Consider the following 144,179-nt stretch of genomic DNA (forward strand, 5'->3'; position numbering starts at 1 on the left):
TAAAATCAATTAATTAACTTCTCCTTAACTGACTTAATTAAATATTTTTCACCATACAAACTTTAAACTTTTTGATTAAATTCATTAATTGTTAACTATTAAATTATAGTTTAAAATTATTAACGTTTAATTAACTTCATATTTTAACTGCCATTATCTTCTTAAATAAATAAACAAATACCTAAATATATAAACAAATAACTCAAGTTAATTTAACTTGGCACTTTTGTATATTACTTTAATAATTTTAAAATTAAATGAATAATATTCTAAGAAAATTTAACAACCAATGGGCAACCAATGGTAAACAAACATATTATATAATATGAATACAAATGAAAAAAAAAATATTCATAAATTTTCAAATTTTTAAGGAAAAATCAATACAGTATTCAACGGTAAAACACTGTCACAACTACTGAATAATAACATTAATTATACGAGTACCTATTTTCCAGTCTAAAATAGTTTATATATATCATTATTATGTTATGCGTGTAACAACTGTAACATAAACAAATAATAAAAATTCCATAATATCTAATGTAAATGTATTAGTAAAAAGCAGTACAACTAAATAAACAAATGAAAAAAAAAAAGCAGATTCAATATTTAATTACCAACAACGAAGAAATATGTTCTTTTTAGCTTTTGTATAATTATATATTTTCAAATTATTCAAAATATATACTGTAACATTTAAACATTAGCGTAAGTAAAAAAAAATGTATTTTCAAATATCATAATTATGTGTATGCTTAATATTTTAAATATTACTTAAACTATTGTGGTAATATATATTTTATTATATCTGCATGTATGTATTTATCTTTTTGTCTTCACAGATATACGATATAATACTCCGGAATTAAATCCATATTTGATATTAATACAATTTATAATGTGTAACGTTAATATAAGGTATAATATATACGTTTTATAAATATCTACATATTAAAAAAAAATTTATTTTATATTTTATTAAAATGTTTAATAGACTTACAAGTATAAGTCTTAACTGATATTAAACATTTATTTTGTACTCCCACAAAAATACAAACAAAACATTAAGAATATTGCCAATATTTCACTCTTTTAAGTCATAATTCATAACTCTAAGTTCAATTGGTATTAAAATAGTATGATAGTGAATACGACGACAATCCTCTAGATTTTTTTCTACGATTTTATGGGGTATAAAAATGCTGAACAACATGATTTAAGTATTTTATATGATATTGTATATTACAATTACTTTCGGATAGGTATACTATAGCGAGCATAATAATATTTTAATGGATTTTCGTATTTTTTTATGACATTCTACGTAGATGGTATCTATGTATTATATTATATGAAAGGAGACTATGGTGTCCTTTTGGCTTTTTGTGTATTATGAAAGTAAAAACAATATTATGACGTTAAAAGGGTAATTTGTCCGCAAACGCATATAAGGTACTTTATATATATGTATATCAGTGTGTTTGTGTGAGTGCCGTGCATACTTCGATCTCACTTACGTCATTTAAAAGGTTTTAACTGTTTTAAGTATCCGACCGGGCTTAAGTCGACGGTCATCGCTAATACCAGTGCGGCACAGTTACGAGCTGTATGGTAAATTGGTTAATACAAAGGCGATTTCAGTACTGCACGTTTTCGATAAGCCCTGTATTAAAAATTTCAAACATTGGACAGCCAATGAGATAATGCTTTACAAATTTTGTTTAGAAATTATGCTCACAAATTAAGTGATTATAAATTGCCGTCGACTGAAAAAGGTTCAAGGTTACTTCAGTTTCATAAAAAAAAATGCTTAAAGCCTTAAAATATGTCTATTATAATATCTATTTTTAATATTTATTGATTTTAATTTATGATTAAATATCTATATACCTATATATCTATATAGGTACTTGTTGGGATAACTTCTATTATAAATATAAAATGTAAAAACTTTTTTTTACCTTCTAAAAATTAATTCTTTTTTTTCTTTTCTTATTATTTTTTTCATCGAGATGGCATAAAAATGTTTTTCCTTGGTGAAACCCTTCTGTAAAAATTCTCCCTTAATGCCTGCCAGCTACAAGCATAATAAATCATCGGCTACGATGGCCTTTACAGTATAATCAAACTATTAATTTATAAACAAACATTACTGCAGACTATCAAATCTGACACCATTTCGGCCGTCTGTTATAATGATATTGTATATATTCTATGATTATTATTCTTAATGGACTCGCTGTCATTAGTAATTTATATTGAAATATTATACATTAATCCTAAAAATAAAATAATTTATAAAAAATAATTCCGAATGGGCTGTATCACACATAAGGTATATGAACTTTTCGCATAGAGTCAATATTTATGGGTGGCGGCAACTGCAACTGCCCAATAGTGAAATTTTATAATGTATACTTATGTATGTTCATTATATGTAATAAGTTATCATTTATATTTAAAAGGCAAGAAAAACGTCTGCCCGGTGGAGCAAAATATCTAAATTTAAACTTATACCTATATTAAAAAAAGTTATTAATTAATAATTATATTATTATTTAGAACTTTTGCTGCAGGATAGTAGATATATTTTAATTTGCGTAACTTGAGTGTAATTTAACATTTAATGAATCCTCGATTCACATTCAATATTCAATAGTTGCGTGTCAACAATTAATTTCATGGAATAATTAAATTAGACAAGTTATAAAAGTATCTCAACACATAACAAAAACTCTTTTTTGCTAAAAATATATCTATTATTAATTGTTCAGGGTTTCTTTGTATAAATGACACTAACTGTGAATAAAATGGGGGAGAATGGATTGATATAATTTGATCACGTTACGAGGAGAGTAACTCTGAGGCATTAAGAATGATTATATATAGAAATAAATATAAAAAGGAAGAAAGGAAGAGGAAACCCGAAAAAGATATAGCTAGACAAATTAGAGAACGAACGAAAATAGTTGGTGTGAATAAAGGGAACAATATGACTGGGTTGTGAGAAGTGAGAGGTTAAGCCCTATGGCTGTAGTGGTGTAGCACAAGAATGGGCAACCCCATAAAGTTGGAAGAGAAAGGCGAAAAATAAAAAGAGAAATATATTGTATATTAACTATAACAATATTAGTTCATGGGTCTTATACATTAATACACTTTTGATGTATCGTCAATGGGTCTCATTATCTTCTTGAAGAATAAACACAATATATAATGTCCAAATAGAAAGGTTTAAAAAAATATACGATTAATTATAAAATTTTAAAATGAAATTCGTAAATTTAAAAATATACTGTTAGGTACAAAGAAATCATATATGTGTTACCCATAATACATGCGTATTTGATGATATAGTATAGTCTCAAAAAAATTAATGGGAACACCACTGATTATATGATGATTATGATTATTACAACTTAAAGCAACTATACAAATACGAGTAGTATTATATTATGAATATTGTTCAGATATTAGAATTATTTGAACGTAAATCGTGATTAATACTCAAAAAAATATAAATGTTATTTTGACGCATTTTGAATTTCAAAATCTAGTACCTGCGTCATACGCTTTATTCATAATAATTATTTACCGAACACAGTACAAATGTTAATACCATTCGCTCCATTTATTCGCCTCAATATCGACAGGGTTGTCTGAGTTTCAATTGAAATGTAATCTCCGCATCGTTTTTGTTTGATAAATACGGTTAGGTATATAACATTATATATAATGTCAAAAGGTAGATGTTTCAGTGCAATTTTGAGAATAATCTATTATAATGTTTTGAGTCGAAAACCTATTTTGCGTTTGGTGAATATATTAGGGTGTTTAAGAGTGCTTACAATACGTAGTTAAGTTAAATGAGTTGTGAGCATATCGTAATACCAAATACTTACACCGTAAGGATCGTCATTCTCCTAAATCCCCATTTTGTTATATCATATGATTTTTGAAATACATAAATACTCGTAACTCGTGACGATCGTCAGAAAATTTTGTAAGTTTATTGAATAAAAGACTCTGAGAGATTGAAAGTCTCGTAACCAATCAATCGATCAAAAAATATAATAACTAATAACATATTAATAATTATAAAGTAATTAGAATGTTTTACGTTTTGATGTATGAGTATAATTAGAACTCAGCTCATACAAATTTAAATATAACTACGGTACAACATAACGGTATACCAATTTTGAAATTTATCTTTATATTTAGACTTACATTTTTCATGCCTATTAACTATAATAATTATTAAAAAAAACTTATTAAAAAATCGAATTAACATGTATATACATATTACCTATACACAACAAGACATATTTCATTATGTTTTTTTAATAAAAATACACAAGATTTTAGTTATCTGCAATGTTTTTTTCATAGTTTTGACGAATCCAGGTGCCAAGGGTTTGACTTTTAGTTATCAACTAATAATTATATTATAGGTAAATTTATAACTCACATTCGAAAAATGCAAAATAGGTTTTTAATTCCACTCATTAATATAAGATCATTAAATGCGTCTAGTGCACATACAACTTAAACACACTGTACATTACATAATTTATAGTAGACGACGCAGTACAGTGACCGAAAGAAATTGTATAATATATGTACATAGTATATATATTTACAAGTAATAGCATGTACACCTACGTGTCACGTCCACTTGACTGAAATCGATATTTTCATCGGAGGACATCCGCCTTATGAAATGTCGTCGTCACGGTATATCGTGAAAATGTCGTTAAACTGTAATATTATACACACGAAATACGAACTATGGTATTTTTATCTTTTCGCGAATAGACGAAAGCTTTTATCCACATGGGCTTTTGAAAACCTTTAGATTTTTAATACTTTAATGTTTTCCTGGATAAGTGTATTTTACTAAATATAATATTGTCTACAGTATTATATTCTAATAGTTATTGTTTGTTTGTTTACTATTACTTTTATATTTAACAGTTGATTCGTTGCTGAGTTATTATAAAATTAATAGCGTAAAAACAATAAAAAATTGTATTATAATAAAAGAGTTGCATTAAGTTTTTATTTTATTACAGTTTTTTAATAATATATGATGTTATTTGTTATTTAATCAGAGCTACGAAATATGACGACGACTATCATATGACAGTTTTATTTTTTGACCTTTAAGTTTTTTTTTTATTTGCCAAAACAAGAAGATAAGCACTGGTCCCCAAATATGATTTATATTCTTGTGACAAATGATAAATACTTTTTCTATGAATGTTTGACACATTTTCATACTATTCATATCGCTTGAAAAATGTTTGTATGGGCCTTAACTTTAATAAATTATGTATTTTTTTCTAATTAATAATTAATATTTAATATATGATAATATAAAATTACAAGTGGATGAAAAGGCCAATTGTCGACTTTTCACACTGCATAATAGCAGTAAATTTATAAACACCTCAGTTTGATTAATTTTTATGTAAATTAATAATTATGTAAATAACAAGAAAAAATCTAAATATTATATGAAAAGGCTCTGAAGTAATTAAAAAATGTAAAGTATATAATATTATTCTGAAAGTTGAAATATTTATTTTGGTATTTTTTTTTTTTATTTACATAAAAATGTGTACCTGAATATAATGTTATTGTTAAGTCCAAAGATTAGATAGTGGATAAAATTAGTTTCATATATTTCATCAAAAATTGGTCTTATCGTTTTAATACACCGTAAATAAACGTCATTTTCACGATATGGATACACTTCATGAAATAAACATATTTTGCACATCACTTCACTAAGTGGATGTGACATAATATACAACACGGTAGGGTCGGCATGTCGGTGCGCATTCACGGTAAACTATTATAAGTCGTACCTACACTTACCGTGTTCTATAATATAATATAATATAATGATACTGTGGTTCGCGGGTTATTTGCATAGCATTATAATACACGTAGGTAAAATGGAATTGACATTAATTATCAAGTATATAATATTTAGATATAAATACCAGCTACAACATATATTTTGAATACATCATATATCATTACAACAGCTAAGAGTGCTAAGACTACAATTAAATCAAACATATATGAATAATAAATATATTTATTATATTCACCGTGTGTTGAAAAATATATTCACGTATAATATTCTGACCCCACTCGTAGAATGTTGATGATTTTTGTAAATAAGGTGCGGGTACTCTTCCCCAGCCACTACTATGGATGAAACTAAAAAATAAATAACATTTCGAAAATATTTCGAAATTATAATCAGAAATTCAACTAAAGTACCTATTTAGAATGTATTGTAATGTTTTTATTATGTAAAAGGTTCAATAAGTCATATCTTTGATATACAACTCGAAAAATATTATTTATTGAATAGTGAAGACGACGAAAATATTTTATACATTCACAGAAACCCAAAGCTTCAAAACTCGTGATCAGTAAAGATGAAGCTATGGAAACTTTCGTGAATTCACATATTTTTTTCTCTTAGATTTTTTATTGTATTCTAATAAGTACAGGGTAGTTTGTAGTATAAAATACATAACAATTTTTGCTATGCATATTTTGATGTTTTTAAAGCAGGGGCTTAGTGCATATATTTCATCTATGCGATAAATAAATAAACACTGCATATTTTAATACTTTGAGGAAATAGCATATAATTATAAATATTTGTCATGGGTCAAAGTTATATTCATTTCTATTGTGATTTTTGTCTTAAAATTAATCGAGAACAAAATATAAAAATATGCAATTATATTATATTGTTATAATAATGATATGTCCTGATCACTGTAGCTGTTGTAGCATGTTACACAACTTATATGCCTATAATTATTTGCCTTGCAATTTATTTTATATACTACTCCTAAGAATCGAAATAAATAACCGATAAAAAGTTACTATTTATTAGATAAATGCAATGTGTAGAATTATATAACACGTCCTATACAATAATAAGTATAATTTTATGTAAATTTGAATGCGATTCGATAGCGACGGGGCTATGCAGTTACGTCGACGTCAATATCGAAAAGGAAAAAAACCAAGTATATCGACCAACGAAAAGATGATCACTCTGTAGGTACACTGCAGCGGTTCGTGCATCGGTGTACATGAGGCAGATAAAATGAAATACCACGACGGGAGTGGTGATGCGAACGAGCGTCGGCGCCTCGCCATTTTATTTTGCCAACGAACTGTGTAATGATATTATGTGACCATATACACACATACCATATACCAAATTGCCATGTATCCTACATCAGGTTAGGAACCTACCCATAGTTGGCTATAATAATCAGTGCGCTCACGAAATACACGTGTTCGTGATTATAGCCGATTTATGATTACCGCTATAGCTAATATTATTAATTAGGTGCTCTAAAATGCTGAGGATGGTGATTATGACGACAATGATAAAGGCGATAATAACTATATTACGCGTGGGCGTGGCAATACAAATCGCGAAAGATTAAAAATCACGGACGAAAGAATACCGCTTATGTGCAGAAATTAGTATATCTATATTATAATATATTATGTATAATAATATTACAACAATATTATTATGGACGTAGGTGCAGAGTAGGTTATATTATTATTATTTATTATCGATAAACGAAGATTTCCGTCGCTGTGTCGAAATTTTTTGCCGAATAACACACAACACAGTAGGTATAATTATTTATAAATGTATGCCTACGATATACACGCTAACGCAAATATCGTTTCGAATTAAGGACAAAAAAGCTCCTTGAATTACAGATTACATATTAAAACAATATACAACTGTTAGATTTAAATATTTAGGCGCCAATGGATAAACTTAAGCAATTATAATAATTGCAGTATTCTTCTTTAAGTTTCTGAAAATGTTTATTATTACTTCAGTATCTATACCTACCTACATATTTTCAATATGTATCAAGTTTAATAAAAATTAATATAACACGAATCGTCCAAATGATACCAGTGTCTATATTATTATGAGTTATGAAAAACATAATATTATTGAAAAGTTACTAATATTTGAATAATAATGAATTTTTAATTATTTTATTACTGATATCGCAATATCATTGACAATATGTGTAATGTGCATTGTATAAAACAAAACAAAAATACAATCAAATGCGCATTTAGTTTATTTACCTACAACTAACTACTCTATAATAGTTTTTTGAAACTTATTTAGAATGTAAGCAAAAATGTTTTTATTACTTTCTGTAAAATTGTTAAGGAAAATTCTTAAACATTTTATAGCGGGAAAGGGTTTTAAACTTTATACTCGCATTCCAACTCTTTACGCCTATCATAATAAACGTTATAGTACAGTGTAAATTTACAAAAACCGTTTTATGTACCTATAGCGCTGTATGATAAATGAATTCACTACCGTCTCTGAAGTTCAAAAAGTTGCTAACCCAGTAACCCATACCATTGAAATAACCTAGTTACATAATATACAAAGTTACAATATATCGTATATTTAAATATTCAAATATTTTTGAATGCATTTTGAATGGTGTACCATATGAGAAATTTAAAAAAAATACTTAAACTCATAAAATACTATTCAAGTAATTACACACATAATTTACACATAATATATATAGTATGCAGTAGCCGATGATGGTGGAATGTTAAAGAGCTGTTATAGTAGAAGTAAAACGTCCATGTCTAGTTTTTAGTGCAAAACGAATTCGCATATGCAATCGTATAATACTAAAATATTTAACAATACCGTAACGGTTGATACACGCTACAGCGGTGGTACGTACACGAACACGGCATTTTTAGTTACAACTTTTGGCAACATTTTCAACCGTTTGTTAGAACGTGTAAGAAGAAAGTAACATTTTATTCATAAGTTTATCGTTTATGTAGTCAACTTTACAAAATATAAATAGTTAGTACCTTTAGGTATGTATTATAATATTATGTAGGTTATCGGTTATCGCGGTTATAGCCGGTTTGCTGTACAGCCGTCAGTCAGTTCCACGTACGCGGCAATCGCTATTTTATATTTGTATATTATAATATCACTATTTATTTCATCTTATCTCATGGTCAACAGCGATAGTATATATAACAAAATACTCACAGCGAGCTGCAGCTTTATTAGCTGCTTATACATATTGTACAACGTGCAACGTAATTTCGTCAAGTATAAACGCGAAATCGATAAACTATTATAGCGCTGTTACTATAAGCCATTACGATTCGTTTTACAAATTTCAGGAGCACTTCCCGCAGCGTCAAAACCGAAGTATAAATAGAACGAAAACATAAGCGTATTATGTTGGCTTATATTTTTAATTATCGATATTATTAATATTATACTTTATTTCCAAAATCAATTTAAAAGAAACGGGAGTTTTTCAATAACCGTTTGGGTTTTATATTTGCTTTACACCTTATATAGTATTATCAGAGTGAGTGGCGTGTTTTCATAAATTGTCTGATGGATGCCTGGTTTTCATAAAAACAAAAATTATTTAACCATGCATAAACAGTAAATCTATTGATCGAAAAGGTTATTAATTATTATTTATTATACACCTAATATTATACACAAATTTTACAAATTAATTAATTATGTAGCTTTAAATGAAATTTAGATTAGAAAACCGTTTACAATATTTATTTCTATCAGAAAATATAGAAAATATTTCTGTTTTGTATCGTTAATAGTTTGTAATCGATAATTGTATCGTATGAAAAACAAAATAAATAATCAGGTAAATTTAAATTGTAGGTATTTAGTTTTTGATACAGTGTTTAACAATAAGTTGCCTCACTAATATAAATTTAAACAGCCACTACTTAGATATTTTGATCACTAAGTAAACATAAAAATTTTTCCTACCCCTAAAATTTGATTCCTGGGGATTTTCCCTAGTCACTCCCTTAATTAATCTATTTGAAAAGGGTAAAATATTAACTAATTTTTTGGGCATTATGAATACCGCAAATATTACAACTGTGCAGTTAACCAGTGTATAATGATTAATTAATTAATGTAGTTATTTAAAAATGTTAAGTATTTAGTATTTACTTACATTTATTGTATTACTAAAAATACTAAATTCTTAATAAGTCGAGTATAAATAGTATTTAAATATTTTTAATAAAAGATTTAATTGTATTTAAAATACTATTCATCTTTGGTTATAACTAGCTTTTAGACTTTATATTATATACAAGCTTGCCAAAACATCTAGCCTTCAAAATAAGCATTTAGTTCAATAAGCATTTGGATGATTTTATAATCGAAATAAAAAAAATAATAAATGTGTTCCTATAACATATATACGATTGGCAACTTTTATTTATGTATATAATGTACTGTAAATATACATTTTGTAATTCCGTTGGGACCCACTGTAGGTGCATGAACTTTGTCTGTAGCGCAGACGTACAATATATTATAACGTCACAGAATGTAGGTGTATCATATTATTATTTTCAACTTTTCTATATTTATTTATTTGCAAATATATGTTTATTTTCATCTCTTATTTCTCGATATTTGTATCCTCGAAAAAAAATACTGCGTAATATACGGTCTAATACAATAATATAAATGAGCGTGTATGTTTATATAGGTTTATGTGGATATATATATATATATATATATGTATATATGTATAATACCAAAATGTGTATAAAATATGTAATATATTATATTGTATACCAACTTATTACCTAGATACATATTATGTAATTGTAATATGTACATGCGAATAGCGCGATGCAGGTAATAGAGCGTATAACTCGACGGTATCGAGTATAATATGCACCGAGTCGGTGTGTAACGAGGGCGGCGGCACACGGCGGTGACGGGGTTGAAAAGTTGCCCGGATCGACGAGCTCTTATATAATATACATCGTACTATATATATTCGTATTATAACAGCAGCTAGTAACGACGCAGAGTCGATTCATGCATATTTATGGGAACGCGTTTCCCGGGCATTTAATAATATATATATATATTTATAGGTACCTACGTCGTGAGCGTTGGAGAATTTTCCATCAGATTATAAATATAAAATTTCGTTTATCAAAGGAGAAACGTTTAACACATACACGCGCACATCAATTGGTATATATATATATATATATATACACATGCACAGGTATATAACGTATAAGATATCGTAGTTATAACTTACAACGTTATATAATATATATATATATGTTGGACGTGCTGATATATTATAAAGGTAGTGTAGGTACACACATTTATATTTTATGTTTATTACATTCTTAATTTTTTTAGTTCGAGATAATGAACGAAGCGAAGAATGTCGAGATTTTTATTTTTCTCGTAACCTACGTAAATAGTTATATAGTTGGCCCTGTCTGTTATCATTCTTTCTATAATAAAACGAATCTTATCTTTTCATTGGGCGCATAATCTAGTTGTCGGTTAAGGTCAAATCGCACTTATTTTTGTCGAATTTCATTCGAGATCAAATTTTTTTCACTCGTTGTGTTCATTATATACATAAAGGTAAAAACTTATTTAGTAAAGTATCAACAGTCTGAAAAATTATTTGTATTTAATAGCTTAAGTTAATTGTTTTTATTATAATAATTACACAGGTATCAAGCATAACATTTAAAAAAAATAAAATATAAAAATATTTATGTTTATTCCTAAATTAATTGTGGTAACGTCATTATTACTACTAAATCGATATACACACGTGTAATTTTTAAATATAACTATTATTTATAATATATATATAGAATCTAATCATCGCAGTTCCAGCGAAATTCGATAATTTTTGTTTGGGTAATAGGAGTGAAGTTCGATAATCCCCACGAATATACAAATTTAAAACTATATCGACAAATTATGGATGGTAAAATTTGCAGTGTATCCCGGTTTTTGTACAAAGAAATCGTTTTTGCAACTTTCGTAATGTTATTGGAACACAAAAAATAATTACTCTAGATATAAACATTTTTACCAAATATTTATTTAAACATTTCTGAAATTCTAAGATTTGACAGTTGAGACATTCTTCAAGGAAATTTAATCATTTTTAAGCCTCTAAGTCTAGAATGTTATATGAGTTTTATAATTATAGAATTTTTGATTTTAATTACTTAGACTATTAAACCTGAAAATGTCATATTTAGTTAACCATACGTTATTTGCACTTATGTTATCCATAGTAATTAAAATCAATGTCAACACATTTCTTATAGTAGTTTAAAGCCTGGTGAAATGGTGAATTTGTCTAGGTACCCGATATTTTGATATCTGCTACCAATATAAAATCGATGACCGAAATATTTGAAAACAAAACCTTTGGTCAAAACTATGAACGGATAAGTATACCTGATAAAATCCATTTTATTTAATTAAAATAAAAATAAAAAAATATTATTTCTTTTTAAGCAATATACAAATTGTCAAGTACTTAATAAACATAATATAGAAATATTAAAACCTAAAATCTTTTAGAATTAAAATAAAAATACAAAATAAAATGTAAATATTTAAAATCCTAAAATAAATATTAAATAATAACAACAAAAAATTGATAGCTATAATATGTTTATATTGAAAAATTAAACATACGACAATACTACATATATACAAAATAAATATAAACATTAAAAAACTATTAATACAAGTAGAGTCCTATATCAAAACAACTGGGAAGTCATTCTGCTGTACCTTATTATTAAATAGGTCACTGAAATGAATGCATAGCATTTGAATTTAATATTACTTTATTGCATACGAAAAACGATTCTGAGCGAAGACAATCTGTCGACTATCAGTTTATATTACTATTTGTTGAAGATATCTCACTATTGCTATAAGCAGTGACCAAGAAGTTACCAAGAAGTGTAATTTCACTGGTAATTATATGGGTGGGTGGATGGGTCATAATTTAAAATTTTGAACACACTTTTCTGATAGAATATCTGAATTTATACCTTTTAAAGAATATACCTACTGAAAATAATGTATGTTTATTCCAAATATTTAGATTAGTAACTAATTTAATGTACGTGTAGATTAATTTAATTATTGATATAAAAATATATGTAGTTATTATAATTTATTAATATACAGAATAATTTTAAATCCTTTTAACAAATATTTATAAGTTCTATAAAATAGGTCTTACAGGCACCACGGAAAGTGTGTCAACTAAAAGATGCAATTTTGAGATTAAAAAAAAAACGATTTCCAATTAATCAAGAAATCGTCTTATGTCAACAGCGACAAAATATACCCGGTTGGAAAATTTCATGATGATAGTATAATGTGAAAATCATACTGAAATTAATATTATAATAATGCAATTTAACATTCATTAAAAAAAAGTAAAATAATTCATCACTTATTTAAAGTTTTAAACTTTGAAATCTGTATACCTAAATATTAATATCTGTATTTTATACATTACATAATAAAAAATTCTATTGAGTGTTAAAACGAAGGGAATAATACATTTCATTTGTACCAGTGGAAAGGTAGGGTCTCATTTTGTTCTTTACAACTTTATAACTATTTATTAACTTGTAGTGGACAACGGTGTGTTTACAGGGAGATCCCGCGGCGCTCCCCATAATCTAAAGGAACAACTCACACTGCGTATATAATAAGTGTCAAGTGTACCTCTTCATTCAACATAGGTCTCTACTCACTGCAGTAATGAATATGTTGAATTTAATTTTAACGATAAATCATTAGGTAAGTCAATAAGAAAAACCATTCTTAGCGAACAGTAAATAGTTAGCCTTTATTACTAAGGAATAAGAATATTTTATTATATATTTATATAGGTATATTGTTATTAGTAATTTATTTTTCTATTAGTAATGTGGTAGATAAAACTTATTATTCATCATCTTATATTATACTGATGGTGATTATTATAATAGTATTAACTACATAGTATTGACTTATAAAGTTATAAGTAAAATTAACGTTCACCGTAGAACAGTGTTTATTTGTTCGTGGTATCTACAAATATTTTGAAAATTGAATTGTGTAGTTAAAATCACATAATGATGAAAAGTTTCAAGTTCGAGTGAATAATTTTTTTTATTATAACAAAACAATAATAATTTTTTATTTAAATATTCAATTTCCCACAAAATTTAAATTTAAATAATCTCAAGTAATTTACATTTTTTAAGCTTATATATATACTTTTTAGAACAATTTAAAACTAAATTAGGAAGAACCTTCATTTAATTTTTAAAATCATAGCTATTAAAAATAAAAATTAAACGAGTTTGCAAATTTTAGTCATTATATTGAATTTTCTCAAAATATGAACTTCAACCACTTATAAAAAAAAAAAACAAATGTATTTTAATATTTTTATTTTTGAACTACTATGGGAAGTATTTACGTGGGATTTTGTGTAACATTTTCAAGCTTTCGACTGAGTATATTTTTTTTATTAACACTTATTTGAAAAAGAATTCGAAAATTTCAAATACCTATTAATAGTTTAAAATTAATATAAGTATATACTATATATAATATATGTATACTACTAAATATATTTAAAAACGTCATTGTGTAAAGAAATTGATAATTTAAGTAATAGTAAACTGATTCAAGTTTTTACGACGATACCTTTATAATTCTACGAATATGCACGATGCGGAAGGCTTCAAGATTTTATGATAAATATTTTTGAATAAATAACGAAAATTGCAAATGGATAAATCGTTTTATTAAATATTTGAATATCATCCAATGTCGTTAAATTTGTACTTCAATCGCTCATTTATTGCTTTACACTAAACTTTCTTTTATTAAATTCTAATAAAAAAACTTATAAGGAATCTTGTACTGAATTTTCAAGCCTTGGATATTAAAATATGTATTCGAGTATATTTTACTATACCATTATTTAAATATTTTAGTGATTTTTATGGATTCCTTAAAAATTTTAACTTTAAACGTTTGTATCGATATCGAGTATCGGTTTTAGTTTCGGTCCATCCCCACAAATAATACTCGAAAATGTTATTTATTGTGATTTCTTTTTGATTTAATTTATTGTATCATTTCGAATGCGATGATTTATTATTACATTCAAATTGTTTTTAATAACACACCGCTGTGCAGCGCTGCGGTGAGCTCATTGAAACGATTGACCCCTCTTTTCATACAATATCCCGGGTTCTGCAGCGGTTCGTGAAATGTGTATATATTATATATTCATATATTATTTATTATACAACAGTAAATCAACAATACCCATTACCCGCACATATACTATGTATGCAGATAAAAGCGCAGCGAATCCTTGCAAGTTACATCAATTAATTTAAAGCATGTGTGTTGAAATCGCAAAATGTCAGTAGAGAACAACAGAGAACTGTCACGAAAGAAATCGATGTTAACGCGGTGATAACACAATGCGGTACTTTGGACTATTTAAAACGTACACTGAAAGTCACACTTCCTGCAGCATATTACATATTATGCATTATAAAGGGCAAACAGTTGGCATTTAAACGAGGCACTTGGAACCGGACGCTCTCCAAAATCTCTGGATAGTCTACCTTTACCATAATACCATACTATCATTGTTAATTTATAGATAAAATAAGACTGCACCTCTAACTATATAAATGTATTTTTATTATAAATAAACTAGGTATGCCTATTTAAATAGCCTAGATTGAACGTATATTATATGGTTTTAATAAGGTTGACCTGAAATATTCATTTATGGTTATGTAAAAGAAATCTTCATCATCACAATATACCTATTGTATTATATAAATGTAAATAATTATATTTAAATTATTATATAATATTTATATATTATGTATAAAATTAAACATTCATACTTATGATAAACTTTATTCAACAATAAGCATCATTCTTAATTCTTATCTATGTATTATTACTTTTTTTAAGTATATACCTAGATAAAAAAAAATAAAACATTTTTTTAGATTATATATTACAATTTTTATATGAAATATAAAATAATAAAAAACCAGTATTATTTCTTATTGACAATAAAATATTTACTTAGAAAAAAAAATCACCAAAACAAAAAAAAATAATAAATAATAATAATCAATACAGTTTTTATTTAAATTGAGAAGTAAATAATTTTAATCTTGACATTTTCACGAAATTACTCATATAAGCATTTTTTTATATATTTTTAAAATTATTTTCCGTATTATCAAACGTTATATTATACAAAAATAATATAGTTTATGTTGTTATTTAAATTTTGATTAAGATATATTAAAATTCGTAATTTAACATTTTTTAAAAATGTATCCACTGAATAATTTAAAATAAAAAGTGTGGTACTCATTTGAAATATTTTTGTAATGTTTATTGTTTAGATTACCACAGAACACTTCTTAAAGGATTGTATAAAAATATCAAATAATTTAAAATTTGATGTTTAAGTATAATATGTATAAAAGAATTCTAAAAATCTGATTTTTAAAACTACGCATGGTTAAAAAAAAAGGATGTTCGGATGATGGTCAATCACTCTGTATACAAATTTGAGCTGCAGGATCGGTAGACAAGTATTATATACCTTTTTATGTTAATTATGTTTAAGTCATCGATCAAAAACTTTTTTTTCACCGTCTCCGGAAACGCAAATATACTGCCATCAGTAAATATAAACATTTACATAATATATATTTCTGTGCCATCAACCCTTTATAAAATACATTTTTTACATCATTTCAAGGTATCATAATGATACCGGAAAATGGGTATGTATTATTGAGCACTGGCTAATGACTAACGCATAATATGTAAACACATGTGAATAAAGTATAAATATAATTTGTTCACGACTCATATAATATGCGCATGTACCTCATAATATATTTTATGCAAAAGGTTAATGAAGAAAATCAAAATATTGTAAAAGATGTTTGAACACTAATTTTATAGAATGTCCAATGTAGACGGGTAATGTGTAAAAAATGAAATTATGTTATGTATATATTGAGTACCTATATTAATATTGTTTATTGAGTAGTCGTTAACTATTAATTAAATGGGTATTATTTGACCTTTTTTTAATTAATATATCATTAAATTAACTAAATGAAAACAGAGAACTATTTGGTAACCATAGTAACCGTTATACTACCTACGTAATTATAAAACACTCGTTATACTAACTGTACGTTTCGGTATCAACGTAGAAGAATATATTCTATCGTATAGAATACAAACGAAGGTTATAAACTATACATTTTGGAATCAAAAAAATCAATAATAATCACAAACTATAGGCACTCACAATCGCCTCGACATTTGGTTATTAATTAATTATTATTTGACATGTGACAATTTCCAGTAATATATTTTTTATACTATAGATCGTATTACCCATGAATGATTAAAGCTATTAGTAGTGGCCTAACAAGAATGCATAATTGGTAGGGGGGTGGAGGCGAAACATAAAAAAAAAAAAATTAAAGGTTTAGTAACAATTTTCACTATAACAGTTATTATATATGTAATAACTAATTGTATACTTAATAGTTAATATGACATATTATATAATATAAATGGTAGTTACTATTTTATGTTACATATAGGTGTGTAATACGTTAAATTATGTCATCACATTTTATTTTTTTTTATATAAAACTATAATGACATTTCATTTGGTTCAATCATCTAATTGCATTCTTCTGGGTAACTTTTTGGAGATTAATATAATATTAATGAAAATATATAGTAATACATTTTTTTTACGTAGGACACTTATTATTTCGAAAATATAAAATTAATATTATAGTACATAATATATATATATATATATATATTATATTATAGTTTTTATCTATTTGTTATCGTTTATTTTTATTTTTAATGACAATATACAATATACATTTTTAATTTCAGATCCAAAGCTGAATATTCCCTAGGGCCTGGAGTATTTTGATGTATAGGAATTAAATTTCTTAATAGTAGTTAATTTAGTTACAGTGCTTAATATGTTTAGCGTTTAGGTAAGCTAAGTAAACTAATATATATATAGTGCAAGATAAACATATTATTAAGTTTTAAGTTGATATAATTAAATTTCAACTAACGATAAACTATTATCACATTTAAAATGTGATAATAATAATATGTTTATTTTATCTTTGGTAATACACTTAAAACCTTATTTGACTAGTTTTCAATAACTGAAACGTTTAAAAATTGTATATTGTTTATATTATAACGTGGCCAATTAAAAAATAATAATCAAAAGTGGTGAAGCCTCTTCTGCCTCCATGGACACGAAACTTGCTATATTAGCCAATAATTAAAAGTCTAAAAAGTAATATTAATTAAAAAATATAGGATATTAAACAAAGATTGTGTTTAACACTTTGTTTTCGGGAGATAGATTTTAATACGAATTTAAATTGTCGCTCAACTGAACAGTATAATTAAGTACTATAAAATGAACATTTAATTTTATTGTTAAAAAGTTCACATTGCACTCGATTTTCCGGACAGCATTCTATCGTATCACCAGGACATTTTAAAATATATTATGTAAAAAATGTTTAAATGTATATTGCTCGGAAATTCGGACTTACAAAATGCCGGATTCCCTAAATTGTTCGTAACATATCTGAAGTCCGCGTTAACAACAATTGCGTATCTCCGAAGACTGATCTCCGAGCTAAACGCCCTGCGGCTTTGCAGTGTTTTAATGTTTAGTGCCGCATTATAAAAAAAAAAAACAAAAGTATAGAATCAACTTCAAATAATATTATCGATCAACTCTGCAATATACGTAATCTGCGATAAAGTTGAAAAAAAGAATTAGGTCAACGATGTTTTTAAGACCGATTTAGTGCAGGGCCAGGGATGCTTAACATCGAAAAAAAAATATTGACGCGTCATTATAATTTATTATCTTAAACGAATTTGTAACGTCTAACGAAAACAATTTATTTAATACTAAAAATATTTAATATTAATAAAAAAGTTATATTTTAAAATCGCATTACTATATATTTCGGATCGATTGTGGGCGATGTGGTGGCTGGGCAAAGCTCCCCCCGCGTCAGCGAATTTTTGGTCTCCAGCCATCGTCGATTTAATTCCTTTTTCGCGTCCACGACTGTGATTACTGATTATATTAAACACATTACTGAGATTATTATGTACAGGGTGTTTCCCGTCTGTGAAACGACTCACAAAGAAGAAGAAAAAATGTATTTACAAAAATTTTATTATTTTTTTTCTTTATCGCAATTAACGGAAACTACATATTTTGCACGTCGTTTATAGAGTCCACATAGAGGTTAAGAATCGCTGCACGAAATCATTACGGAAAATATATTTTTGTACACACTTCGCTTTGAGAACTATTATTCAAAATGTTCCCGTTCTCCTCGAACGCCGCCACCACCCTGTACAAAGCAGTTATTCGGTTTTTAAGTGATTAAATTCGATTTGTGCACAGGCGGAGACCACGGGCGCGCCAACTTTTATATACTATTATTATTATAACGCCCTTCGTCCCGTTGTCTGTCATTAGAGCACCTAAGCCGCGCCGGCGGGGCAAGAGCAAACGCCGGATTGGCCTGTTTCGGCGCCAGGGCGGATTTGTGCTTTTCTGCATGATGGTGCGTCTGCATGTGGCGGCGAGCGGACGAGCGACGACGTTTTTCGGGCGTCCGCGTCGACAGCGATACGGAGCCGCCGCCGAGATACGCGCGCGGCTATATAGAGCGATTCGTCGCGGATAATACGCGCACGTTGTATCAATATCACACACATATATATATATATATCACGAAACATCTCTCACGTTTTTCTACCGTTTTTCGCTTGCACGTCAACCCATAATAATTGTGCACCCACCCACACGCACCCATCACGTCGTCGTATGCCGCGATGTTACAATCGCTGATAACGGCTACGTTATAATACGAGTAACCCCCACATATCGATCTCGTGAATATATTATTGGTGCAGGCCCGCGACGACGATCGGTCCGTCGCGCGCCGTTAGCGTACCGTTTAATTAATACATTTTTCGTGCCACTCATCGGCGTATAATACCATATTATAAGAACAATAATTATAACACGTAGGCATTTCGTGTCTGTGTTTGTGTCCGCGTTACGCAATGGTTTTTAGAAAAGCTTATCGGAATGTAAATATGTGATAGTATTTAAACTCGCGGCTCTCCCACTCCACGCGGCGCTGGCCCGTGCGACTGTCTCTCATCGGTCTCCGCGAGAACAGCGTGAAGCCGGCGTACGCTTGTCGTTTATTTATTTATATTTATTTTACCTAACGTGACGTAAGACGGACCGGGACTGAGAAAATACGCTTGTGCTCTTTACGCGGCGTGTCATATCTACTGTTATTATTGTTATCATTTTTACATATATTTTTGCAGATCGCGGGTGCATAGTTTCTCACGACGTTTTCTGGAATTCTTTTCTCTCTCTCTCTTCTCGCCAACCGATCAAATTCAAAAACCCTCGACGCACATAGTGCGTATAGGCGTAAGTGTGTGCGTGCGTGTGCGTATATTACACGGTGATCGGTGCGCGCGCGTCTGCGACCGTGTTTGTGTGTGGGTGTGTGAGTACGTGTGCCGTGTGTGCTTGTGTGTGTGTGTGTGTGTGTGTGTGTGGTGCGTGTGGTAAACGCGAACGCTGCCGGGCCGCAACCGTAACCAGTAAGACCAGCCGCCGCCCGAGGTCTTCCGTCACCGACACCGCCGCCGCCACCCACTATCGATCGGCCACCACGCCGCCCGGTGACCTAGCGGCAGACTCTTCTCCGTGCGTGTGTACATGCACGAACCCACACGCGCGCGCGGGTGTACCTGCCCCGAATAATATCGTACCCGTAGCGCCGCCGCACGCCTATAGAGTCACCGCCGGGGTGGATATATAACACCGTCTTTAGACTTCAGCCTTCGCCGGCCATCCGACTCCGCCGAGAGACGACAGAGGTGAGTTTTATTCGATATTTATTCGATTTATTATTATTATTATTATTATTTTTATTCTAATCGATCGTCACGGATGCACGCCGTGCACCGCGACCGTTTCAATATTTTAAATTTAAATTTTCATTTCCTTTTTCTATATCATCGCCGTCATACTATACTATTTAAAGTATACATTTATATTATCGCGACGGACGGGTCATCGCCTCGGCGTGATATACTACGCATAGGTGGCGTATCGTTGATCGATAAGTAGAATATCATAGTAGCTATACAATAGTATTGTGTAATAAATATAAGCCATTTAAGGCTATCGCTGTAGGTCTATCCTTATGACGTCAGGCGAATGCGACTGGCAATTTTAGTATAATATTATGCAAGTTAGGTTACTTAAATGTATATATACATATATATTACTAATACGTGTACGAAACCACGTCATATACTGCGCGCACACTATCCGTTGCAGCATTTGTGAAATCAAAAATCGAAACAATAACCGTATAGTCGTAGATATCTCGTGTTGCAGGAGTGCGTGTACGTTTTCCGGACACCGCGCGAGACTTTTCTTTTTTTTTCCGTCGGAACCGCCAAAATATTCTACATTAAATATTATTATTATTATTATTATATTGCCCCACAGTGTTCGCGCGCATTATTTTTAGCCATACTCCTTTCGATCCATGCCGAATCGGATCCGAGCGTGACCTCGCCCGGGTTTGACGGATTTTCGAATAAAAAACGTAACAACCGCAAAACGTCCGCCCGCGATTCACATTATTTTGATATTATTATGTGTTCACGGTTTTGGCGGGCCGCGGCCGTGCGCGCATGCTGCTACACTGCAGATGTGCCGCACGGCGGCGGCGGCGACGTACATAATATACATCGTACAAGACGTGCAAGCAAATAAGTAAACGTGTGCGTGCGTGTCACCGACGACGGGGCGGTGGTGTGTGTGTGTGTGTGTGTGTGTGTGCGTGCAAGTGGTGGCCGCGGCGGCGGTGGTGTGTTTTTGGCGTCCGCGCCAACCCGGGAGGTCGTTATAATATGCAATTTTCGCAATAATACCGTACGGCGGCGTGTGTGCGACCGACCGGCCATTGTCAGAAAGAAAACCCATATTATAATATATCGTCGTTACAACGCGCTCTTGTTTTGCCCATTACACCGCCACCGCCGCCGTCGCCGCCGTCGCTGGTTGTATAGTCGTATAACGCGGCGTACCGGAGACTGCAGTACGACTATTTTTAACCGTTTCCGAGGGTCTGGCCGCCGCCGCAGCAATAATATAATGGTCCAGCACCGGCGGCTGCGGCGGCAGCGCCGTCGTCTCTAAATTTAGAGACAGACACACGCACACACACGTTTCGTATGTTGGCCGCCACCACTGCCACCGCCGCCCGATCGCCTCTTTTTCTCATTCTTTCTTTTAATTCACCGTGTCCCGTCTCTCTTGCTCTCTAATTCGCGCGCGCGTTTGACCGTTTTAGTGTTGTCGGTCGCCGCCACCGCTAGGCTAGTGTGTGTGTATATACGATCGCAAAAACCAACCCTATTCGCGACGCCGACCCAATCCCGCACCACCACCACCACCACCACCACCACCACCAACCACCTCGTCGACCAAAAGTCCGCTGTAAATTTACTATGACTCCGATCGTCCAATTATAATATTTTATTTTATTAAATCACCACGTCTATGTGTGCCCTGTACGTCGATCGAGCAGTATGGCATGGGTATATTATACTTAATAATATGCGGTGCATAATAATATCGTACCGCCGGTGGTACGTTGTCGCCGCCGTATCGTGACCGCTACACGCGTGTAACGACCTCGGGACACGCGTCGAAATCGTGGAAACTCGCGGGTAAAGGGAGGTTTTTCGTTTCTTTCGCAAAATATGCTCGTCGGCCGCCGACACCGCTTCCAATGGGTATGTTTCAAAACGGACGATCGGCAGCGGCGGTGCACGGCAGAGGGATCGTCGCGGTTACGAAAATAACTCTGTGGCAATTGTTATTTTTATCATTCGGTGGCGGCGACTTGCGTGCACTATCGTACGCCGGCGGAGTCGTCACCGCCGATTTTCAGATTCGTATACGGTTTTTTTATCATTATTATTTTTACGAATTTCAAACACGCTATATATCTACACAAACGACGACTACCGCCGCCGCCGACACTTGATTTTCCCGAGCAGACGCGCTTACGATTTACAATATTATATAATAATACATATATATATATAAACGTGAGCACCGTCACGGCGCCACGCCAGCTAGGGCTGGGCGACTGGGCGAGACGTTTGAAAACGTTTTATTTTTTTTTTTTTTTTTTATTATTGTTATATATCCAATCACTTGTCGCGACTTTGATACACGTCAATTATTTCAAAATTGAAACGCATTGAATACTAAAATGTAAACGTTAATGTTGTTAGCGATCTGTTCAGCTTTTACCAAATTTAATTTTAAAATTAAAAATCAAAATCGTCAGTGGTGCTAACGAAACCGTCGAAACCGATAATAATCGAAGGAAACTGTTAGTATATCTAATATAATACCTAACTTATACATACCAATTGTTCTATGTTGTATACAAAAACTTTATAAAGTGAAGCCACACAAAAGAAAAATGTGAGGGTACATATTAATTCAAATATTTTTAATGGTATTTTTTTTCAATTTAAATTATTATATTCGATTATAATACTCGTTGCTGAATTGAATTAATCGAAACTGTCGGTTTCCCAAAAGCGTTATCGTAGAATATAAACTATTGCGTACGAGTATACGAGAAAAAAAAATGGAAAATCAACAACTCTAACCATCGCTACCATAGTATTTACAAAGGATATAATTCATAACTTTATAGCTATAGTAACGTGGCTTTATTTCTCAATAATTATGCATAATATTATTATCACACGACTTGTTCGTTTCAATCGACCGGAAACGTGATGTATGAAAATGAAATAATATGTAATATATATACTAGAATGTATCGCCGGCACATTTACTTATGACTTTAAAAGTTTGGGAAAAAAATGGCACAGTCATGTACAAGATATGCGAGTTACCACTACAAACGGCTAAGCGCGTACCTCGATATTAGTTCCCAGCCCAAGCACACCACCATTACACTCAATTATTATTGGGTGACGGCGTTGCTGGTTGTATCGTGATTTACTGTCGTCTATATTATTATTATTGTTATTATTATCGAACCATATAGCCCATATTATAATATATATAATGCATACGATGATGACGGTGAGGTGTATACATTTCGACGGGAGGTACATGTTTGTGTGTGTGTGTGTGTGTGTGTTGTTGTTGGATCGGTAAAAATACGACATATATCACCGTGAAGCGTATATTATACGCGTTTGGCTGGCACCGAAATACACAACGAAATGCCCGTGGACGAAAGGAGTGGACTATTTTTGAACTTTTGATTTTCATGCGTTACGTTTATTATGCGTATTTATTATTGTTAGTTTACCACTGTTATCGATTAAACACTAATGTGCTTCAGAGTATTCTGCTTCTATACCATTAGTGCATTCAGTTTTGTTTTCGTCTAGTTATCTATTTCACTCAACCCATAACCATTACGACTGCTACGTTTTATTTTTCGATATCGCAGACAGTCGTTTGTACGTCCCACGAACCGCAACCCTGGTAGTAACTGTTTGAGCAACAACTTGGACGTGCCTTTAACGCCTTTAACATTAAACACATATAATTATAGTCTATATAGTGTCTATATAAAGACCCACCTATCCTTAGGGCTATACAAACAAAATATATAAACATAAAGCTAAGCAGATAGTTATTACTATTATTAGATAAGCAATTTTAGTATTTTACACACCCATTTGCTGTGTTCGATACCTTGTCGTCACGAAATCTTATACTCAGCACGCTAACCCTTCAAGACTTCAACTAGATGACCCGAAACGTTGTTTTGAAAATAGTTTAGAGTATTGTTGTCATCAGTCCTCTACGTGTATGTCAAATTTCAGAAAATAAACACATATGGTCTCAAATTCATACAAAAATGTTATAAAAAAACCACTTTCAGTTTTTCTCAAAATTTTCAATTTTCTAGATAACTTTTTTTATTTTTATTTTCGTAAAAACTTTATTCAGACTACTCGTATTATGTATATTTTATAAATCGATTGAGCTCAATCGTTTCGTCAGTTTTTAAGCGCTTACCAATGAACAGTATTTAATTTTTATATTATAAATTATATAGATACACCATGTATAGTATGCCACCACGTTTATTTTCCGTGATCTTTCTTGTAGATCATCAGCTACATCTACCGCCAACTACTAGTTATTTATACTTATTATTCGTATTGTAACTCTATAGGAGAGATAGATATTTTGGGAGGGAAACAGACACTAGGGTATTCCAATTTTACATAAAAAAATTAAATGTCCAGATATAATATAAGTATCTATGTGAATACATATAGAGGGATTCACTATAAGCACTATCACGCTCACCTCTTTTTATCCTTAAATAATACAATTACTTAAACTAAAACAGTTTATAAGCTTTTTTAATTTATTAATTACTTAAAGAGTTAGACTATTTAAAAAGGGTCTTATTATGTCAACTTCAGATTCAGAACGGAGCAATAAATTTATTGGTTTTATAATAATGTGTTTTAATTTTTATTTCTGACGTCACCTTTAGGAACAGTAAAACTACTTTAACCTTCCACTTTAAGGACGGTTTCTGGTAGCAATTGGATTTAATAGATACTTAAGGGGCGCCGGGGAGGGTAGTCAAAAAAAAAAAATTATCATTACATATTCTTCACGATAATCGGTTAATTGTTGTAATTTAAAAAATAATAACCGTGACTTGAATTTTTTCAAATAATTATAGAAGACATTTTTTAAACGTAATAATTATATTTTCTATTTTGTAATCAACATTTTTAAGTTTCTAACTTCTTTTAGTTTTTTTCAATTTAAAATAAAATTGTTGTTTTTAAGTCAAAAGTATGACTATCAATAAAATGCCCATACAGCAATAAAAAGAAAATTGAAAACAAAAATTATAATTTTTTTGTAAGCGTTTAAAGTTCAAATTTATACTAAATTCATTGAAACCATTAAAATTTGCAAAATATTCTGTAATTAAAAATGCATATAATTTGAATACACGTGGTCCTTCATAAGTTAGTTTAATCCAACTTATTAGAATTAAGCCAATGATTTTTTATGATAATTTGAAATTATATAATTTCAAAATTAATTAACTTTATATTTGCTTGTAAATCTAAGAATAATTGATCTTATTTTATCTTATTTTATACTCGTATTTAATAAAATATATATAATATATATTATCTAGTATAAGTACTTTTTATACTCAGATAGTGTTTACTTATTATGTAAAATAAAAATGCTAGTTCCTATAATTACTATAATTATTTTAAAATCATCATAGGTCGATATCTTTAAGGCAATATTTACTATGTATTACTATAAGGCATAAGTACATAGTTATATAATTCAGAAACTAAACTGATTGAATTTTTTTAAATACATTGACATTTAACAATTTATGTAGTAAATAATGTTAGTTCTCGTTTGAAAAAAAAAAGGATATCGATTAAATTTGTTTTAAAAGTAGGTATACCAAGTTTATACTTAACGTAAGTCAATTTTTGTTTTCCTAAGTGTGATGAGAGCAATTTAAAAAAATGTTAAATCAGATAACAATAAGTCTATGATATAGAAAGTCTTAAAGTTTCATTTTAAACGTTCGTCTTTAATACTTTAGTATTTAGTATAATAATATATAATGTTAAAATTGCTGTGGACAAAGAAAGTGAAAAAAGCCTGTTTATACATAAAATGATAAAATTTGCTTAACTGTGTTTGTACGCTTGGTGTGCGCAGCAGTATAACACAGAACAGATACAATGCATAATACAGCCGTGAATACTATATATATACAGTTGTCAAATACAATCGCTGAACAGACGATGTAATATAAATAATATTATAATACACATTATACTATGATACATTATGTGTCCCATATCACACTAAACACACAAACACATCCCTCTATAGAAGGTTATTAATATGTAAACAGTTAGGCTTCTGGTTTTTTTTTTAATCTCGACTCTATAATCTTTAATATTATGTATGTTGTGTGTGTCGCTTGACATAACCTGGAACGACGTCTATCGAGTATCGACAGTTCTAAAATGGCAATAATAATAATGGAAAGTTCTGTTTTGTGGCTTTTAACACATTACGTCTGTACAAAAACTTAATTTACTCTAGTATATACCTTTAATATTCGAAAATAACGCGTCGGGTGCGTGCAAATTCACATTAAACTAGTTTCTACCGACAATATAATAGTAATAACGAAGTAGCACGATTTCCACCGATTTAAAATGTACTTTTCGGTATAGTCTGCCATGTAAAATTAACTTGATTTTTCTACTTGTCTCTTTTGATTTATCAACGACGCCAATTTTTAAAACAATAGTCGACGGGCATTTTTTTTTTAAGCAGTCAAAGCAGACTATCAAGTGGCTGTATCTGTATTATAACATTTATGAATTCTACGAAAAATCGTTTGTGTTTTTAACAAGTGGAGAACTACCAGGTGAAAATGGTTTTATTATGATGGTAAACTTATAAAAACTTTATTGTATAGCCGTATAATATTTTTACGTATAAATATGTTTCAATGTCATCCAAATTTTTACGATTGATGACTATTATCTCTGACAATTTTTGTGTTTAGTGTTTCTAACAATACATTTTTTCACGCAACTTAATATTTTATCAAAACATTTTTTAAATTTTAACTTATAATTTATAATACAAAGTTAAATGTATTGGGATAAAGAAGTAGGAATTGTTTAACTATAAAACGTTATATAACAATAGCCAATAACCAATAATTATATTTTTACTGGATTGTGGGTAAGTACACAATTATAACAATATACCGCATTATACATATTATTCTATAATATACACAAACACAATTCAATTAATAGTATTATATATTTATATTATAATATTATACAGGCTGCAATCAAAAAAAATATTCACGTATCAAAGTATTCAAATATTATGTGTCTTTTAATAGCAAATCGTCGTGTAACGGGATTATGGATTAAATATAAAGTACAATAATATAATACGCATAGCCAAATCACGTGTGTGTGTGTTTATATTTTTTAACACTGCGTATATACTTGATATTTTTAAGGTTTTAAATTAATTTCCTAATACCTAATGTTTATTAAAAACAATATTTTCAAAAGTTTTTATACTGTGGTATATTTTACATTGTTACAATGATGATTAAACAAGATATATTAAATTACACATATATTATATACGGTATTTATAGTTATAATATATTAATATCTTTATAGGTATATAGGTGTAACTGTGTGCGAGTAATAAACTGCAAACAATACATGAAACCACTCCATATGACGTGTGAGTTGTACATATTTATTTTATATATAAGTATTAAAGTATATAATATTATAATACGTCGTACAACTAACCCCCTCATATTGATGCACGACCACCCTATTGCGAATCGTTGTTGTGCCACTGCCGCGAGTCGTTCCTCCCGCGTAGCAGTGCTCTGTACAGTTCCTGTTGTGGTCCCCACGGATGGCGCGGAGATACGGCAGCAGCTGTATGCGACGGATTGAGCGGTTTCAGACTTCTAGAAAAATTGGCCGGGATAGCGAATCCTGCAACTAGCTCCTCCACCCCACCACATACCGCCAGCGACGCCATTCCCGCCCAACACCCACTTTTTATACCCGGGGATAGTATATATAATAAGTATAATATTATAGTATTCTACGCGTATATAGAACATCAGACGAAAAGTCATAAACAATTTAATGCAAAAAAATACGACATTATTTATATCTTTTAGCTATAATATATAATATATCGTTATATTATGTACTGTTGCAGCAGTCGTGTAACAATGCGTATTACATGTTTGTGGCCAGCGGACATTACGTACTATGTAAATAGTCGCTTAACAACCTTAACAAACAAAATATATTATGTATAAATTTATACGCGTATATGTATATGGTGATTATTAACTGGGCAACGATTGATCGTCATATCATCATACATAATAAATAATATTACTATATATTAATTTGTGATTGATTCATTTTGGACGTTTAGTCATCGTATAAGTGGGTTTTATACTATAGAATTGTATAAATATATTTTACTGGTTGCTTAAAAACATTGCTGTTGCCATCGACAAACGAAATATACATTTAATTTATATTCGCTTTGTATAATTAATTCTATTATTATACTGCTGTACTGAGTATCACGAATTCAACTCGAAACCACAGCGTTAGGTATTGATTATTTAAATTTTGTCCAAATCCGACAGCCAAATATACATTTTAATATAATATATATACGTATAATACATTTTTATAATAACAATTCGTACGAAATTATCCATTGGCTGTGATCGCCCACTCAGCCTGAACAATCCAATGATGGACTTATATTTTTACATCACTTAGAACTCTGATACGAATATAAAAAAGTTCGAATTACCGAAAACAGTTGACAATGATAATATTCCAAATCTGTATTTTCAGCACACGATTTGCATACCTACTTCATGTTTTATTTAAATTAAAAAATAACGTTCAGTCGCAGTTCGTCGTATAAGTATGTGTATGAATACGATATTCGCGTGAATCCACCGACTGTATAATGTATATTAATTGTCCAAGTAAATAAATTGTTCGTTTGTGTAGGTTATGTACGTTGTATTTCACGATATATTGAATATTTTGTGTTATATACACGAGCATCTGTCACTACCCTACTCGTATCCGTAAAAATTGATTTCAAAAACGAAATACAACCTTTCTGTCCTTTCTACTATACAATATATAGTGATATGTTATGCGAAATTTGTTGATCGAAAGACGAACCACGCCCGCATCCACTCTTCGTCGTCACCTCCAGGCAGGGGTGGCAGCAACGTGATCGTAGTCTACTAGCCGTGCGCTTTTCGCTCGCCTCGCCATCATATTAATACGATACTTAAACATTATAATTAATAATATACATGACGACGGTGCGACCGCGATGTCAGCCGCGGTTGACTACCGTAGCGAATGAGCGATGACGTACGCGGCCCTGCATGTATTTTAATATGCATATTATTACTCGATCTATAACAATTTAAATTGCATAATCATAATCTACGCCAAAACAATTATCAATTGCATTATGATCGCAGCTGCGGTAGCAGATTTAAGGGAGAGGAGTAGGTTAGGTTAATATTGTTAATAAACTAGACCATTTTTTAATAGTTGTTATAATAACTTATAAGTACCAACATTTAAGATTTTACTACCCACATGTATTGCAATAATAGAAATTGTATTGATTGCTCTTAAAAATCAAAGAGAATAACAAAATTTACCAATATTTTTAATCGAGAGGTTTATAGAGCATATTATGATATGTTATATATTTATATAAGAGTACCACAAATATTGAAATTTGAAATGACGAGCTTCACTAATCAAATTAAACCTTTTTAACCTCAAAAGTGTGTTTTTAAAATTACAATGCATTTCATAGTTTAGGATGAATATAATGTATGTTCAAACTATTTTTTTGGACAATCAAAATTCTACGCACTATTCAAAATAAACCTATTTACTCCAAACTACTAAAATATCGTAAGAGGATATTTTATAATAATGAAATATAACTATTACTTGTATAGTTTCATTACCAAAATGTTTTTTTTTTTTTTATAAATTAGTATTTGATATGTGGTTTTGAAAAAAGTATATTGTTTTGGGTCCCCCTCAATCAAAAAAGAAGTCTTAGATCCATCGCTGGTTGGTGCCGCTGTTACATCATGTTATGAGAACGACAATCTGACGATATTTGTTGGCGGATGAAAAGGGGAAGGGGGGAAACATTGGAGAACGGAAACGATTGCGACGGCTTCGCAGTAGTGAGGGGGGGTCGTGTGGGAGCCGTTGAAGATGACTCATTTTTCCATTGTGTGTGTGCACTAATAGCTTCTCATATACTATATACATAAACTTTACGATGTACACTGTACACAAGCACAAGTAAACCCACACGAGCGCAATACAATCATTATTATTTGATTCACCACCGTCGCTAATGTTGCGAGCAAGCGGTAGACCAATATTATTATAATAATAATGTAATGACGTGAGCGTTGGGGGACAGAAAAAAAAATCATAGTCGTCGTCTTGTTCGTGTCCGGTCCGCCTCCCCCCACCCATATGATTGTATATACGCACGTAGAATAATATTATTATCGTCACGGACGTCACTGTTAACTTACTGCGACGGCGTGATGTGAGCCACCGAACGGGGGCGCGAGTAAACGGCCGTCTTGCACTGCACGTCGCATAATACATTATAATGGTTTCACTTGTGTTATAATTTATCTATAATAATCGTGTAAATATTGTATTATGCACTACAATAACATAATAATAATAATAATATATAAAAAAACGGGCGGTCTCCGGTCGGTATAAAAAAAGAGTGTGAGGCCGAGCTGACCGGCCGAATTAGTGGTAGTGGTGATAGTCGTCGTCGTTGTCGTCGTCCGTCTTATTTTGTGACCCCCATCAATTAATATCCCGAATGACCCGAAAACAAATTACCGACGTCGTGCAGTCTATTTGACGGTGGCTCGTGTAAGCGTATAATATTATTATCATCATCATAATATCATACGATAAATTCTAATCGAGTCATCGGCAGTGGCGGCCGTCGAGGCGGTTCGCGGTGTCTGCGGCGGTGGTTCAAATCCAATCATACTGTTAATATCAATTAGTTAGCGAGCTGTGTAGCAAGAGCTACCGCGTATATACATATATATATTATAATTATTATTGCTGCTATACGTGCTCGGGCGCGCGGAGAGGGATAAATAATTAAATCAGTGAAGGGCCAAACGGGTCAATGGGGCGCGTCGGCCGTTCGTCATTGAGCAAGTGCCGGACCGGCCAAACTGGCGTGGATAATCGCCCGCTCACCCCGCCGCATCATACCTCCCCTGAATATATTTTCTACGACCCCCCCCCCCACCGGTTTCGCCACCGCCTTCGCCGTCGTAGTCGTCGTCGCCGCCGCCGTATTGTATTATGCATAGCGCCACTTTGACTAACGAGAGGGTTGCGCGCGATCGCAGGCCTGTGCGTATATGTATACGTGTATATATGTATATATATATATACAGTCGCGCACTGCATAATATTGTTGTTCCCGCGGAGAAGCGGCTTTTCCGCTATAGCGCGAACCCGCTCGCCCGCCGCCAAAACTTCGGTGGGTCTGCGAGTGAGCTGACGGACGGGCGGACGGGTGTGGCGGCGGTGGTTGACCGACGATGACGGGGCGCGACAATGTACGCGGCGTATGGCAGCAGCGCTGCAAGCGGTGCGCGGTGGAGGCGTACGCGTTGCGAGCGTACTACGGCGGCGACGACGACGACGAATATAACGATCGTCGCTGCGGCCGCAACCGCCGTTGTCGTAGTCGTCCGATCGGTGCCTTTTCGTTCGCGCCACCGCCGCCGTCGTGCTCCTCCAGGCCGCCACGAGACCGCCGCCTGCAGTCGCGTAAGTATAACAGCTCGCAGACGCGATTTTTTTTTTCTCGTATTATTTTGCATAATATTAAATACTAGAAACTACGTCATTGTAGTCGTAATAATAAAACGAAATGATATTTTTAAATATATTTTTTTCCTAAGCCATGATATAATATCATTATGTAAACGCGCCGGAGACCGCGAGGTCGAGTACAAAACGTTAGGAATGTAATTATTACGATATATTTGCGATTTATTCGGTCCGTTTTTTTTTTTTTTTTTATTTATAAAAAACGATATAGGAATAATAATTATTGTCCAAAATAAATTATATATATTTGTCGTAGAGCAATAATTATTGCTCTATTAAATTTATATTATAATATGTATAATTATACACCATATAATATGGCTGTAATATATAATTCCAAAAACTATAATAATTATAATTATAAATAATTTTCGAACACTAATATTATTTTACGTTCGTACGATAGTGTTATTATTATTGTTATTGTTATGCGTGACGGGAGTCGTGACGATCGTCCGGCCCGCGATAAGCCGTCCGCAGCGGTGGTCGTCTGCCGTCGCATACTATCATATCGTATATAGAGGTGCATATCATTATGTTATATATTATATGTGAAGCGAATATATCAGCAGCGGGGAGAGCGAGCGTGGGAGTGGGGGGTATAGCGCGAGACCGGCCACTGAAGCCGCGGGTACGCGATTATTGGAAATTGAAAGTTTCCCAGTGCCCTAGTGCTTCAACGCGGACGTCGCACGTGCGCCCGTCGTAGTCGTCGCAGTCGCATCGCTGTCGTGGTATTCGCTACGTATTTCTCGATTTTCCGCGTACCGTCGTCGCGCGCTTTCTGAAAACACTGTCCAGTGCACCGTAATAATTTTTAATTAGTGTACCACCGTACCTGTATCGCCACCGCGGAGCACACGAAATTATTATGTAAAAACGCCGCGACCCCGTGCCGCCCGCTCCACCACCCGCGCCATCGACCACACCTCCGCCGACTCGCCATTTGCGGCGCGCGTATTTCGCTGCCGAGTGCACGTCGTATCGAACCGATACCGTTGCACTTATAGAGCAATAGACCGTTCGGCATTGCAGTATAACGTAACGCTGGTCGGCGTTTGCTGCCGGGAAGTGGAAAACACGAACAACGGTACATGATAGATTGTAGACAAATTTATTATTATAATATTATATTATATAGGGCACATATTATTATTATTATTAACACCATAACGTCATAACACAATAATACAACGACACGTCGTAGATATGCCAGCTCCTCTTGACGACATTTCTATACGGGCACACTTAAATATTCGACGATTTTTTATATAATATAATATATTATATTATAAAAAATAATATAATATATTATATTATAATATAGTTAACACTCACAAACACACACACCCACATATATTTAGTCAACGTAGTTTTATTGGTATCGTTTTTAACGTTTTTTTTTTTTTTTTTTGTACCATGTATAATAAAATATTAATACGATAACATTGTATAAAATCAAATAACGTCTGCTCTTTGTTCGAATACATATTATTTTGTTTTCAAAAAGCGCTTTGGCCGAGCAAAGGGTTTGGTTTTTTTTTAACATTATTTTTACTTTTTTACTACCTATTTATATATAATAATATCATGATTATTTTTAATTAAATGTAACAATTTTTTATTTACGTTCTCTTTGATGTTTTATTAAGATTGTTTTTCCCTCGACACACCGTATACAAAGCCAGTACCTATCTAATTAATAATCTTCGTATTATACATATACATAAAAAATAATAATAATTTTATTATTATAGATTTATTGGCGTCATAATATACTCGTATAACAAGTACCGAAATGTACGCTTAAGAACATGTTTTCAAAAACAATTATATTATTTTTAAAAAACTTTAACACAACAAAAGAAAACAGTCTACACGATGATAATTAGGAGGTGTACGCATTATTGTGTAAACTGTAAAGACATTTTACACGTTAATCGAGCACTATGCACTCGTAGATATAGGTATGAGACAGGTAGACATCTCTAGAGACCATTCGCGTAAATTATCTCTATATTGTAATACATATTGTCCACATTGGCATAATAATAACAATAATAATTATTGTAATACACGTCGTGTTTGCCCATTGCGCTTAATGCAATATATTGTGCGTGTGTATTGTTAAGGTAGTACGTGCGAGCATTTTCGCCTCCGACAGGAGCAACACAATACAATATTATTGTTGTATTATTGTCGTTGGGCATGTACAGTCTACAGGGCTTTTAAGACCGTTTTGTGTACCGCCTACGGACGGGCAAATAGCAAATACTCGTATATTATATACAGTCAAGCGTGACGGAATCATCCGGGATGAGTCAACGATAGACCTAACCGATTTAGTGCGTTTCGAGATTGTCAACTGCATCATATAAAACTAGCGGTGTTAAGTGGATTTATAAAATAATAATATAGAAATAATGTCATTATTATCTATAACTATTCGAGTATTTATGTAATAATAGTATTATCATCGCATGGATTACTCCACAGATCCGGGATTGAGCAAAAACTACCAATAGACAATAGAGACAAATTAATAATGTTGACTGTTTATTAATTTATATTTATAAAACTATCATTATTATTTATTATCACTGTAATACACTTTCACCATAAAAGCACATACGCGTAAAATTACAATACTGTCTACGGACGTCGCGTGAAACCAAAACTATCGATAACGATCGATAACCATCGACAATCATCAATTATTTAAAAATTGAATTCCACTTTATCGTTGGTCATTTATACATCTATAAACGTCACGGGCAGCCGGCGTGACCGTTTTTTCGCACTTCTGGGAGATTGTAAAGACTCGAGAGGCGGCGATATTATTATTTTTATGATTAATTAGTTATTGCGAAAATCAGAACCATCCAGTAAAACGCATGTATCGTGAACACATAAATGTCGCGGCGGTGCGACTCGGCAGTGTGCTATAACATAATATCGTTTACCCGTCACGTCCAAACGAATTACTATCTGCCAAAGCGAAAGCCGCGCCGGACGGTTTTAAGTTTTAATAGTAGCGGTGTGATGGTCGTATAACGTATTCACAAGAAATATACCAGCTGTGATACACATAATATTATGTTTTTGTTATTATTGTGTTGTACATATTTTGTATTCGTTTCTCGTATTGTGACGGAGGGTTTCAAATGTTTCAATGACCCATTATTGATCCATATGCTATATTAATATTATTATTATTATTATTATTAATGAAGAAAATGAAATCGTTATAAATTATTCGTTTAGACATAATAATCACACACGTGCGCCGAGAGCTGATGTTATTATTATTAAAACTAATATATTTTTGCTTCTCTACCAAGAGGGCAGAGGGACTCGTGTACTACTACTTCTTCTACTACTACTACTACTACTACTACTACTACCTACTACTATTACTATTTACTACGAGCACTACTACTACTGCTGCTCCTCTTGCAGCTGCTGCTGCCGCTGCAAACACGATTAAAATTACAACACTCGTCTACGGTTGCCGCGTGCATCTAGGTTGGCAGTACTGGTTCTACGGTGCCAGCGCGGCCCGGCTGCAATGATTTGCCGCGGTGGCAGATATGAATTGACTAGCGGGCGGGTGGGATGTGGGAACGTCGTTGTTGTCGCTGCTGCCGCCGCCGCCGGTGGAACGCGCTCGCGCGCTCACACACGCACAAGTCACGGGCGGTGGAGAGGTGTGCCAGGCCGGTCGGCGAGTGGGTGAACAAAACGATGTGCGGTAGGGCGCGGCCGCCGAGGTGGCCGGGCGGGCGGTCGTACGAGCTGTACAGCGAGCCGTCCGGCGGACCGGCCAGCGGCCAATAGTTATTATACTCGTCGGATAAGTGATAATAATAATGACAGAGAAGAAAACGGTGAAATAATAATATTATAATTGCCACCCGTTCACAGACCCACAAAATTATAATTAAAAAAATATTAAAACGAGGTACGAAAGTAAAAATAAAAACTTAAACGTTTATACTACGTTCGATGAGGATAGTAATTTTTTTCATATATAATAATATTATCGTAGTTATTGTTGGAACGTTTGGTTTTCCGATGGTCGTCGTACGCGCTCGTAAGCGGTCGTTACGTACGCAACGCACGCATTCCGCGCGCACCGGGAACGGACGGACGTCGGCAAACGCGGCAGTAGGAGTTGGACGTGGAGAGGAGGACGACACCCGCCACCGTCGCCGCCGTCGCCGCGATCCCGCATTTGTTGTTTTATTTTTTTTTTCGCATTTTCGCTCATTAACCGCTCACCGCACGGTCGTCGTTGTGCGTGTGTACGATTTTTTCTCGTCAGCTCGCGCGCGCGTGCGTGTATGTGAGTGTGTGTTTAGCTCAGTGTGCGCGCACGACAACGTTACGGTTTTCGCAAACGAGATATTCGCGCGACGGCGTTCAGACGTGTTGCAATCGCAACGACGGCGAACCGGCGTTTGCGTGTTGACGACGATTTTCCGTACACAGACAGTTGTAGACCACTCGTATTCGCCTAGTGCAACCGTCGAATCAGAAATAGTTTTTGAACGCATTCGTTTTGTAAGACGTTCACGACCACACGCAGCACACCGGTATCTACCTACCCGGCAAAACCGCGACGGCTGTGACACGACCCAAAGGTGAGACCAAACAAATCAGACGCGCCGTAGGCGGTTGTTAATAATAAACTATGTTTTTGTACTTTATACTCGCGCGACTACGTTTTATTCCGACGACTCGTCTCAGTTCTCAAATATGCTCTACAAAGATTGGCCCGGTGTGATAGATATGACGCGATTAACGTAGGCAACACTCCTGACGGCGAGACGTGTACACAAAAAATGTGATACGGCATTATCGGCGGGTATTGTACGGTAGAGCAACGGCAACAATAGTTACGACTACTCGATAACGACCAAGAATAGCTAGACACGCGACATGCGACGACGACCCGTTCGCGGTTTATTTCGACGTTTATTACTATTATTATTGATACACTTTTTTCGTTTTCGTTCCGTTCCGGTGGCGAAAGAGAGCGGCGGAAAAAATCGTTACACGCCAAGCGTTTAAAATAAAACACGATACCGCGTACCGATATGCGCGAGCGCCGTGGTTTGTGATATTATTTTTATCGCATGCACAATTCCCGTCCGTTATACTATTAGGAATGTGGTGTTCGTGGATAGCGTGTTATCGCTCGCTCGGATCACCGTCGTCGTTGTTTTTCTTTCCCTTCGTTCGCTACCCACAGCCTTTCTGGACATCCGGTTTAATTATTTTCGTAAAAGATCGATACATCGCCGATTACGGCGAGATTTCGCGAAAGACCAAATGTCGCCGACGACGAAACGGTTACAAATTTGTTCGTCCGTTCAAATCCAACTCGCCGCGAACGGGCCGATTCGTCGTTAAATCACGAGTCTAACGATCCCCAGTAGTTGTTAGTTACCCGCTATGATAAACTACCGTACGCCATCATTTGTCATTCGGGTATTGTTACGTCGTCACTCTATGATGTTATATCGTTATCACATTTTCGGCATCGTCTTTACTGGCCGGCCTACCGCCACCTTTGGTCGCACACGACTTTAAATATTTTTATCTGATCGAACTGCTGTCACGTCGCGTACAACGTGTAATGTCTAAAAGTATGAAGCAGTACAACGATTTAACATAATAACATTACAAACTATTACACCTGCAACGGAGCCGATGATAACATTTTACGTTGGCCCGCTACAATAATAATTGGTATACTGGTCGTGGCGGGGTCAGCCGCACACGTACGCGGCGACCAATGATGTTTTTGTAACCGAACACATTGGACCGTGTACACTACACCGAGTACATCAGCGTTAACGATTGTTGGAATTATATTGTAATAATATAACTCCAAAGTAAATAAATAAGTACGCTCTACATGTGCACCGGTGCGCATACGTCAAATTATTTTTTGTACGATATCATAATACAATATTCGTTTCATGCACCGCAACGACGGGGTCCGGTCCTCGGCCGGGTCCGCCGGTGCTCGCGCCCGTATACCGACGAATACGCGCGTTTATTACTAATGATTATTGGCTGCCAGTCGTGCCATAATGAACAAATTTTCTCGGAATCAAAACAAATACGGCGTGAAACAAAACAAATCGTCACGATGCGTTTTGCTTTTACGTCGTCGGCACGTACCTAATCGACGATTCGAACCCAAAAGGTTTTCATAGATAATAAATAATAATATATACGCGGATAGGACGTGCATTGTATTCAATTGTGATTGAAGAGCATACTATAGTTACCAAAGTAGTTCCATGCAATTATTATTAAAGTATCCTCACTATTGATAATATAAAATTATATTGATATAGAATAATATCTTAATATATGAAAAATAATTCTATGGCTACCTATTACAATAATAACAAAAATAAATAATTTAGAAGTTTATTAGTTTTTAACTTTGGCACATGGCGAATTGATAGTTTTTTTTCCTAACATAAATTATGATCACTACCACATATAACCATCATGGTATACAGTAGACATTTCGATCACACTAAAGTATAATGTGTAGGTACACTAATTATAGGGTTATTCTATCTATGAATGTATTCTCTATAGAGGTTCTTTATTATCGTTTTTCTCAAAAAGTCATGCTTGCCATCTTCTCAAAATTGTTTTAAACGTACTTGTAGAAATCCATATTATTTTTCTTTCATCTGTATTATGTTATTATCGTTTCTTATAATCGCTGACGTGTGCTCAACCGCCACGGTTTGTTTTTGATTTGTGTCCGATCCTATTTGGCTGTAAAACATTAGAAACTCAATTTGTTTTGTACTTTTAAGTATTTATAAGTTCTATTTAATGTAAATAACTCGAATAATACGCAATTCGAATTTATTTTTATTTCCCTCGAGATTCGAGTTATCGAGTATCGACTGTAATATGATTAAAAATGTTGTACCGCATCATAAGATTTATAACGTGCGTATAAGGAAGTTAAAAGTTGGTGATCAGTGATCACCGTCTTAGTTAAAGTCATAATATCATGATTTAGATATTATTTATTTAGCATTATTTCCAAAATTCGTTCACTATAGGTAGATAACATAACGTTTACCCAATTTAAAAAAATAATAAATATTACTATTACAATACTATTTATATCTTCTTTTTACTAGAATAAATAAATATTAATAATAATTATTATTAAATTGTTATATTCGTGGGTTTCTTAATAATCGGAAATAGTCCATTCACAGAATTTAATTGCAAGCATGCACATGTTTTAAAAGTAAAATTATTAAAATTTGCATTAAGTATTTAAATAGTCAAACAGTAATATGTTTTACTTTTCAAGATTTTGCGATAAGCGAGTAAAGGTCAAAGTAGTATATCTATGGCTTAGTGGGGACCGGGTGTCTATGAGGACCATCGCCTAAAAACACTCTGTATATAGTTAACGTGTCGTCACACCTTTGGAATGTCTTCAACCGGGCACGATTACATTATATTATATAATTACATAAACTGACTAAACCGCTATGTACAACAGCCGGTCATATCCAATAACGCGATTTGAGTATCGTCGATTTATCGCGTAAAATGGCTATGGTCGTTAATCAACAATCCGTTTTCGGAACGGTTTATTAATCATGCACCGTAATAATACGATTATCACCGTTATTGATTAATGACATGCTTGTTCGGAGCTTTAGGTAGAATGATATAGTGTGGGGGCATTTTTATGCATTTGTTAAAATCATTTGAATTCTTTGGGCGTAAATCCTAGGGTAAGGAATATCCGTTTTTATCTAATGTTGTTGTAGATAAGAAAAAGGAGTACACAATTCGGTGGTATTATTATTTAGAAATTTAGAATAGGTATCGATGGTATATTTTTTGTTCGACATCACGTATATTATGTACGTAGGTCCTGTATATTACGGTCATAGCTGACAACATCAATGATACGCGATTTTAAATAATTTAATAACTTAGTGTGTTGATATGGTGCATAAACTCTCTTTTCTCGACGCGATCTGTATGTAATATTATTGTATACCCTGTCAACTTGATAAATAAGTAGGACCTTATATATGATGTACGAGGCGTCGTGTCAACAAAATATATAACAACTGTCTACGTGACCATGATATAATATTATAGCCGGTGTTTCGTGAACGGTGTAAGTACGTAAGTATATACACGCTGAAGCCCTCAACTGCAGCAGTTGTATAATAGATCTTTTAGTTTTATCTTTTAGTTAAGGTCAGAGTCGGATTATGTCCTCGCCCGCACCCCCACCGAACCCAGTGTGTGTATTATTATGTTCTATTTCGTGCAATCACAAAAATAAAGTTATATTATCGCGAGCATGGGTTAGGGCCGCGCCTGTCGTCGTCATCGTTCATCATAATGGTCGGCTTACACACCTAATGTATATTAATATAGTATAATATATATTATAATCTCATCATAGGCGACTTCGGGTAAATTATAAATATATATGTATATACATCGATACGTTTGGGTCTTAACAATATGATTTATAAATATGTGCCGCGATTGGCAACGACTTGCGACCGTGACCTGCCTTGACGTATGCATTTCACTCGTTTGACACTGTGTATTGCTGTGAATCGGTTATAATATGTAAAAGTTAGGTATAATATATAGGTACTGACTACTAACTTATATTATTAATATTGTGCCCGCACAGCCATAAATCACGACTGTTTGTTAAAACCCAACAATTTTCCTTATGAACCTTGTAGTGTTAGCACTAGTGATGTTTTCGGTGCTATCCGATACATTCATATTAAATATTTTGGTTCGTCCGTTTCGAAATTACTAGAAAGATTGGCTAAAAGATAATACTATAATGTATTATACAGTGGCTGAATTAATGTAGAAGACATTACAGGGTGTAACTCGTCTATTTGACAAATTCAATAATAGTGCAAATACAATAATGTATAATGGACCTGTTACACTCTGTATATAGTAATAGTAATGGCATATTACATTTATATGACTTTAAGGTCATTAAATCATACGAAACGCTCATTTTTAGAATTTTTCTGCATATTTTTCTAAATCGTTGACTGTTTAGATATCATAGATTGGTATCCTCAGGGTTAGTTGGTTTAATATACCTACCTATTATCTGAGATTTGTAGGTTTATGACGTACAACTTGATTCTTATTCGTATTTATTTACATTTATTGTTTTATATAAGTTAAGTACATTAAAATCTAAAATAATAAAATCATATTTATCTTCTATGACCTTCTCTGGTATGTCGACGTAACTATATAAACGATTTAAATGCTGTGTTAATTTTTATAGTACGTACCATAGTAAAATTTACTATATTAACACAGATAAAATATTTCACTCCTCTGATAACATTTTTACTTTAACCAAAAATTTTGAGTCTTTTTAATTTAGTAAAAAAAAAAAAATGAATAATAGTATTTTAGCTAGCCTTATACTATATTTCGTCTCCATTAAAATAAAGTGTGATCATTAGGTCACCGAGAAAAAATAGAATCTATTAAATGTACGTATGCTCACTACCTACTAGTAAGTAGAAACTACAGAAGAATACAATTCCAAATCTTCTCATTTTAGTATTGGATTCAACTTTCAAAGATTTTTTACCTAAATGTTTTTTAGCTCGACGATAAGCCCTAACCTAACCTAAAATTAATACCATGGCAGAACTAGTTTTAAATTGTCAAAACAGTTATTTAAAGTCATAAAAATTATACATTTATTACATAATTTAAATGTGCCTTTGCTTTTCTATTTCCGTTAAACGACTATTTTCATAAAAAGATAACCAAGTAGGATCAACTTTTTAGACAATGTATTTTAAGAACTATTTCTTGGAAAGGTAATCAAAAATTCCTTTAAAACAAAGTATAAAAATTATGATAAAATCAATTAGAAAACTCAAACTTAAATTTAGTAAAATTATTATTCTTGCATAGTATTTTTTTTATGCTAACAGTTCAGTAAGGCCTTTTGCACGCTTCCACCAAATTTCTTCATCCTGTCTGGCTCACTGCGTCACCTAATATCGCTTTGCTTCGTCGGTATCTGAAATCAGGCACGTATATAGGGGACTTTGGGGTTCATCCCCCCCTCGAAATAATTTCGAGTAACGAAGAAAAAATTGTTTTATTATGTTGCGGTATAATTTGTATTACTATATTTTGTAACCCCTTCCCCTTCCCTCCCCTGAATTTTTTTTTTATACGTGCCTATCTGAAATATCCTTTTATATTATATCAATAATCAATGCTGGCGCGGTCTTCCCCTTGGTCGCTTTTTTATAGGATTTCTGATAAAGGCATTTCATATTAGATTTTTACTAGGTTGAACAATTTGACCGGTCAATTCTAATCATTTTGCTTTCAAAATCTGATATTTGGCTGGTTTTATGGTACTATTAATAATTTAATAAAAAAATATATACTGCCAAAGATTTAAAAGTATCTTTAACCTTTAAGTCCATAATAAATGTTCGTGGTATATCAATGTATTTTATTTTCAGTATTTATTTTCCATCAATTTTGAGTGCCATATATATTACACCTATGTCGGTAAATACCATTATAATTTTTAATAGGTACCTATAATATCTATACCAACTGCAAAATTACACGAACAATGAAATCACGTTTAGCTGTCAATTTATTTACACGTTTTCTTCTACTTGTGTGTGTGATTAAGGTAAATTGTGTTTAAGCATGAATATATTTTTGTATAGTGATCGGAATAATGAAGCGAGATTAAAATATAAAATTGAAAAACATTTCGTTTTGGGCGAACAAATTGTGTGTAAATAATGTCGCCGATTGCTATATTCTGTATGGTGAATAAGTTGAATGGACATAATAACACAGCGGGGTTAAACGTAAGCTTGGGTGTATTCCCCCCCTTAGCTTGTTAACCATGCGATTCAAAGTGACGGCAGTGCGATATTGATTTTCATTTTCCAAGTGCTATAATAAATCGTATTTAATAGCATTATACACCTGCATTGATATTCTAAATTATCTATATACAGACGGAAGTTAAACATTAAATTATATGTACAGTTAAGCCCGTTCAGTACCGTATGTGCTCGTTTCTTGTAATATAATAAAAAAAGGAAAACACTATTCAAAAAAGTCATTTTGTACTTTTTTATTCAAATTAGGTCTTATTTACATCGTAAATACGGGGCGTGAAATTATTCATTTTTATTGAATTGTATAGGATTGTATTCCGCTACTAAGAGGGTGATTATGTCAAACTTTATTTTCATTATTTGTATGTTATATGGATAATTTATTTTCAATCACAGTATTTATATTTAAAAGTTTTCGACGTTTACAATGATCGGACATCGGTTAGAATACAAAATAAATCCAAAATCGAAATATTGCCAAGGTTGTTTATTTAGTTGAATTTATTAAAACACTTAGTAAGTATTTCTGTATGCTTGGTATCGTATACTGTTATTTAACATTGTCATTGTGAATAACTATACAGTTCATACAGATATTAAGCACCTACTATTTATATTTTCGTATGGTTGTCTCAAACGTGTTCACGCTGAAATCTAACCAATACATAATAATACAATATGAAGTATACATAAACATTAATAAATTCGTTTGCAACAAAACATTTAAATTAAAAAAACAATAAATTAAAATTATGTTTTTTAAAGAAATATATTATAATTAATAATATATACTCGAAGGAGACTCATAAATACTTAATTACGAACAAATATATATTTTACTACCTATACTCCACTAATTTTTATGCATATATATTTATGTGGGTATTTTTTTTATTATTTATACAAGGCTTCACCTTCACAGTGTTTGTCATCAATAATTGTATAAATATTTTTGAAACAAGATTGTGAGAAAAACTTCTTTTATTAGAGATCTACAATTATTAAATTGTATTTTCGCGTTTCTTAATTATTATAGTGATAATCAATGTATAGGTACATGGAGCAAATTTGTGTAAATATAATAAGTACAACTACCTACTAGTTTCCACAACTAAATATTCAAATAGTCGCTGTGCAAGTTTTAAAGTTTTTAACGGCAGGCGTGTAATGGGCGGGGGAGACAATTTGCATGTGCGCGCGTTATATTTAAAAACACAATAAAATATTATATAATTGTTGTGGAGTCTATGTATACGTGTGGCCTCTCCACTATACGACTGCAGTAAAATACGTATGTAGTCGTATTGAGTTCGAGATTTTATTTTATGTGTAGACCAAGTTTTGTGCGACGGAGTAGCTTTCCCTAGATCTTAAATTATATACGTGATTTGAACGTACAATAATAATAATAAACTAGTCGGTCGCGCGACTAGATTACCGTAATGTATATACACATATAAGTTTATGTATTTCTCAATAAGTCGTCAGTTAGTGTGATTTCTCTATTTAATATTCTTGAGGCGATCTATGGAAGAAGAACGACATTTAATCGTCGCCGATGTTTAAAATTTAAAACAAATGTCAGTTCGAAGTGTTCAGTCAATTTTAACGAAATAATATTTATTAATAAATAATAATTCATACCTAATAAGTATCAATATTGTATTATAATTTATGACATAAAGAGGAATATTGCTTACTGCACAAACGAATGTTTGGTTTTAAAATTTCAAAGTGAGGATCCGGGAACATGGATGAGCTGCACTGTAGCACCGAATCCAGTGGCTGGGGAAATTGTATTCTATCGAATTTGATCGACTGCCAGTAAGCGCGTTTGGCGGCAGGCAGTGTAGACGCTATAGATACTATATATAGTATTGATTAAATGGTATAGTTACTTTATAATTATTTTACTTTTACAATCGAAATTAGAATTACTATAATATTCAGTCTCATAAAAGATTGCTTTTTTTGTTTTGTATGCAGAATAACTTCGAATAAAGAATACTTAAAAAATGATTCGAATATTAATTTTTCTTACATTTTATGTTTAATAAGTAACAATTATTTTAATTTTTCTATCCATTCCTGTGGCTTCGGGAAACTTAGGTACCTAATTTGTACAATATTTTTTGCTAACTAAATATATTCTTTGTACTTGTTATGAATATACTACAACCATATAAGTTAATTTTTAAAAAACTTTTCTAGACAAATTGCTATTTTGTAGCTTAAATTATACTTATCTTGAAAAGTCGTAAAAAAAAACTTGTTTGGTTGTTGCACTCAGCTTATTAAATATTTTGTATCTACTATTCTATATAAATCCAATTTATATTTACAAATTGATGGTTCTATAGACACTTATCTTTTGAAAATTTTTCGGGTTTTTTTTTTTGTATTAAAGTATTATTTTTATTTAGGCGTTAAATATTAAATACTAGAAGATGGATTTTTATAATTCGTATTTAGTTATAAAATATTTTTCATATGAATTAAAAATAACAAAAAAGTGTGTAAAATATTTATGTAAATTTGAAAAGTTTATCTCAAATATGGATTGATAGTTGTATTCGAATACAAAAGTATTAAAATAATAAAATATTTATGTTTGAATAGTTTATATTACACTGGTTTTAATATTTTATTTTATTATATTGTTGTATTGGTTCGGTTGTATACGCATTTCAACCATCGCTGGCGCGATTATTATTTGTGTACTACACTACTACCTACCTATTTTTAAGTGTATATAATAGGTTATGCCTTATGCCTTATGCGGTGTTTGATCAATGTTGATTCCACGTGTTCACATAGTAACGACCATAGACGGTACCCGTTTCATTAACGGGTTCGTATAAGTTTGGGTACGCTAATGAACTTTCGTCGCCCAGCCAATTCACAATCGTTCTCTTACGCATACGCAGACGATTTTAAAATCAAATTTCCATGGTCATTTTATTTAATATGTTGCGTTTTATAGGTAGGTGCACTTGATTAAAAATAAAATTTATCGTGAATCATAGAGTAATAATATAAATAACAATTAAAACAATTGGTTTCAAATTAAACACTCAACATCTTAAATAAAATATATTATTATCAGCTATTTATTTTGATGTTTTTCTAAATTAAACTTATGTTATGCCATGTATAGTTATAGCAATACAGTGTTATAATCAGGACTGGATCAAGGGAGGGGGATAGCCCCGGGCCAAAAATTGAAAGAGGCTACAATGTGTTCAATTTAACCAAATTGTTTTGGATAAAGGGCCTCGCTAAAATTAATAGCTCCCTTATAATATTATGACCACAATCCCTGGTTATAATATATTATGAGTGTTATATACATGAATATATTACACATTTACACACGATTCGTGTTGTTTTATTTTTTTATATTGCTTATGTTATCTGCTTTTTTTATTTACAGTTACCCTTAATAAATTAATTGATTATTTTATCAGTTTACTAAGCACCTAATGTATTTTTTAAGTTTTCTTTTTTAAACATTCCTTGTGCCTTGGGATAACAGCTATTGGTAGTAAGGTGTAAGTAGTTTGTACAATTTGTTCACGTTTAGATTCATTTAACTTTTTAGATTTAATTTTTTAAAAAAATTCATCTAATTGTATACTTTGTAAAATGTATATACCTATTCATTAATTGAATTTTATTAGATTGTATTTGGTTGTTTAATGTAGGTTTTTTAAACTTCTATTTAAATGTTGAATTAAATATAGGTATGCTTTAATATTTTGGTAATTGAATCATTTATTTTGAAATAAATACATCGATAAACAATATAGTACTTCTAAGAATAACATTATAAAAATTTGATTTATGTATTTATTATAATGTATGCGTGTATAATTTTTTTGAATGTTCCTGAAATTATAAACTTTTAAATACAAATTTATTTGCATTTAAATTCTATCCATAACATTGTGTATAACATTTTATTTTTAGTTTATATTATTACCTATTATGTTATTTATTACTTCTACTTTTTTTTTAATATAAAAAACATTCCGTGTAAAATTGATATTATTTCATGTTTCCTTTTTTGACAACTAAATATGATTAAAAATAAAAATATCTAATTTCGTTAAAATTATTATTGCTTTTTATGTTTATTTTATAATGCTATATAAATATTTATGTCTGTACATTTGTGTATATTAAATTTGTGAGATTTTTTTATGGGAATAGACAAAAATAGAATGAAATTTATATTAAAATAATTAAATAACAGTAAATGACATGTCTACTAACAAAAGTAATGCAATTAAAATATTTTTAAAAAAAGTACCAACGACCGTTATACATTTATGATATTGTAAATTAAATATATTTTTCAAATAGTGTCAAAGATTATAATAATTTTCGTAAATACCTACCTACCTATATCCTTTGTACCCTAAATTATTTTAGAAAATTAAACATTATTAACATATTATCGTTAGAGACAGATTTAGGACAGAGTAAAGGTTACTGATTGGATAATATTTGTATCCAATGCTTTTTTCTAACAGTAAACTAGCTTAGTTAATTATATATTATACAAATGTAATTATTTATAAATGTGCTTATTAGTGTTTTTAACTTATTATTCATTCAGTGATCATTGTGTGAAAAGTCATATTATAAATTTTACTTTGTATAAGTAATATAAACATTAAAATAATTGTATTGTAATGAACCAAGTACAAATAGGGTAAGCATTAACTACAAGACGTGTTTATCACACAAAGGCATTTAAATAAAATATAGTTTTTAATTTGTGGTAAATCAGTCTAAAAAAAAACATCGAATATTAGCATCAGAAATCTATTTAAGGTAATTATGTCTTAAAAGATAAATTAATTATTATGATAAAATATTTCATTTTAAATGATTAAAAGAAATTACTCAATAAGAAATGTGGTTTCCTCGTATACCTATCTATTATAAGTTACAACTATAAATTTAGTTGATGACTACACGAAGATAAACATTCTTATTACTCACACAGTTCGTTATATAATACATTTAAAATATGCATAATATGCTGATATGAAATTATGCAAATTGAAATATTATCTTTGTTTTACTTAAATGTAAATTAATAGATATACTTGTATCTACAAATTAAGCATTGACAATATTATTAGTACTACAAGTACGTTTATAGTTTCAAGTATTGATCGATGTTTAAAATACTTATTTTCTTCATATTTAGTGTCATCTATTTATACGAATGTTCAGATAAATAATGAATGAGTAATTTAAATTTAGTATCATGTTATATAATTTAAGTATATTTGTAACAGATTAAAATTTTTCAAAATATCGATGATAGATATCAGATGGATTTCATTTGCGTTATTATGCAGAAATATATAGCACTTATAAACCGAAAATAATCTTAATTTTTTTTTTATAGATATTTTAATATTTTAATATAATATATTAAGCTAATTATATATATATATATATTAAGGATAAACGCTTTTTTTAGATTTAATTGAATAAAAAAAAAATAACCATGACTGGATGACTGATTACACATTTTATCTTGTACATCTATGTTAATATAATATATATCAAATTGAATCTTGACCTTGTTTATTACAAATTCGTATTTTGGATTTTTTAGATTTTCTTTTCCCGAATGAAAATAATGTAATGAAGTTACTATTAATCAGTTCGATTGTTCATCAATTAAAAATAAACTTACCTATACAAAATATGAAAAATAAATAATCATATTAATAGGTAATAGTAATTTGTTAAGACCATAGTTTAAATGACATTAGGAAGTATTTATGTATAAATTGAATAATTGACTATAGATGCAAATGTGGTGTATAAATATATTCATAGGCTCAATTAAATAATTACTTTTAAGTTCACTGTTTGGTGTATGTCTAAAAATTAATAATAAGTTTTTGGATAATTGATAAATGGTGTTAACTGTTAAATGTTAATAGACTGTCCAGACAGAATTTATGCTAATCGTTTAAGAAAATTAATCAAGTGTAAATGTTCTTACTAGAGGTGACTCTAAAGTTAATTATTGCTTATTTAGTATGATAATAAATTAAAACAAAATACACATATTTACATGCTTAAAATAAATAAAATAATAAGTTGTAATAAACGATTATAATTTTGTAAAAAATTAACTCTTGTCTTTTTGGATTTATGTGTATATGAGTCTATGTTTTTGTTTAAGGTATTTATAATATAAATAATTAAAAATATATATGGTATATCTTAAACTAATTAATAAAGTTTATATGCATTCTAAAATCATCATTTTATGTATTATACATCGATAGTATCTTACGTTTAAATTACAGAAATTATAATTGTAGTATTTAATTAGGTAGGTTACTTCTTTAAAAATAACCCATTTTAAATATACTATTATACCTAGCTAATTTTTGGTACTGAATTGTAGAACTTAATGAAAATTTCTACGTGAATTATATATTTTATTGATTTAATATAGTAAATATTTTGTCCATTGTGTTTTCAATAATAATTGTGTAATATGTACCTATTAATTTATGTTAACAGAAACATTTTGCTATCGGTTCAAAAGATATCACTAGCACCACTGCAGCGGAAGCAGTAGGAGCTACTGCCGCCACTGGCGGTAAGTTTGCCGACGTCGTTTGTCTGTCGTGTCGTTAACGACAAAAGCAACCACGACGGCCGCCATTACAATTATCAAAACGACGGTCGCCGCTAAGACGACCGCCGCATCCACCACCACCATTCTATCAAAACGTCGACGACCACGAAGTTCATTATTATACTTCAAATGATTTTGTGGTAAGTAAATCGATTGCGTGTGGAATGTGAATGTTGGCACTAGTAATAGTTACACTATAATAGTACGCCTCAAGTTTAATTTAGCTAGACAAAATCAATACTGTATTGTGTATTTATTCTCGTTGAGTATTTGAAAATATTTTATCAATTAGTACATAAGTAAAATATAATTTATTAACCGATAACCATTATTTACATTTTTTTGTGTGTGCATAATAGCGGAATAAATAAAAAGTTATAAAAGTTAAAACACAAAATAGTACTAAATGATTAAGTCAGTTGACATGTTTGAAGATTTTAAATATTGAGATTTTGAGGTTGTAACGATAAAAATTCTGCTGTTATACTATTTTTTATCGCATGGCTTACTTTTTGATTTATTAGAACAACATATTAAAACCAGTTTTTCAATAGCACGTCTATTACTGCTTGTACTTTCTTATTTTTTTTTAGCTGATTTTGTTTTGTTTTATTTTCTTGAACTTTTATCTTAAAATTATAACTTTATTTTTGTAATTAAATCAAATTTGATCCATATTTTTATTGATCGGTCATAACTCAAAAGCATAAGTTCGTCAACAGAATTATCTATCTTTTTACTTTTTATTTTTCTCATAAGTCCATATATTTGTTCTTTTATCATGAATTATATAGTAACACTAATTATATTTTTTATTTGCTTACTTATTATTTAATAGATAAAAAAGTATATATTTTATTCTTAGAAGTGTTTTTTTTTTGTTCATGTTATTTTTAATCGTAAAAAAATATTTTGGTTTTATTTTATGGTTGGTGGGTGTAAACATTTTTGTCGTCAAACCAGTAACCACTACAAAAATCTTGCAACAACTATATTATGTGCTTTCTTTCTGTGTATGGAAAATTCTGTTTTATTTGAAAATGGATTGAATGTGAATAACCTTTTATTAAATGTATAAATTAATTTTTCGTTCTACAAATGAAAAAATTATGGACTTTTGTAACTTTGATTTTCTTATAAATACAATTTATGTCTATGGTTATACGACAATATTATCAGTTAAAAGTTAATTATTATATGGTAACATATTACATAGTAGATATTAACTTATTTTAATATAAATTCAACTTGATCCAATGTATTATTTTACATTAATTTTTTTATTTATCAGATAAATGTTGTAAGATAAAATTTTTCAACGGGGGTTAATGTTTTTCATTAATTTTTAAAACTTTTTTTTTTAATGAAAGAAGTTAATTAAATATTAATTATATGAAAGCAAATGTGTTATTTTTTGAAGTTGACAAAAGTCAAATAACTTTTATGATATATTTTAGTTTTTAAAGCAACTTTGAACCCAATAAACCATAATGTAATATTCAACTCATTTGTACCTAAAAAACCTTTAGAGAAGTTTGAAACTTTTGAAACACGGAATAGATTAAAGTTGGCCATGGAATATTAAATTACCTTGTAAAAATATAATTTATGGTTTGAAAGTTTTATGAAGTGTATAATTTTAATATTGGTATTCCAAGAAGTGACTAAAATAAAGCTATATTTTTTGCTATATAAAGATCTTTTATACGCCCATTAAACCATTTTGTCTAAAAAGTATAAGAAGTTGTCAAGTTAGGGATTATGTAAAAAGTTATTTCAATTTACTGTTCTACATTTGTACATAAAGTGGTATTTTTGTTTTAGTGTACTTTTAGTTATTAAAATATGAAATTAAATTAATTACTAACGACTCTGTGCCAACGATTTTGTTACATTTTCTAATATTTTTAGCCTAGGCCTTACTAATCGTATCATGATACATTATAATTAAGGACAACTGTAAGAGAATCCTTTGGTGAATGTTCATTTTTAAAATTGTATAAAGTATCGCGCATAATCATAATGCTTATTTTAGTTTTTGAATTTATTAAAGGAGTAATTAGATGTTTTAAAATATTATAAACTAACTTACTAACTTATGAATCATTTTATTGATCAAGATAAAATCATTGATTAGTTGATCAATCTGTATTGATCTTCTATTTGTGTAAGATTAAGTAATGTCAATGTAATTACAATTTGAAACAATGTTTAATAACAACTCAATATAGTGATTAATAAATAATGTAATTTTTATATTATTAAGAGTTTCAAAACTGTTGTGCATACTACGCTTTTTTATTAGTGTATTTATCACTCGCATTGTAACATAAATTAAAATTATTTTTATACGTATTAATTTTACAAATTAATCGTAATGTATTACTCACACTAAATTACATTTACTAAATTGTATGATATGTATACAACATTTTGATCAACTTATTGTAAATACAAAACTAATGCACCCTAATTATGAACGACTATGTTTAATTTAAAAATAACGCATTAATTAAAACACATTTTTCGTTGAAAAACATTGAGTATAAGAATAATAAGTATCTTGATACTCATGAAATTATATCTTTTAGATGTATACAAATTAAATAATACTATACTATTGCAATGTATGGGTGTATTTGTTGCTGTCTTTAAGAATAGGATAAATGCTGTATTTCTAAAGGAATTGCTATTAATATTAATAGAACATATTATCATATTATAAAGTTATGTAGATGACATTGTTAGATAACAATATTTACAGAGTACGTGATCATTGTATAATTCACACAGACAAATTACCATAGTAAAAAAATCAAAGAAAAATACACGTTGGCAAATATGTTTTATGAATAGATGGAATTGCGTAATTTATGCGTTCATTTATATATGTAAAAGAATACCGTAAGATATATTGTCGTATAAAAATAATTAATATTGATTGGTCCTAATTATTTTTAGATTATCAAAATATATACTTACTGTATGTACAATGTATAAATATATAATAACGTCGAATTCAACTGGTTCTTTAAGCCAATAATTCTTGTATCACCTGAACTATTATTTAAAGAGACATGGGAATATGGACATGGACTTAGACTGTAATAGGGAATAGATCTGTGATGTAATTTTCCGAGCACCCCCACAGTTTTCTTTTTATTTTATTTGAGTTTGTAAACATTTACAATAATAGAAAGTAATTTGAATAAAACAAAGGAAAATAGTTTGCTAACGATAACTATCCCTACTTCAATTGTAACACCATAGTGATTAACTCTGTATACACGGAAATTGGCACACAGTTGCTAATACAATTTTTTTTAAATATCATTTTTAAAATTTTTTTTTTTGAACAGCAGAGCAAAAAACTCAAATAATTTTCTAACTCGTTAAAATCAAAATAGACAAAAAATCCTTATTTACGTATCAGTTATTTAAATGAACAATTAAAAAAAAAAAATGACGCGTATCTTTGACAAAATACTTCGGTAGTTTTTTTATTTAGTTCTTTGAAATATAATATTTTTATAATAAGTACTATATTTTTTTCTATCTCTGTATTTTCTTTAATACGAACAATAATAACTTCTTTTATAATAAGCCATGTCTTATTAATAATAGTTTATTTCATTTCGGAATATTGTATAATAATTTACTTTTTCACATTAATAACTGAAAAATATAAATACCTGTATTAAATCTTTTATCGTTTATATTTTCCATGGTTTTACTTTGTATATGTTTAACTTCTTCTACAATAACGAAATGTATTTATTGTATTGTTTTAAGTTATACATTTTTATTTTGTTATCTTTTATGAACATATACTTTCTTCAGTTATTAATAAAGTACCTAGTAAAGCTTTTTTATTTAATGTGACTCAATATATTATATTCTTAATTTAAATACGGTTGAAACCTTTAATAATAGTGAATGATTAATACATTTGTAAGTGACTACAATGATTAAATATTTAAATTATATCTTTTTTAATAAATAAGAAACGAATCATTGAATTTTAGATTATGATAATAACATTATTATTTTTTTAATAATTTAAAATTAATATTTATAGAACCAAATTTAAACTGTTTAATAATAAATAACAAATTAAAAATATTGACAAAATTAACAAAATTTAAATTTAAAAACATTTTAATATTGTATTTCGCAATTAATGTTTTTATTAACGTGTTTATCCTAGTTGCTTATTATGATAATTTGTACTAGTAGAAAATAATTCAAAGTATAATATTTTATCTTTATATACTTGGTGATTCTATTAAATAAATTACAATAACTGATAATGAACACACCTCAATTTTAGTGCCTTCATAAAAATAAAAGTAATATTATTTGAATGTACAATTGTAATGGAAATTATTATTTTTATATTAACTATTTATCTTTTGTAAATTAAAAAAAAAAAAAATAAGTGTGATCCTATTTGTAAGCTAATTTGGTTATAGATTTATTGTAAGAATAAAGGGTGTCTAATAATATTTGAAAATAAACAAAAATCTTCTAAATCACCTAATAAATGCTTTATTTTCACACCAAAAGTTAACTTTTAATAACCTAATATTACCATTTAAATATATCATACTCAGCCGCGATTGGCTTAGCACAATCAGCAGCGTTAAAAATTTAAATCCAAGTGATATAATTTATGCTTTTCTATAACAAATTAAATCTAGAGGAAATCACCACAAAAAATAAACCAATACCCTCATATGGATATCTGATTAAACGGGTAAAGAAGGCTATAAAACAAGCCAAAATAGCGATATCCAACCTAAACCACCTAAACTGGATAAAAAAGTATATGGTAAATCTATGGAAATAACATACACTAAAACATCAAATTAAAAACAAAATATTTAAACGAAAATCAAAAGGAAGAAAAAATTTAATATTAATTTCCTTTAAATACGATATTTGCATCTTACCTACAAATTTTTATGGCCAATGAATAATCTCTCCAATATGAATTCTGTGGAGTTATTTTTTTTAACTAAATACATATTAACTAAGTTTGGAAATACCAAACAGAAAGACTAAACACATTAAAAACCTTGACACTTCTATTATTCCTAACCCAATGAACAATGAGACAATTATACTTTTTTTAGAAACACCATCTTATTCAACAAAAACGAAAATAATATACAAAAACAAAATATACCAATTTATATTTTTTTTTTCAAAATTTACATTTTCATAAATCAAATTGTAGCTAATGCTTTTTGTGGCCGTTGTTCAAGATTAATAATTACCATAAGAAAAAAGATTGGCTGTAATGAAATTGAAAGAATTCATATTCTTGCTGTGGGAAAAAAAGGAGAAAAGGTTATACATTAAAAATTAATTGAATAGCGGAGTTTTGTATATTATTAAAATAACGAATCAATTATGTCATGACTGAATACATTAAAAGTTGAACTTTGATAAACTCACACATTTTCTTTTTAATAGTTACTGTCGATTTTTTTTATTTAGTATTTTAATTATGTATCTGTAAATCACAATATTTGTTTACATTTTAAAGAAAGAAAGAAAGAACAACTATTTGAAAAGGTACCACATACGAAAACTATTTGTTATAATATATAGAATAAAAATGGACTAAAAATATAATATAAACCGTAACAATATAATTACACGATTGGTATTTTTAATTTCAAATAATCTAAGTAATTTATCATTTCCACAATGTACTAAGAGGTATTCTTTTTAAGTACATTAACAGTCTGAAATATGTTTATATGTCCAGTCATTTTTATTTCCCGTGATACCATTTTATCTTGTCCTACATATTCTTCTGGATCAAAAAGGACAGTTTTCTTATTAACAACTTAGATACGTGAGATTGCGACGTATTAACAAATAACGTGTACGTGTATTGTGTTATTTGGTTTGTCATTGCTCATTTAAGACAACTGCCATATTTGGGTTCAGTACTGTTATTATAATATAGTGGCTAACAAATTCTAAATTAATATAATACGCCTGTATACAGTTCGTGCGTCATCGCTATCTGGGATCATCTGACGGCGGAAAGCGTAAGCGTTCTCGTATTATATTAGTATAATATACATTCGCTGACGCCAACGGACGGACAGTAGGTGTAAATTAGTAACGTCCGGTGATGATGAGTACAACGGTGGTCGTATATGTATATGTTTATGTTAATAAATGTATTTAGTTTGTGTTGGTGTGCGAGTACGGTGGTAAATGTGGCCAACAACGATGTGTATTCGGTGGTGTTGATTATATAGACGTGCATGTGCTTGCTACTCGAACCAGTATGTGATCATAAATTTGTCTCGTTTTATAAAATGTTAAATGAACTGTTACTGTTATTGTGGTAATTAAAAAAAAAAAAACTAAAATTCGAATAAAAACTTAATGGTTACGTTAATTTTATGATGGAAAAATATAAAAAAAATTAACAATAATAGCTTACATGAGATAATGATGCGTTTGAATGAAATACGTCCTTAAATGTGTACACTATGGCGATGACTGCATTTATTAAATTGGATAATATTTATTTATTTATTTTTTTGTTATTTTTATTTTATTTTTTAATTGCAGACTACTTTCGAAACGGAGGAAAAAAAGCGAACGTGATAAAATTTAGTCGGACAATAAACAGTCTTCAATTGCAACAAAACACTTTTTAATCCAAAGTTAATTGTCTAATCACACAACTAACCCAAAACAGATAAAATGGCCACAATAGACGGGCGACCTGCCCAATATGGGGTTACGTTGAAGCAGTTACGTGAACTCATGGAACATAGAGGCCGTGAAGGTATCGCTAAACTGAACGAACTGGGTGGCGTTCAGGATGTTTGTAAAAAGCTGTATACATCACCCAGTGAAGGTAATTATTTGGTTTTAAATATTATTTTATAATGTATTTTTAATAGATATTATATTATAATTATTATTTTTTACCGTTATGCAATTATTTTTTTTCAGGATTAAGTGGATCTACTGCCGATCTGGAGCACAGAAAAGAGACGTTCTCCTCAAATACTATACCTCCTAAACCTCCAAAGACATTCATGCAACTTGTCTGGGAAGCTTTGCAGGATGTCACTTTAATAATTTTAGAAATTGCTGCTCTCGTGTCATTGGGATTATCACTTTACAAACCTGCGGACGAAGAATGTAAATTTTGTTCTAGAATTTCTGTGTATATAGTTTTATAGTTTTAATTTTATTTTTACTGAAACTACATTTTTTATTATTATAGCAATGAGTGCAGAAGACGATGAAGCAAAACATGGATGGATTGAAGGATTAGCTATATTAATATCTGTTATAGTGGTCGTTATTGTAACAGCATTTAATGATTATACGAAAGAAAGACAGTTTCGTGGTCTTCAAAATCGCATTGAAGGTGAACATAGATTCAATGTCATCAGGCAGGGCGAACTGCGACAAATTTCCGTAGGAGAAATAGTAGTTGGTGACATTTGTCAGGTAATTATATTTTAATGATTAAATCAATGGCGAATAATTATAAATAGTAACCAAACCTCGATATTATTTTGCAGATTAAATATGGAGATTTACTGCCAGCCGATGGTGTGCTAATTCAAAGTAATGATTTGAAAGTTGATGAATCTTCTTTAACTGGTGAGTCAGACCATGTAAAAAAAGGAGAAGCATTCGATCCAATGGTCTTATCAGGTATGAATAATTTGGTATTTAGTTTTGTAAAAGACACGAAATAATGTATTTTTTTTTATTTAAGGAACTCATGTAATGGAAGGCAGTGGAAAAATGTTGGTCACTGCGGTAGGTATAAATTCTCAAGCTGGAATAATATTCACACTCTTGGGTGCAGCAGTAGATCAACAAGAGGAAGAAATGAAGAAACAACGAAAAGGTACATTTTTGATTTTGTTATTACTGAATATTGTTTTAAAACTACATTTCTGCATATAATTTACTTTATTACATCTTTGTTACTAAAATATAAAACTGGAATTTTCAATCAAATTAGTATATTGCAATAGTTGAGTTTTAATAAAAATTTAATGTTTTATAAATAGAAGCCAAAAAACTAAAGACAAAAAAGAGTTTAACTGATGAAGTACCACCTGCTATCAATAATACTGATATTGGTATGAAACAAATGGATAAGGGAGGTGAAACAGATGATGATGCTGCTGGAGGCGGAGGACAATCTGGTGAGTCAGAAGAGCCAGCAAAAAAAGACAAGTCCGTATTGCAAGCTAAACTCACAAAGTTGGCCATTCAAATTGGATATGCTGGTAAGTAAATCAATTGTTATCCTATTGATTTTATATTACACATATTTTATTTTTATTACTAGGATCAACAATTGCCGTACTCACTGTGCTTATATTAGTAATTCAATTTTGTATTCATACATTTGTTATACAACAAAAACAGTGGAAGAACCATTATGCTGGTGAATTTGTTCGTCACCTTATTATTGGTGTCACTGTCTTGGTGGTGGCAGTCCCTGAAGGACTTCCTCTCGCTGTTACTCTGTCTTTAGCATACTCAGTCAAGGTAATTTAAATCATTGAGATAATTATATGATATCTGTCATCATTGGTGTTTATTAAAACAAAAATGTTTTATTGTATTTTTAATTATTAAAATTCGTTTCGTAAATTTTATAGAAAATGATGAAAGATAACAATTTGGTAAGACATTTGGACGCTTGCGAAACTATGGGTAATGCCACTGCTATTTGTTCTGATAAGACCGGTACACTTACAACCAACCGAATGACAGTTGTCCAGTCTTATATCTGTGAAGTTCTCAGTAAAACAATGCCTCAATTTGCATCGATACCATCGAATGTTGGGAATCTGTTGGTGCAAGCAATATCTATTAATTCAGCGTATACGTCTAAAATTATGCCACCTGACGATCCCACCAGTGAACTACCTAAACAAGTTGGTAACAAAACTGAGTGTGCACTTCTAGGCTTCATTCTTGCTCTTGGGAAAAATTATCAAACATGGCGTGACGACATACCCGAAGAAATGCTGACACGTGTGTATACATTTAATTCTGTACGAAAGTCCATGAGTACTGTCATTCCAAGAGAAGGTGGTGGCTACAGATTATTTACGAAGGGTGCATCCGAAATCGTACTAAAAAAATGTTCATATATCTACGGTCGAGATGGCCGATTGGAAAAATTCACACGTGAAATGCAAGATCGTTTGGTGAGAAATGTTATTGAGCCCATGGCTTCTGATGGCTTGCGTACTATTTCTGTTGCGTACAAAGATTTCATTCCCGGAAAAACCGATTCACCTAACCAAGTGCACTATGAAGGTGAACCTGATTGGGATTCTGAAGATAGTATAGTATGCGACCTCACTGCACTGTGTGTAGTAGGAATTGAAGATCCTGTTCGACCGGAGGTAAAATTGCGCTCATTCTATGGCCAATAAAAAAAAATTAAATTTTTATTTGGTATTCAATTTTAGGTGCCTGAAGCTATTAGAAAATGTCAGCGAGCTGGTATTACTGTACGTATGGTTACTGGAGACAATGTAAACACAGCTCGATCAATTGCCACCAAATGTGGTATATATAAAACAGGTGAAGACTGGCTTGTATTGGAAGGCAAAGAATTTAATCAACGAATTCGTGATGCTAATGGCGAGGTTAGTTTTCCTTGTTATTTTAATTTCAATAATATATATTAAATTGTTTTGTTCTTGCAGGTTCAACAGCATTTATTGGACAAAGTGTGGCCGAAATTGAGGGTATTAGCTAGGTCATCACCAACCGATAAATACACGCTGGTAAAGGGTATAATTGACAGTAAAGTGAGTGAAAGTCGTGAGGTAGTAGCAGTAACCGGTGACGGTACCAATGATGGTCCTGCATTGAAAAAAGCTGACGTTGGATTTGCTATGGTATTAAATATAAATAATTATAAAATAAAATCTATAAATAATAATAATTATATTTATCAACTACTTATTTTTTCTAAAAAAACACTGTTAATTGTATGATTTGTATTTATTTTATTTGAACAAAATAAGTGGGGTTGATATTATTTATATTAGTTAATTTAATATAGGCAAATACATTATTATGAATTATATATATACAAATTGTATCAGTATAGTGTTAAAAATATTCATGTCTATGTCATTTTGACATTAATAAATTATGAATATATTAAATAATTTTTAAATATAATACTTGATTTACATGAAAAGTAACTTTATCAAGTTCCGTTTGATTCCTGTCATATCATACCTTACTTATGATAGTCATTATCTCGCTTTTAGTGTTTGTAAAATGTTTGGTCATACCATTACTCAAAATTAAAATGATAAAACTCACAATTGAGGGCAATTACGTTTGTGACGTATCTATTTAAGAGTTATTGTTTTTAATGAAAACAGAAATTCACACATGTGAAACTCTATAATAAGTGTGTGATATTTATTTGAATACATTTATTAAAAAGTAATTTACAAATTCTCTCCCGTAAAAACCACTTCACTTATATCATATACTTGAAATACTTCCTTCAAAATCACAATTCACGTCTCGTATTCTAGTCATACTTGAGAAAACCCATTATTTTATAACCGCTCTTTTATTTATAAGAATTTGTCATAAAGATTAAGGACGTTCAATTCCCATATAATTTTTATAAATTAACATAAAAAAAAACAAAGATAAGTTTAAATTTTAGTGCAAAATGCTTTTTTTCAAATTATGGTATTGTTTAATAAATTCTAGTCATTCTTACTATCATTATTAATATAAATAGTAATTTTTATAATAAAGATTTATTCTCTATTGTACTTCATTCTAATGTTTAATTAGAAAATTTACCAAACTTTAAAATATAACTTACTAGATCTTTTTAATAACTTAATGACACATTTTTTGTACTAAGCGTCTGTTATTAATATAAAGTCAACAAATCATATAAATAATTTTTTTTAAATATCGTATTAATTTTTAACTGAAAAAACGTAATAATAAAATAAGTTGTAAGGTTATAAATTTTTGATTGAATAACTCTCTGTGGTTTTTTTTTTATTAAATTTGACATGTTCACTTAATATACTCCTGTGTTTTTGTGAATATATAGGGTATTGCTGGAACAGATGTAGCCAAAGAAGCTTCAGATATTATATTAACAGATGACAACTTCAGTAGTATTGTTAAAGCAGTGATGTGGGGTCGTAATGTTTACGACAGTATTGCTAAATTTTTACAATTTCAGTTGACTGTGAATGTGGTAGCCGTTATTGTTGCATTTATTGGAGCATGTGCCGTCCAAGACAGCCCGCTAAAGGTAAGTGTTACTGCAAACACGATTTAATTTGTCGATTATTATAAAGCTGATCAATTCATTTATGAATCTAAACAGATTTAATGAGTTAAAAGTAAAACATTGTTTGTACTCTGTCTCATTATATAAAAGTAACCTCGGAGGGCATTTGCGCTCAATGACGAGATAATGTGTGTGTGTACATTGTACGCTACCGAGGTCTAAAGCGCGTCACTTTATTATTTCAACAACCGCTCATCTTGTATTTTGCTAAAATTAATATATGGTAAAACGATTGTTAGATTGCGGGCAATTATTTGAAATGAAACTGATAATGAAAATTGGTGACTACCGTAGGTTACTCTTAAATTAAACAGAGTGTTGTGAACGATAGTTTAAAATTAAATGTTAATCAAATGATAAAATATTAATAACATTATGGTTATGTTTTAAAACTTGTTGAGACCACGCGTATTTTAAACATGATTTTTTTTCTATTTTAATTTTTTTTTTTAAATATAAAAACTGCGAACTCTATTATATTATTTGATTGTGTATAAAAGTTTATTACTGGAAATTCTTAATGACAACGTCAAACTCAACATGAATATTTTTATATTAGGCAATCCCGGGAAAATAATTAATTTTTTACAAAACTATGAACTGTATTATAATAATATAATATGCATTGTTTGTTGACGTTGAGTTTTATTTATGCGCTGTTACCCAGGCCGTTCAAATGTTGTGGGTGAACTTGATTATGGACACGTTAGCCTCGTTGGCGTTGGCCACGGAGCTGCCTACGTCCGACTTGCTATTGAGAAAACCGTATGGTCGTACGAAGCCTCTGATATCGCGCACCATGATGAAGAACATCATCGGCCAGGCCGTCTACCAACTGACAGTTATCTTCTCACTGTTGTTCGCCGGCGACAAGATGCTGGACATACCAACCGGTCGTGGAGCCGAATTCGGCTCAGAGCCCACACAACACTTCACTGTCATTTTCAACACATTCGTCATGATGACGCTGTTCAATGAGATCAACGCGCGTAAGATCCACGGCCAGCGCAACGTGTTCCAGGGATTCTTCACCAACCCGATATTCTACAGCATATGGATCGGCACCGTGTTGTCGCAAGTGTTCATTATCCAGTACGGCAAGGACGCGTTCAGCACCAAAAGTCTCACGTTGGAGCAGTGGATGTGGTGTTTGTTGTTCGGGTTTGGCACCTTGCTGTGGGGTCAGATAGTCACCACCGTGCCTACCCGCAAAATTCCGAAACTTCTTTCGTAAGTAGAATGCTATAAAAAATACCAGGCTAGCCGCAGCAGCTCAGTGGTATTTTCTAGGGACATGCCAAAAATATTATATTATAATGATTATAATTAATAAAAGTGATTTCCGTTGTACAGTATAAACTATAGTTAGGATTTAATCTCTGTTCGGATCGTCCATGACGTCGTAGTTAAATTAATTTTTTTCGTCTCGGAATTAATTTACCGCACTCGATCTACTATTAGATCATACAATTGGCTGATTTTTATTTACGACCTTAGGTCAAACAACTTAAGGTTTGTTATTTTCGTACGACGTTGTTCGCGTAAGAATGGTTATAGTTGATCTTGAACTAATTTCATTAGATTTCATACTAGAGACGAACCCTCATAATACCATGACCTCAGATCAAATATGTATAAATGCACATTCGATCTATCCCATTACCAGTTCCTACTATTAAATATAAACTAAATGCCGTTCTAATGATTACATTTTTGTTGCATTATTATACTGATTGCGAGACGAATCGCACATATTAACAACTTTGTCGCTTTGTGATTTTTGTCATTCGCAGATGGGGACGTGGACATCCAGAGGAGTACACCAACGCTATAAACCTAGGTGAAGAGAACAGATACGATCCCGATTCTGGGCAAAAGCCGCGGGCCGGCCAGATCCTGTGGATCCGCGGACTGACCAGGCTACAGACTCAGGTTAGAGCATCATTGGCTGCATCACTGATTGCCGCCAAAATAGGGCGGATAAATGTTGATTTTTTTGTCTTTTGTTCACGTCGTTTTTCTTGTTGTCAATGTCCATTCTTATTACTTTAAATTGTCCTTAATTTTTGTTTTTATAGATTATTTTATTTCTTCTTGCCAATCGATGTATACGTTACATATAATTTATTTTTCATTAATGTCTTATCGTCGTATCTCTAATAGTTATTTCGCGTATATATCTTCACTGCAGTGCAACCGTATTATATATTTAAAAATAATACGATACATTCTTCATGAATACGACAATTTTTTTCTTTTCGTCGTTTGTTGTTCGTTTTTCTAAAATTTGTGTGCAAGTTATTTTTTACTACATCGTTCTTTCAGTCGTATTATATTGTTACTATACACTCTGTCTCACTATTAATTTCGCCATTTTTCTCTTTTCTCTCTTAGCTAGTATATTACATTCAATTTTATAGTTTTGTTTTTTTTATTTTATTTTAATTTTTTTTTAGTACCATGGTTCATACATATTGTTACCAAAATGTAACATTATCGTATACGTATTTACCTATATTATATATATTTTTATGATGGTGCGTATTCGTTATCGCATTTTACATGACACACGTCATGTTTTAAACTATTAGTGAATTATTAATTAGGGTAACATGAAGGGGTATCAAAAGTAATTTTAGCCCTACTTTGGGTTTATAATATTACTTTATACTGATATTTATAATCATCAGTTATCATATATTTCTTGTATATGTGTATGTGTTATATTATATAACAACGTATACAAACAACCGAAAAAAAGGAAATAATAATGCATTAAAACCTACATCAATGATATCTGTGGTATTGTATTGAAAACTGTCGATGTTTTTTTTCTATTATGTCTTGTAGAATTTTTATTGAGGTCAATAATAACTGATCACGGAATATTATAACAGGTGTAAGTAGCATTGCATAGCTAGGTATTTTCTTACAATGTTATAATTTAATTATATACCTACCCCGTGTGAATATAGGTAATTTATGAAGTTCATTACAATATATTATCTGTGACGATTATACAGCATGATAATACTGCTGTACTTTCATAAATGCCCTTCTCCTATTATACACTGTGCGGGATATTGTAAGTATAACTTAAAAATTGTGCACGTCATTATATTTACAAAGTTTTATCATTCATTGGGGTGAATTTTTTTTACATAAGTACATATATGCGTGTCGCTACGACCGGTATAACATAAGTGATAGGTCCATTTTTATGTATCTAGTGGTTTTCATCAATAGCACCAAAATTATACTTATTTTAGATATTCCTGAATCCATGTGTTCGATATCGTTTAGGTAAACTATTTTATGGTATATAATTAATTGTTTTGGTCTTACGCGAAAACAAGTGTATGAATAACACGTTTTATCTCGGTCGATTGAGAATGCATGTATCTCTCCTGCCCATCAGTAGCCGAGCGAGCGAGCCAGCTGAACCTACCAATGTCCATACATGTTATTCGGAAAAACCTAATAACTGATGTGTTGTAAAATAATAAGATTATTAGTTCTGTTTTTATTCCGGATAATCATCGAATACTATATTACATAATAGTAGAACTACATGTAATATAGATATTATTAATGAGTGTATATATTTTATGTGCTAGTTTTCTTTTGTTTATTTTTGCTTTCACTAAAACGATTCATTATATCAGAGACAGTATGACAGTGAGTTCCGATTTTTCTGATCACATTGGTGCTTATATAATTTTTATCTTATTATCATAGAACATATTAATATATATATATATAAATATATTATTATTTAACTCTTTATACTTAATTTATGTCAATTTAATAATTTATTACTCGTTACTCATTAGTAATTTTTTCATATTGGCTTAAGATTAAAACACATCCGAGTATTTATTTAGTAGTTTATCGTATGATGAAATTAAATAGTGGCCCTGTAATTTATGGGGTAACTGAAAAATGTTGACATTCATTTGGCTCATAACATCATTAGTAATTATTTTATATAATTATAATGATTTGTTTTAAAAGCCATATATACTTGATTAGAACATTTGGTTCATAGTTATTTTTATCAATGGTAATTTACAAATATATTATTTCTCTAAGGTTTATTCTTTTTGATTCCAACAGTAGATTATATATTACTTAAAACGGCACTCACTGTATAACATATTTTCATTGTCATTATTGCCCTGTTTATTATTTGTTGTAGGTTCTAATAGAATTTACATAGATATCTAATAAGTAGAAAGTCCGCGTCTTAATTACTAACAATTTGTTTGGTATATTACATGTTTCTGGAGTTAATAACATAGGTGTATTATTATCTTTTAATTTGAAGTGGTAGATAGTTAAAAGTTCACTGCGCGAAGTAAATTTTGAATTTTTAAAATAATTGATTAGTGAATTTATACTTCAACACATAGACGCATATATAAGTGGTTTTATTGTTTTCTTTATAGTTTACGAATTATAATCAATGAGTTTCGTAGTAGGTATATAACCGTAATAACATATACCATGTTTATAATTTGACAATAATTCTGTCGCTGACCAGCCTCTTTGCCCCCTCCAAATCCCAACCATGCCATACAATATTTCTAATTATATAAATTGAATAATAATAATAATAAAAAAAATTATATATATATGATACTTATAACATTTATATCATAATTAATAATTTATTAAAAATAAAAATAAAAAGTTATTTTACACATCACCTAAAACAAGATAAAAACACACTTCGCATGACACGCGTGTTGTGTTTGTGTGTTTGCAGCTGCGTGTCATTCGGGCTTTCAAGTCCACACTAGAAGACCTGGAAGAACGGCGTTCCATACATAGTTTCCGCACCACTACCAGCTCACGGGGCCGTCCTCTGTCCGACAACATCACGTACATAGATGAGGAACACAACCACCACCAAGCTGCCCCTCCTACTAACAACAAGACACCACTCAGTGAGGGATAAAACAAAAAACAAAAATAATATACGTAATAACGAATAATTTTCCTATAACGGTCGTGTGTAAACGTCTCGTTTATATAGGAAAAAAAAATATCGAAAAAAAAACAACAAACAAACAAACAAACGAGCAATTTCGTAATAATTTATTTATTTACATATATTATTATAAATATAATATATATATATGTATACATTATATAACGATAATTATTATTGTCATCGTTATTTTTAATTTAACTATATACATAATACATATATATAAATATTTTTATTTTTATTTTACTAACGTCACATTTTTTTATCGACTTATTATTATTATTATTATTATTATCATTATTATTATACTTACGTACAAATTATATGAATTTTCGAGCTTGGGTATATTTTGTTTTCGTTATTTTTCTGGTATAGAACATTTTTTTTTTTATAAACATACTGGGTGGTTATGAAATATATATATATATATATATATATATTTAATATGTCTCAATATCTCTCTCTCTCTCTCTCTCTCTCACTCACTCACTCACTCAATTTCTCTCTCACTCTCTCTCACACTCTCTCTCTGCCTTTGCGCGTGCCTCCCTGCAGACTGCATTGCGTCTACCGGTCAACTCGGGAATTTGTACGTGGTGTCGGCTGAGCATTATTTAAGGCTTATTCCGTGTACGCGCGGGCTGTGCTTGAATCGTGATGTATATGTATATATATATATATACATCACCTATATATTTAATACTAGATGGGCAACGTCGACCAATTTAATACTATTCTAAGTTGTCATTTGATTATATTTCGGTGCTTGAGTTGGTTGTCAAATTAAAGCATAAAAATACGTACTTGAGCTGTTTTCTATGTCTATAGCTGAGTTGCATACACAATTTGTTAATCGAATGGTTCACTAAAATGTAATCGACCAACATCATTGGTCACTAATTCAAGTTTACAGTACCATTAATTCACAATTGATTCTCTAAATATTTAGTGATTGTTTATTCAACCCAGCACTAGACTGTCTTTTACGAAAAGACAATATTAAACTATGTTATCTAATCGTCAAACATGTTTGCTTTCTAACGTTGAGGATCCACGATGCCTATTTAGTGATAATACTTTAACGCTAATAAACAATATTCTTCTTAATCATAATACCATGCTACTCGTACTAACAAAAAACGCCAATCGGGTTTTACTAACACAATTTACATTTACTATCATGTCAATATAATATGTGAGTAGGTTGCTAAGGCAAAATTATACCATACGTATTATTTACATATTTTTATTTATATTGTTACTATTATTATTTTATTTTATTATTATTTTACTATTTAATAATGTGCCGTATATTTACTTAGGTAAATTCGCCTGCGCTAATAGCTATCGTTTAATGTATTATTATATATATTGTTTGATGTCTGGCTCTCTCGCTCACTCTCTTTCACTCTGTCACTCTTATTTCTCTGTCTCCGTATGTCTATACCTTGTTTATTATCTATTTACACATTATATATAATATATACTTACTTATAATCACAAACTTTTGTGCACATACGTGATTATGATACTTATATTATTATTATTATTGTTGTTGTTGTTGTTGTTGTTGTTGTTGTTGTTGTTGTTATTTTGCTCTTGCCGAATACCGGGCATTATACGTTAATTCTTGCACACCAATATTATATAATAAATTATGTATTATCAGTATTTTTACTTGGGCCTCAGCGTGAGGTGTCAAAATTATCTTAATATTGCGAAATAAGCGGTGTAGCTTCGCAAGGGAAATAACGCCGATAATAACTAAAAACGTATGGCTTGTCCGGTCGTGATTCAAATTATGTGAAAAAGAACAGGCTTATTATGTCACATACTGTATGTCACAATAATCATTATATTATATTTCTTAGGTATTTTGTTTATTTTTGAATATCTACCACGTCGATTATTGCGTGTATTTCTTGTAGGATATAGATTTTGTTTTTTAAACTCTGGTGTACTAATATTTGATGAAAAACGGAATACTCACATAGTTTATATAAGACTACAAACAGTTTGCATTTAAAAAATATACAATAATCTCATAACTCCAGCTTAATCTTTAGGTTGTATTGACGGTGATGTCAAACTGGTGGCTGCTTTGGGTTTTTGATCTCTGTGTATTGTCTGTATACGATGTTTTTGAAAATAGGGCTTTTTTATTATTATTATTATTATTATTATTATTGGTGATGCGGCGGTAATATTGATTTGGTTTGGTATGCGTATACGCGCACTTGGTGGTTATCTTCATTATTTCTATCGCATTTTTTCAACCTTTATGCTACATACATTTCATTCATCCTCACTATAGTTTATAATATATACTGCCAGTTTTAACATGGATCATATAGCATTATGATGATATGTGTAATATGCAGGGAATGAAAATGTAATTGTTATGGATCAAATTTAAACATTTAATATCATGTTTTTATTTATAACAGGAAAATAGTCAGTCTAATTATTATAATAATATATTATTATTATTATGATAATGTAAAAATTATTAATGCAATGGTAGAAAAAACATATTTAACGTGGTTTTGATGAAAATTATTCGTTAATCTAATACAATTAATATTAAACGTTAAAGGTGATAGGCGGTGAATTGCAAGAACGTTTGATTCCGGTCCCATACAGCAAGAGCTCCACTGACCAAGCTGTAAGCCGCTTTCTTCCTTAAACTGATTTTGTTTTATTTTCTTGTTTTCATTTGGTTTGTTTGTTATTACTACATTTTGGTCTGCTATTACTTTTTCTACTAATGCTACTATTACTATTACTACTACTACTACTACTACTATTACTACCACTATTACCACCACCACTATTACCACTACAATAATGTTTTACGCCATGTTTGGCACATTTGTCTTCGTCGATTTTGTTGTTGATATATATTTTCACTAAATTTAACTAAGAGCAACGCGGCCATGATTGTACAGGGTGAATACAAGTCAAAAACTTTAAATTTTGTTGTATCACCGTAACTATGAAAACCTATATGTTGTGCTTATATTTACTTAGGGTTATTAATGATTACGGTATATGATACTTTTATACATTTGTTAAAATGAATGCTCTTTATATATAAGATAAAAATTATTCATTACACTGTATTGGAGGGTTTATGTGCCAAATGGTTATTTTAAGTAGATGGGTATACTAACTCATATTCACATCTGTAAAATTGTCACTAATAAGTAGTAATTAAAATATTACACGCATACTAATCAAACATTAAAGATATAGTGAACGAAGTTCGGGGAGTTCGGAGTTTTTGCATGTTTAATAATTTAATAATTTAACGATTTAATAATCATGTTCCTGTTAACATTATTCCATTAACTTAAGTATTATAAGGCTGGCGTGTGAGTGCTCATGTGCGTGCGTGTGTGTGTGCGTGTGCGTGAAAAAGAGTTGATTTATATTTTGTCTGGTATTTTTGTGTGCAATCTTGGTCGTGTTCTCACTCCATAGTAGACGGGTCAATTGGTTATCCCTCGGTGTTAAAATTAATTTAAAAAAAAAATTCTTAAAAAAACTTCAATTGTATTCATGATATTATTTGTGATGGGACTATTCGAGCAATCGTTAAAAATGTAAAATAATCCAATTTCAATTTCAAACATTTTCTCTGAAATTATTACAAACTGATGCCACGCGCACTGATTTGTTCTTACTAAAATATCGTCTATGCGCGAAATATAAAATGTATTATCTTTATTCTATAAGGTCAAAATTAAACGTGGAGTGGACTTGACAAATATTAACGCGTATGTGCGTAAATCCACCTGCTATATTGTCAATGACCTTTCTACAATTTCATTTTAAAGTAAATTAAACCTACGCGTGATTCGCTTAAAATAACAATTTCAGAGGTAGCCTACAGGTTTGGTTGTATTTGCTTATGTTAAATATATAGTGTTGAGCGCATGACAGACGATACGAGAACCCAAAATCAGGAGCGTGTGTTGGCATGTGTTATAGTCTTGTTTTAAATATTCAAAAATTGAAAATGTACTAATAATGTCCTATCTCTGATATATTTGAGTACAATATACAATATTGTTAATTATTATGACCATTCAAACAAGTAATAGTGGTAGTGGTAGTAGTAGTAATATTAGTAGTAGAAGTAGTAATAGTAGTGGTAGTAGTAGTAGTCGAGAAAAAGTAATACAAATATAAAATGTTATCATAGAATATATATATATTTTATGATTTTATAATATAGTACAATTATTATGCATAACAATGATGACTATATTATAAACTAATGCTGCTGCTACTGCTGACCCGATCCTTGATCCCTTTAGATTTATTTTTGAAATTTTATTTTTGCACGGTGTGTTGTTTTTATTTTTGTTTTTTTCTTTATACAGCTTTTGGTATCGGTTGTTGTCATTATTGTACTTGATAAGTGGCTTGCTCGGCTTTTTTATTTGTAATACTCTATGTATACTAAATTCTTATTTTCCCATGCGCACTTTACGTCGGAGACAATGAATCGTCGAATTTTTTCATTCTAAATGCAATTTTCATACATTGTCAATAGCCGTCACGTTAAAGTGTGTGTGCGGGAGTTGTGTGTGCGTGTGTGTATGTGCGTGTATGCGTGTGCGTTTACTGCCTTTTAATATCTTCTTGACATATTATTACCTATATAATACATATATTTATTTATTATTCAACAAAATAATATACAATTATTTTCGTTATTATTATTATTATTATTAAATCAAAATATATATAGTAGTAGTGTTCAGGTATATTTAACGCGAAAGCGCGTACGCGCGCGTGTGTGATGATACATATATTTATATATTATGTATAAATATACTTATTGATGGTAATGTGATAGGAATTGATTGAACGACGTTTTTCGTCGTTGTTTTGCGTTATACACATATAATTATAATGGTTTTATATTTCAATATGTAATGATAATAATATATAAAATAAATTTACACATATTTATTGTTTGGTACAATATTCTGGGTTACGATATAAATATAATAGATGATAAAAAAAATTTAAAAAATCCAGATGCCGCTGTATTTAAGGGGCATTGCAACAAACGCCACCCGCACTCGAGGTAAGGGTATATATTAGTAAACCTAATATATATAGTATAATGTATAATGATTATATCTTGTAATTATTATCGCTGGTGTCGCCGCTTAATATTACCTACTCAAAATTACTTAACACAATAATTTATTTTGTAATATATTCCGTTTAAGGAATCGGCCAAGTCATTAATAATATAATAATAATAATAATACATAGTATTATATATCTATTAATAATTAGGTATGTTTAATAATAATAATAATAATAATAATAACGTTGTTTGGATTTTGATTTTTGTTCGGTATTTATGTGTGTGTAAGTTTTGCGTGTGTGTGTGTCATGTGTGTGTGTTTTACGCGTGTTTGTATGATGTATGGGTGTGGATTTTTTTTTTAAGATTACACGCGTGATTTCATGCTTTCATATAATAATTATTGTACTTTCGAGATGATCAATATACGTAATGTTTAACAATTGGCTGCTCGATTTTGAGGTTTCCTCGAAGGACTATTTGTTTTTCAGTGGAAAGCAATTTCACTGCGGCTTATGCGATGAGTAATGCGAATAATGTGTGTGGATAATTTTTTTTTTATATATATATTATATATATTGATTTTTTTTCTTTTGGTTTGCACTTAAATTTTTTTTCGATTACGTTGGATTTAAAATATTGTAACGCACACGTATTTCTTTTCAGAGAATGTGGCAAGGTCAAATGGTTTGACCGGTTGTTGTTGTTCGTCTCGGACACAAGGCACCACACACACGTTAATCGATAAATACCGCGATATTATTATTATTATTATTATTATTATTATTATTTAAATGTAAAATTATTATTATAATTAATTTTATAATACATAATAATAGACGCGAAACATCTCTCTTGAAACTCAAACGCGATAATATTATTATTATTATTATTATTATTATTATTATTATTATTATACTTTACATTTATTGATTATTGTTAATATTTTTTTCACTCGGTCTAAAGCCGCCGCTGTTGGTGGTTTTTGTTGTTCTTGTTCTTCTTGTTCTTGTTATACTTGTAATAGTAGTTATGTATGGTTATTATTAATATTATTATGTCATCATCGTTATTGCGTTGATAGTATCACAGCAAATTTTAACTACCCTTCTTTGACGACTTCTATAATTTTAGTAGTGTTTTTGCTGCAATGTCGTCAAAAAAAAAATCAGTGAAATTCTTTCGATTGCTCTTCTTATTCTTCATCTTTTTACACGCAAGGATGCGTTTGATTAATGTTTTTATTCTTTTATTTCCAAACTGTCGTTTAATACAACACACCATTAAATAATATGACAATCGGCAGCAGTATATAATATTAGACTTCATCACCTTTTTAGTAGACATATTCCATGATCGTAATATTTTATTCGCCAGCGCATTGAGGCAACTATTAGCGAAGTATTTGAACATAATTCGCATACACCACTATCTCACCGAGGAGATGAAAATATCGACAAAATCTGAGACCACCTAATTCACAATCTAAGCTTACTTAACCGCGTGCACGTTTACCTTGTTTCGATACAACTATTGAATCAAGTATAAAAATGTAGGTACTCACCATAAATTAATTTCAAAAGTCTCGGTCCAATCTCGTTAAATTTAAATTCGTCCTCGATCCTTAACCGGGACTTTAAGACTGTACGCACATCGATGTGCACTTAATACATATATTGCTTATGCTAATATATTATCGTAGGTATTATAATATGAATTTTTGGAATTATTCTGCGGCGGAAGCGATCGTTTACTTGTTCGAATAACGTAATAAAGTATTATTGTATAAGCTGGCTCTTAAAGATACACCATGACAATATTTCTGTTTCGATATTCTAATAATGAGACCGTACGTTCCCTATTAATATATGTAATGATAATCGTGAGCCATTTGACCAATCCAATGCCACTATTAATATAGGTAATAGGTACTTAACAAATACATACACAATAGGTATCGCTATTCGATGTTTTTATTGTATTGTGCGTATATAATACTTAAAATGTGCTAATCTGTAATTTACATTTTCGGCAGAATTCAATTTAATGAACGTTCCAATTCCAACTACTTCTAGATGTTAAAAATATTTAATTGGTGTAAGTTGTAACTAACGTGGGCTCAAATCCATTTAACTATTATTTTAGTAATAAAAAAAATTAATTTATACTTAACTAACGCTTTATTAATTATATTAATAACAAATGTTTTAAAAATTAAGAGATTATAATATGTTCTCGCTGCCAACAAACATTATTAATTATAACAATGGTTATAATAAGTAATGATGGTGAGGAAGGGGAATAAATGGCTGTTTAGATTTTATGTACAATTTACTATTACTTATCTTCAAATGAAAGTATTTATTATACTTATTATTATTATTATTATTATTATTATTATTATTATTATTACATTATATTATATTATTGAATAGAGTTTTTATTGTTTGTCGATCTAGTCACCACCGCAGAGCATTATATAGTACTCTTCTTTATTTAGTGTTTACTTATACCGATTTTCAAATTAATTATAATTATATAGTGTAGATAAACGCTTGCTATTATATAATATAGTTGATTATTATATTATTATATAGGTGGATTCCGTGAATAAATAATGAAACAATGTTTCTGTTTTATATTGAAAAAAATAAAAGTGCACAGCGATATTATTATCGTTAAGTTTATTTAAATGATATTATTTTAAATTTATACACCATTTTATATTACAATACATTTATATAATATACGTACACCAACAATTTATTGGTATATCGGCAACAAATGGATACAGATGAAATGAAGTATGCCACAAACGGATAAAACAGATAATTTAAAACTGCAAGAGCAGCGTCAACTGCAATGAGTGTCGAAGAAAATGTCCATCGCACGTATTAAAAACGGCAACTATATTACACGTATACACTCCCAAGTATGTTAAAAATTAAATGTGTTATGTTTCTATCTAGTTTACAGCAGCTCACTTACTTGTAATAATGTAATACTTTTAAAATGGTCCAGTAATTTAATTTATCTTTAACATTTTTATTCTTCTTATTTTATCGTGAACTTATTTTGTAGCCAATAGATCGCGAAAATTAAAATAGTTACCACATTAAATTCTCTGTCGAGTTTGTTTATAGACCTAACAATTTGCATAAACTAATATTATTGTGTTATATATATATATTTATATATAGGAAAAACAACAATAGAACAAAATATTCTATAGTTACTTTTATTTATTAACATCATCGTTGAGTTGTATAATGTGTGTGAGCGCGTGAGACAGCGTGTTTAATTATAATTAGTGTTTTTAAACATAATAATTAATACTGTTTAGACATATTTTGTTTGTGTGCGTGTTTTAGGTTACTTATTATTATAATTAATATTATTAATCTGCTTTACTTGCGTATCTACATGACACGCATTGTTTATTTTGATTTAAATATATAAACACATTTATGTGTATATTATCAATGACTAGATTATTACATTTCGCTGCAACACAAACAAAATATTAAAAAAACTAAATCCTTTTAAGGTTTGTTTAATATGAATGCGTGTCGTACCCGCGCATTTTGGTTTATATTTTTTAAGTTTAAGTACGCTATTCCAAAAATTCATTGCCGGAGTGGCTTTTAAAGATAGTATAGGTACCTAATTATTTATCGTATGCCTATAAACTTATAATTATTTTATTAAATTAACGTAATCTGCTAGTGAATGATTATAAAACAGTCACTAATTTATATGTTCAAGAAATGACTCAGTTTATTTCATGATTTTTTTAGGTAATTGTGTGTAAGTCTGCAGGGTAAAAACAAATTTTGATCATGTTACCTACTACTATATAATATTATAGCTTTCGGAGGTTTTAATTGATTGGAGAATAATTACTAAAATAACACACGCGCGCATCGATCATATTATATTATATTACGAAACATTACTGCACGATAATAATTGTAAAATATAATAGGGACCTATTAAATTGTTCTGTACAAAACAATTATTTTTAAAACAAAATCACGAAACATAAGAAATACTTATTGTGTTGTCTTAATTTTTGTTTTCTCGTATTTTCGTGCATGCAAATATTACATCATCATCATCATCATTATCATATAATATATTATATTTATACATGCTATGTATATAATATATTTCTCATTTATACACACTATCCAACCGCCGCCGCAGCAGCACTAGAATATTTTGTTATTGTAGTATATGTATTTAAATCTTCATGTTTTTTTTTTCTAAGAGTAATATTATGGCTATATAATAATAATATACTTGTTGGTAGTGCTCATTTGATATATTTTTAACCTTACCGTAATTTGTTTTCTTTCCTCCCCCGCTTATTCTATTTACTGTAGTCGTATTGTTTTTATTTTAAATCAAACGATTATTATTACAAATCTCGTCGTTGTCATACCTGTCGCTCAGTTTCCATTATATTGATTCGTTCTATAATTATTTGATCTAAAAAACGTAATATATCCGATTACTATCAATATTATATTACAATATAATATAACAATTGTTCATATAATATAATATTATATAATATATAATAACTAATAACATTAAACTCTATTGAATTATTAACTAATTAAATCTCCATTGATGTGTTCTAGTTACTCTTATTTTTTATAATAATTTAATAATAAATCCTATCAAATTTACAGAGTAGTATATTGCGTGAAAAGCTTTGTTTGTTTTATTTTTTATTAAGCGTATACTTAACGATCTATATCTCGTTGTATTTGGTGTGTTGGTTTCGGCAATTTATTTTTTAATAAGTAATTTATTGTCACATTACTGATGATATAATAGTCATCATAATAGTAGTATATAATATTATAGAGTTATTTTATACTGATATATATTTATTATAGTTTGTCATAAACAAATTTTATGCTCAGTTGTCTATATTGATAATATATTTCTTCTTAATATCTTCGTAACTTCATTGTATTTGACCGTATTTTTTATTAAGTACCTTTCAAACATAATATTGATCACAAATTCTGTGTGTCATGGTATATAATATTACCATATTATTTTTAATCATTTTTGTTGCTCTGATTTTTCGGTGTTGCTGCTGCTACTGATGCCTTTAAAATTACTTTTACTATATATATATTATACTTGTTAGCATTTTTTACTTTATTTTCAATCTCACCATATGTGTACATACTATGTATATGTATAATATATTATATACTACTAGGCGATTTGTTGTTTTTATTTCTTCTGCTACATAATTTATATTAATTACTTATTAATTATTATCAAAAGAAACTGTTTTTTGACTTTTAAAATTCTTCTGTCGATTTTTGCATACGAACTTATACGTTTTATACGTAACCATGATGATTTGAAAAAAATAAGGATAGCAATAGGTATATAATATAGTATATTGTGAGGATGAACGTAGTGATGAGCGAGTGTGGTATGTGTGCGCATGTGTAACGTGTAGTATGTGAATATTAAATATGTTTAACTATAATCCAGTATTTTATTATTATTTTAATACCAATTGTATACATCCATTTATTACAATCATAGACACTCGTCAATAATCTTATTTTAAAATCCATTAAGTTCATTTCGATACGTCACTGTGTCTTGTATAAAATGACATTATTTCATCGATACTCCCGTACTACAAATCACTGCAGTAACATATACCATACACGCATACACGTCATAATGCAGTGTGCAGTTGCACCAATGGTCTATACATAATATTATGTTATATTATGTCATATGACAATACCATAATATTATTATGGTTATACGTGTTATATGCGCCTGTATATGATGATACAGTATAGTGTATTTACGTTTACTGTGATATGATTTCGTCGATATAACACGTCATAATGATTATTAACAATGCTCTATAAAAAATGTTAATACATTACTTGGATATTACTATTCATTGCATTTTCGTGTATGCCCGGCATAAAATAAAAAGTATGGTGGTGATGCTGCTCTAAACTGAGTCTCCGCTGCAGTTGCTCTTTCCTCCCGTTTTTTGTGCATAGTGTTGTTGATTACTATATCAATAATACAATAATACTATGCACTATTTTTTTTCTATTCTTGTTCACTTTCAATAATAATTTACACAAATCCAATTTTTTTTTTTGTGGCGATTATTGATTTTGTTCAAAGGTGGCCGTGAAGAATAATAAAATACAAGTTTGAACAAGACAACTGCCGACTCGACACACGCGCTCGACGTCACCTCAGGATTCCGATACATACCGATAAAAACCGCGAGCGCGCGCCCGCATGTGTGTGTGTCCCGCAGTAGCTAACGCCCCATGTACACACGTCCGTGCTGTGGCTGCTGCTTTTTTTACTACAGTATAACAATAAAATAGGTGTGATCGTCTAATTTTAACATATTAATATGATTATTACAGTTTAATTAAGGTTATTATTATTATTACTATTATTTATCTAGTTTTTTTGTAGGTAAAATCTTTCCTCGGCGACAATATGTATTATTAAATTATTATTATTATAACCTGTTGTACCGTATAATACATATAATATTATTATTACTATTATTATTATTATTATTATTATTATTATTATTATTATTATTATTATTAGACTTACAAAACGATTAGTTTTTGCGCGTGTATAGTGGTTGAGTGCAAAAAATCAGCAGAGAACATGATATTTATATTTGTTGTACAAATATAGATATGATATACAATATTATTATAATATATTATATTATAGTGTCACGTGTTCTCGTTGATGATGTTTTTTCTTATTATTTTGTCGTCGTCGAAGTTATTATTATTGTTACGTGTAACGTCATTACAATCATTATTCTCATATATTATAATAATATATATATTTAATGCGCCTAGATGCTATGTTTATTGAATACATTATTCTTATTTAATTGTGTTAAATAATATGATACGATTAGGATAAAATATTATTATTGTGTATTCAATATACTAGGTTAGTATAGTAAGGCAGGTATTATGCGTGTATTTTTATGACTTGTATACGCCATGTACGCGTATCGTATATTTTAAAAGTTTAAATACGATTTTTGCTCATCGTCATCAGTCAGTCGTACGACACGTCATTATCTCGTAAATAATGAAAGCATTTTTCATTATTGTTTATTTATTTATTATTATTTTTTTTTTTAGAATCGTTACGGATATTGTTATTTAGTATTACTAATTTATAACATAGTTGTACGTATATATTACATAATATAATATATTATATTTATATAGTTTTTAGTGTTATAATAGAATCGTTGTTGTTGTTGAGAATATTGTTACCTATACCTATGAAGTAGGACCTAATATTTAATAATGTTGACGACGGTGTTTATTTTGTATAGTGTTGTTGCCGATGTTCAATACCTTTTTTTTAAATTTAATTTACACACGTCACACATTTACAAGACTCATATTTTTATTATAAAAATTATTGCGATTACTATATTAAAATAATTATAGTATGTATAATTATATAGAAACAAATAATTTTTTATTTTATTTTAAACAACTGCGCTGTTGACAGTAAAAACTGATCACTCCACCTGGAAAAATAATATAATATATAATAAAAAACAAAAATAACACCAAATTCTTAAATTATCTATGACGAATATAATACGCACCTCGGAATTCACTTTTAATGTTTTTATAATAATATAAAATATATCATTTCGCCCTCCTTTGGTCTATGACCCGTCATCGAACACGACGATATGTCATTCATCATAGTGTTCGCTTATTGTGCGTACAAATTAATATTATTTTAAGACATAATAATATTTTTTTATTTATGACTCACGGTGTGTATTATGATTAATTTATTTTTTATAGCGATGGTGTTTAATAGTTTTACGATGACACAGGTAACATGCGTTCCCCGGCAATACAATTATCGCTACAACCTCTACCGTGTTATATTCGTTTTTCCGTGCACACAGTCAATACACCTTCAATGTGACGGTGTTTAAAACATTCAGTATAACGATATATATATTATATTGTTTTGCGTATGGCCGGGGTCCTAAAGTCTCCAACCCCATCCGCCGCCGCCCACCTGTGAATAATATTATACAGAGATGATAATTTCACACATGCGCGCGTATAACTGGTTTTACTCCTTAAAACATTATTATCAAAACCTTAATATATATATATGTGTGTACATATACCATTCGCACTACTACTATCATTACTGTATATCACTGCTACTATACTATATTATATACATATATAATCATGTGTACGACTACTTATATATATTGTACTACTGTTGTTTACCGTTAACCATTATGTTACCCGTACTTAATATAATATTATTATGGTGTGTAGCTGTCGCTTTGAACTATTGCTTTTGTTGCATGAATAACACTTATCCGAGTATATCATGTAATATATATACTTACGTAGTAGCCTCGAGGGAGATTAAAATCGCCGCATTTTGCATTAATGCGTTGTGTCGTGTCGTGATGTACAACACTATACTTGACGTTTAGTATCCCTTAGTACCTAAGGGTAAGGTGTATCTAGGGGATGGAATTATTTGAATTGACGAATCCTCCAGATACACCCATGCATATCGTGTATACACATCTAATACCGTTTTTGCATGCTAATCAGTAATCACATGCCCAGCTCCCCGTCAGTTTAATGTATTAGGTAGAATAATAATGTTCACGTCCCTCGATCGTAATAATATGCATATTTTAATGGTGTAACAGTGTACATAGATCGTCGACATGCGAATATAAAATATATGTACACTTACCACTGTGTAATAGGGGGGGGGGCATCATGAACGATTTTGTATACCTCCCGATCTAAGAAGGTTGGTAGAAACGTTCTGGCTCTATGGAGAATGGGTTAAGGGTAAAAAAAATCCAAGGGAAAATGTATGACAAGTGTGAGGAAAAAACCCCCACCCTCGGGAGTATCATTTGCAGTTAATTTCCGTGCCGGTTTTCGCCAGCGTGTTCCATTTCATCATCATCATCATTATCATCATCAATAGGTTACGATATGCATACGTTTAACAAGCTAACTATTCTATCATTTGATCATTGTCGTCATCAATCGTCATCATTATCGTTTTGTACACACTTATACGTGCGACATTACACTATATGCGTATATGCGTATCAATGTACGCTATGTACATGCCAATACTTTCATATTTATATATATATATATATATATATACGCCTGCACACGCGCGCGTCACATATTATATACTTATACATGTATTACATATAATATATATTGTTCATAATCACAGCAAAGCGTGTTGTTCTAATCGGTTCACAATTATTGTCCACAACTAGTTATCATTACGATTGCCTACTGTTATCGTTATACTATTTGTTTATATTATTATATTTACGCTCATAACACACATATTACATATTAATATACAATCATCACTATGGTGTAGTAGTATTATCGTAATATTATTATAAAATATATATATATACAATGTGACATATGCATACATACTGCCGCTGCCGACGCCTCCGCCTCCGCCGCCGCTGATGCTGTTATTGAGTTTTGATTTTTTTTTTTCATTACAATTAACATTATTATAACACAATCGTTTATTACCCATCCGTCATGTATCATCGTAATCATCATCATTAATACCTATAATATAAAATTATATTCGCACACCGCGTTATGGTCGTTGTTCTATATTATATACTATAACGATTACTATTATTATTTAACGTAGTGATGACGATTAAAATTTATTAATATTATATATTTCGCGTACGCACACGCCTGCATTCGAGCCGTATTATAATATAAGATACCTACATAATTATTATTATATTATATATTATCGTCGCTTACGCGTATACCATTTAATACGTCCTGGCTACATATAATAATATAATGTACATAGTAGGTACGATATTATAGTATGCGTATTTTTTTTCTAAGTATAATATACGGTTCTCCGCGTATGTACAGGGCGTACGTTCTCTCGACGACGGGAACCAGCCGGCTATTGTTTTTTATTTTTAAAAAAGCGGCGTCAATTCTTGTTTCGGCCGGTCACCGCTTATTATTGCTGTTTTAATTTCCTGTGCGGTAAATCTTCGAGGGAGTCGCGGTACCACAACCGCGTCCTGTAGATACTGCGTGTACATCATCTAATCGCCGTGGCATTATTATTTGTGCCTATATGAGCACGCGCTGATTATTTTATTATTTTTTTTTTTTTTGTTTACCTGCATAGGTGCATTTATATAATACGTAATATATATTGCGATACATTATATTATATGACATTATAATAGAGCTCAGTCAATTTTTATAGTTTGTTTGTTTTTTTTTTGTTTTTTTTGTTTTTTTTTTTAGAATTTTTGTTCTTTTTTACATTAATTATACAATTAATACGCACAAGCGAGCGTGCGTCGATATTCTATATAACTGCATAATCAATAACATAATTATTTTACTAAAAATCCAAAACTACGATACAAATTATTGTTTTCAAAAAACGCAAATACCGTTCTGTTTTAATTTGGTCGTCGCCGCGTAGATAATAATTTAAGATAAATTATTATATTCAAGTGGAATAAAATATAATGCACAGGTATATGAATAACGACGCTCGCGATCATATTTTTGTTTTTTTTTTCGTACCATCGTTATTGTTTTAAAACCGTACACATGTAATATATTTTATTACGTAGTATATATATTTATATAAATGCTATTTTTTTCCGACAATTTCCACAGATACGAGTGGTTAACGCTTTCCGGCAGGGTCTGGACGCACGTTACGGCGAGTCGCTTGCCGAAGTGTTGCGCAAACAGCCGTGCTTCAGCAAGAGACTGTCCGCGGCGACGGGCGGCGGCGGTTCGTCGTCCAACACCGGCGGCGGAGGTGGCGGCGGCACTGGCACAGGTGGATCCATCGAATACGCCGATAGCGACAACGCGATCAGCGTCCCCCACATCGACGTCGAACGTCTATCGTCACACAGCCACACGGAAACGGCCGTGTAAATTATTTTTATTACTAATTATTATTATTATTATTATTATTATTATTTTACATTTTCTTTTCGTCGGGCGAAAAATACGACATTTATACCTAAACATTATCGAAATCGATTCGTTCGTTTCCTCCCTCTCGTACCAAATCACACACGAGCTTTTTATCATTTCTTGTAGTGAATTTTTCATTTTTCATTCACAGTCGGTACATATAATATCATATATATATATATATTTACCGTCCAGCAGTTAACTCGTTATTATTATTATTATTATTTTTTTTTTTTGAGACCTTAAATTTATTTGAGGATCACTAAGCGTTTTATTTTAATCGACATAATTTTATGATTTTAATCCTCCGAATTTTGCCGTGTCGCGCGATAAACTAGCTCGCCATTTTATTCGTTCCACTTCTATATACTACTACTAATAATAAACAAAAAACAAATCCCCCAAACCAAGTACGTCAACAAACGTCGTTGTTGTTTAATATTCACATCACCTATATTTATATGATACGATAGTATAATAATATGCGTGCTGTATATTCATTATGAAATATACGTATTGCTAATATTTTAATTTCAACTAAAAACTCGTTACGTGCCTTATACAAACAACAATAGTTTATAATATTATTGAAATATTAAACGTATTACGTACATTTATTATTATATACACGTATTATATTATTATTATCGTCACGTTATATATTATATTTGCCGCGCGGCATAGGAGGGTTAGCTTATATCGTTGATTCGTCATATACCTAGTTTTATCGTGAGTACGAATAATAAACAATTTAATTTAATCAAATCTGCAACTATTATACCATTCCGACTTGTCCGTTCGTCGTAATAATATTGTTTATTCTAATAGTATTGTTGTATTGATCAAGCGTTTGAGCAGCTCCCCCGTGTGTACATCGCAAAGTACAAAATATTACAAAAAATTAACCAAATGCCGTATGGTGATATAATTTTAATATTATATTCTTTTTTTTCTCTGTGCCCTTTTTGACTAAGTTCTACTCTATGATATTATATATTACGATAAGTGTGTTGTGTGTGTTCCTTTCGCTAATTCTCGTAAATGGCATTACCTAAGCATCGTTAAAAAAACAAAAATAAAATTAATAATAATAATAACAATAATAATGATATCAATAATAACTGACTTCGGAACACGATTTATATAATATATAATATATATGCTATTTATATATATACTGCCGCCGACGTTGCATTTATCATAAATACTAAACATTTTTTATTATCGACGCATTGTAGAAACTCTCGGAATGTGTTCTCTTAAATACATAAATAAATCTACTACTATATTATATTGTTAATCCACAATTATATCGCATATATAATGCCGTGTATTTGTATACATAATATTATATATCCCTATCATTACATTTATTTCGTTGGTAATAATAAAAATAAAATAATAATATTTTAGAAGTATTTCGATCAAACAAAAAAAGTTTTAAAATATTAGTTTTGTAGTTTTGTAGTTTTAATTTTTTTTTTTTATACTTAACGTAATATTATTTGTTTTGTGTACATATATATAATATTATAGTGTTTTCTTTATTTTTTTTTTCAAAATCATTTTAATTAATATTCGATTAAAATATTATTATTACCTATGTTTTCGTTAAGCGTAATATGTATATATTAATACTTTTGATATGATATATTATTGTTATTTCACGTGTAGTTTATTTTATTAGCAACACGGAGTCGGAAACGAACCATACGACGCTTTTCGTATTAATAATAATAAAAAGTTTTAAAAAAATACTCCAGAATGATTATGTAAATTTGATGTATAGTCATGTATACAATAACATTACATAACGTACACTAATATTATAATAGTATAATGTTAAAGGCGTCTCGTTTTAAATATATATATATATATATTTGTGTGTGTATATATGTATATGTATAGTGTTAAGTAGTAAGTTTTGAAACTAATTGGCTCAACATTTACCACATGGTTATCATATTGTATATTAATATTTAGATATATAATGTATAGATAGATATATATATATTATATATAATAGATACTTTACCCGCGTACCGTCGACGGTCCGGCCTATTTTTTCTTAGCCTACCTATTAATTTTGTTGCGCTTCTATGGCCACCGAAACGAATAGTTTCACCTTCGTATGCTTTATGGGGGATGAGGGGAGATAGCCTTAGAACGTATCGATTCATACACATAGGTGTAGCTGTCCCTCCCCGTGTTATTTTACGGGTGATGAAAAGGAATTTTTTATTACTTTTACATGGCTATAATATTATATACGAGTATAATCAGATTCAATTTATTCGCCGTCGTTTCCTCGTAATAAATAATAAATTATCGGCCTTGATGGTTGTAGTTGAGTTGGGGGGAGGAGCATGGGGCAACCTGGTGAATATATTGTATGTCGTCTCTAACACTGCCGCGTTAATAATTAGACGAACATTTAAAAATGAAAACAATTTTCATAGACGACGGGATAACACATCCGAGTTGGCAATTCGTTGATTTTCGACTTACTTACGTATTCGAAAGTTGAGATAAACCATTCTAAAAAAAAAAAATTCTGCTGCAATTATTACTACCATTCCCATGATAATATCCATCATATTATTATACTGTGTTTTGCATTGCATGATTTTGATAGATTTAACAAAAATATATACCGATGGCTGTCGATCGTGTCGCGTTTGGGTCTCGGGTGGGAATACAAATCGTAATAATTAGAAGCTATTAGCCAATGATTGCAATGTTGACCAGATTTAGGTATGTCGATATTATATAATATACAATATATACACACACAACGTCAACGTTTTACCGTTGTTGGTGCCATGTTAATTGTTTCGGGTCCGTTACTAAATATATATATATATATATATACATATAATATACTTAATATTACTTTATGTATTGTTATAACTGTAGTTTAATTAATATTAATTTTGTTTTTTTTTGTTTTCGCATATCGATGATAATATTACTGCTGGAACATTCTGGAGTATTGCGTTCGCCTTATTATACTTAAATACAATATTAATTACACGTATGATTTAAATAATTAATTAATTTAATATCGTATATTATATTATATAAGTAAATGTTTATTATTATGCAGTAGCAACGTACTCGTTGGAAGCTATAATAAGTATATATTTAAGTGCGCCAAAATATATAATATGTACTTTGTAGACGGCCCAAATGGATGTCAAAATAAAATGCAATTTAAATTTTGTATTTAATTTTTTTTTCTGATGATAAAACAGTTCAAAATGTTAGAAGTGTAGACATTTTAACGTACATACGTAGTGATGTACAATATTATAATAATATACATAATGTTTGTATATATACATATTACATAATATATACCTATAAAATATATAACTATTAAAGTATATACATAGTAACACCTCGTAGAAGTATAAGAAAACATTCGATCAACAATATATAAGCAACATTTCGTTATAAAATAATCACAGTTGTTGTTATTTATTATCTTATTAATTACCATTATACATGATAACAGATTTAATATTATAACTTATAATATTGCATTACACCGGCTACGTATAAATCATAATATAACGCAATTAGAGATTGACGAAGACTGCGTTGACTTTGATTGTGTTTTGTTGTTTAATAATAAATATTAAGGCCCAGCATTGCTATGCTAAAAAACTATGATAATATTTAAAAGTGATACATTTCAATAAATATATTTATCAAAGATTTCATGATGAAGTAATGATGTTAAAATGCGTTTACAATACGACTGAATACGTTTTACCTTTTTTGACAAATAATTTTTTTTCCGATTAAAACTGATTCCAAAACTTTGCTCTAACAATTTTTCCGTAACACCCGATGTTGAGTTTTTAAAGTGACTATTGTAGAAAAACAATGCTCATCTAAAATTTTTCCAACAACGTGATTTTCACAATCACTTTAAACTCTCTGTACATTTATTATTGATACATTTCACTTGTCAAGACTATCTTTCATTCGTCTAATAAATCTTTATTTTTGGAAGTTTAAAACAATTAAATTTCTACCTCGTTCTGAGTACCATATACTATTAGTTATTTTTATATGCATTTGAAGTGTTTTACAAAATTCTTTAATATTTATAGCTAAGGTTTAAAAAATTAGTACCTTGTCCCTCATAATTAATTCATATTAGAACAATAAAATCTAAAAATTATACTATCACAATATTATTTTTATAAATTATTTTAGATTAATTTTAAGGTATTATATATTTATACTATGATGGTCTATGTTGCCTATAAACCTATTCACACTTTACTACGGTAAGGTGGTATTAACTCAAAAGTTAATAACAATAATATTATAATATAATTTAAATATATATTAAACAATATTTATAAATGAAAGAATTTAACTTACTTACCATAATAAAATAATACTAATAGCAAATTAAATTATTAAGTCAAATAAATTTCCATACTATCAAACAAAATTCAAAAAGTTTTAAAGACAGTATAAAAATTATTTGTATTAACATTTATATGTTTTATAATATCAATTTTCTACGGTGGATTAGAATTTTTAAAATGTGGCATTTTATTTTCTCGTAATTTGCATAAAAATTAAAATATCGAAAACCAAAATACAAACAGTTAATATTCTTAATTTTAAATTTTACAATTGAACAGTAAAGTTCATTCACTCAAATATTAAACCTAACATACTACAAAATTGGTTTTATAAATGTTATATGTTGTACAAGCACAATGGTCAGAGATCGAAAAAAACAATTAGTGCGTTGTGGTGAGGCAGAGGGCACTGTAATTTAAAAATTAAAACTTATAAATAAATGTATTAAAACCCAAAATTACTAAAAGTTCAAAATTATTATATATATTTTATGATCGTCAATAAGTAATGATTCAACAGTTTCAAGAGCGAAGTGATGAAACAGTAGATTTTGTCATAACTTGAAAGTTACGCTCATAAGCTCATCAGTCATCACATTTTTTTTCTATTAAATCCATATTTTAATTCATTTATGTTGTAAATAGAACTGAAAATTAATTTAAGTAATGATATAAAAAAACAATAATTTTCTATTTTATAACGAATTTATTATGTATTTTTATGCAATATAATCTTAAAAAAAGTCCACCCCACAACGACGTACTATAAAAAAGAAACATATTAAGTTCTAAGATGTGTGAACAAAATTTGGTTGCATTATTCAATATACGATACTGACCGGCTTTAAGGAGCTTAATAGGTAATTTTATGTGTGTGCGGGTCGTGTAAATGTATGCGTAGCAAGTGATTATTATAATATTATTATATTATTATGACTAAAAGAAATTGTGGGGCCTTCCTGCACGTGCATGCAAATCCTAATTATGCACTTCACGAACATTAATTATTTAATTTTTATTATTTTTTAGTTAATAATATTAATCTTTTTCCGATCGTTATAAATAACCAATTTATCCAATAAAATTTCTAAAAACATATTTAAAACTACTTTCTTACACTTTTACATTCATTTTTCTATTTTAATATTAATAATATTTTAAGTTTTTTAATATTCAAAATTTAAAAATACTTTAATAGGATTTCTGAAAAAAATAAGATTTTATAATAACAAGAATTTAAAAAAAAATACAATTGTCGTTATCTTTATAGCGAATGCTTAATCTGATGATTTGGTACAATAAAAGGTATAAAGTGGATCTATTTTGTTAGAAAATTTACAAACACTATCAAATCCCCTTAATGTACTTACATTAAACCAGTAACGATATCGATTTGGTGCTAAAAAGGTAAAAACAATCTTAATTCAATATTATCAAATTTTGCTATTTCTCGATTTATCATTAGAATTGCCTAACCAAAACCCCTTTAAAACCGAGCGTATTGCGAACCTTGATTATAGTTATGAAACAATTTAACGTTTAGTCCGCGGCGTCCTTCGTCTGACCGACGTCAGTAATGACTTAAACCCGCGGCGTGCATATTAATGGAGCGCCCGATTGTTCGGCAACCGTTCTAAGTTGCATATAATGTGTACACATTTTATATTTACAGGCGCAAAAACGCGGCCACTTCTCGAAAAACCGACCTCCTATTTATTCCGCCCTTTCAGCGGTCGTAGACACCTGTGTTTAATATACTCGTGTACATGTATACATACCTAATACTGTCGTGCTAATATATTGACCTTTTAACGACTATGTAACCTTCTGCAGTCCTTATACGATCGTAGCACATTAGTGTGGTATCATACACCGTCTACTAATAGACGAATATAAATATAATACAGGTGTATTAAATAGATTAATTACCACACGCGACATTATACCATGCTACTTGGTATAAGTAGCATTGTTTTTTAACGTCAATGAAAAGAAATCATTACTACTATACGTATCGCTGTTTAATTATTATTATAGGTAGTTATTGTTCAGCGTCAATATAATATACAGGGTGATTCACCAAGCATTAAGCAATGAATACTTCTATATACTAGTTTTTGGAATATATACGTAGGTGTACTATGTACTCGCTAGTATATATGCACTCGAGTATCTATATTTTAAAATATTTAGACTTTTACTCCACAAAATATACGGTAGCGATACAAACTTCTTTTTTAAAAAAAAAACCTAATGAGTACTTATTATTTTTATATCGACTGTAAGAAAAAATTTATGACTACAAAAGTCGAACAATTTTTGTAGTTAATATTGTCAAACTAACACGCGTTTACCTATGTAATATTACGGTAAAAAGGACACCAACACCTGCATGTGTTAAATTCTGCAAAATTGTACACAGCAGTTCTAGTTTAGTGTCGTTAGTTTAAATACTAGAGTATATAAATTTACTTTTATCAAATTTAAAATTAAAGGTAATAACATAATCTGTTTTTTATGTTTTCATTTTAAAGCAAAATATAAGTAAAATGTAAAGTATTAACATTTAAAATGTTTCAATTTAAAATTAAAAGATATATAAATAAAAAAAATCGTATAATTAAAATTATGATAATTAATACCATGCTTGATAATAAATCAATTCACTTTATTATTAAAATTAAGCAATACAAAATTGTAAATGCTGGACGAAAATTTGCTATGCTGTACGTTTTTAAGACAGATAAGATATTATGCTGCAGATATTATGCTACTTAAAAGTATAACATACAATTATTTACCAGGTGATCCCATTAAACACAAAACACTCATTATTTTAAAACTATTAACGTCATTGAAAAATACTTTTTACTATTTTTAACGCTATATCATTTTTTAATTAATTGTATGGCAACGACAAAATACATTTTTAATCACCTAAATCACCTGTTACTCCAAAGCAGACTATTTTTTAGAGAACAAATTACGATTAATTGTAGATGAGTAATTTATGAGGTATAACTTACGTAAGTAATATTTTAAATGGCGAAGTGAAGTGGTACAGGAATAGCCCGCAAAATTATGGTCCACCATTCATTATTATACTTTAAATACTTATAACCAGGGCTTGGGACTTAAAGTATTTGCTTATTTTTATGGCTTGACTTAAAATGTAGCAGAGTGCTATGGAAGAGTATGTCATGTTTTAACACGTTTAATTATGAAATTTTAAAGTGATTTTTTTTCGCTTTTTTCAACCATTTTTTAAATAGATGCTTATTTCCAGTTTTTCTGATTATATTTGTTTTTTTGACCAGTTTTTATAATTTTTATAATTTTTTCAGAAAATCCCCTGGAAAATCTATAAACAATAAGGCAAAATGTCTCGAAAGTGAAGTTTGATTTTTCAATAATATAAAGATTTATTTTTTTTCTTGATTAAATTTTTGCTCAAATTTAAATTTTTTAAATGCTTATTTGAGTGCTTATAATGATGTTTTTAATCGCTTATTTTAATGATTTTAAGTCCCGAGCCCTGCTTATAACGAATAAATAACATGACGTCCGAGATTTGATTTTTATAGATCGAAATACTCTGAATAATATTCTGCGTCGCAACAAGAAATTTAAAATGTATAAATTTTTATTCAAAATTGTAAAATTTAAAAAATTATATAAAGATAAAACATAGTCTAAAAATCTTATTTTATAACAACTTTAAATTCTATGAATAATTTAAAAACGCGATTTTTAAAATATCGAAGTTATTATGTTGAATGCATCGCCCCATTAATAGGATTCTGAGTCTTTGTACTTTTTAGATTCGTCTACTGTCGTCTGTCACTATGCTTTATTAAGACACAACTGTTTATTTTAATATTACACTCATGTGTAAGTTGTAGGTACATGACTAAATAAAATAATTTAATAAGAGCCAAGTTTTTTTTACGATAAATCAATTTTTTATCGAGTCTTACGTATATAAAAATGTGCCGTTTAAAAATGATCATCTCACTCAAAAATGGAATTATTGTAAAAAAAACCTACATACGAACACAGATAAAGTTCTTAACATTAAATTTTATAATAGGTCGATTTACTTGAATATTATAGCTTACGAAGCTAAATATGAACTGCTGAGCGTTTTTTGTTATGTTACGCATTTGTATAACGGAAACAACAAATGCGAGTGTAGCGTCATCTTAAAGTTTATATTTGCATAGTTTGTACGCATTTTGTTTTTAATATAGCATTTTAAACAATTTATAATGTGCAATTTATCAGTGGATTGCAGTATATTGATTCAAAAAGATATTTACCAATACGAAACATAATCGTTACACCTGTATAATCATATAATCAATGGAACTATATTTTCTAGTTCAATTAATAATTTCAAAAAAATTTCAGCCGGTAGGTACAAAATATAAATTAAATGGACCGGTATCTGTAACCAGTTTCGAAAAGCCGACGGACGAACGCTATCGTAGGTATCTATATTGTCTGCGGTCACAATCACAGACTTGCACACATCAGTTGTCGAAAACAAATTTAGATAGATAGGTATTTACGTGTAACGTGTACGTCCATTCCGTATTATTATATTATGTTTTGATTCGTGGTATTATACAACTCGAATATAATTATGATGAAACATGAAGCTTATAATAAGTAATAAACAATATGCCGAAATGGAGCAAAACAATTTTTTTCCCAATAAAATACTTTCATCCGACTGTATATATTACCTATTATTTTTTTTATGTATTTTTATTATTTAATTATAAACTATTTTTGTATTTATTAAAGTAAACGGTTATTTTTTTAGTTTAATTAAACCTGCTGTATTAAAATACTTATATATATATATATATATATACTGTACATGACTAAATACTAAATAAGTATATGTTCCATACAAAGTGTAATTGTTGTTATACAACAAATTCATTTATTTTAGAAAGCAATTGATTTTATATAACTATATAATATAATATGTATATATTATTATCTTTTTATTCCAAAAACACATATTGGAATACAGGCCCGGGTACAGGACCTTCATGATGACCATAAATAGGATGTAGACTTATTTTACTACGTATATAAAAAACACACTACTGTCACTATCAAACTTTATTATTTAATGATAATCATATCAATTTTTCAAATAATTATAAATACGCATTTATTTGTGTAAATAATTTCAACTGATCATCAATTATGTTATCACAGTTATTTGTACACGACAAACATATATAATTAAGGACAAGATTATTCTTGCATTAAAAAAAAAATTCAGATTTTTTTGAAAATGTATGATGTATGAATATAATTTCAATTATGAAATAAACTATTGACTTGATGGCTTAATGGCCATAATATATTTCGTTGCATATTATCACTTATATATAGGTAGATAAATTATTTTATGGTATTTACTGTTATTATTAAATATATAAATAAAATATTAAAAATAAATCATAAGTTAACATTATAGCCATTTACTAAAAAAAAAAAAACATTAAAATATAACACTGAAAAAAAATTCATGTTACATACCCTTTTTAAGATTAGATAATGGGATGTCATTCCTATAGTTTGGTATACAACTCGAATACGCTCCTGCCTTACAATCGAGGATTTCCTAAGTTTCGTACATTTGTTTAGTTCATAATTGATTAAATTTTGGTTGATTTCAATATTTTTAAAGTAATAATTTTAAATAAAATAGTAAAATAAGAGGTTACAAATGAAAGTCCTATTAACAAAACATAATAATTTACGCACAATTTTTCGATTTACAATATCTCCAAGGACCATCAATGCAGTGCCAGATTTACCATTAGGCTAACTAGGCTGTAGTGTAGGGCGGCAAATTTTTTCTCTTTTTTTGTCTCTATAATTAGACAAACAATTATTTTACTCTTTTATTAGATGAGACTGATCTCAGAGAAGAATCTGAAGTTTTACGAAATTATTTTCCAGATAATTTAGAGTCGTCATTTGCAAATGAACTGATTCATTTTAAATTATACTGCAAAAATAAAGGTATTGAGAAAATTTTCCCGTCAAAACTACTCCAACACATACGTGATCATGATCTGACATCTGTTTTCCGAACATAGACATCTCGTTCAGATTATTCGATTGCATTCCTGTTACAAATTTCAGTGCCGAGCGTAGCTTTTCATGTTTAAAACGTATAGAAAATTTTTTAAGTTCGGTGACATTATAAACACGATTAAATAGTTTGATGCTTCTCAACATTAAGGCTGAAATATTGACAGCCCTAAATTTCGACGGTCTAATCGACACATTTGCCCAACAAAAGGCACGAAGAAAATTTTTTTTAAAGTAATTACTGTATGTCTTGACTTTTGTATTTTTGTATTTGTATTTTAAAATTATATCTCCAGTTTCCCGAGTACCTGATTTTTCAAGTTTTTGATTGTGCACTAAAATAACACTTATTGAAGCTCATATTGGTTTAAAAAAAACAATTGTATGATTTTGAGGCGGCATTGTTCTAATAGCCTAGGGCGGCTGAAGAGGTACATCCGGCACTGCATCAATATTAATAATAATAATATGTAACTTTTATTTGAATTTTCGTGTATATATTTAATATTATAATATAAATAGTATTGTAGATTTTGAACAAAACGAATACCTACATTTTTTGTTCGAGCTTATTCGAATAAAGAACTTGAAATGTTATGTAATCTGAAATGGAATTCTGTGGTACCTACTCAATGAGTATGTTATTTTTCGATATTTGTAATTAAGATCTAACAATTAACCTTTTTTTTTTTTAAAAAAAAAAAAAGAAAAAGCTGTACAATTGGACGCCGTTTTGTTGTATAATAGGTGTCGAATGGGTCACTGTAACAAATATGTTGAAATGTTGAACTTTAATTCAATGATATATTATTACATAAAAAAAACGATACTGAGCGGAGACGGTCTTAGACCAATATTACTGAGTATGGTTTCATACAATTTTTTTATCTAACTATTCGATAAAGTAATTTATTTTACTATGAGTAATGTAGTAAATCAAATTAAATTTTGCAGAAACATCGTGATTGTACATTTTAGTGTATGTATAAAATATAATAATATATTAATATATAAAAGTGTTTTCATGAAAAATATTTTTGAATTATAACAAAATTATGAATATCATTATTCATAGCTCAAAATGTTTAAATAATATGTTTATTTTTGTCAACATTTGAACTTTAAATGCTTATAAACAAACATTGTGACTAACGATTTTTGATTTTTTTTTTTTACTACGATAAGCACAACTTATAATAAACCTTGCATTAAATTTTAAAGATTTTTTGGAAAGCCAAATTTTTTTATCGGCTTTTCAAGAAAAAAAATTTAGAAAATTCGAAAATTTCAATGGTTTATAAATAGTTTAAAAAATTCTAAATATTTTGAAAATGTAATAGTAAATAGATATTGCTAATATAAAAATTTGGTAAAAATTTCAAGTATTTACAATGATTCGTTTTTGAGTTACAGCAAAATTAAAAAATCAATTTTGTCGAAAAGTGATTATGCGTAAAAATTCCAGTTTTTCCTTAGTTTTTTTTTTTTTTTTATTATATTTTCTAGTTATTTTTAAAAATATTAGGAATTTTTAATGTTGACTTCTTCAAAGTACAAACTTGATCCAATATTTTGTTCAAAATCACCTTCAAAGTTTTACTCGAAGCACTTTATCGATTATTAATCATATATGGTATATACATAGAAAAAAACCACATAGACATAACCGTCATAATCACATTCTATATTAATCAATAATTTCATTGCTCCGTTTAGAATCTAAAATGTTATTGACGGCCAATCCGGCGATATTTACTATTCGACATTTTTTAATACAAGAAAAACTTGGAGAGTAAATAAAGCTTATTTTTACATCATAAAAATATTAAAAAATATATTTAAAAAAAAAAACAAACATTAGAACCAATTTCTTATGAACGCAGTCACAATGGTTAATTTTATGAATTGCTTTCTTAATTTATTGAATCCGGTTTAATGTGATTGAATATAAATCGTAATTTTGTTTGTATTTTTATTTTAACTGAAGCCAAAATGGAAAATAACAGAAAAATTAATTTTAACTTATGTGATAATATATAGATTATAGTTACAAATTTATAATTTGTATTATCATTAATTATTGTTAATATTTTATTCAATAATTACTTAAAAAATAAGAATCCAATATAATATGATGCCCTCGAAAATATGATTTTCGTAATAGATGTTTTAGATCTAGACTCGAATCACTTTCCAATTATTTACGCTGATCGATTTGAACTTGTTTTTGAAATGTTACACTTGTGAGAAACAAATAACTGACCTTGGCGACTGACGCACGTTGTCCCCTAAAACCACACACACGATATATTATATTTATGATTTATAAGTTATAACACTGTGCGAGGGAGAAATACCCACGGTAAATTTTCTACCTATACATGTTATAAATAATAAATTGTGTCGCAACTCTGCAAACATTTAGTCAAACAATCGTTATTATATCCTATACGGATCAGATCATAAAAAATGTACGAGTAGTAAAAGTAACTTTTCTTGAATGGAATGTGATAAAAACAATAACAAAATAGGTAGTGTATGAATGATCGAATAAAATTAATTATTATCATTCATGAGTTATTTTTTATATTAATGGCCGTATTTATATGCATAGCTGCATAGGTACCCATATAGGTATGGCATATAATAATCTTCTATCCGTATACATCGCAATCGTAAAACATATAGATCAATCAACCATAATATTATGTGCCGTTGTGCACACCTACATAATTAATAAATATTGTTACCTATTACATAATGTAATAGTTACATATATTATTCAATCAAATTGCTTGTACAGCATACACGAAGGTCGGTCGATCGCTAAGAAATAGCACATAATATCATCATAATATAGGTATGCCATGTATATTTGTGTATATAATTTCTGTTGAGAAATTAATTATTTCAATGAATTCATTTTATCTTTAATCTACTCAGTTTTAGCTCTGGAAAATAGAACATTTTGTTATTTATTTAAATAGTTGCCATTGGTTACAGATTATACAACTATAATAATATTATATAGTAGATAATATATTGCATTTAAGATAACGAATTGTGTTCAATATTTTATCTATGGAAAATACTAGGTTTTAAACTAAACATTATTTTAAAAATAAACGTTTTATTTTTTACAATAAAAACGATATGCTAAGTACGAAGTATTAAAAAAAAAAAATATGTAAATAATTTTATTTTTTAGCACATAAATATAATTTTTAATTTTAAGGTTATTATAATTAGTAAAATTTATTTTAAAATTGTACACAGACAAAACCGGGTAACTTATGATATTATATTATAATTAAAATATATTATTACTATTCCATTGTAATTATTTATTAAATAGTTGTTTACACAAAACAATATTTTTTTTTATAATTTCACAGTTAATTTAAAATATCGAATTGTGGATCTAACCTTAATTAAGAATGCTTCTAAAAATTATCTAAATAAAATCCATTAAACATGCGTATACAATGTCCAATAATGTTACTATTATAATTTCTGTCAAACACTTAAACCTATAGGTCAAAGATAAAACTAATATTAAATACTGAATTGCAGTATGAATTGCAATAATAATAAAACAAAATCGATTTAATCAAAAACTGATATTACGTAAATATTTCCGTTACCTTTTTCCCTCAATTTTTCATTGGTTTTTTACAAATTATTAAATAAATGTCGATAATTTTTCATTTTTGACCCCTTCCCCCTCCCACCAAACTTTTAATTGAGAATTAATGTTACCGAAAACCACACCCTCAATATACTGCTGAAAGTTAAAACAAATTTTCTGTTTAAAAACGTGATGAGAGAAAAATAAAAATAGGTAGATATTAAAAATACCACGAAATATTTTTTTTGGCCATGTCACTCTCTGTACATGGTTACATGACGCGCATTTTGTTAATAAACTACACACAAGATTATGCTGTAAAATGCAGGGTAAGAGGTGTATACCTTCTACGCAATATCATGTGAACAGTGAACGAGTGAATCCGCTGCCAATGACGATCGTAATTTATTGTAACGAAACAAGTTATATAGAACATACAGCCTGTATACACAAACGCAAAAATAAACCACGAAACTCAATTGCCAGGCACCCATCTATTATAGCTATAGCTATAATGTTATATAATTTATAATATATTTATAATTGAAGAGGTTGCAACATGTTAAACAAATCCGAAATAAAGTGTGACATTGCATGCGCCTTTTTGATTATTATGTACCTATCTTATACAGCTGCACCCACTCGTTACCAATATATAGTTTATTACTTTTATAAGTGTTGCGTATTTGCGCTGCACGCACTAATTAGTGATAGATAATTTGGTAATCGGTAAAACAAAAAAATAGCCAAAGGTTATAATTAGTTGTAATTCAAAAATACCAGTAGATACTTGAAATGTTTGCTAAATGTTTTTATGATAATTTTCTATGACTCTATGTATCAAAATATTTAGTCTTTTTTTGAGTTATTTACAGCTAGACATTTAAAATTTTGTTTTATAAAAATGTTTATAATTTTTCACTTCGAAAAACGTTAAAAATTGAATACAAGATATTTTAGATACTACATAAATTATATGATAAGATATGGATACATAAGAATATTTAATATACTTAGGCAGAATTTATTTTTATATGCATTTGAATTTCGAATGATTCTAAAATTGCGCAAAAAAAGTTCATTATAAATAGTTCATACTGAAAACAAATAAATTGAAAATATTAAAGCATGATTTTTTTTAGAAACGTTTAAAATTTAAAATTACATACTTAAAGTATGAGTAACGATATTCATTATTTTTTTATAATTCAGAAACATTCGCTGAGACATAGAATTTACAATTACTTACCTTTACGTAAATTAAATTAACTTGTTATATTTGTTACACACAATAACACATTAAAATGCAATGTTTTCGGTCAATTGGCTATTATATTATTAATAAAAAAAAAAATTAGTTTATCGAATAGCATTATCAAAAATAATCAATGATATCGATTGATAGATTGTCCTCGTTCAAAATCATTTTTATATTTTCAAATTTAAGTAATTTAACGCATCCATCATATCGGCTAATACGATACCTAATGTACAGCAGAGCCACTTGCCTTTTTTACTTTTAATAACTATATAAGTATGTTCAAATAACTAGTACATAAATAGTTAAATTATTAAGCACTACTTAACCTAACCTATGTTAGATTAAGTAAAATAATAGTTAGTTTTACAACAAATTTAGTTACAAATATACGAGTATTTTTTAATTTAACTAACTTCAAATGTTAGCTAATTCATTCCCTTACAATAATTTACCATAAAATAAAGTTATTCAAGTATTATTTTGTACAACAAACTAAACACTTTGAGATTATATTGTACTGTATACTGCCTTTTTAGGGCACATTTTATGTGGTCGTTGCCTGATGGTAATATTGTAATTTGCATTTTACACTAAAATTAGCTCAATTCATTATGTTTACTACTTTTAATTAATAAAATATTTCATGTATTATTTTGCCTTTACTAGTTGACCATATGCTTCACTAGGTTTATTATAATCAATATGGAAATAACGATTTTAGTTATTTTGCTGTAATTCAAAAAATATCAAGGGGCCGCTTCACCAGCATTTGTTTTTTCTGTCCATTTCCCCCATAATATAGGAATAAAGATACTCCGTATTTCCACGATTACGACTCTCCGGTTCAGTTTAAGGCGAAAGCACCTATTACATATTTTATAAAGAAGAGTATTTCCTATGCATTGACTGGATAGATTTTTAATATTTACATTTTTTATAAATATAAGTATGTTTTAATTTAAAATGATTTCAATTATTTTTAACCATTAATATTTTATTAAAAAATGCAAATAATAAAAATCTATCTGGTCAATGCATAGGAAATACTCTTCTTTATAAAATATATTATTGGTGCTTTTGCCCCAAATTGAACCAGAAAATCGTAATCATGGAAGTACGGAGTATCTTTGTTATAAGTCAAGTATAATATAAATTGATAAAATAATAAAATCATCACTACACTTTACCTTAATTATTATCATATGCATGGCTAACATAGTATTTTTTCTCTTTCCTATTGGTAGGGATAAAGTTCTGTTTGTGAACATGTTATTCAGCTGTATTTTTTTTTAATGAACGGTTATTATTATATAAGTACTTTGAGTACTTATCACTCAATCACTACAGATAATAACTTTTTAAATTGATGAGTAGGTACATAGTCAGTTATTATTATTATTTAGAATATAATATACAACATTTTTTTTCTTTAGTATAGATTGAATATCCATAAAATATTTACTTATATAACAAATATGTGGCATAGAACAGGTGCCCATAATGTACTCCTGTAAAATCCAGCCCTAAGTAGATATACTCACGATAGTGTAGGTAATAAGATGCATTATACCTATATATCAAAACGTATTTATATATTTTTAATTAGATTTTTTTTTTTATTGTTCTTTGACTGGATACGAGTGGTTGATATTATAAAAAGTGTAAAAGGTTTCTTAAATTTCTAGGGGGACAAATACAATAAGGCTTTTATTGTCGTGTTTGTAAAGATCAACGTCAAACTTAACGTTGCACTTGCTTCAAAGCTTTGGTAAATGTAACAGTCACTTTCATAATACTATTAATACAATAATACATTGTAATAATATAAATTGTATATTCACATACCTCATTAGTAAAAAAAAGTAATACCTAAATGTATTACAATAAATACTTAATACACTGTATGTTTGAATATAATATCATATTATATCGTAATTCGTAAAATATGTTTCGTTTAATAATTCTATATAATAAAAAAATTAAAATCATAAAACAATAAAATACGGTGTAAATAACCAGACTACGATTAAAATATTTGTATAATACTGCTCTTATTTTATCATATACGCATCGGGTTTGTTTGCGATTTATTTACGATACGGTGGCTGAAAAACAGTTTTTATTGATTACACAGTTCGAACCATTCGTTAGTTTAACGAAATCGTATCCTTGAGCATTCATAAACGTTCAACTATAATACGAAATATCATGACTAGGACTGGATTTCGATATAGTTTTTTAATTAAGTAAATATTAAACGTAATTTTTAAATCGTAGCCTACGACTATATTATGACAAACATTGCGTATATGACATAGGTATATGCGAATATGGTGAAATAATGTTTTCCTTTTAAATTGTATTTAAATTGTATGTTTACATTTAAATTGCATAGATAGATATGTTGTGAATAAAGTAATATGTTTACTCATCTATAATAAGATATTATTTTATAGTCTTTAGGGCATTACATTATAGTCCATGATCCTACATTTAATAATATCATATAGTTAAAGGTGAGCGAGTCAATAAAAATATAATAACTCGAGTTAGTATCAGGTAGATGATCGTGGAACCCTGGGGGACCTTAAGTCAAAATTTCAAACTGGAAAAATACATTTGCAAAAATATATACGCCCGAACAGCCGTGATGCTATTGTATACTTAGTTGTATACTATTTTTAATTATTGATGATTTTGAATAGGTACTACTGGTACTAAAAAAATCTATTGGTACCAATGTGCCAGTACCGTTATTAATTATTATAAATGTATAATCGCGAGGACGTGAAATAGTTTTATGGCTTGCGGTTGATTGAATAATAATATAATTATTCACATTTATTTATAACTATTTTTGTATGTTTCCGATTTAAAAATTCCGTATGCTGCTGCGAGTCTCGATTGAAAAAAAGAACCACATTTGAACAATTTAACCGTGGGTCACACGCAATCGAAAAAACACGACAACCAGTCCAGTAAAAATGGTTAGGTGCAGTGGTGTACTTGGAGGATTTGACAATCATTTGATTCGTGCAAATCGTCAAATCTTCCACTCTTCCAGGGCTCTAGATATAGGTGCACTCAGTATCAATTTCAACTCTACTAGGTTCACGACAATTTAACGTAAAATATGTGATAAGATACAAATATATAATAACTATAAGGAACGGATTTGAATGAAAATTTTATTTGTTTCTGAATGTCCGAAAACATTGACTTTCAAGCACATAGTTCATTTCATACATCAATAAATTAAAAAATGTAATTTTATTTTGCATTTTTTTTGACATTTTTAGTGCATTTATATGTTTTAAAGTTATTTTTATAAAAGAATCGATATAATTTTATAAAAATTTAGTTAAATTCATTTTAGACGAATAATTAATAAAAATAAAAATTTTTTCAATGTTAAAAATAATTTTAAAAGTATTTTTAGTGAGTTTTTTAAAAAAAATGTCTTATGACATTGCATCAAACCGCATTTTTTTTAGAAAATTTTTCAGCAAAACCTATTTCCGATAAAATTGATTTTTAGGTACTTACTTCTAATAAAATTAATAACTGTAGAAACTTCAAATTTTTAACTTAATATGTATATTAGTATTTTTAGGTATACAAAGTATAATTATTATAGACCTTTTTGTGCTATTTATTGATATTTTAAGTTTGTAAATTTTTAGCTCTCTGATTTGTTTTTTCGATTTATATACAATAAGATGTTTGTTTTTGATTAAAATTTTTTTATAATTAAAATATTAGTGGTCAGAAATGTTTTTATACGTATTTTAAATTAAAATATCTAAAATTGACATTTAAAATATCTTTATAAAATTCACTAAAATCAAGAATATTTGAAAATTATTTTATAATTAAAATTTAAAGCAAATTAATAACCTATACAATTTGAAAATGTAGTATAATGTTCCTTGTGCATGTTTTTTTTTTATTGGAAATTAAAAAAAGCTTATAGCGTCAAGTAACATACATTTTTTTTAAGTGGTTGCAGTTAAAATTGTTACGCAATTGGATATTCAAATGTATAGGTATCCTTTGAATGATTATCGCTTATTTATTATTATTTAATAATATTAACTATAGAAACTTGAAAAACTCCCCTATTACTTAAATTATAATAAATTTTAAAAATGTAATATTTAAATTAATTTTAACTATTTATAACACGAATTTATTTTTGCCATTTTACGGTACGCTGTTATTTACTTATATCAGTTAGGTACTAATATTACATAAATTATGTCACTAGTAGCAAAAAAATGACGAATTATACACTACATACCCTACGTACGAGCTTTACCGGCAAAACGTCAGTGTAAAGCTAATAGGTTATACAAGTTGCAGTATTAACAACGACAGCTCGATTGTTGGCCAACAGGACCAGTTCTACATATGCATTGAGCCCAATTTATCGCGAACAAATAATTATAATTCACACACACACACTTACACACAAAAAAATGCGTAACAACTGTGTGTAATAACCTGATTTCGGTAGTTCGACAATAATATGATATTATTTCGATAAAATTTCGCCCTGGAGGCACACGTCTCGGACGCCGGGGTCGCGCAATCCTGATATAATAATATCATGCCGATCTATATGTACCCGGCCCCACCCACCAAACACCCCCCGACCATGGACAACGAGGGCCGAGCCAGGCGGATTGCTGGTATACGAGTATATAAGCCTGAGCGCCAGCCACCAGACTTTACATTCAGTCAAAACGTTCAGTGACTTCAACGCACTCAACAACCAACAAAAAAAACTTATTTATTCGCCATGGCAATCCAAGTGAGTATACGAGTTTTTATAATTATTTTTTCCTCCATCACCCCGCAATCTAAAATGTGAAAACATGCTTTTTTCGTATAGAACAATAATATAATTTTATTTAAACAAATGAAGAAAATCCATTTCGATATAGATACGGTTTGTTTCATTCAAAATTTTCCCATCGTATTCTTTTATAATTTAGATCATTATTATATTAAATTATATTAAATTTAAATTATTTTGCATTTCAAACCATTTTAAATCGCATTCGAATTTTATTTTAATACATTCGTTGGATGAAAATTCCATCGATAGTAATAATATATATCACCCTCGACGAATACGATTTTTATTTAATGCCGAATGAATCTATAAGGATAACAACCCGACTTGCTATTCCGAAATGCTGACGCCCCTTGCCGGTTACAGTCGTACAAATAAAAATCGTTTATTAAGCATAGTCGTTTATTATCGCACACCTTACAAATGACAGCTATAGCCAATTTAGATTACAGTCACATCATATCGGACATTCCGCTGCACTTAATAATAATTACGACCCGGTCGACGACACGTGTAGGCACCGAGAAAGTATAATATTATATAATATAGTTCGTCTAATTACATAGTAGGTCGGAAGTCATCGAATCCATACAACAACCTTGGTTCTACTAACGCAAAAAAAACTTCGTAACAGCAGCTGGACCGTTTAATTAATCGTACCATTTATGCCTATACATAAACTATACATAATAAACAGACCACTTCGTTTTTTCCGTTTTCACATTTATCTAGTTAACACTAGAAAATCTCAACGGGCGATACAATATTCTAAACACCTCATCGATACTGTACGCCTGACGGCTCCGGGTATAAATTATATACGAGTAATTACATATAAAACACGTTCTAAAATAATACGTATACGAAGCACATGGCTTGTAAAACTACATATTTTATATATTTTTGATTCAAAAAACACAATATAGGTAAATACCTTATTAATCATGATATTGTCCTGTTTTTCGTTTCAGACCGTCGCCGTATTCGCCTGCGTGCTCGCCGCCGCAATCGCCGCCCCAGCATACCCGACTCCGGCTGCTTACCCAGCACCCGCCGCCGCCTACCCAGCACCCGCTTACTCCGCACCCAAGTCTTACGCCCCGGAACCCGCCTACGCCCCGGCCCCGTACAACTTCGAATACAGCGTGCACGATGACGCCACATACGACATCAAGAGCCAATCCGAATACAGCGACGGCAACGGATACGTCAAGGGATCCTACAGCCTTGTCGAACCCGATGGCACCAAGAGAATCGTCGAATACACCGCCGACGACTACAACGGTTTCGTCGCCGAAGTGAAGAAAGAAGGCACACCCTCTTACAGCTCCGCCCCGGCCTACAAGCCCGCATACAAGGCCCCAGCTTACCCAGCTGCCCCAGCCTACCCATCGGCCCCAGCTTACCCAGCAGCCGCCCCAGCCTACAAGCCAGCTTACTCCGCTCCGGCTTACTCCGCCCCGGCTTACTCTGCCCCGGCTTACACCACACCAGCTTACCCAGCTGCCCCAGCCTACCCAGCTGCCCCAGCCTACCCAGCTGCCCCAGCTTACGGATACTCCACCCCCGCCCCAGCCTACAAGCAATCGTACGCCGCCCCAGCATACAAACAATACTAATTTATAATGAATTCTAGAAACAAATAATTTATTGTATTTTTGTGTAAATAAAATTTCAAATTGTCAACAACCAAAAATATGTCTTACGCTGTTTTTTATAATTGGAATATTTTACTTAATCACGCTGCACTTTTCTGTTTTTTACACACTAAATGTGTGATCTAAATAATCGGATTGATCGATAAAATATATATATGGACTTAGGGGAACTCGAAAACGCATACACGGTAGCGTTGGTTATATGGACATGGCATATACGGCCATGGTGTATCACAAGATAGGAAATGGTTATTTTTGTTTGTTTTTTATTGTTCATCAATAAACAGATCAAAGTTGGTACCCAGTGACAAGCGGATTGGATAAGTCAGCAAATCCAAAAGTGATTGCAATGCTCTATGAATCGTCGTCTCTATTCCTCGCAATAAGAATTTGTGTACGAAGACCCACACACCTGGTGTAGATATAAGACATAATAAGTAAAAGAAAATGAATATGTGCAAATCTACTTATAGACCCAGTTGAAATAAAACACATTTACAGTCATCTATTGCATTAATTGAGTGATACTTATATAGATGCGGTTTGTTCGCCTTTGACTCACCGCGAGTTTATTCGAGTCTATTATAATATAACCTCGGACTGTGGTTTGATATATTATTATTTATTATTTAATATTATGATATAGGTACAGGTATGTCTATGAGATATAATATAGTCATATTTAATACTAAAAATATATCTTGTTTCATAAAGTGTTCTAATTTTCAATCGAATAACAATGATTCACTATGGTTTCAGTAAAAATTAATTATAAACGGCTATCGCCCATCACTAGAAAATTAGATGTTTATTACCTAGTAGCATATATTATTAAAATGGCATTGACATACATAATGTAAATATTTCATCATAGTGAACAGTATTTCAATATTAATTACCAGGCTTACTACACGTCATTCAGTAGTCAATATAGTTAATACTTATAGGTAGGTTTTCAAAAGAATCGAGAGGTTAGTGTAACTGTACAGTCGTAGACAGATATAATCATACCTGAAAAATGTAATGTTTCGTTATTATTTTCTTCAATAAAAAAGGAAACAAATGTTTTTCGTGTATACGTATATTATACTCATATTGTGTAGAGTTAATAATATAATTGTATTGCAATAATTACAGTGTACCAAAAATCAAAATTGTGAAATTGCAGTTTTGGTAAACGCGGCCTCGTCCACCCAACATGTCTGTTTATGGGACATTTGTTTTTAATAGGGACCCTAAACAGAGATATACTTATTGAAAGTACGACGCTGAATTGCACGATTTTTTCATCATTTCATATTAATAGTGATTGTCATTATGACAATAAGGCTGTAAGCAATTAAATTATCTACGTACTACGCATATACATTGAAATGTATACTTATATGGCACTTATGGTTTTCAAATTAATCATAACTTTTTCAGATTGAAAATAAAATATGAAGTTATTTAAATTTAAAATATTACCTACATTAATGTCGAAAATAATTGACATAAATAAATATAATGCCTATGTAAGATGTTAACTAATAATTTCAGTCTAAATACTATATCATTCTGCTTCTGTGGTGTCATGTAGCCATAAATAAACCATACAAAATACCTAAAACAATTTTACTCGAAACAAAACAAAAAAAATGTTATATTTCAAATTAAATTTAGAGAGTAAATTTTAAATTTTGTGCGAACAATTAGACCAGATATTCTGGTTTACAGCCAATTACTTATTAATTTGTTATAAACAAAAGTAATTCCAGTATTAAATTATTATTAATCTTAAAAAATAATGTGGGCTATTATTACGTTTTTAAAAATGAATCTTTTTGTATAATTTAAGCTATGTACAGGGTGATTCTTTTATCGCTAAATACTCAAATACTAATATTTTTTCAGGTGTTGATTTTTTTTTTTTTAATTTTTTAGTTTCATGCTTTTCTAAAACTATATAACATTTTTAATTTTTTCATCCATTTATATTTAATAGTGAGATCACTAGGTATCAACTATTGATTTTCAAATGGCAACCTATATTTTAAATGACATAAAATAGTAGGGATTTTTTTATGATTTTAACGTTAAAATCATTAATTTTCATTTATTTGTTAGTGAGTATAGATTCTCAAAGTAGGGTAATTTGAGGTGTTTATTCTATAGGTTATTACGGCTGTGAGGCATTGGTAACTGTAGGTACAAGTTCATCACCGCACGATAGTTGATAAACAATTTATTACGTATGATTATATAAAACAAGAAATCTATAAAAAAAACATTAAAACCGAAAACCGCCCAACTTTTAAAAGCCATATTTCGCTAAAAAATTAACGAAAAAATAATAATTTGAACGTTAAAAAGCATAAAAAAAATAGCCCTATTAATTTAATACAATTTAAATATAGATTCTCATTAGAAAATCAAAAGTTGATAGTGGTTTTATTATTAAATAAAAGGGTGAAAAAAATAAAAATGTTATATAGTTCTAAAAAAAGCATAAAACTAAAAATTTGAAAAAAAAAATTGAAAAAAATCAACACTTGACGAAATAATAAGTGTTTAGTTATAAAAGAATTACGCTGTACAAACATCATAAAAAAAAAATGTAATTGCAAAGATTTAAGTTTAAATACATCAAGAAGAGTATAGGACCTATAGTAAAGCTTCATTCTTTTTCTCAGTTTCTCAGTGAAAGGATTTTTGATGAAAATTATAGTTATGTTTTATCACGCTCTTATAAATTAATGTCTTAGAACATTAAATCAGAGGGATTTTATATATTCGTATATTCTAAAATAATTAAGCATTAAAAAATTAATGTTATTCAATAAAGATTTAACAAAATCAACTATTTTTTCGATATTTACTACTTAAAATTTCGAAATTTCATATTTCTTTTTTTAACATTGACTTCGTGAGTCTTTAGTTTATTTATTTAATTATAATTTTCAATTGTTAAAATTAAACAAAATATAAAATTAATAGTTTGTTTTGGATATTGGATAGTGTATTTATTTTATTTTTAAAATATTAAACATTATCATACTGTGCGTTTGAAATCGAAAACTTTATAAAATTAAAAAATAATATTATTTTAATAAGTTAGTATACAGTATTTAAATAGATTTTATAAGATAAATAAGAAGAAAATATAAAATTATATTAAAATTATTAAAACAAATTAGTGTTTGATGTTTGATAAGAATATTATCATATTATTATAATATATTATTTTTATTTCAGTATATATTATATTGTATATAAGATATGGTACGATAAAATAATAAAGTTCTAACTGAAATTGAACACTAAAGATAAGCTACTTTAAATATGATTTTATATGCCAATCTACAGTAATTGTAACTTATGACCATAATATATGATTAGTAGAGCTAGGGACTTCATGCCCTAAGAAACCTTAAAATATGCATGAATTAACTATTTATGTTTTGAATAATCACTAAATATGCTATTAAAAATTAAAATATGCATTTAAAAATGTATATTTGTATTAAATAATAATATATGTAGATATGATAGATAAATAGATAAATTTGATAATATAGATTAATTTGATTAATTATTTTGAGATAATTATTTTCTTTTTTTCAGATTTGTTTTAGTCTAAAACTAAATTTTTTAAATTTTTTTAAAAAAAAACTTAAATTGAATACATACATTTGTATATTTTTAATATATACCTTGAGCATTACATTGAACTATTAGATATTTTCTTAAGTTGGAAATTAAAAACTTACCTGTTAATATAAATAATTGTCAAATATACACTTATAAATAATAAATGGTCAAATATGCAAAATATATGCAACTATAAATTTTAAAATTTTAAATATAAAGTCGTATTGTTATGAAACAAATGTCTATATTACTTAGCTATGTTTTTAATGGTTATTTAAAAACATGCTAACTCCTAAAAGTCGCGACCCCTAATAATCATTAGGAATTAGGTATTTATTTTATGAATTATGATAATTTTGAAAGTAACTATTAGCCGTAGTAAGATAAATTCTAAAACAAACCTAACAAAATAATACAATTACTAATCTAATAAGGATGAAAAAATGTATATAACAGCAATGTGATCATTGCTTAATAAAACGAAATTATTATATTATGTGTGATATTTCAGCTGGTCGTACACCCAATATTTCTTATGACATCATTAACTTGTTCTTTTTTTTTTATGTACAGCAATCGTAAAGTTTGTTAATTAAAGCCTTTAGAAAAATAATTATGAAATGTAATTGTTTCTTAGCCATGTTTTATTAATACACTTACTGGGATATAGAAAAACATTGCTAGATGCAGTAATACACATCCAATATAACCGACATCACATTACATGAAATCAGGAAAAAATTTATTTTAATCCAAAAATTATTATAAACAATATAAACATTGTATATGATGCACAATTAGTGACAGTATTTGTTATAATCCATTATTTTATTCCAAGAATATCTATAATATATTCTGCTATGCTTGCTTTCTCATTTTCATTCTGTAACAAAAAATAATTTGAATACAAACAATATGCTTTTAATTAACAATATTATTTTATTTAATTCAATATTCCATATAAATTAATTGTATGTACAATTATGAATATTGGGAAAAATTAGTTTATGAAATAATTTTATGTAAGAAATCAAAATTAATTGTGGACACATCAAATTAAAATTGACAATAAAATTAATGTGTATTTCAAATTAAATATTTTTATTTAAAAAACATATTATTATAGTGTACCCTGACCTATAAAATACATTTGAATTTTTTGTTTTTCTTACTTCCTTACATTTTTTTAATCTGGCCTAAAAAAACAGCTACTAGTGTCATGTTGACAATCTGTTAATGTATTTTTTTTTTAAATAATTTTTTATTATGAATATTTCAATGAAATTTATATATCAGAATAATACAAACAATATTCTTGAAAGGTCTAAGGTTCATGATACAAATGTAATTCCTATAATATTTTTTAACTATTTATTACGTGTACTATTTTAAGAATTTAATAATAATTCCTAAACTTGAGAATATCTCTTGTTTCTGAAAATATATAACATGAAATATATTTGCGTTTATATTGTAGTAAAAAAAGGTGTTTTTTATTTTCATAAATCTTATTATAATAAGGCGTTATAAGACTCAGTGGGCAAAAAATTAACATATTGCAAATATGTAACTGAGAGTTACAACATAACTGTACTAGAATTTAAATTGTTAAAATAAATTAAAAATACACAAGGAAAGTTTGTTATTTTACCAACATTTATATCTTAATTGTAATAAAATAAACCTACTTTTAATTTTCAACTGACTCATTATTAATAAATCAAAATTCAACCAGGGAACACTGACAAACTTAAACATAGTCATCATTATTTAAAATAATAATCAGTATTATAATAATTTTCAAATATTATACACCAATAGAGCATATTAAATTGCAAGTTCAGGTTCAATAGTTATTTTATGGATCTTATTGTTGACCAAAAAATAAAAATTAAAAATATATTATGACAGTTTATTATAATTATGTGTTTAAGTAATTGTTTATATATTATAAGATTTGTAAAATTTCCAAAAAAAAACAGATAGTTAATCGATAGTATAGAATCATATTTCCGTTTATGTCCAATACTTAAATAATAACTTTTAGTGTAAATTAAGTACAATCCTAAATTTTTTCTCATTATTATTACATGTATTTAATAAATACTTCTATTATTACTGAAATAAGAACACGGGAAAGAACTTCAGAGAAATATGTATACCTAACTTTAATGTCAAACAGGTTATCTATTTTAAGATAAAAAAGTTACTCCAACTAAAAACAAAATAATAAAACGTGCACTAACTTTTTGAAATATCAGTATATTACCAAGATCGTGATAGTGTACCTAACGCTCCAGGTAGGTTATACCTTAATTTACAGAGCGCTCACCAATGACAAACAACGGTTGAACAACATATAATTTTTCATTGCTCACACAATTGTGTTAAAGTTCTGTAGTTTCTGGCGGAATTACTCCTCCTATACCTGTGGGCTGTGATAGCTATTTTTAGTCAATCATTCGGTGCTTAATAATATCAGCCTTCAAATGATTTGATTCCTTCAAAATGATTCTAAATTTGGCAGTCAGTATTTTTTTGGTAAAAAAAATATAAAATAATTATCATCAAAGCTTATTATTACTCATTTTCATACAAACTAATTGAAATAGGTAGGTATATGTTCAAACATTGTTCGCAAGAGTATGTTAATAAAATAAAATAATATTATGACGCAATATTCTACATTACCAAAAACAAATTGTTGCAATTATAAGTAAATTATCATTCTCATCATTAATATCAGTATTAAAAGTATTTTTTTTAGTTGGTGTTTTTTTTTTTTGGTGCAAGGTTTTTTTTTGTCACATAATACATATTAGTTATGATACTTGTATTATTATTCTTTATATAGTAGGCACTTTTTAGCAGCCTTCTTAAAAGATTTTTTCATTTTTTCCAGTAAAACTATAATTTACACAGTTAAAAAATAAGTATATTAAAATAATTAAATAAATTATTTAAATGTTGATACTTGAATATGCTCAGGCATGACCTGCAAAATTTAAAACACTAAATACAATTTCATATTAGTTCTTTATTTATTCGATAAAAGGCAAATTGCGGAAATATTTCCAAACTTTAACTTAATTTGAGGGGAGACTGTAGCCTCTTAATCCTCTCATCTGGATTGGTACTGTTGTACATGGCCTGCAAATGAAATTTGAACATGCCTATGATATAAAATATAAAATTACGATTGTCGATCATCTAGATTCTAGACAATAATTAGGCGTATAGAAAGCAAATTTAAAATACTTCATGTATAATAATGACATTTGAATGGCATAAAGTTACTGATTTACCTACTGAAGATTTAAGCTAAATTATAAACTTATTTACATTAAATTTAAACTTAAATTAATGAGCAAGTACATACGAGACATTTACACTGACCCTACTTGAAAGAAGGGCTCATCCATAGGCGTACATTTGGTTTGTTAGAGGGGGGAGGCTAAAATTATAAACATAAAACAGGCCTGTGGAAAGCTTCGCCCCCGCACTATCTACATAAAAATTTAACAATTTTATTATAACATATATTATAGATAGAAAATTATAAATACTTCAAAATTATTTATTTAACAAAAACGCACACATTTTAATTTAATCATTAATCATTAATAAAATTTTCTTTATATTAATTTAATTAACATTAGGTGTGTATTTATGTTCATCTGAAAATTGCTTAAGAATGGTCTGATCGGAATGATTTTTTCGATTAGCGATAATAATAAACGCTAAATACATTACACATTACGTACCATTTCTGGAAATCAATTTTGACATGACGTATACATAACCTTTTATCGTTGTCGTTATAAAATATTAACGTGGCTCAATCATTCTAATTTTATTCTATATTTACAATACATAATTCATGCATGCACATTAAACGTTCACAAAACACATACCTTTCGGGTATCCTATTTAGGAATTACGTAGTACATTTTAGAATTTTAATAAATTTCTAATAAAAAACATGACATTTGTTGAAAAACTTTTTAAAAAAAAGTAGGGGGACTATACTAATGTTTGGAAGGGCTAAGTCCCACTAAGCCCCCTAATTTATGCCTATAGGCTCATCGATAACAAGCACGCAAATTAGTTGTATTTTTTACTGTGTTTTTTTTTACTCAGAAATCCTGAGTTTCGGTGAAATTATTGACAAGATTTAAAAACAGATAGCGAGAAAATGTTTGTGAACACTTCAATAAAGTTCGACTTAAAAAAATTAATTTTATAATAGTAATATTAAAATTAAAAATATAGATTACTTTTAAAAAAATGTTTATATTTTTTAATTTGTATAATTATAATATAAGTACCTATCAATTACGTTAATAAGCATAAGTTTATAATAAAGTGTTTTTGTATACAAAATAATTATATTTTAACCAATACAATTTTGTTTAATGATTTAGGGGTCCAACATTTTAAATTATACTGGGCCCAGTGGGCCTATTAATTGTTAAATTGGGATCTGCATACATCATATAAATTTAAAAAATGTTTCGACCGTCAAATACTCAATTACAAATATTCAATATAATATTAATTTATAAGATACCTAAGCATAAATATATTTATTATTTTTTTTTTAAACATTTCCTAACTATGAATATTAGCCAGAAAATTGACATTGCATCAGATGTATTTTGTTCTTCATCTTCAAGTAAAAATGAAGAAATGCATACTGAGATTTCAAAAGTAATGAAAGTTAATTTTCTAACTGTTTCAAACTTTATGACCACAGTTGTATAATCACTTTGCAATTGAACATATTCTACTTTCCATTATAAATTATAATACTGCACTAGTATAGTGTGTAGCAATTCTCAGATACATCCGTATGGTGCGATATCACTGTCCAAGTGTAGTAAAAATTAATTAAACAGATGGAAAATGCTATTATACTATTATAGCATAGTAATATAAAGATAGACTATCTATCTTAAATCGTGCCGATAATCCAAACGATACGCATGATTGACGTGATCAACTATTGACTACGATCTCAGACGGCTCAGATGTACATAAACTTAGTGTCTAGAACAAACATATTTTTAAATTGTTCGCTCCAGCGTTGAGTACTATCTATATTATGCAGGTCACAGTAACAAAACATTATGGTGTGTTTATGATTTGTAAATTGGAGTAATAAAAGTTTAACCACCTCTGCCCAATAAAACTGTTATTGATAATTTATAAATAGTTAACAACTAAATCATTTCGAATATTTCGAAAAAAAAAAAATTGAAATTCATCATTACAAAATTGATCATAAAAAATACACCTCTAGCGATATACTTACGAGCATATGTAAGATTACAAATCAAAAAAAAAAAAAAAACCATACATGATGTGTAACACAGATTTCTATAGGTACTATACCTACCACATAATATGTAATGTAATAGTGTGTGATGTGTAGTTTTAATAAGAATATATTATAATCTTATACAAGAACAATTTCAAATTACATAAGTTATTGCTCATTAATGTAATCTCACAACGGGCATTGAAATTAAAAATGTTGCTCCAATACAAAATTAGATCATTTTCCTGCCCACTATATATAATACTGACAATTTTTAGTGTGGTTAAAATTTATTTGCTTCTTTGTGCTAAATTATATAATATGAAATCAATAATTTTAAATTGAAAATAAAACCAATATATATAATATTTATGTTGACATTACGGTATGCACTTTTAAAATAACAGAGCAATGAAAAATTTAAAAAAGACAATAAAAAAAAATACCAAGTAGAAATATTTTAAGCATATTTGTATTGTTTTTATCTATGTATAGGAAATTATCATTTCTTAATTATTAAAAATACTTTTTAGATAATTTTTCTGTACAATTTGTTTCGAACTCTGCTGCAGTGGCTTCCACCCAGTTTACCACAATAAAAAAAAGGTTTCCACGGGTAAACCGATATCTGTATAGTGTATACAGGTATATAATATGTTTCACGTAGGTATACAATAAACCCACCTGTGACTATCGCAATCAATTCCAGTAAAAGTAAGTACCGATTTAACGTGTTGCAACATACTATACCTATATCCGTCATACTTTATTAGAATGCCGTTGTATGCTTTATTAGCATTAAGAATAATAATCGTTATTGGGTATCCATTAATAAATGATAATATCGATGACATTAGTGGTCCTAACCGAATCATGCCTATCTGACATTTTTACCATAATTACCAATTAAAAGATAAAATTATGGTCGTGCGAACCGTTTTGACAATTTTGATTTTTCCATTAGAGCATAACATGTTTTGTTTAGTATTGTTATCGCAATTTCTGAACAATATTTTGAGCACTTAAGGAACGGGCAAATGTGTCACCCGCCACTGTACCATACAGTACCATGGATCGTGACTGAATGATTTCCTCCCGTCATATAGATGAATAGACAATTATTTTTAATAACTTTCTTAGCATCTCGTCGTAAACAAAATTAATTGATAAAATAATTGTTATTAACAAACATTACATTGGTACATTTTTCAATGTCAAACTCCAATCACAACCAAATAATGTTCTAGTTTCACGTCTATATACATTCTATCTGACAAACCAGTCTCCAGTCTAAAACGGTTGTTGCGTAAATATCTCAGCCAACACGAACCGTTAATAAAACAATCAACTTACTTAATAAATCTTTGAATCTAAAAAAGAAGGGTACGTTTTAATAAAAAATCAGTATCGAAATTATATGACAAAATCAATACGGTATAGAGATTATTAGAACTTATTGACTCCAAACTGAGATTTTGATACCTCGAAAAATCATGAAAAACATATCATAATGAAGTTTAACAGTAGGTACTAATAATTGACAGTATACATTTAAAAAAAAATTAACAAACGATTAAAACTTCCAAAAATGCAAGAAAAAATTAATATTAAATAAACTTTCTACAATGTTAGATATAGTCCAAAACACATTTTCTACTTATGAAAAACCACGTTATTAAATAATCAGTGTATACTAAAAAAAAAAAAATATATACAAATTTAGGTAAGAACCAAGTACTTTCTGATAAAATTATAATACAAATTTAAATTACGGGGATTATTTTAAAAATGTTCAAAATGTTTATAATGGAAAACTTTTAATATTAAACAGTATTATTTATGTTAAATACACCAATATTGGAATGGATCATTTTGATTATTTTGTTGCAAATCAGAATGATAGAAATGACAGAAATTATATTTATAATTATATAGTACCAGTGACTTGATATTTTGATACATCTACCTGATATAATGCATTATATAATATTATAAAACGTATACAAATACATTTAAAATAAATTCCAAAACTAATATATTTTTTTGATATATTCAGATTGTATATTTACCATTTTTAAATTTCTTAAACCGGATCATTTAAAAGGTCAATTTTTTAAATTTTAATGGCATCAAAAAAAAATGTCAAGACTATTTTTAACGACTATGATCATTAAATTACGACGAAATTTATAGACGAATTACGACAAATTATTTTTGGATTTAATTGGATATATCACCATGTATCCATATATCCATGTACATATTTACGATGATCAGGCAATACGCTTAGATTTATTATAAGTACTGATCGTTAATTTTGTGAATTCGAATGCAAGGTTACGGGGAATACGCCCCGCTACGCTACCATATCGTCGTGAATGGTCGCGTACCACCAGACACCGAGTCACTCGCCGGCGGCGGTGAATTCTACGCTTGGACAAGCGTATATATAAAGCAGATCGCCGTCGACAAACTTTACACTCAGTCAACGTTTAGTGAATCAAACACACTCAACAACCAAAAAAAAAAAACTTATTTATTTACCATGGCAATCCAAGTAAGTGTATCAATACGTATATAATTAGTTATGTTACATTTTTTTTAAACACCATAAGTACGTTGCCTTTTGTCATTGGATCATAAAAACCGACCGCTCCGATGATAAAGTTTAACGCATTAAATTGCATATTTACATGCCTCTAAGTGTGACATACACAAACATTTTATTATAGGCTATACTTTAAAATACCTATTTTTTATTTAACTATTTTAATGTCATTCAAAATTTTGATGAACTATTTTTTAAGTAAATCTTTTTACTTAATATAACACCCCATTGGAGACAAATAACGTTAGGTACTTTTTATTTTTGATTCGATTCAAGTTCAATTTGAAAGACAACCTTTCGGCATTCGGCTAGACTTATAATTACAGGGCAGCTACCGATCCACGAGAAAGTGTTTCAATTAATTAACGTGGTAGTAATTTAGTCGTTAATACATAACATAATATTATAGATCGGTGACTAACCTTGTACCTTAAGTGGTGTAACTATAACAATGTCTTATCGATTTTTCATAAATACGGTATAGGCAATAATAACAATAATAATAATATCACGCAATATCAATCATTATTCTACCAACACAGAGAGTTTAATTACCTGGTATAATATCATACCATGGTAGGTACATTATAATCGTCTATTGCCGATACCAATGAATTATAAACGTTGCCGTCCTTAAATTAAATAATACAAAAAATAAGTAATTTAACAGAACTAAATAACGATAATCATATATATTACATAATATCATGGCGTGTGACATCGCGTCAGTTAGAAAAACTCATATAATATCATATTAACTTGTGCCATTCTCTTGTTACAGACCGTCGCCGTATTCGCCTGCGTGCTCGCCGCCGCAATCGCCGCCCCAGCATACCCGACTCCGGCTGCTTACCCAGCACCCGCCGCCGCCTACCCAGCACCCGCTTACTCCGCACCCAAGTCTTACGCCCCGGAACCCGCCTACGCCCCGGCCCCGTACAACTTCGAATACAGCGTGCACGATGACGCCACATATGACATCAAGAGCCAATCCGAATACAGCGACGGCAACGGATACGTCAAGGGATCCTACAGCCTTGTCGAACCCGATGGCACCAAGAGAATCGTCGAATACACCGCCGACGACTACAACGGTTTCGTCGCCGAAGTGAAGAAAGAAGGCACACCCTCTTACAGCTCCGCCCCGGCCTACAAGCCCGCATACAAGGCCCCAGCTTACCCAGCTGCCCCAGCCTACCCATCGGCCCCAGCTTACCCAGCAGCCGCCCCAGCCTACAAGCCAGCTTACTCCGCTCCGGCTTACTCCGCCCCGGCTTACTCTGCCCCGGCTTACACCACACCAGCTTACCCAGCTGCCCCAGCCTACCCAGCTGCCCCAGCCTACCCAGCTGCCCCAGCCTACCCAGCTGCCCCAGCTTACGGATACTCCACCCCCGCCCCAGCCTACAAGCAATCGTACGCCGCCCCAGCATACAAACAATACTAATTTATAATGAATTCTAGAAACAAATAATTTATTGTATTTTTGTGTAAATAAAATTTCAAATTGCCAAATCAATGTTTTATTTTTTTTTTTACTTAGACTTACTCTCATAATATCAAAGTCTACAATCTGAATTGTTGGTCTTTGGGTTATACTGGTAACTATTTAAGTAACCAAGTACCTAAAAATTACTTTTTACATTTATTTATCACACCATTTGGGGAAAATATGATGTCCAGGGGGGTACCGCTCGTGTTTTTTGGAAGGTGTTTTTCAATATAAAAATTATTAAATCAACGACCTTTGGAATAATAAATATCTGTAACAAGTTAAAAACTCGACGAAGAACCCTTTTACATCAGTGAAATTATTCCTGCGACTATTGATTGACCGACAAATCGGCAAAAATTACTTTTTACATTTATTTATCACACCATTTGGGGAAAATATGATGTCCAGGGGGGTACCGCTCGTGTTGTTTGGAAGCTGTTTTTCAAAAACAAAAATTATTAAATCGCTTTTGGAATAATAAATTATATTTAATATGTGATTTTCTGGAAATATATTTGAACCTAAGCTAAGTTTTGTATACCAAACGATTCGGCGTGTAATTATCTATCAGAAAAATATAAATCATAAAGTTTGGTTGTGTATTATAGGTTTTTTACAACATATGGTCCGCAAAGTTAAGAAATAACGTATTCGCAGCTATTCGTAAGCAGCATGGACGTTTTTCAAAAATATATGAAAACCTATTTTCTTTAATATTGCACATATCGACTTGATTTTTATTTTTAAATAATCAGAATGGTATCCTTAGTCATATTTTACTGATGGAAAATTTCCATCAACCCTAAAACGATATAATGGGGTGAAAATTACGGTATTGTGGATCGTCAAAACACATAATTTTTCGAAGCAATTTAAAAATAAAAAAATCATAGTACTTTAGCAAATGTTATATGAAACTATTCAACACATAGTGGTCTATCAGAAAAAATTATGTTCATAATCATTAGGTAAAAAAGAAGGAATAATAGCCTTATTACGTTCAAAAACGAAAAAACGCGCTAAAACGATGAAAATATACTGAATAATTTATGTTTAATACGTAATTTTCTGGAAATATATTTGAACCTAAGCTAAGTTTTGTATACCAAACGATTCGGCGTGTAATTATCTATCAGAAAAATATAAATCATAAAGTTTGGTTGTGTATTATAGGTTTTTTACAACATATGGTCCGCAAAGTTAAGAAATAACGTATTCGCAGCTATTCGTAAACAGCATGGACGTTTTTCAAAAATATATGAAAACCTATTTTCTTTAATATTTCACATATCGACTTGATTTTTATTTTTAAATAATCGGAATGGTATCCTTAGTCATATTTTACTGATGGAAAATTTCCATCAACCCTAAAACGATATAATGGGGTGAAAATTACGGTATTGTGGATCGTCAAAACACATAATTTTTCGAAGCAATTTAAAAATAAAAAAATCATAGTACTTTAGCAAATGTTATATGAAACTATTCAACACATAGTGGTCTATCAGAAAAAATTATGTTCATAATCATTAGGTAAAAAAGAAGGAATAATAGCCTTATTACGTTCAAAAACGAAAAAACGCGCTAAAACGATGAAAATATACTGAATAATTTATGTTTAATACGTGATTTTCTGGAAATATATTTGAACCTAAGCTAAGTTTTGTATACCAAACGATTCGGCGTGTAATTATCTATCAGACAAATATAAATCATAAAGTTTGGTTGTGTATTATAGGTTTTTTACAACATATGGTCCGCAAAGTTAAGAAATAACGTATTCGCAGCTATTCGTAAGCAGCCTGAACGTTTTTCAAAAATATATGAAAACCTATTTTCTTTAATATTGCACATATCGACTTGATTTTTTTTTTTTAATGATCAGAATGGTATACTTAGTCATATTTTACTGTTGGAAAATTTCCATCAACCCTAAAACGAAATAATTGGGTGAAAATTTCGGTATTGTGGATCGTCAAAACACATAATTTTTCGAAGCAATTTAAAAATAAAAAAATCATAGTACTTTAGCAAATGTTATATGAAACTATTCAACACATAGTGGTCAATCAGAAAAAAGTTATGTTCATAATCTTATGTTGACATTACGGTATGCACTTTTAAAATAACAGAGCAATGAATAATTTAAAAAAGACCATAAAAAAAAATACCAAGTAGAAATATTTTAAGCATATATGTATTGTTTCTATCTACCATGTATAGGAATTTATCATTTCTTAATTATTTAAAGTACTTTTAAAATAATTTTTCTGTACAATTTGTTTCGAACTCTGCTGCAGTGGCTTCCACCCAATTTACCACGGTAAAAAACGTGTTTCCACGGGTAAACCGATATCTGTATAGTGTTAATAGGTATATAATATGTTTCACGTAGGTATACAATAAACCCCCCTGTGACTTTCGCGATCAATTCCAGTAAAAGTAAGTACCGATTTAACTTGTAGCAACACACTATACCTATATCCGTCATACTTTATTCCGAATGCCGTTGTATGCTTTATTAGCATTAAGAATAATAATCGTTATTGGGTATCCATTAATAAATGATAATATCGATGACATTAGTGGTCCTAACCGAATCATGCCTATCTGACATTTTTACCATAATTACCAATTAAAAGATAAAATTATGGTCGTGCGAACCGTTTTGGCAATTTTGATTTTTTCATTAGAGCATAACATGTTTTGTATAGTATTGTTATCGCAATTTCTGAACAATATTTTGAGCACTTAAGGAACGTGCAAATGTTTCACCCGCCACTGTACCATACAGTACCATGGATCGTGACTGAATGATTTCCTCCCGTCATATAGATGAATAGACAATTATTTTTAATAACTTTCTTAGCATCTCGTCGTAGACAAAATTAATTGATAAAATAATTGTTATTAACAAACAACGTCTATATACATTCTATCTGACAAACCAGTCTCCAGTCTAAAACGGTTGTTGCGTAAATATCTTCAGCCAACACGAACCATAAATAAAATAATCAACTTACTTAGTAAATCTTTGAATCTAAAAAAGAAGGGTACGTTTTAATAAATAATCATTATCGAAGTTATATGGAAAAATCAATACGGTATAGAGTTTATTAGAACTTATTGACTCCAAACTGAGATTTTGATACCTCGAAAAATCATGAAAAACATATCATAATGAAGTTTAACAGTAGGTACTAATAATTGACAGTATACATTTAAAAAAAATTAACAAACGATTAAAACTTCCAAAAATGCAAGAAAAAATTAATATTAAATAAACTTTCTACAATGTTAGATGTAGTCCGAAACACATTTTCTACTTATGAAAAACCACGTTATTAAATAATCAGTGTATACTAAAAAAAAAAAAAAAATATACAAATTTAGGTAAGAACCAAGTACTTTCTGATAAAATTATAATACAAATTTAAATTACGGGGATTATTTTAAAAATGTTCAAAATGTTTATAATGGAAAACTTTTAATATTAAACAGTATTATTTATGTTAAATACACTAATATTGGAATGGATCATTTTGATTATTTTGTTGCAAATCAGAATGATAGAAATGACAGAAATTATATTTATAATTATATAGTACCAGTGACTTGATATTTTGATACATCTACCTGATATAATGCATTATATAATATTATAAAACGTATACAAATACATTTAAAATAAATTCCAAAACTAATATATTTTTTTGATATATTCAGATTGTATATTTACCATTTTTAAATTTCTTAAACCGGATCATTTAAAAGGTCAATTTTTTAAATTTTAATGGCATCAAAAAAAAATGTCAAGACTATTTTTAACGACTATGATCATTAAATTACGACGAAATTTATAGACGAATTACGACAAATTATTTTTGGATTTAATTGGATATATCACCATGTATCCATATATCCATGTACATATTTACGATGATCAGGCAATACGCTTAGATTTATTATAAGTACTGATCGTTAATTTTGTGAATTCGAATGCAAGGTTACGGGGAATACGCCCCGCTACGCTACCATATCGTCGTGAATGGTCGCGTACCACCAGACACCGAGTCACTCGCCGGCGGCGGTGAATTCTACGCTTGGACAAGCGTATATATAAAGCAGATCGCCGTCGACAAACTTTACACTCAGTCAACGTTTAGTGAATCAAACACACTCAACAACCAAAAAAAAAAACTTATTTATTTACCATGGCAATCCAAGTAAGTGTATCAATACGTATATAATTAGTTATGTTACATTTTTTTTAAATACCATAAGTACGTTGCCTTTTGTCATTCGATCATAAAAACCGACCGCTCCGATGATAAAGTTTAACGCATTAAATTGCATATTTACATGCCTCTAAGTGTGACATACACAAACATTTTATTATAGGCTATACTTTAAAATACCTATTTTTTATTTAACTATTTTAATGTCATTCAAAATTTTGATGTACTATTTTTTAAGTAAATCTTTTTACTTAATATAACACCCCATTGGAGACAAATAACGTTAGGTACTTTTTATTTTTGATTCGATTCAAGTTCAATTTGAAAGACAACCTTTCGGCATTCGGCTAGACTTATAATTACAGGGCAGCTACCGATCCACGAGAAAGTGTTTCAATCAATTAACGTGGTAGTAATTTAGTCGTTAATACATAACATAATATTATAGATCGGTGACTAACCTTGTACCTTAAGTGGTGTAAACTATAACAATGTCTTATCGATTTTTCATAAATACGGTATAGGCAATAATAACAATAATAATAATATCACGCAATATCAATCATTATTCTACCAACACAGAGAGTTTAATTACCTGGTATAATATCATACCATGGTAGGTACATTATAATCGTCTATTGCCGATACCAATGAATTAAAAACGTTGCCGTCCTTAAATTAAATAATACGAAAAATAAGTAATTTAACAGAACTAAATAACGATAATCATATATATTACATAATATCATGGCGTGTGACATCGCGTCAGTTAGAAAAACTCATATAATATCATATTAACTTGTGCCATTCTCTTGTTACAGACCGTCGCCGTATTCGCCTGCGTGCTCGCCGCCGCAATCGCCGCCCCAGCATACCCGACTCCGGCTGCTTACCCAGCACCCGCCGCCGCCTACCCAGCACCCGCTTACTCCGCACCCAAGTCTTACGCCCCGGAACCCGCCTACGCCCCGGCCCCGTACAACTTCGAATACAGCGTGCACGATGACGCCACATATGACATCAAGAGCCAATCCGAATACAGCGACGGCAACGGATACGTCAAGGGATCCTACAGCCTTGTCGAACCCGATGGCACCAAGAGAATCGTCGAATACACCGCCGACGACTACAACGGTTTCGTCGCCGAAGTGAAGAAAGAAGGCACACCCTCTTACAGCTCCGCCCCGGCCTACAAGCCCGCATACAAGGCCCCAGCTTACCCAGCTGCCCCAGCCTACCCATCGGCCCCAGCTTACCCAGCAGCCGCCCCAGCCTACAAGCCAGCTTACTCCGCTCCGGCTTACTCCGCCCCGGCTTACTCTGCCCCGGCTTACACCACACCAGCTTACCCAGCTGCCCCAGCCTACCCAGCTGCCCCAGCCTACCCAGCTGCCCCAGCCTACCCAGCTGCCCCAGCTTACGGATACTCCACCCCCGCCCCAGCCTACAAGCAATCGTACGCCGCCCCAGCATACAAACAATACTAATTTATAATGAATTCTAGAAACAAATAATTTATTGTATTTTTGTGTAAATAAAATTTCAAATTGCCAAATCAATGTTTTATTTTTTTTTTTACTTAGACTTACTCTCATAATATCAACGTCTACAATCTGAATTGTTGGTCTTTGGGTTATACTGGTAACTATTTAAGTAACCAAGTACCTAAAAATTACTTTTTACATTTATTTATCACACCATTTGGGGAAAATATGATGTCCAGGGGGGTACCGCTCGTGTTTTTTGGAAGGTGTTTTTCAATATAAAAATTATTAAATCAACGACCTTTGGAATAATAAATATCTGTAACAAGTTAAAAACTCGACGAAGAACCCTTTTACATCAGTGAAATTATTCCTGCGACTATTGATTGACCGACAAATCGGCAAAAATTACTTTTTACATTTATTTATCACACCATTTGGGGAAAATATGATGTCCAGGGGGGTACCGCTCGTGTTGTTTGGAAGCTGTTTTTCAAAAACAAAAATTATTAAATCGCTTTTGGAATAATAAATTATATTTAATATGTGATTTTCTGGAAATATATTTGAACCTAAGCTAAGTTTTGTATACCAAACGATTCGGCGTGTAATTATCTATCAGAAAAATATAAATCATAAAGTTTGGTTGTGTATTATAGGTTTTTTACAACATATGGTCCGCAAAGTTAAGAAATAACGTATTCGCAGCTATTCGTAAGCAGCATGGACGTTTTTCAAAAATATATGAAAACCTATTTTCTTTAATATTGCACATATCGACTTGATTTTTATTTTTAAATAATCAGAATGGTATCCTTAGTCATATTTTACTGATGGAAAATTTCCATCAACCCTAAAACGATATAATGGGGTGAAAATTACGGTATTGTGGATCGTCAAAACACATAATTTTTCGAAGCAATTTAAAAATAAAAAAATCATAGTACTTTAGCAAATGTTATATGAAACTATTCAACACATAGTGGTCTATCAGAAAAAATTATGTTCATAATCATTAGGTAAAAAAGAAGGAATAATAGCCTTATTACGTTCAAAAACGAAAAAAACGCGCTAAAACGATGAAAATATACTGAATAATTTATGTTTAATACGTAATTTTCTGGAAATATATTTGAACCTAAGCTAAGTTTTGTATACCAAACGATTCGGCGTGTAATTATCTATCAGAAAAATATAAATCATAAAGTTTGGTTGTGTATTATAGGTTTTTTACAACATATGGTCCGCAAAGTTAAGAAATAACGTATTCGCAGCTATTCGTAAGCAGCATGGACGTTTTTCAAAAATATATGAAAACCTATTTTCTTTAATATTGCACATATCGACTTGATTTTTATTTTTAAATAATCGGAATGGTATCCTTAGTCATATTTTACTGATGGAAAATTTCCATCAACCCTAAAACGATATAATGGGGTGAAAATTACGGTATTGTGGATCGTCAAAACACATAATTTTTCGAAGCAATTTAAAAATAAAAAAATCATAGTACTTTAGCAAATGTTATATGAAACTATTCAACACATAGTGGTCTATCAGAAAAAATTATGTTCATAATCATTAGGTAAAAAAGAAGGAATAATAGCCTTATTACGTTCAAAAACGAAAAAACGCGCTAAAACGATGAAAATATACTGAATAATTTATGTTTAATACGTAATTTTCTGGAAATATATTTGAACCTAAGCTAAGTTTTGTATACCAAACGATTCGGCGTGTAATTATCTATCAGAAAAATATAAATCATAAAGTTTGGTTGTGTATTATAGGTTTTTTACAACATATGGTCCGCAAAGTTAAGAAATAACGTATTCGCAGCTATTCGTAAACAGCATGGACGTTTTTCAAAAATATATGAAAACCTATTTTCTTTAATATTTCACATATCGACTTGATTTTTATTTTTAAATAATCAGAATGGTATCCTTAGTCATATTTTACTGATGGAAAATTTCCATCAACCCTAAAACGATATAATGGGGTGAAAATTACGGTATTGTGGATCGTCAAAACACATAATTTTTCGAAGCAATTTAAAAATAAAAAAATCATAGTACTTTAGCAAATGTTATATGAAACTATTCAACACATAGTGGTCTATCAGAAAAAATTATGTTCATAATCATTAGGTAAAAAAGAAGGAATAATAGCCTTATTACGTTCAAAAACGAAAAAACGCGCTAAAACGATGAAAATATACTGAATAATTTATGTTTAATACGTAATTTTCTGGAAATATATTTGAACCTAAGCTAAGTTTTGTATACCAAACGATTCGGAGTGTAATTATCTATCAGAAAAATATAAATCATAAAGTTTGGTTGTGTATTATAGGTTTTTTACAACATATGGTCCGCAAAGTTAAGAAATAACGTATTCGCAGCTATTCGTAAACAGCATGGACGTTTTTCAAAAATATATGAAAACCTATTTTCTTTAATATTTCACATATCGACTTGATTTTTATTTTTAAATAATCAGAATGGTATCCTTAGTCATATTTTACTGATGGAAAATTTCCATCAACCCTAAAACGATATAATGGGGTGAAAATTACGGTATTGTGGATCGTCAAAACACATAATTTTTCGAAGCAATTTAAAAATAAAAAAATCATAGTACTTTAGCAAATGTTATATGAAACTATTCAACACATAGTGGTCTATCAGAAAAAATTATGTTCATAATCTTATGTTGACATTACGGTATGCACTTTTAAAATAACAGAGCAATGAATAATTTAAAAAAACCATAAAAAAAAAATACCAAGTAGAAATATTTTAAGCATATATGTATTGTTTCTATCTACCATGTATAGGAATTTATCATTTCTTAATTATTAAAAGTACTTTTAAAATAATTTTTCTGTACAATTTGTTTCGAACTCTGCTGCAGTGGCTTCCACCCAATTTACCACGGTAAAAAACGTGTTTCCACGGGTAAACCGATATCTGTATAGTGTTAAAAGGTATATAATATGTTTCACGTAGGTATACAATAAACCCCCCTGTGACTTTCGCGATCAATTCCAGTAAAAGTAAGTACCGATTTAACTTGTAGCAACACACTATACCTATATCCGTCATACTTTATTCCGAATGCCGTTGTATGCTTTATTAGCATTAAGAATAATAATCGTTATTGGGTATCCATTAATAAATGATAATATCGATGACATTAGTGGTCCTAACCGAATCATGCCTATCTGACATTTTTACCATAATTACCAATTAAAAGATAAAATTATGGTCGTGCGAACCGTTTTGGCAATTTTGATTTTTTCATTAGAGCATAACATGTTTTGTATAGTATTGTTATCGCAATTTCTGAACAATATTTTGAGCACTTAAGGAACGTGCAAATGTTTCACCCGCCACTGTACCATACAGTACCATGGATCGTGACTGAATGATTTCCTCCCGTCATATAGATGAATAGACAATTATTTTTAATAACTTTCTTAGCATCTCGTCGTAGACAAAATTAATTGATAAAATAATTGTTATTAACAAACAACGTCTATATACATTCTATCTGACAAACCAGTCTCCAGTCTAAAACGGTTGTTGCGTAAATATCTTCAGCCAACACGAACCATAAATAAAATAATCAACTTACTTAGTAAATCTTTGAATCTAAAAAAGAAGGGTACGTTTTAATAAATAATCATTATCGAAGTTATATGGAAAAATCAATACGGTATAGAGTTTATTAGAACTTATTGACTCCAAACTGAGATTTTGATACCTCGAAAAATCATGAAAAACATATCATAATGAAGTTTAACAGTAGGTACTAATAATTGACAGTATACATTTAAAAAAAATTAACAAACGATTAAAACTTCCAAAAATGCAAGAAAAAATTAATATTAAATAAACTTTCTACAATGTTAGATGTAGTCCGAAACACATTTTCTACTTATGAAAAACCACGTTATTAAATAATCAGTGTATACTAAAAAAAAAAAAAAAATATACAAATTTAGGTAAGAACCAAGTACTTTCTGATAAAATTATAATACAAATTTAAATTACGGGGATTATTTTAAAAATGTTCAAAATGTTTATAATGGAAAACTTTTAATATTAAACAGTATTATTTATGTTAAATACACTAATATTGGAATGGATCATTTTGATTATTTTGTTGCAAATCAGAATGATAGAAATGACAGAAATTATATTTATAATTATATAGTACCAGTGACTTGATATTTTGATACATCTACCTGATATAATGCATTATATAATATTATAAAACGTATACAAATACATTTAAAATAAATTCCAAAACTAATATATTTTTTTGATATATTCAGATTGTATATTTACCATTTTTAAATTTCTTAAACCGGATCATTTAAAAGGTCAATTTTTTAAATTTTAATGGCATCAAAAAAAAATGTCAAGACTATTTTTAACGACTATGATCATTAAATTACGACGAAATTTATAGACGAATTACGACAAATTATTTTTGGATTTAATTGGATATATCACCATGTATCCATATATCCATGTACATATTTACGATGATCAGGCAATACGCTTAGATTTATTATAAGTACTGATCGTTAATTTTGTGAATTCGAATGCAAGGTTACGGGGAATACGCCCCGCTACGCTACCATATCGTCGTGAATGGTCGCGTACCACCAGACACCGAGTCACTCGCCGGCGGCGGTGAATTCTACGCTTGGACAAGCGTATATATAAAGCAGATCGCCGTCGACAAACTTTACACTCAGTCAACGTTTAGTGAATCAAACACACTCAACAACCAAAAAAAAAAAACTTATTTATTTACCATGGCAATCCAAGTAAGTGTATCAATACGTATATAATTAGTTATGTTACATTTTTTTTAAACACCATAAGTACGTTGCCTTTTGTCATTGGATCATAAAAACCGACCGCTCCGATGATAAAGTTTAACGCATTAAATTGCATATTTACATGCCTCTAAGTGTGACATACACAAACATTTTATTATAGGCTATACTTTAAAATACCTATTTTTTATTTAACTATTTTAATGTCATTCAAAATTTTGATGAACTATTTTTAAGTAAATCTTTTTACTTAATATAACACCCCATTGGAGACAAATAACGTTAGGTACTTTTTATTTTTGATTCGATTCAAGTTCAATTTGAAAGACAACCTTTCGGCATTCGGCTAGACTTATAATTACAGGGCAGCTACCGATCCACGAGAAAGTGTTTCAATTAATTAACGTGGTAGTAATTTAGTCGTTAATACATAACATAATATTATAGATCGGTGACTAACCTTGTACCTTAAGTGGTGTAACTATAACAATGTCTTATCGATTTTTCATAAATACGGTATAGGCAATAATAACAATAATAATAATATCACGCAATATCAATCATTATTCTACCAACACAGAGAGTTTAATTACCTGGTATAATATCATACCATGGTAGGTACATTATAATCGTCTATTGCCGATACCAATGAATTATAAACGTTGCCGTCCTTAAATTAAATAATACAAAAAATAAGTAATTTAACAGAACTAAATAACGATAATCATATATATTACATAATATCATGGCGTGTGACATCGCGTCAGTTAGAAAAACTCATATAATATCATATTAACTTGTGCCATTCTCTTGTTACAGACCGTCGCCGTATTCGCCTGCGTGCTCGCCGCCGCAATCGCCGCCCCAGCATACCCGACTCCGGCTGCTTACCCAGCACCCGCCGCCGCCTACCCAGCACCCGCTTACTCCGCACCCAAGTCTTACGCCCCGGAACCCGCCTACGCCCCGGCCCCGTACAACTTCGAATACAGCGTGCACGATGACGCCACATATGACATCAAGAGCCAATCCGAATACAGCGACGGCAACGGATACGTCAAGGGATCCTACAGCCTTGTCGAACCCGATGGCACCAAGAGAATCGTCGAATACACCGCCGACGACTACAACGGTTTCGTCGCCGAAGTGAAGAAAGAAGGCACACCCTCTTACAGCTCCGCCCCGGCCTACAAGCCCGCATACAAGGCCCCAGCTTACCCAGCTGCCCCAGCCTACCCATCGGCCCCAGCTTACCCAGCAGCCGCCCCAGCCTACAAGCCAGCTTACTCCGCTCCGGCTTACTCCGCCCCGGCTTACTCTGCCCCGGCTTACACCACACCAGCTTACCCAGCTGCCCCAGCCTACCCAGCTGCCCCAGCCTACCCAGCTGCCCCAGCTTACGGATACTCCACCCCCGCCCCAGCCTACAAGCAATCGTACGCCGCCCCAGCATACAAACAATACTAATTTATAATGAATTCTAGAAACAAATAATTTATTGTATTTTTGTGTAAATAAAATTTCAAATTGCCAAATCAATGTTTTATTTTTTTTTTTACTTAGACTTACTCTCATAATATCAACGTCTACAATCTGAATTGTTGGTCTTTGGGTTATACTGGTAACTATTTAAGTAACCAAGTACCTAAAAATTACTTTTTACATTTATTTATCACACCATTTGGGGAAAATATGATGTCCAGGGGGGTACCGCTCGTGTTTTTTGGAAGGTGTTTTTCAATATAAAAATTATTAAATCAATGACCTATGGAATAATAAATTATATTTTATGTGATTTTCTGGAAATATATTTGAACCTATGCTAAGTTTTGTATACCTAACGATTCGGCGTGTAATTATCTATCAGAAAAATATAAATCATAAAGTTTGGTTGTGTATTATAGGTTTTTTACAACATATGTTCCGCAAAGTTAAGAAATAACGTATTCGCAGCTATACGTAAGCCGCCTGGACGTTTTTCAAAAATATAAGAAAACCTATTTTCTTTAATATAGGGTGACCATACGTCCCGTTTTTCCACTTTGTGTCCCGTTGTCCCGACAAAAGTTATACGGGACGCATTTTGTCCCGTATTTTCAAGTAGGTCCCGTATTATTCCCGTTTTTATTCTACGATATTTTTGTATCACAATATTCAATAGAACATCTAATCTATACTTATCAGAATTATTTTTAGATTTTTGTCTTAACAATAAATTATTATAATTACCGCGAGTTGAAAATAGAGAACTAATAATGTCACATCATTATCGACAACGTTAAACCGACGATTATAAATACTAATGATATAACGATAACGTACAAAATGTTATTAATATTATTATGTTGATGTGTGACGTCGTCTACTAAATAAGTACAATTCCATCCGCCACAACCAGTTTGTTGCCAAATATAATGTCTATTTTTATTTTTTAATATCTATGTAAAATTATAAATATAATTTGTTATTATTATTTATACGTGAGTGTCGAGTTCACGATGACATTTGTCTCACTTCAGTCAAAACCATTCAGCAGTAAGGACGTCTATGCACGTCCTACTCAAGGTTCTGACTTCTCAGCACAACAGCCTGCACAAATCAGCCGTTCTCACCGCTATCAACAGGGCAACAGCGCCCAACCAGCCGTGTCTACAGCTTTCAACAGGGTAGCAATACCTCATTGAACAGCTGTTCACTCCGCATCGACAGGGCAACAGAGCCCACAGCTAAGCCGCCCAAAAAGCGGTCTTATTAAACTCCTTCCGCAAAAAGCTGTTGTGGGGCCGCGCCCTCACATTGCCGCAGCATCCCATCCCTATACCCCCACTCTCAGACCCCCTCCGCAAAAGCGCTCTTTTCAGGGCGACAGGTTAACCACCTTAAGTGCGTTCCCAACCTCTGCCATGGGCAAAACTGGGATCAAGCGAAAAGGCTCTAATCCCACTCACACCACTAGTAAGAAAGGCCGCTCACGCGTAACACCTACCCCACCTTTTAACTACAAAGACGGCCCACATCGTGACTCCCCCCCATTACCAACTCTGAATGCAGCCTATCATCTGACACAACCTCCGACATGACTTCCAATCCAGACACAAATACCTCCTCACCACCTCAACCAAACCAACTTCCGACCAGCATCTTCCAAAGAAAACCTCCACCAATAATTGTTAGTTCCAATGAATGGAGGAAATCGGCACCGATTATTTATAAACTCCCTAATTTCGAACCAACCTCCTGTCCGATCAACTTCCAATGGACAAATAAACATACAAACTGAAACTATTGAACAGTTCCGACTAGTACAAAGACACCTTACTGATTTCCATACATTCAACTTACCCGAAGAACGAACCCTCAAAGTTGTCCTCAAGGGCATACCCACTGATATTACTACTGACGAACTAAAAATCGAACTTGAATCTAACAATTTCACAATAAAATACATTCGACGCTTCGGTACTCCAGAAAAATCGATGCCAATGTGCTTAGTGCACCTGTCACAAAACAACTCCTCCAAAGATATTTTCCTTTTAAATAACTTATTCTACCTGCACATCACAGTCGAAGCGTACAAATCTTCAGGCCCTGCGCAATGCTTCGCATGCCAACGTTTTGGCCATGGTTCGTCCAACTGTGGTCACCCCTTGCGCTGCGTAAAATGCGCAGGCAACCATGCTGCTAAAGTTTGCACTAAAACCAAAGAGCAACCTCCGAAATGCTGCAACTGTAGTGGAAATCACACAGCAAATTTTCGAGGATGCCCCTCCTACATCACTGCAGCAAATAAAATAACCCCGACCACAAAAAAACCAGCTTCCATCACACTTCCTCCTCCCCAAAATCACGCTAAAACCTCACCCGCTCACAGTATACCCATACCTCCACCAACAACCTACGTAAATTTAACATCCGCCCACAATAAATTCGTACCTCCAACAACTTACGCAAATATAGCTAAAAACCAAATCACTTTGCCAGCAACAACAACTTCTGGATTAAACCTGAAATCAGTCCTTAGTTTACTAACAGATCTCTTAACAGCTTTATCCACAAATCAAGACCCCAAGACTCTACTTGAGACAACCATTAAGTCTTTTCTAGCCATCTTAACTGCCACTCAAAATGGATAATCTAAAGATTCTATTTTGGAACTCCAACGGAATCATCCACAAATTAAATGAACTACAAGCCTTCACACTTAAACTTAAAATTGACATAATTCTACTAAATGAAACGAAGCTCCCCCCCCCACTCGTAAACTTCACATTCCCAATTACTTTACCTATAGAAACGATCTTCCATTGGTCCACGGTTCCCCTGCACACGGTGGTACGGCCGTTCTTATTCACCGTCGTTTCGTTCACCAACACGTGATCCTAAACACAGCTATCCAATCCTCCACCGTCCTCATACAACTTAACGGTCACGAAGTACTGGTTTCCACGGTTTACAAACCGCCGGGCGCCTCTCTGACGACCAACGACCTAGACATACCCACACTGCGCCATGGCAATTATCCGCAGGCGACTTCAACGCCAAACACCCCTTATGGTACAGCCACTCAACTAACGCAGCTGGCAAAACCCTCTTTGAACACGTCCAAACATCTGACTATTCCATAGTAGCACCCACTTCCCGACAAACCAACGACACAGACCTGACATATTAGACATAGCCCTTATACGAGTTCCCTTTCCTATCCAAATTGACAATTTAAACGAACTATCTTCTGATCACAACCCAATATATCTTGAAATCCAGTGCACGCCAGCTTCTTCTTCCCCTCCAACAACAAACCACTTCATCAACTGAAAGAAATACAACAAAATATTAACCGACCTCCCAAACACGACTACTCAACCGCACACTAACATACATTTAATTGATCTTCAAATCGATTACCTGACTAAAAATATACAACACGCTATTGAAGCCAGCGTTTTCAAACCAAATCACAAGAAATCTTCAAACTTCTTACCAACCGAAATTCAACTAGAAATAACAAACAAAACGACATCTAAATGCTAAAATCCTTTTCATCCGCGACATACTTAAAACCCACAGAACTGACTCTTGGGATATCTTCCTAAATACTCTTGACCACCAAGATGGATCCATTTAGAAACTCAACAAATGTCTTCTTCATAAACGTCCAGCCCCCCACCCGCTAACAGGCCCAAATGGCCAAGTATTCGAAGCCATCGACCGTGCCAACCTAATAGCCGACTCCTTTGAGCAACAATTCCAAACTAATCCTGGCCCCGACATTCCTGAAGTAGCTATCACCTGCCAAAAACTAAACGACCTCACCACTGACCTACCAAACCTATTTACCACTCCTGGATCTGTCAAAGACTTAATACACGGCCTCAAAAAGAAAAAAGCTCCAGGCGAAGACCAAATTACAAACACAGCTCTCAAATTTCTACCCAATAACGTACTCCTATCCCTTACAAAGATCTTCAATAGTTGTTTCAAATTATGTTACTTCCCAACTGCCTGGAAAAAAGCCGTCATAATTTCAATCCCCAAACCAGGCAAAGACCATAACCTACCCAACAATCATAGACCGATTGCTCTACTCTCCTCCCTCTACAAAATTTACGAACGGCTTATCCTCGGTCACTTGCAAAAAGCCCTCCAAAACAAAATTAGACCCGAACAATTTGCCTTCAGACCTGAACATTCCACAACACTTCAACTAATTAAGCTCACAGACCAAATCAGCCAAAACCTTAATAACGACTTACAAACAGCTGCAGTTTTCCTTGATGTTGAAAAGGCCTTCGACCGTGTTTGGCACGACGGCCTCCTTCACAAACTCATTCTCTTAGACATTCCAATTACTATCGTCAAAACCATCCAATCCTTCCTCACCGGTCGCACATTCATAACTAAAGTTGAACAATCCTATTCGTCCACCAGAGCAATCGCGGCCGGAGTCCCCCAAGGCTCTTGTCTTGCACCGACCCTCTATCTATCCTACATAAATGACCTACCAACAATCAACAAAACTAAACTCTCTTTGTTTGCTGACGACACTATGTTCTACACCACCGACAAAAACCCAACTCGTGCCGTCATACAATTACAACATCAACTTGAACTAACCGCAAACTGGTTCCACCACTGGCGAATAAAAATAAACGCAAACAAAACCGTAAGCATCCTTTTCAGTCGCAAACACACTAAACACTTACTACCACTAACTATCAACAACCAAACTATAAACTGATCTAAACACGTATCCTATCTTGGAGTCACCATAGGACATCAATTAAACTTTAACCAACATATAACCAATATAACCAAAAAAGCTACACACACCCGTGGGATGCTTTACCTCTTACTAAACAAAACTAGTCCCGTACTCTTGACAACCAAACTCAACATCCTTAAACTATACGATTCCCCAATACTTACTTACGCAGGCTCTTCCTGGGGTCCATTCATCTTTTCTTTTCAATGGCGCAAGCTTGAATCCGTCCAGACCATCGGCATTCGAACGATAACGGGCATGCCCACTTACGTGAAGAATGTCATTCTTCTAAAATCTGCCAACATCAACTCTATACAAAACTCAACACAATCCAAAACCCAGTTCTATAAAAATTCTTTCTCTAAATTTGACCATATCAGACTACTAGCTAAAACAAATTCCCCGCCGACAACCAAACACCTTCACAAACCACTCCCCCTTGTGTGGGCGGAACAAACTAACTGATTACTACAAAACCCCAAACTACAACCTATCCCTTAATACTTTCTTCCACTAGCAAAGGCGCAAGCCTGGTATAGTTTAACAGGTGAATCCAGTCCAACAAAGCAAAGCAAATCACGATGACATTCACAGTGTAGTCGTAGTCGTAGTGACGTAGTGACGTGTCACGTGTAGTTTATTAAGCTTATTTAAAATTCAGTGTACCATAATACCTAATTTGTTTTTTAAAATGCCCAAAAGACGGTGCGTTTTTACTCCACAATTAAAATTAGAATTTCCTTTTTTACAAGATGCTGACGAAGTAGGAAAAATATTTTGTAAGTCAGTGTTTTCTATAGAAAATGGTGGACATTCAGACATAACACAACATGTTACAAAAGTAAAAAACATTTACTGGCATTATCAGCTGCATCAAAACACGAAAAGGTAACTTCTTTTTTTTTAAAAAATGATCCGAGTGGGTCCACTGACGAAAGTAGACGTACTGCAGCACAAGAAGGGATATTTGCATTTCATACCGTGATACACAATCACTCATTTCGATCAATGGACTGCACATCATCTCTTTTAAAACAAATGTATAATAAAAAATTTACATGTGCGAGAACTAAGGCTGAATCGATTGTTTTAAATGTGTTAGCTCCTTTCGCCATGCAACAAATTTGTAAGGAAATATACATATTATACTTATTAATATTTTATTTGTATTTAAAAACTATTATACAGCATACATTTAATTTGTTTTTTTTATATTAATATATTTAGTTAAAATTAGAATTTCCCTTTTTTTTTAGTTAAGTAACTAAAGTGTCCCGTATTTTTATTTTATTTTTATGGTCACCCTAATCTAATACCATAATTTAGTTTATTGTTATGTTTATAATAGTCCAATATTAAAGAACCTCGTGTTGATGAATGTAGAACCAAATCAACTTTTAATTCTTGGCTAAATTTAAAAATTTTAAGAAGTTCTAAATTTGGTTTTTTCATTGATGTACCTAATATTGATATTTTATAATAGTTATAAAATAAGTTGAATTAATTTTTGCCAAAGTGAATGCATTTATTATATTATTAGTAGTTACTACCTATATATTTATTTCGTAAATTATTGTTATCATCTTTTGAATTTATTCCGTCTTGCTATAGAATGGTATGAATTTTAGTTCCGTGATATAAATAAGCAATAGAACATAATTAATTTAAATGTTTTGAAAATGTCAATGTTAATGTAATTTTGTTAATAATATATAATAAATAATTAAATACATAAAAGTTTCAAATTTATTTATTTATTTATTATTATGAAACAGGATAAGCCCAATATAAATTTTGATATTAATCTTAAAGCCGAGTACGTTAACAGTAAAATTAATAACAACAATATAGTGAAAAAAAATAACATTAATAGGAAATAGTTGAGTTTCCCGCTAAAAACAACAATTTAGTTATTAATATAGTTACCAACCTTTTTCAATTCACCAATTCCATTAATAATGCATTTATTGGAAAATAAACAATTTGACGTTATATACACCGATTTAAGTAAGGCATACGACCGTGTTAATTATTTTACACTCGTTCAAAAACTAAAATGTATAGGTCTACATAGCAATTTATTAAATTGGCTCAAATCTCATTTCAGTGACAGAGTAAATTATGTAAAAATCTACAATGTACTTTCTAAACCCTCTCCCCCTTTTTTTATCCTTATTTCTATGTAAAATTATTAACTATCACTTATTTATCCATTATATTCATTATATTTACCAAAAGGATGTTTACCCATAAAATTAAATAAACAAATTAATAAGAAAATTAAATTAATTCTGATTTTGGAACTTATATCCATTGTTTTAATCTTAGAAGTAATTAAAATAAATCTTTCTATAAAATATATTATTTGCCTGTTATTTTAAAATCAGAATTAATATTTATTTGTGGTGATAAAAATAAATGAAATTCAAAATATTTAATGTTTTTTTTTATATTAATTGCATTTTATTTGTAGATATCAATGGCAGATAAAAATCAACCGCCGTCTTCGGAAAATTATAAACACTTAAAGCTTCCATGGTCTGAAAATTCATTAATGCAAAGGCGGATGAATAGATATGTTGCAGAATGGGAAAGACAGAAAGTCGATGCTGCAAATAATAAAATGGATGAGATTACAAAAAAAGAAAATACCTTGGAACTAAAAAACGATAATCAATTACAGCGATCCCTGCAATTCAATGATTACTTGCTGTTTATTTCAACTTCTCATAATTAATCGAACAGTGCGAGTAGATAAGTGTGAGTCATAATATACCATGTTTGATCTTTTAAGATAACTAATTGATACATAGTATAAACTAGAGCCCGACAAAAGTTCCAGCTATTCAATTGACATTTAGGTAATTGATTTGACGAACAAAATAATTAAAATTTAATCATTAAAGCTTTGGCGCACAAATGTTTGGCGTGCCGTGGTTGCGGTGTAAGTTTTACCAACCAGACCAATACACTCGCCGCCTAAATATCGTTGTTGACTTGATTCCGTGTGTGAAGGGCTTTGTAGGCTAGACAGGCACGGATGTAGAATAAATTAAACACGCTTTTTGTGCCGGACGAGTGTGTGTTGAAATTCGTTTATTGTCAATGAATATAAGTCGTTAACCAAGTAAAATGCGCGGGTGACTAGGCGTACAATTATTGCTTTTTCTTCGGGTGCTCGAGCTCGCGCGTGCAGTGATTGCGTCGGGTCGCGAATTCGGGAACGTAGTGGACGTGTTCGTCGATGGGACAAGAGCGAGTTGAAGCCTGGTTCAACTAAAAATGCTCGCTCGTCGCGGAATCGCGAAATGGACGGGGCCGTGCGCGTCGTAGCGCATTTCGAACATGTCGTGTCGTGGGTCATTACATCTCGAAGTTGCGATCGTCGATGCGCGTGGTCGTGGGCACCTACCCACGTGTAAAATGGCGCCGAACGTCAGAGTTCTGGTTGGCGGTTTAAAAGTTACGTCGGACTTGTCGCGGTTGTGGCTCGGTCGAACGTCGTGAGCTTTTCTTCGCGATTCGCGCACCTTTGGCATGACGATTTCGCTCGTACTGCGCGGAGTGGGGGTCGCGATCGCTGCGTCGCGGCGATAGACACGTATATAAGATTCACAATAGTCGCATACAGATAAAAATATAAAAACGAATATAATTCAAAATAATTGTGAACGAATATAGAGGTATAATTCACGTATCAAAAGTGGTAACGTCGGTCGGACGGGTCGACCAGCAAAGTGGCGACAATCGGTGTCGCCACAAACCGTAATATTATCTTATCATAATCATAATATTAACATCCAAATATCATAACTATAGTTTCAATCGTATTATTCACTTCGAATTTTGTTGTTGTCCAATATGCACAGCTTTATAGTGCTTAAAGATCTTTTTTTTACTTGGCTGTTTTTTACACAGTGTACGACGAAATTTTTTTGTTTTGATGTTACCAATATTTTACTTCAATAAACTTTTTTTAATTTTACCTTGTGGATTATTATATAAACGTTTTTGCCACCACGAGGCCATCTCTTTATTACTACTGTGGTAATTACATCTAAACCAGTTGCAGATTTTTTTTGCGTGGAGAGGGGCAGCCAGACAAGGTGTATACGCAATTGAGTGAGCAAGCCGATCGGCACGACAACGCAAGATACGACCTCCGTGATTCCAGATTTCATTATAATTTATCATTAAAAAGTTTGCATTTTATTTTGTTGATATTAACATGACTATGAAGCAACCTCTACTATCTATAAGCCTTGCTCGTTTGGAGTTGAACCAAAAAATGTCGAAACAATTGCAAACGATTTATAAACGCTGTTCGATCCGGACCGAGTGTATGCGTTATCGGCTGCACTCCAACAATAGCGGGGATCGTGCGTCATTTTATCTTTTTTTGTGCGTCGTTTTGTCGTTAGACGTATTGCTTTTCTTTTGGGCAACAAACGCGTGGCGTTTTTGCGTTGTTACTTTTTCGCCGACCTTTCTTGTGTCGAGGCGGCTCCGTGTGACGTGATCGTCGTGTCGCCATATTTGGCCCGAGTTGCACATCGTTGTACGTGATCGTACGTTATTTTGCCTTTAGTGCGCTGTTTTGTCGTGAGACGTATTATTTTCCGTTTGTGTAACAAACGCGTCGCTTCTTTTTGCGCTATTACATTTTTTATCGTCGGACATAGTGCCGGACGATACGCGCGTGTCAAGTAGCTGTCGCAACCAAGTGGTGTTGCGTACGTCAATTTCTGACTTGTCGGCTGTCGGAAACAATTTTGTGCACGTCGTGTGCTGTGTGCGAGATTGAGTCCCGGAAATCCGTCATATTGTACATAACTCCCGTCCGTGTGGTCTCAACTCGCCGCCTGTCGACACTACGTCCGCGTATGTGTCCGTTGACCTGTGCTTGTCAATATTGCAGATCCGCCGTGGTGCGTTGTACGTCGTAATCCGCTCGTTGCTTACTGGCGAACTACGCAATTGCGAGGTTGAGACCCGGTAACCCGTCATAAAACGTAATTCCCGTCCATGTGGTCTCAACTCGCAACCGGTCGTCAATTGACCCAGACTGTGTAATTGTACCGGGCACTTACAAAGCTAGGAGGACGCTCTCCCAGCTCCGGATTGCCGTCGCCAGTCAAAAACCGTATTACGTATTATTGTATATAATTTATTTATTTATATAATTGTATACGCCCACAAATGGACTCAGAAAAGTTTTTTTTTTTTTTATCATATACATAATAAGAATTAAACATAATAACATAAACAAATTAGCTTTACATATTATATCAGTATTTGTATTTATAATAGATACTAGTAGGTACATGATAGTACTGTTAACATTTGAATAATATTGATTTCAACCTGGTTAAATTGATGAATAAATAAATGGAAAAAATTGAAATTATTGATTGAGTTACCAGAAATTAGCATTCTATTGATCGGCGCGAATTGACTATTACTATTACGATAAGTGGGTACATAAAATGTTTTTAATACACGACTATTAGTTTGAGGGACATTTAGAGGTATTTGGCTAAGTAGTTCTGGACAAATTATTTGAGAATTTAGCAGTTTATACAACCAAGACACATCATGAAAAGTTCTTCTATTCTTAAGCGACTCAATATTATATTCACTAGCTAGCTGTTCGAGCGAGACGTCAGTTCTACTAGACTTATATGCAAGTGCACTCAAAAACCGTTTTTGGACCCGTTCAATTTTACTAATTAGTCCAGTTTGGTACGTATTCCAAATAACTGAGCCATATTCCAGAATAGAGTGTACTAAGGAACAATATAATAATTTAAAACAATTAGGGTCATTAAATTCTAAGCTGTTTTGTCGTATAAAACCTATTACTCTAAGAGCTTTATTACACGATATGGTGATGTTATTTAATTTTATCTCCTAAATAAACTACCAAATTTCACAAATAGAGCGCGCCACTCGACGGGGTCCTGGACACTAACATAACAAGTACAATTGTCAATTGGTCATGGATCACATTTAGGGGCAACGTCTTGCCCGCATGTGTTGTCCCGTCTTACAAGTGTGTCTCGAGTAGGTGTAGAAGCAAGCATGTCATTGTTATCTAATGAAGGAAATGTTGGAAACTGATTTTTGGTGATACCTAGTTTATCAGAAAATTCAATTGTATTTTAAACCCAATATTAAATTAAATACTATTTATTACTGTTTGAAGCATTAAAAACTTTGGTCTTTTTATGTTTATATGGTTTCTGTATCGATAAAAGCTCGTTATCTTCATAGTTGTCAGTGAATTCAATAGCAATTCTTTCATGTCTAGATCGCTTTTTGGAATCTAACGCTGAACCAGAGAAGCGACGGAAGCTGACCACTTGCACCGTTGAGTCTAAACCTTCCCAAAAATCTTCCTGGGAATGAGACATCTAGATTCATAACACCGAATGAATATACAAATGTAGACGAAATGTATGCTTGTAAACCCATTGTAGGTAACTCTACCGAAGATAAGCAAATATTGGCAGAAACAATAGATTCGAACGTAACTTTTACTGTCACACCAATTGATTGGATCAATACGTAAAATGCCATTGAATTTATTAAAAAAAAGTTTGCCAACTTTCATAGGATGAAGTTTACCAACGTTATTATTATCCGAAATTATAATAACAAGTACCCCGGTAAAATTTAATTAAGTTAGAATCGCGACCGTGCGAATTTAATTGTTCTGAAGACATGTATGTAAGATTAGTATTGTTTGGCATTGTGTTGAAATTCGACGGACTATAGTCATTAACAACTATTGCGTGACCAGTACCGTTCTTATCGCACGAGTTATTAATGCACGGGTCACATTATGCTGGTTGCCAGCTGCTGCTTACCAGCGGCTGGTAGTAGTACCAGCAAGCAGCAGCGGGCAATCTGGTCACACTACTGTTGCTGCTACTCGCACTCTCCAGTTAGTTATTCACTATTCAGCAACCATGTTGTCTGTCGTTTCACGTAAAAAGTTAATTAAGCAGTTGTTAAGAGAGGGTGTCAGGGAACTTAGTTTAGAAATGCTTAACCAGCTTCACCACAAACAGAGACGATGGTGGGTCAGGCCATGGATACAAAGAAGGGAAGAATTAGGGGCATCGTCAAGACTTCTCCAAGAACTGAAAGAAGAGGATGCAGAAACATACAGAAATGTTTTAAGAATGACGGCCCCTCAATTTTAAGAATTGTTAGAATTAGTTGAACCTTTAATTAAAAAACAAGATACAGTATTCAGACAGGCAATCCCGTGTAAAACGAAGCTGGAAATTACTCTAAGGTATCTCGCAACTGGAGATAGTTTTAGGTCTCTGGCGTTATTATTTAGAGTACCGCACAACTCAATTTCAGTTTTTTTACCTGAAGTGTTGTCCGCTATTTATGAAGTTCTCCAACCATTATTAAGGTAAGTAATATAATTCAAACTTATTTTTGATTACTTTAAGTAATAATCACAAAAAAATGGAACAAAACTACAAAATCTAAATTAATAATTTGTTTTTTTTTTGGTTATGGTACGTATTTAAAAAATATCACATCATATAAAATAAGTTATAAACAGTTTGAAATGTAAAAACGATGTATTATATTATGCTTCTGTACATTTTTATAAACAAACTCAAATAATACATACAATACATTTTATATATTGTCGTCGCCATCATGCAACAAGTCTTCGGGGTTTTTACAAATACTTATTAATGCTTCGTTCAGAATATCCATGTCTTGTGGAGACTCTCTCTCCGTGAAGCACGAGGCAGATGATTCACTATATGTGTTTTCAGGTTCACTATACATAGTAGTCCCAATAAATTCGTGATCAAAAGCAGACATACATTTTTAGTTTTTTAAGAAGATATAATTTATTATACTATCCATTTAAAAATACATTTTATTATATAAATTTATAATACTCATTATAACACTTACCATACAGCCGAGTTCTTGTTCATAAAATCAGATTCTAAAATGTTACAAACTGAATTTCCCAAACTTAAATTTTTTTCATCCTAATGTAGATTCATTTTTTTTTTTATTTCTTACAATAGTTTCTCAGAATTTCCTATTTTGAATGTAGACTTACAGCGTTCAGTATAAACTATAAAATATGATAAATATTAAGCATGTATACAGCCAAAATGTTTTTCAACGATAGAATTATCAGGTATATTCATTAAGAATCATCGATGATTTTAAATAAATAATGTAACTAAATTGTAATAATAATAAATTAAACCAAATTATAAATATATATAAAAGATGATTTTTTTAGCATGCTCAGTGCTCGCCCCATTTTTATGCTAAAATTATGCATATATTCAAATTCTGAATATAAAAAATATTAATTTGGAATTTTTAAATGCAATTAAAAACGATAATTTCTAGTACTTTGATTTTTCACATCATTTAAGGAGTCGATACCAACTTAGGTTTAAGTACTCGAAAATATCATCTTTAATTACATTTAAAAATTCTAAAAATCAGAATTTGAATGTATGTATAAATTAAGCATACAAATGGGATATTGCTTAAAAAATCACTTTTTATAATATGAATTTCAATTTATTATTATTTGGAATAGTTTTTAAATACTTGTTAAAAGAACCAGAATTATTACTTAAGACTGAAGATTACGTCGCACCGGCATGTGTTATCTCCGTCTTACATACATACAACATAGTAAATTTTTGTTCATCAATTTAAATAAATTGTTTATAAAGCTAGGATTTACAGAGGAAATTTATTGAACTATTAGTGGGTTAGAAATTAAAATATTTCTCTGCACTATCAGTAATTGAGGCCAATTTACGCCACTGAGTGCTGTCACACACTCACACATTGTAACATTTAAGTTCACACTTTTAAACAGTATGAATAAAATTAATTTAATACTTTACCTTCACTCAATTCCAGTAGTAGAATACAATTTTAGGTAGTTACTACGCAAAATCCATAAAAAGAAGAAAACAATTATAGGTCAGAAAGGAAGAAAGTGTGGGAGTCTAGAGACAAATATTCGACTCTTGTCGAACACTGAACTAGTTAGTTCGCTATACTAAAATTGAGTATACCTCCAAGCAATTAAACGCTAAGCTACAGAATATAGATGCTAGGCGGCTAAGCTAATAAGTTCTAACGAAAAACGACTGATGAACCTTATTTATCTTAGCAATGACCAAAACGTCCAAAACCGGAAAAACCAAAGAGTGGTTAGTAATGTTGGTGTTTTAATAAGATCATAAAGAAGAGTGTGTTACGTGCTGTAGTAGCAAAACCATACTACTTAATATATTGATAGAAAATTATGAACACATGATGATAAAGATAAACTCTGTTTACAAGATAACAA

The 144,179-nt window shown here is 30.5% G+C and overlaps 3 protein-coding genes across 13 annotated transcripts; all 3 read left to right on the forward strand.

The window, feature by feature from the left end:
* Positions 1-20,808: 20,808 nt before the first annotated feature.
* On the forward strand, positions 20,809-84,396 carry LOC113555684 (plasma membrane calcium-transporting ATPase 3). 11 transcript variants are annotated; one of them, XM_026960185.1, is made up of 17 exons: positions 20,809-20,998; positions 50,296-50,553; positions 57,014-57,305; positions 57,404-57,595; positions 57,681-57,910; positions 57,985-58,120; positions 58,185-58,319; positions 58,486-58,707; positions 58,770-58,972; positions 59,086-59,841; positions 59,908-60,087; positions 60,148-60,342; positions 61,542-61,748; positions 62,455-63,017; positions 63,581-63,719; positions 69,377-69,445; positions 82,687-84,396. In XM_026960185.1, the coding sequence occupies exons 3-17, from the start codon at positions 57,149-57,151 to the stop codon at positions 82,954-82,956; spliced, it is 3,654 nt and encodes a 1,217-aa protein (XP_026815986.1). In that variant the 5' UTR covers positions 20,809-20,998; positions 50,296-50,553; positions 57,014-57,148; the 3' UTR covers positions 82,957-84,396. The 11 variants fall into 11 exon arrangements, with proteins under 11 accessions (XP_026815986.1, XP_026815984.1, XP_026815990.1 ...); XM_026960183.1 differs by lacking the exon at positions 20,809-20,998 and adding an exon at positions 32,562-32,698; XM_026960189.1 differs by lacking the exons at positions 20,809-20,998; positions 69,377-69,445 and adding exons at positions 32,562-32,698; positions 66,556-66,736 and having other exon boundaries at positions 82,687-82,835.
* An 18,664-nt stretch (positions 84,397-103,060) lies between these two features.
* On the forward strand, positions 103,061-117,991 carry LOC113556292 (cuticle protein-like). The gene is made up of 3 exons (XM_026961146.1): positions 103,061-103,211; positions 104,228-104,874; positions 117,256-117,991. Exons 1-3 carry the CDS (start codon positions 103,200-103,202, stop codon positions 117,917-117,919), a joined length of 1,323 nt encoding a protein of 440 aa, XP_026816947.1. The 5' UTR covers positions 103,061-103,199; the 3' UTR covers positions 117,920-117,991.
* Positions 117,992-122,111: 4,120 nt separating this feature from the next.
* LOC113556293 (adhesive plaque matrix protein-like) lies at positions 122,112-130,083 on the forward strand. The gene is made up of 3 exons (XM_026961147.1): positions 122,112-122,193; positions 123,027-123,685; positions 129,366-130,083. The coding sequence occupies exons 1-3, from the start codon at positions 122,182-122,184 to the stop codon at positions 130,009-130,011; spliced, it is 1,317 nt and encodes a 438-aa protein (XP_026816948.1). The 5' UTR covers positions 122,112-122,181; the 3' UTR covers positions 130,012-130,083.
* Positions 130,084-144,179: the final 14,096 nt, after the last annotated feature.

The sequence above is a fragment of the Rhopalosiphum maidis genome, chromosome 3, assembly GCF_003676215.2.
Source record: "Rhopalosiphum maidis isolate BTI-1 chromosome 3, ASM367621v3, whole genome shotgun sequence".
Classification (NCBI taxonomy): Eukaryota; Metazoa; Arthropoda; class Insecta; order Hemiptera; family Aphididae; genus Rhopalosiphum; species Rhopalosiphum maidis.

Excerpts from the sequence above, each read along its gene's own strand:
- LOC113555684 (XM_026960185.1), top strand. The coding sequence starts at position 57,149 with ATGGCCACAATAGACGGGCGACCTGCCCAATATGGGGTTACGTTGAAG. Across the intron at positions 58,121-58,184 it reads CGATCCAATGGTCTTATCAG|GAACTCATGTAATGGAAGGC; the intron begins GTATGAATAATT and ends TTTTTATTTAAG. Across the intron at positions 59,842-59,907 it reads AAGATCCTGTTCGACCGGAG|GTGCCTGAAGCTATTAGAAA; the intron begins GTAAAATTGCGC and ends ATTCAATTTTAG.
- LOC113556293 (XM_026961147.1), top strand. Across the intron at positions 123,686-129,365 it reads GCCGCCCCAGCATACAAACA|CGTCGCCGTATTCGCCTGCG; the intron begins ATACTAATTTAT and ends CTTGTTACAGAC.
- LOC113556292 (XM_026961146.1), top strand. Across the intron at positions 104,875-117,255 it reads CCAGCATACAAACAATACTA|CGTCGCCGTATTCGCCTGCG; the intron begins ATTTATAATGAA and ends CTTGTTACAGAC.